Genomic DNA, 144,179 nt, shown 5'->3' on the forward strand with positions numbered 1-144,179 from the left:
TGCAGTTTGAAGGAAGTTGCTAGCTAGCGCAATTGCTAGCAGATACCCATAGACTTTGTCACTGTGCTAAAGCTAGTTAGCATTGGCTCGCAAAACTACCTCTAACTTCCTTCATACTGGACACAGACATAAAAATGGCTCTGGGGAAGTAGATAATGGGCCTCATTGCCAAAATCCCAAAGTATCCTTTTAAAGTGTGTTTTTGTTCAAAGGGCTGTTCAAGATCAGTTGTGAAAATGTTTAATTTCTTTTAAAATTCACTCAACAGGAGGCCAGTCTTGCCATGCTCGGTGGAACAAAAGCAATAAGAAAAAGAAAGGGGGTGTTATAAGGATATTAAGGTTTTTGGATGGGGGCTATATACTCTGTGGATGATCATATTTTCAATGCTTAGATGGGACATTTTACTGATTGCATGACCGGTTTAATAAACAGACATTTCTCAGTGTAGGTCTTTACTGGACCATCTATCTTTTGTAACTGATCTATGTGTTGAGATGAGCCATTGTTGACTCAACAGGAAAATTACACTAATTGGTAACACTAATTAATATAATATCAATGTAGCCTATTGAATATGAAATATATTTTTTATCACAAAAAAAGAAACAAAACAATAGATTATGCATAACAACTGTCATGAAAGAGAAAAGAGCTATGGCTGATCTAGTTAAAAAAACTACTTGTATAGCTTTTCACTTATGATCTGTGTGATGCACATAACATGTATAAATGTCTGAGTAATTGGAAGAACCGTGTTTCTAATTATAGATGTCAAACTCAGTGACTTTAAATAATCTATTTGGAAACCAAATGTCCATGTCCTCCCAGGTCACATTTCTTGAGTTCTTTAATTTGATGTCTGTTAAGTAATAGACCTCAGAATTGAAATGGGGCCTTCAAGTCACTTCAGGATTTGCACCATAAGTTTGTACAAAGTTCATTCTGGTGTGGTTGTGTGTTATTAATTCCTTCCATTTTTAAAGGAGGGAATGGTAGGAATTAATTTGGGACTCAACTTAAGAAATGCACATTTCTGTCTGCTCATGTTTTCATTTACTCCAATTGAAATGTTTTACTGTGTTCTATGCTGCTTGATGTAAATGTCATTGGATATGTTTTTAAAAACAAGTATTAGGATGGATTTTGTAGGTCAGATATTTTATCTTTTTAAGATGCTGTATTATATTGATTTTGAAAATCTTAAATAAATGTTGAGATCAAGAATATTTTGTTAGTTTAAACTCTTTGAAGTACAGAGGTGGTATTATTACTATGGGTAATATGAAAAGCTTTATGATTACAAATCGCTAAATGATAACGGGTATCCTTTGAAGCAACCTATATCTACTCAGGGTTTTCTAAAACTAACCAGCTTCAGTTAGCTTCACATTCCAGCTCAGGCTTCATCCGTAATACGACAGTGGATATTGCTTGTCCGCCTGCCGCTAAATCAAGCAGGCTTGTAACTGCGCATGCATGTAGCACATGGCTACAAGTATGGGTAAATACATGTGTGGAGTTTCTGAAAGTGGGTGTGTCAACAAGGTGGAGGATCAACAGCGATAGGCATTATACCAGTGCTCTGTAATTAGACGGTTTTTATTGAGGGTGTTTTTAGATTCTTAACACATTTTTATTGGTCAGTTCCCAACTGAAACAAGACTGGGAGATCTAAAAGACACTATTCTTGATAGAGAATCATACTGTGCCATTTGTTAACAAAACACAACACCTCACTTAGTCTTAATAGTAATGTTGATGTCAGTTATTAGTCTACTGGTTAATAATTTTTATATCAGATCAAGAATAGACTGAGTTTCAGAAGAAAGGTCTTTGTTTCTGGCCATTTTGAGCCTGTAATCGAACCCACAAATGCTGACGCTCCAGATAATCAACTAGTCTAAAGAAGGCCAGTTTTATTGCTTCTTTAATCAGACCGACAGTTTTCAGCTGTGCTAATTTAATTGCAAAAGGGTTTTCTAATGATCAATTAGCTAATCCAAGTTTATTTTAAAAGGCTAACACAATATGCCATTGGAACACAGGAGTGATGGTTGCTGATAATGGGCCTCTGTACGCCAATAAGATATTCCATTAAAAAAATCAGCCATTTCCAGCCACAATAGTCATTAACAAGGTCTACACTGTATTTCCGATCAATTTGATGTTATTTTAATGGACAAAAAGTGCTTTTCTTCCAGAAACAAGGACATTTCTATGTGATCCCAAACTTTTGAATTATATGGTACCAGTCAACAGCTTGGACAGACCTACTCATTCAAGGGTTTTTCTATATTTTTACTATTTTCTACATTGGAGAATAATAGTGACGACATCAATACTATGAAATAATGCATATGGAATCATGTAGTAACCAAAAAGGGTTCAAATCCAAATATATTTGAGATTCTCCAAAGTAGCCACCCTTTGCTTTGATGGCAGCTTTGCACACTTGGCATTCTTTCAACCAGATTCATGAGATAGTCACCTGGAAAGCGTTTCAATTAACAGGTGTGCCTTGTTAAAAGGACATTAGTGGAATGTATTTCCTTAATGTGTTTGGGCCAATCAGTTGTGTTGTGACAAGGTAGGGGTGGTATACAGAAGGTAGCCCTATTTGGTAAAAGGCCAAGTCCATATGACAAGAACAGGTCAAATAAGCAAAGAGAAACAACAGTCCATTACTTAAAGACATGGTCAGTCAATGTAAAACATTTCAAGAACTTTGAAAGTTTCTTCAAGTGCAGTTGCAAAAACCATCAAGCGCTATGATGAAACTGGCTCTCATGAGGACTGCCACACGAAAGGAAGACCCAGAGTTACCTCTGCTGCAGAGGATAAGTTCAATAAATAAAATAAAATAAATGTATATAGCCCTTACATCAGCTGATATCTCAAAGTGCTGTACAGAAACCCGACCTAAAACCCCAAACAGCAAGCAATGCAGGCGTAGAAGCACAGTGGCTAGGAAAAACTCCCTAGAAAGGCCAAAACCTAGGAAGAAACCTAGAGAGGAACCAGGCTATGAGGGGTGGCCAGTCCTCTTCTGGCTGTGCCTGGTGGAGATTATAACAGGACATGGCCAAGATGTTCAAATGTTCATAAATGACTAGCATGGTCAAATAATAATCACAGTAGTTGTCGAGGGTGCAACAGGTCAGCACCTCAGGAGTAAATGTCAGTTGGTTTTTCATAGCCGATCATTGAGAGTATCTCTACCGCTCCTGCTGTCTCTAGAGAGTTGAAAACAGCAGGTCTGGGACAGGTAGCACGTCCGGTGAACAGGTCAGGGTTCCATAGCCTCAGGCAGAACAGTTGAAACTGGAGCAGCAGCACGGCCAGGTGGACTGGGGACAGCAAGGAGTCATGCCAGGTAGTCCTGAGGCATGGTCCTAGGGCTCAGGTCCCCCAAAAGAGAGAATTAGAGAGAGCATACTTAAATTCACACAGGACACTGGAGAAATACTCCAGTTATAACAGACTGACCCTAGGCCCCTGACACATAAACTACTGCAGCATAAATACTGGAGGCTTAGACAGGAGGGGTCAGGAGACACTGTGGACCCATCCGATGATACCCCCGGACAGGGCCAAACAGGCAGGATGTAACCCCACCCACTTTGCCAAAGCACAGCCCCCACACCACTAGAGGGATACCTTCAACCACCAACTTATCATCCTGAGACAAGGCGGAGTATAGCCCACAGAGATCTACGCCACGGCACAACCCAAGGGGGGCACCAACCCAGACAGGAAGACCACATCAGTGACTCAACCCACTCAAGTGATGCACCCCTCCTAGGGACGGCATGGAAGAGCACCAGTAAGCCAGTGACTCTGCCGCTGTAATAGGGTTAGAGGCAGAGAATCCCAGTGGAGAGGGCAACCGGCTTGTCAGAGACAGCAAGGGCGGTTCATTGCTCCAGTGCCTTTCCGTTCACCTTCACACTCCTGGGCCAGACTACACTTAATCATAGGACCTACCGAAGAGATGAGTCTTCAATAAAGACTTAAAGGTTGAGACCGAGTCTGCATCTCTCACATGGGTAGTCAGACCATTTCATAAAAATGGAGCTCTATAGGAGAAAGCCCTGCCTCCAGCTGTTTGCTTAGAAATTCTAGGGACAATTAGGAGGCCTGCGTCTTGTGACCGTAGCGTACGTGTAGGTATGTACGGCAGGACCAAATCGGAAAGATAGGTAGGAGCCCATGTAATGAAAGTAGAGCATTGCAGTAGTCTAACCTAGAAGTAACAAAAGCATGGATACATTTTTCTGCATCAATTTTGGACAGAAAATGTCTGATCTTTGCATTGTTACGCAGATGGAAAAAAGCTGTCCTTGAAACAATCTTGATATGTTCGTCAAAAGAGAGATCAGGGACCAGAGTAATGCCCAGGTACTTCAGTTTTATTTGAGACGACTGTACAACATCAAGATTAATTGTCAGATTCAACAGAAGATCTCTTTGTTTCTTGGGACCTAGAACAAGCATCTGAGTTATCAGCCTCAGAAATTGAAGCCAAAATAAATGCTTCACAGAATTCAAGTAAAAGACATCTCAACATCAACTGTTCAGAGGAGACTGTGTGAATCAGGCCTTCATGGTCAAATTGCTGCAAAGAAACCACTACTAAAGGACACCAATAAGAAGAGACTTGAATGGGCTGAAGAAGGTTAAACCAAAGCCTTATACCTTTTAAAGGGTTAATAAATTATGTTTTGATAAACTGTAAGGTCTCGTCTTCAGGAGTCCTGTGTGTGTGTGTGTGTGTGTGTGCATGTGCGCGTGTGTTAACCTGTTTTGAGTGTTGTGACCTTCAGACACTATCAGAAGGCGTCTACATTCAGATTCCTTCTGTCTGGATCCCACTGTGGTTATCTGGTTTTCTGAGAACACAAGGCTGCCACAGACCTGATGAAACCAGCCACCTGTCAGAAGATGCTTACACTCGTTCACATTGTTATGGCTCAAGTTTTGGTAAAACCCACTTCTGAGTTTTTACTTGCTGGTAAGAATGGTTCCTGCTGTCAGTGGGAGGTTAGATTTATTAAAATGTTGTTGCTAAGGAAAGTTATGTAAGGGGGATTGGGGAGGCTATATGAGTTACAGGATGTCTTAAGACATTTTTCAGAACTTGGGGAGAGCTATCATATACTGTTATACAGTACTCTGTATCAACTTCTGCCTACAATTGTATTACTAAAAGGAGTATTTTAATACTTCAAGAGTCTGTTTCCATTACTAATGTATGTTTGATAATTATATAGACCTGATTATTTGTTGAAGAAATTGACCAACAGGGCCAAGAAACACGAGCAATGGACATTATACCGGTGTAAATCTGTACTTTTTGGGGTTCCAACCGCCGTGCCTTTGAGACGCAGAGTATGTGAACGGATGATATCCGCATGTGTGGTTCCCACTGTGAAGCATGGAGGTGTGATGGTGTGGGTGTATCTAATCGCAATACACATAGAATTGTGAGAATCGTAATACATATCGTATCCGCACGTAAGTATCGTCATATCGTATTGTGAGGTTCCTGGTGATTCCCAGGTCATGACTTTTCCCCTGTCAAACTTTATTCACACATACACATTTTTAGAAACAACTGCTCTAAAATGTGTGTAAAACATTTTCTACCCGCTGCAGAAGGCTGTATTGGTCCGCTAATACAGCTGTTGTAAAGTCTCAGTGCACTACTTTAGTGAACATTTTTCAAAATCAAGAGGGAGGGAATCTGATTTAATTGGTCTTCAACTTGTGACAGAGCAGTGCTTGACTTGGGCAAGTGCTGTCCATAGTGCCATACCGGCACTTAATATTTTGGAGGAATTGCGTACCACCTCTTCTATGAAACTAAGTAGCCTATTGTCGGCCCAGATACACACAATGAGGCAAAATCGATTGGGATCAGACACCGCAGCCTTCCGGTGTCAATGCTTGCTTTTTCATGTAGGCTGTAATAATAGTCATGAACATTTGGTTAAAAGTCATGGAAAATGTGTATAAACCCTTAACAGGGAATAATCAGGTGTCTTTAGCATAATGTCATTTGTGTATTTCTGTGAACATAGTCTAATGGACAGACTTGGAAAAAGATAGGTCCTGCACTTCTTTCATCCCAAGTCAAGAACTGTGGCAGAGTCATTTCATTCATGGTAAGTGGAATTAGCCGTGTTCGCCTGCCCTGGAACAAGTTAGGATTCGTTAGCATAGAAATGGATCTGTATAAAAAGTAAGCCACTTCCGTATGACCGGTTATCCGAAGTTAAGCGCTACTCTACCTTCTTAACAGCACCATCAACAAGGCAGGTCCTACAGGCTCTAGTTTTATCGCACCTGGACTACTGTTCAGTCATGTCGTCAGGTGCCACAAAGAGGGACTTCCCTCTTCTAATTAGCTCAGAACAGGGCAGCATTGCTGGCCCTTGGATGTACACCCCGAGAGCAAACAATAATATGCATGTCAATCTCTCCTGGCTCAAAGTGGAGGAGAGATTGACTTCATCACTACATGTATTTATGAAAGGTATTGACATGTTGAATGCACCGAGCTGTCTGTTTTAAATTACAAGCACACAACTCAGACACCCATGCATACCCCACAAGACATGCCAGTTCTCTTCACAGTCCCCAAGTCCAGAACAGACTATGGGAGGCGCACAGTACTTCATAGAGCCATTACTACATGGAACTCTATTCCACATCAGGTAACTGATGCAAGCAGTAGAATCAGATTTTTTTTAAACATAAAAATATACCTTATGGAACAGTTGGGACTGTGAAGCAACATCAACTTAGGTATAGACACATGCATACACACACGATAACATACACATGGCTTTTGTGTAGTAGATATGTGGTAGGGGCCTGAGGACACACACGTAGTGTGTTGTGAAATCTGTTATGAATGTATTGTAATGTTTTTAAAATTGTATAACTGCCTTAATTTTGCTGGACCACAACTAATGAGGATCCATAATACATAATACATACAAATACTGTTGACCAAAGTTACATCGCTAACCCCTCAAACCTGCTTCATAGGATACCCCTCACTGGCACTCAGGGCTAAAAGAATATGGATCCAAAAATGGATGTAGGAACTGCAGAACTCAGAGGAGGTCAGAGACCTAGTAGTGTGGTGCCAGGACAAGAAACTCACTCAATGTGAGCAAGACAAAGAGATTATAGTGGACTACAGGAAAAGGAGGGCCGAACACGCCCCCATTCACATCGACGGGGCTGTAGTGGAGCGGATCGAGAGATTCAAGTTCCTTGGTGTCCACATCACCAACAAACTATCATGGTCCAAACACACCAAGACAGTCGTGAAGAGGACACGACAATGCCTTTTCCCCCTCAGGAGACTGAAAAGATTTAGCATGGGTCCCCAGATCCTCAAAAATGTCTACAGCTGCACTATCGAGAGCAGCTGCTTGGCATCCGACCGTAAGGCGCTACAGAGAGTAGTGCCTACAGCCCAGTACATCACTGGAGCCAAGCTTCCTGCCATTCAGGACCTATATACTAGGCAATGTCAGAGGAAGGCTCAAACAATTGGCAGACTCAAGTCACCCAAGTCATAGACTGTTCTCTCTGCTACCGCACGGCAAGCGGTACCGGATCTCCAAGTCTAGGTCCAAAAGGTTCTTTATCATCTTCTACCCCCCAAGCCATGAGACTGCTGAACAATTAATTAATTAATCACCCGGGCTATTTGCATTGACATCCCCACCCCAGTTTGTTTTTGCACTGCTGCTCGACTAATTACCTCGACTAATCTGTACCCCCGCAAATTGACTCGGTATCGGTACCCCCTGTATATAGCCTCATTGTTATTTTGTGTTTACTTTTTGTTTTAACTTCATTTAGTAAATATTTTCTCAACTAAATGTTCTTAACTGCATTGTTGGTTAAGGGCTTGTAAAGTAAGCATTTCACGCTACATCTGTTGTATTCGGCATGTGACAAATACAATTTGATTTGAGATTGCCCCATTAACAGATGACTGTTTGCTGAAGAGTTCACTGCTAGGCTATATCAAATACACCTAAAACAATTTCACTAAAGGTGAACTAAGTGAGGAGGAGAATAGTCTCATCTGCCTTGATCACTAAGAGCAATATGCTGCCTTTTATAAATGGTATTTTTAAGCAGTGCTTGACTTGGGATGAAAGAAGTGCAGGAGCTATCTATTTCCATGTAGAGACCTGATTATTCACTATTAAGGGTTTATACACATTTTCCATGACATCTGAATGACTTTTAACCAAATTGACATAACAAAAGTAAGCATTACTGCCACTGGAAGGCTGCGGTGTCTGATCCCATGTAGACCTACCATCTAGACAACAGCTCTGCTCTGCTTCGCAAAGCAATAAGTATGAATGCCCTGATTTCTGCAGAGGCCATATCACCGTAAATGCTGAACGGCAAATGCAGATGTCAGATTGACCATTCAGCGCCTTTAAGTGATGACAAACTTTACTAATGAAAAGGGCTCTACAATTTGTGTGAATTTCCTTTGGCATGACCTGACATGAAGTTGAGTCAACATCACAAACATCATCTTCAGTTATGTTGCTCAACTACTGTGAGACTAGACTTTTGGGATTCTGGGCAGTAATGACTACCTACTTTTGTGTGTTTCTCAAAGGCATATCACTGTCATATCACAGCTGAGCAAGACACGTGATTTAGGTCATTTTAATTTTTAAGAAAAGACTAAATTCCACATTGAGAGTGTGCATTTCCCTTGGCAGCATGACCTGACATGAAACTCATACAGATACATTGCATAGACATCACAAACTCAGCTTGAACACCTTACGGCCAGCTGCTTGGACATATGTAGGACATAAGGACGCCGTACCTTTAGCCCAATTCTCATTTATGAAATCCAGAAATATAATATTTAGACTAATGTATGTATGTCAAACCCTCCCTTACAATTATGTGAAGTTATTCAACTCATTGATTGAGTTGGAGGTGTGCATGGCCACACAGTCATGGGTGAACAGGGAGTTCAGGAGGGGGCTGAGCCTGCACCCTTGTGGGGCGCCTGTGTGGAGGATCAGCGAAGTGGAGGTGTTTCCTACCTTCACCACCTGGGGAGCGGCCCGTCAGGATAGTCATTTAGTTCAGTCACCTTTGCTTTCTTGGGTACAGGAACAGTGGTGGGCATCTTGAAGCAAGTGGGAACAGCAGACTAGGATAGGGAGAGATTGAATATGTCCGTGAACACTCCAGCCAGCTGGTCTGTGCATGCTCTGAGGATGCGGCTAGGGATGCCGTCTGAGCTGGCAGCTTTGTGAGGTTTAACACGCTTAAATGTCTTACTCAAGTCGGCCACGGAGAAGGAGAGCCCACAGTCCTTGATAGCGGGCCGTGTCGTTGGCCCTGTGTTATCCTCAAAGCGGGCGAAGAAGGTGTTTAGCTTGTCCAGAAGCAAGTAGTCGGTGTCCGTGGCTGGTTTTCCCTTTGTAGTCCGTGATTGTCTGTAGACCCTGCCACATATGTCTCGTTGACTTGCGATTCTCACCTTTCCATGGTTAAATGCGGTGCCTTGCGCATTCAGTTTTGCGCAAATGCTGCTAACTATCCACGGTTTCTGGTTAGGGTAGGTTTTAATAGTCACAGTGGGTACAATATTTCCTATACACTTCCTGATGAACTCAGTCACCATATCCATGTATTCGTTAATGTTATTCTCAGAGGCAACCCGGAACATATCCCAGTCTGTATGATCAAAACAATCTTGAAGTGTGGATTCCGATTGGTCAGACCACCGTTGAATAGTCCTTAGCACGAGTACTTCCTGTTTGAGTTTCTGCCTATAGGAAGGGAGGAGCAAAATGGAGTCGTGATCAGATTTGCCAAAGGGAGGGCGGGGGAGGGCCTCGTAGGCTTCCCAGAAGTTGGAGTAGTAGTGGTCAAGTGTTTTAGCAGCGCGAGTACGACAGTCAATGTGTTGATAGAACTTCTGTAGCGTTTTCCTCAAATTTGCTTTGTCAAAATCCCTAGCTACAAGAAATTCGGCCTCAGTATATGTGGTTTCCAGTTTGCATAAAGTCCAGTGAAGTTCCTGGAGGGCCATTGTGGTATCGGCTTGAGGGGGAATATACACGGCTGTGACTACAACCAAAGATAATTATTTTGGGAGGTAATACATTTGATTGTGAGGTATTCTAGGTCGAGTTTCTGTATGTTATCACGATCACACCACGAGTGGTTAATCATGAATAGTATTGGGGCAATTCCTGATGCCAAGAGTGTGCAAAGCTATCATCAAAGCAAAGGGTGGCTACTTTGAATTTGATTTGTTTAACACTTTTTTGGGTACTACATGATTCCATATGCGTTATTTAATAGTTTTGATGTCTTCACTATTATTCTACAATGTAGAAAATAGTCCAAATAAAGAAAAACCCTTGAATGAGTAGGTGTGTCAACTTTTGACTGGTACTGTATATACATACAATATTTAATTAGGATAAAAAAACGAAATAATTTGGACATTTTGAATCTAAAAACATTTGAAGTCAAACTCGTTAAGACCAAGTGGCGACAGTGTGTTGAGCCTGTGGATCCAGAAAGATTCCCATTGAAGAAGTTTCCTCTCAATGTCCCCTCCCCTGCGTGACATCTTGACCAATTCTATTCCTATGTATCTCAAAGAACTAATAGGCTGTCCAGCTTGTACAAAATGAACAGCAACCAGAATTTTTTGTCTCACAAGTCGGTATATTGCTGCGGTGCTCACTGATCCGGGTCTTTAGGCTTCTACAGGTTTTCCCTATGTAAGACAGACCGCAAGAACATTTCAATATGTAAACATTGGTTGACATGCAGGTAATCAGTCTTTTGATCTTACATCTTCATCCTGTGCAGGGGTGGGTAAATTAGTCACATTTGTACTTGAAACTGCATTGAGCACATTGGCCACATTTGTAATTACCCTCCGGAACCTTGTCCAATAAGTTTCCCTTTTCTCTGGTGGAAAATCAAATTTGACCACAATGGCTTTCACGTTTGGGGGTCTTTTAAAAACCATACTTGAGTGATATTTAAAGATGGGTTTCAATTGTGGGCCACTATCAATAATGTACCAGTGCTTCCTGATAATGTCTTTAAATGCCTTCCCCAATGGTGAGTATTGGGTGAAGAGTGGGGGACATGTTCTGCGTTTTTTTTTTTACTTTTGGAAGAAGGCGTTCCAACTGTGTTAGCCCTTCAAAACGATCATTGGTATCTTTTGCCCAATTGTCTTTGTACCCCCTTTCCTTAAACCTTTGTGTGGGGTACATGGTCTGTTTCTAGTAAGAAGCATCAGAGTTGCATACTCTTCTGGTGCGGCTGAATTGATTTACAGGGAGACTTTTAATAATTAGACGTGGAGGAAAACTCACCTCTGAGGAAGGTGTTCCTGTCCGTAGGTTTCCTATTGAGGAGGGGTCTGGATTCAGCACCACCTCTTGTTCTACCCGTGTGGCTATATGGAGTAGGCCTACAGCGCCATCTACTGGTCGCGTCGGGGACAAGTTGTTGATAACTGTAATATTAGCCTATCCCTTTTTCTAACCTTAACCTCATTTTCCTAACCTGCTATGTACACAAACCATCTGTGCCGTCGACAAATCATGATTATCACCACACCGGAATGTTTGTTTATTTTTCACACACAATTACTTAACCAAAATTATTCCGACAACGTGTCTTGTCAGAACAAGATTGGAAAACGATGAATAAAACTGGTTTTCTATTATCATATAACGTTGATCAGCGATACACTTCGGATATAAAAGTGGAGCACTGACGCGTGAAGAAAGCGCGGAAACAGTCAAGAGGACAGGATGATTGGCTGCCAACAAACAACAGTCTAGATACACCTTACCAGTTGGTTAGCAACTAGCAAGCTAAACCCCCCCCACACACACAAATTGGTTGAGACAATCCTATGTCAAAAATGGAGGAATACAAAGAGAATATTCAAGACAGGGGTGGCAATGTGAAATTGTCCTCTAAACCGGAAGAAGATGACAAGGTTAGTAGCTACTGCTAGCTAGCTTGCAAGATTGGAGTAGAAATAGAATCCAGGGATATGTTAAACTAGCTAGGAAGCTACAGTACCTACTTATGTGACTAACATGGACGGTACATTCCTTCCTATATGTCAAAGTCTTGCAGCAGAGTCAGAGTTTGTAGTAACATCGGTGAACCCGTCCCTCAAGCATCTCCTACTCACGGCGACTTCAGTGATCCTGTTTACAAAGCGATTGCTCTTGCAAATGGACATATCAACCGCATGAACAAGGATGAACTTCGTGACAAACTGGCAGAATTGAAGCTTGACACAAGGTATGTAGGAACACTTGTTTCAGTTGCTAAGGAATTGTGCTGTATGTAATCAAATACCACGTTACAATCCTGTAATTGGTGTAGTGTTTCAGCAAGAGATGGCTACAATCATAATCCATTGGAGACCAGGGGCGTAATCATTAGTCCAAACTAAATCGAGATTTTTTTTATTTGACAAATTCAGGTTGGTCCCTCCCCATTCTGTTTGCTCCTGTTTTTAAGAAAGGTTTTGCAACAGAACCAGCTTCATGAATATGCCCCAGGATCTCTGTGTTAGGAAATCCCAGAGCTGCTAGACATGCCACTGAAGTTCCATTCCACTGAATGTCAAATTAACCCAATTTGTGTGTGTAGGGGTGTGAAGGATGTGATGAAGAAGCGGTTGAAGAACTACTACAAGAAACAGAAGCTGTCGATGACGCAGTCTGTAACAGCGGGTGAAGCCACGGATACCTACTACGACTACATCTGCGTGGTGGACTTTGAAGCAACGTGTGAACAGGACAACCCCGCTGACTTCACTCATGAAATCATTGAGTTCCCAATGGTTCTGCTCAACACGCACACTTTAGAGATTGTGAGTGGGAATGGAGGGGACATTGTTAGAAGCAATGCATTGTTAGGCTTGTGTGTACAATCATACAGGTCATAGATGTATAGACTTTCGATCTAACATTAGTTGTTGATGCAAATAATACACAAATGTTTTGGTATCATGATTGACACTGGTTTTACTTGTAGGAAGACACCTTTCAGGAATATGTCAGACCAGAAGTCAATACACAGCTGTCAGAGTTCTGTGTAAAGTTGACAGGAATAACACAGGTGAGACACCAGGCATAGACATTGACTGAACTATTTTGAAGGACTTGAATAGTATGATTCAAAATACTTCACACAATGTAATGTTCATATAAGAGTTTGTAACTGCTTTTTTTGGGGCCAGAAAATGGTGGATGAAGCTGACACGTTCCCTGATGTCCTTGAGCGGGTTGTGCTTTGGCTTCAGGAGAAAGAGCTTGGCACAAAATACAAATACACTCTTCTTACAGACGGGTACGTCAGTGTGGGCAGAGGGTACCAACACTGCTTTGGTGTATTAATGATAACGCTAGCAAGATATTAAGTGTTCTCATTAGTATACAACTATGTGCTTTTGTTATTTCCACAGATCTTGGGACATGAGCAAGTTCATGAACACCCAGTGCCATTTAAATCGTCTCAGATTTCCACAGTTTGCAAAGAAGTGGATCAACATCAAAAATTTATACGGGAACTTCTATAATGTTTTTGTTTTGTATGATATGAAATTAAGCTGAAATCTCTAAATGTAGAAGAATGTAAGACATTCTTTAGATACACTATGTTGAGTAGAATCTTCCCTTTTCCACAGGTCCCTCGCACCCAGACCAAGCTGAGTTGCATGCTTGAGAAGCTGGGACTAAAATACGAGGGCCGCCCTCACTCTGGCCTGGATGATTCACGCAATATCGCCCACATTGCAATGCGCATGCTGCAAGACGGCTGCCAACTGCGCATCAACGAGTGCATGCACGAAGGACAGCTGCGGACTGTGCCCAGCTCTGCCCCTGTGGAAGGAGCCCCACCCCCGCAGCAGAGACTAGACCTCGGCTCTGCATCCCCTGGCTCTGAGAGTCCTGCATTGAGGCCTTCAAGCAGGCATCCCATGTCTGTTTTACCCCCATGGCTTTAAAAAAAAATCACAGCACTTTTCCCACTCAATCGAAGGGTCTTTTTTTTTCAAATTGTGGGACTGTGTGGATAGTTGTTTAATTGGACTAGTAGTGCCACTTACCACAATGTGAATTTTGCTGCTGCCTTTTGACATCCTCTGTAGATTTCTACAGTAGGACTAAGACATATGCTAGGGATTTTCTTTAAAGACTGATTTTTAAATGTGTCTTTCATATTGTTTGCAAACAAAAAAATCTTTGCTGCGAACTCTCGAAGGCTGTGTTTAAACAGGCAACCCACTTTGAATCTTTTGCCACTAATTAACCGTTTGACCAATCAGATCTCTTGCCCATAATTGGGTAAAAGATCAGTGGGCAAAAGAACACATATGGGCTGCGTCTGTTAGAGGCCTTGCATGAGTTTATTTTTACAGAGCACACAAAGCTTTTAAAATTGGTTCAAGACAATTGAGGATGTCGGCTTTAAGTTTGGTGTAAGCAATGCATATACTTTTTTATTTACATTATACATTTTTGCACAAGCTCACATGCGAACAATGTCTGAACTATTTAGCTATCGTCTTAATACATATTTATTAGTAATAAAATAAATTGTTAACTCCAGTAATTATACTGCCTTGTTACAAACCATACCAAGTACAATTTTTTTTTTTTAAGCAACTAAAATGTACTTCTATTTTTCTATTAATTTCCTGATACTGGTAATTATATAAATGTATATTATACTGCTTAACTATTGCCTGTTCTGGTTAGGAGTTAGTAGTGGGTGATCATTTTTAGCCTGCTTTCTTCACTTTCTGGGGGCACAGTATAGTTTAAAGGCTATGACAGTCCTTGACATGTATTGTCTGTCTGGTTTTTGTTGTGCTGCTTTTTATAATCGATATACAGCGCCAATTGATCGATGGATAAGGACAATTGTTATACACACTAGCATAACATTTGCATTAAATCTTTCAATGTACAATTGGTACAACCCCTAACATTTCTAACACGTCTGTGCTTCATTGCATCAGGTTCAAGATAATTGGTTTTGTACATAACAAAAAGGACTAATCAAATTTCTACCATAAGCGGTAAATCTAGGATTTCTAGTTAAATAAAATCCATTTCAACATTCTATACAGTATGGTGACGTAATGGTTTTGCTAAACCCGGTGCAGTCGCGTCATAGCCATTAGATGGAGACAAAGCAGATAACGCGCCGAAAGAACACGCACTGTTTCCCATCAAGAGAAAGTGGTACGTGTTTGTATTTGTCCCAGTGAGTCATGTTTGCACCATGTCAATTTCAATGTCTGCTACTGAAAATAGCCTTTTCGCAGAGTTTTTTTTTTTATCTTCCGCAATAACATATCTGGTGTTCGATCTAAATAGTATTGCAGAAACTACATTCTTTATACTCTGGTCTTTTTCTTATAAAATAATTTGATATCCAATCTGACCAGAATTATTATGGAAAAATTAGTTTAATATAGAATAATTTACATGTAACTTTCTCAACTCAATGGGTGTGGAAAATCGATGTAAAAAAGTTATCTAAATAAAAAGGAAAACACCTCTCGCTCTAGATAAAAGACATATTCCTTTATTTAATCTTATAAATGTTCTTGCCTAGCAATAACAATACATTGTCATCATGGGCTGTCAATCGAGAACTAAACCAAGTAGGCAAAAAAATCTGACGCAGTGTTAATCTAGGCGTTGCTGCTGTTTCACTCCCCCTTGAGCAGTAAGGACTAGTTTGCGAGAGATCACAGGCAGAGAGATGAGCGAGGCACAGGGATGAGACATTGGCCGCTGTTTGATTTAATGCTATTTTTTTGATAATAGGACGCGATTGGATGCCACGATACTAGAGAATGTGCTGGCGAGGCCAGCCCAACCGCCTGTGTTCTAAAATGGATTTGAAATTGCGGTAGGTTTCCCTGTTCATTGTGCGGTCCGCGGCCGTAGATAAAGATGCGTGAAGCACTGCTGGCCAAGTCCAGTATTGATTCGATTGAAAAGCATGATGTTTTCTTGTTCTTGCTCGAAATGGAATTACTGTCGTTTTCTCTGTTGTTTGGATTGTTCATGATAAGAACACTAATCGATGACACAAGGGCACCTAGACCACCATATTGCCAGGATAATTGATGATTCCTCCCAATGAAAACAAGGTGTCGGTCTGCAAAACCATGGGGGACAAGGATAACAATCTCAAAACGGCTAAATTGTGGAGAGATGCTGCTCTCCGTTCTAGGAAGCTGCGAAGCAACCAGCGACAGCTCACACTCTGCTCCCAAAACAGGGAGAAGATCATTCTACCTGAAAATATAAGCGATATAGAGGTACTCAATCTGGGCAATAACTCGCTGCACGAGCTACCAGAAGGATTGGGGGCAACCCTCACAAACCTGCGTAGCCTTGTCCTCCGCAGGAACAAATTTGTCACAGTTCCTTTTGTGGTGTTTGAACTGGGTCCTCTTGTGGAACTGGACATGAGCCACAACTGCTTGGGCCACTTCTCTGAGGACATAGGCCTGCTGAAGGGGCTGAAAAAGCTCTGCATCAGTCACAACAACATCCAGTACCTGCCATCACAGATTGGGGCACTGCATTGTTTAGAGGAGCTGGACATAAGCTTCAATGACATATGTGATTTCCCCAGGTCCTTCTCACAGCTCAAGAGGCTCCGTTCTCTGGATGCTGATCACAACAAGCTGAACCAGTTTCCCCCAGAGATTCTTGCCCTCAGTGACATGGAGGAGCTCGACTGCTCTGGGAATACGTTTGCGTGTCTGCCAGAGGACATCACTAAGCTGCAGTCCATCAAGAACCTGTGGCTCAGCAGCATTCACATCTCCACGTTACCAGACATGTTCTGTCACCTGCACAACCTAGAGAGCCTGATGCTGGACAGTAACAACCTCACAGCTCTGCCTCATTCCTTTGGCAACCTGCAGAGACTTAAAATGGTCAATCTATCCTCTAATGAGCTAGAGGAGTTTCCCCAGGTTATCCTAAACATCACAGGACTAGAAGAGCTTTACCTGAGTAGAAATAAACTGTCTTTTGTTCCAGAGGAGATAGGCCAGATGCGTAGGCTGGCAAACCTCTGGTTAGACAATAATAACATTACTTATCTGCCCGACTCCATTGTGGAGCTAAATAGATTGGAGGAGCTTGTTTTACAGGGTAACCAAATAGCCATTCTTCCAGATAACTTTGGAAAACTTTCCAAGGTAAACATTTGGAAAGTGAAGGATAACCCCCTCATCCAGCCTCCCTATGAGGTCTGTATGAAGGGGATCCCCTACATCGGTGCTTATCAAAAGGAACTCGCACATTCCCAGCTGGCTGTGAAACCCAGGTTAAAACTGGTCCTGATGGGAATGAAAAATGCTGGGAAAACACAGCTCAGGCAGAGTGTTGTGAGTGAGCAGCAGGATGCCAACTCTGCTCAGGGAAACAAAGGGGTTGATGTGACTAACTGGGTAGCGGACGCCGATCGCAGTCTTACATTTTTAGTGTATGACCTGTCAGGGAAGCCAAACTATGACCTCATCAAACCTTTTTTTCTCTCACCTGGTGCTCTGTACATCCTCGTTGTGAATCTAAAAACATACTCACCCAAGAACTTTTACCCCCACGTGGGCTACTTCCTCCATCTCCTCAATGCCAAAGTGCCCCACGCTGTGGTCTGCATGGTGGGCACGCACACAGACCTGTGTGGAGACATGGAGGTGGAGGGGAAGAACCTTGATATCCACAGACAGATTTCCCTGCAGGAGAAGTGGGACACCCATTGCCTGCGGAGCCTTGCCCACCAGGTGGACCAGGCCCTGGAGCAGGGCTACAACATCCGCACCTCCAGCCCTCACATCCTCTTCTACGGCGTCACAGACAAGAACCTGAGACGGAAGAAAGCCCAGCTGCAGTACATGCTGAACCACAGGCTACAGATCCTGTCCCCTGTCCTGTGTGTCAGCTGCACGGAGAGCCAGAGGAACATCCAGAGGCTGAGGGAGAAGCTCATGTCAGTGGCTGACCATCGCGACATCTTCCCCAACCTCCACCGCGTGCTGCCCAAGTCCTGGCAGATGCTGGAGGAGCTGCACTTTAAGCCCCAGGACCTGTGGCTCTCGTGGTGGGACTCGGCCCGTTTGGGCCTCCAGGCTGGGCTCACGGAGGACCGCCTGCAGAGTGCCCTGTCCTACCTACACGAGAGTGGGAAGCTACTCTACTTCGAGGACAGCCGGACACTAAAGGAATATGTCTTTCACAACCTGCCACGCTTCATTGCCATCCTCAACGTCTTCTTCCAGAGGGATGAGTCCACGCTGCTGGAGAGACTACTGTCGGACAGTGAGAAGGGGGACAAGAGGAGGACCAGTGTAGTTATAGATGGGGAGAAGGGAGAGAACCTCAGGGCTACCCATCTACAGCACCAAGTGGAGGGCTTCCTCAGCCACGGCCTCCTGCCTTCTAACATCATCCGGCTGCTCCTGAGACCTCTCATCCAAACCCAGCAGGACCTCCACCTCATCATGGAGCTGCTAGAGAAGATGGGGGTCTGCTACTGCATTAACAAGCCCCGCAGCAAGCCTCTGAACGGGGCCACCGTCTGGTACAAGTTCCCCAGCTATGTCAGCAATGAAGAGCCCCATGCCGAGGCCTGGGTGAACGGCAGCTCAGTGGCTGCTAGTCAGTTCTTCTCTGTGGAGCAGCTGCAGATTGAATACAGCTTCCCCTTTCTCTTCCCTCCTGGACTGTTTGCACGCTACAGTGTGCAGATCAACAGCCATGTGGTTCAGCGGTCAGACGGGAGGCACCAGATCTTTGCCTATCGCGGTAAAGTGCCTGTGGTGGTCAGTTACCAGCCGGCTCGGGGAAGGCTGCAGGCAGAGTCACTGTCCATAGCCAGCCATGCCTCCCTGCCAAATATCTGGACTGCTTGGCAAGCGATAATCCCACTGGTTGAGGAGCTGAATGTCCTTCTGCAGGAGTGGCCCGGGCTCTACTACACTGTTCATGTACTGTGTTCCAAGTGCCTCAAGAGAGGGTCACCCAAACCACACACCTTTCCGGGTAAATATGCTGTCCCTTCTCTTTCTGACCCCCCCCACCCCTCAGTTACCAGGGGTTTAGAATCATGGAATTATGGAAATATCTCATGGAAGGGACATCTGATACATTTTATTGGATGAAAGGGAATAATTAAATGCTAATAACAATGTTTCTTCCTATTATAAATGTCTATGGGTGAGAAGATTACTCTTTAGGTTGAAGTTCTATCAGTCAGTGGGGATGGAGGCTAAACAAGGTGAGATTGGTTCCAAGCCCCACCTCAGAGACAGAAATTGGCCTCGTAGCTGTCTGTTCTGGGCCTCCTGCTGAGATGGACAAGTTCTGACATGGCTGTGTAGACTGAGAGTTGCCATGGCAATGCAACTGCCTTTATTTTCTTATAATGTGACTAGAGTACAATAGATCATACAGCATGAGCAAGCCCATAGTCTGCTCTTTGTTATGATATAAACGATGCCATCCTGACATCTGTAGGTGTGTGTACGCACATATGGCAAAATCAGTAAAGATTTCCCTATTTGTGCTGTCAGTGGGAACATTGTGTACATTGTCTCATTACTATTATGAGAATTTTGCTGTGATATCATCATATTACCCCCTCAGTGTGAATAGAGTACCTACTCCTTTTCCTCCCCCTATGTTATGACAGAAAGTCTGCCTGACTCTGAGATAATCTTTTTAAAATGTCTTTCCATTTTAAATAGGCCTTTTCATGCTGCAGATCTTGTTTGTATCTTGTGCTGAAGCAGTCAAGTGCTGGAGCTATGCGCCAACCAGGATTGTTGAGATCTCGTAATTTAGGTGTGGCCCTGAATTGAGCAGGCACAAGAATGACAGCTGGGTTTCTGCCAGCTGGATGGGTAGCTGTATCCACCCTATTCCCTGGCCTTCATCTTATTTCTTCCTCATTTTCCCTGTGTCAGCTCCCCACATACTCTCGTTTTCACGCTCCGCTCCCCTCATCCACCTCGCTGGTCCAGGGAGCGCTTTGGCGGTCTTTGTGGATTAGTTCACGTCTGCGCCGTTGCTGGTTTGAATCATTAGACACGAGGCAGTGCTTTTTCAGAGCTCTTCCACTGGCATGCCTGGGCTTCCGGAGCAACTGTCAGTCTGACTGGTTTGGGAGCCGGGACACAGACCAGCCCCTACTATACTAATACACTGGAGCTTAGCTAGGCACATAAACTGGCTGGTAGATCAAAGTGAGGCAGTTCTCTGGCAGATACCGTATATGACATCTAGTCTAACTAGAAGAAAATACATACAACACATTGTGCTTGTATGCCCTTGTAGTTTGCCACATTTCACAAGTCACAACATATACTGAGTATACAAAACATTAAGAACACCTGCTCATTCCATGACAGACTGACCAGGTGAATCCAGGTGAAAGCTATGATCCCTTGATATCACTTGTTAAATCCACTTCAATCAGTGTAGATGAAGGGGAGGAGACAAGTTAAAGATGGATTTTTAAGACAATTGAGACAGTTTATGTATGTGTGCCATTCAGAGGGTGAAGGGGCAAGACAAAACATTTGTGCCTTTGATGTTACATTTCCCAGCAAGTAAACCAAAAATGTCACTCAAACAGAAGAGGTAATTAACTAAGAGTCACTGACCAACAACCAAACAGGTGGGGTTTTAAAAGGGGTTCTGAAAGATACTCATGGGGGTGTCCACTGAAAGTTGACTAGCAACAACATCTGGAACCTAAAAGACACCTACCATGAGCACCCACTAAATTTGCCCAAGAAGAGCAAAATAAAAACCCACACCAAACTTAAAGACAGGAAGATAAATGAGTGTTTGTCTAGCAATAAGAATAGCGAAAGCCAACTAAAGGTTTTAACCCTCAGTCTCTCAAGACAACTGTAGCACTGGGCCAGCCACTCTTAAATGGCACCTGGACCAGCACAGGTGAAACACCTTCCCTCTAACGAGATGACCGACCAGCACAGGTGTACTATAGACTGACTAACGAGGTGACACCAATCAGTGCACCTGACGTGCTAACTTCCAACCTGCAAGTATAAAATGGAAAAACCAAGGCCTGTAACATAGGTGCTGGTTTGTGTCAAGAACTGCAACACTGCTGGGTTTTTCACACTCAACAGTGTCCTGTGTGTATCAAGAATGTTCCACCACCCAAAGGACATCCAGCCAACTTGACACAACTGTGGGAAGCATTGGAGTCAACATGGACCAGCATCCCTGTGGAACGTTTTCGGCACCTTGTAGAGTCAAGGCGTGGACAATTCAATATTAGGAAGGTGTTCCAAATATTTATATACTCAGAGTAGACAGTAAGTTTAGCAAGATGATTGTGAACTGTTTTGGTGTACTAAACAGTTGATTTTAATTTTAACTGTCTAGTAACTAGATGGTGATGGCTTTGCTCATGTAAATGTACCACATTTCATGGCATGAATCGTTGGAATTTCTGCTAGATAGGAGTTAGTTACTTCACCACAATCTAGTCTTTTGCTTGGCTAATGAAGTAAGGCTGGATGTGCTATCATACGCTGATAGTTTGGCTTGAGCTGAAAAGAAAACTGTTTCTTTAGTGTCTGGACCAGAGAAAAACAACCCTGCCATTATTTGGAAGGGTCAAAGCATTCGGCAACACATTTTTGCGAGGCAGCAATGTTATGGCATCTGATCTCTCATAAAGTCGAATGTTTATTGTTCTACAGTACAACTGCAACTTCCTCTACATTCTCTCTGGGCCCACTTCCATCCACACCAAGGCCTTCTTAGTTTATCATCATAATTTACTTAGAAACTCTGTCAATCTGGATACTTGGGAGACTTTGACCCAGTGAATGGGGTGGGAGAAGGAACAAAGGGAGGTGAATGTTTTGTTGATGGAGTGGGGGGTGTAATGTGTTACAGGTTAGTGATTGGAATTCAAGGAATGGATCTTTAGCACTGTAGCCTACTCCTGACCCTCACCAACTGCAAGCTTCATAATTTAGACTGGCCAATATCTGAACTTGAACAACTGGAAGGGTGGACAGAGCTTCAAATATATGACGTGAATTGATTGTAAATTGGAAAAAGGGTATAGATTGTGTTCAATCCTTACAATGTTGGCATTTATTTAGAATGTTGCCATAAGATTCATCAATGTATCTTAAATGAAGATCCCTCACTGATTCTCCCTTAGTTTTACGAGGGAGTTTGTTTTCATTGAGGTCCTAAGCCCTGGTATAGGTGGTAACCATAAAGATGTCCATTGTAGTATTCTAATTCCTAATTCTATGGTGGTAACATCCTCCCTTGAGTGTTATCCTAGAGAGTTTAATGAGGGATTTATCCTAGATTTGCGTTGCGACAGGATGTGCTCGTCTGTTTGGCAGCTCCCTGAAGCACTTGGAATGCCCCACCCCCACCACTGGTCCCATGGTGTGTGTGTGTGTCAAGACCAGGTTAAGCAGAAGCAAACAGTGACTCAAGTACTTACTTTTGCAGGTGACTGGCTCTCAGCTGCACCTGTCTATCGCCACGGACTGTGCCCTGTTAATTGGAGCAACTCAATGGTTGCTGTTAGATTTCTCTCATGCATGCTGTCTGATGATTTCAGTTCCTTTAGAATGTGATGTGTGTCCCTTTGCCCCTGCTTTGTCCCCGTAAAGACATTTCAATTGACTACCTTTTCCACAACCTATTTGTCCTCTGTTTAGCTGCACAGCTTTTTATCTGTTATTATATAGACATATTTCTGGCTGCTGCTGCTTGTTGATTCACTTTTAGGGCTCCTCTCTCTCCGTTTGACTGAACATGGCAGGCTCTTGAATACACTCATTCTTCTGTGAAATCTATAGAGAAGACCTCTATTGCAATAACCTTTACTTGCATCTGTTTCCTGCTAAATCTCTGAATCAAAGGCATACATTCCTGTTTCTATTCATGACCTGATCTGCCTCTGTATGGCTGGAAAAAGTCTCAGCTATGCAGATCACTTTTCCACCTACACAATGTAACTTCTCCAACCTTATGGTGTGTGTGTGTTAACATATGTTTGTTGTGTAAGCGAGAGAGAGTCTGTGCTTGTGACTGTGTGACTGCATTTGTTAAATGACAGAATGAGGGTTGTGAGTGAGTAGTGGTCCTGTGTAGCTCTGTTGGTAGATCATGGCTCTTGCAATGCTAGGGTTTTGGGTTTGATTCCCACAGGGGACCAGTATGAAAATATATGGACTCACTACTTGAAGTCACTCTGCTAAATGACTTAATTAAATGTAATTAGTAGTGCTGTTAATTACTTCCACACACATCCAGATTGGTTCATTGCTGATCTGACAGTTAATAACAGTTATCGTGAACTGAAAGGATGTGATAGACTGTTCAAATAGCCCTAGTTTTGGTGGAATTGTCATTGACCTCCACCTGGGGGATTTCATGGGAAAAAGAGTCCTGCTTGTTTATGAAGGTCATTTGGTGAGTTCTTTCTGGTGAGCAACTCCTGTGTCAGACCAGATGTAGATTTGGTCACTGGTGCTATTTATGTTTGTAGGTTATTGGAACAGTGGATATTTTGGTCCCATTGCATACCTTGAGCTTAACAATGTTGCTGTGTTTTGAACTGGGTGTTGTAGACCTACAGACAGCCTGATATGAAAAGGTTCAGCTTCAGACCCGACATTGGGCTAGTTTGTATATAGGGTCCCCTAGACCTGTTTTGTTAAGTCATCACCCTGTTGCATCATTCAGGGTCATTCATGTGATGCTGGTGTTGAGTACAGCATCCACATGGGGTTAACCTGAGGACAAGGGTGTCCATTATGAAATCGTGGCACCCGGACATTCGACCAGCAAATCAAAATCAAATCAAATTTATTTATATAGCCCTTCGTACATCAGCTGATATCTCAAAGTTCTGTACAGAAACCCAGCCTAAAACCCCAAACAGCAAGCAATGCAGGTGTAGAAGCACGGTGGCTAGGAAAAACTCCCTAGAAAGGCCAAAACCTAGGAAGAAACCTAGAGAGGAACCAGGCTATGTGGGGTGGCCAGTCCTCTTCTGGCTGTGCCGGGTGGAGATTATAACAGAACATGGCCAAGATGTTCAAATGTTCATAAATGACCAGCATGGTCGAATAATAATAAGGCAGAACAGTTGAAACTGGAGCAGCAGCATGGCCAGGTGGACTGGGGACAGCAAGGAGTCATCATGTCAGGTAGTCCTGGGGCATGGTCCTAGGGCTCAGGTCCTCCGAGAGAGAGAAAGAAAGAGAGAAGGAGAGAATTAGAGAACGCACACTTAGATTCACACGGGACACCGAATAGGACAGGAGAAGTACTCCAGATATAACAAACTGACCCCGGCCCCCCGACACATAAACTACTGCAGCATAAATACTGGAGGCTGAGACAGCAGCATTTTAATTTACCAGACATTTGAGAAATTTGTCAGACCCATATGCATTGGGTGCATAAATGATTATGGCATCCACCCATGGTGCTCAGAATAACAAAAATCACATTTTAGATTATGGTAATTCATCTTAACAGAACATGCAAGTCGAGGATGTAACAAAGTGCGCCCGTTTTACTGAATTCTGAGGCGGACTTCGAAGATGTTAGCGTAACTGTCCACATTTACTTTCCCTCGGTCAACAACATGAGTAATGAACAACAAAATCACTAGCCTACATCAATCTACTATTCTCCCACAGTAGAAAAGTTGACCTATTCTATTGGTCAGCTTGTCGAGAAAGAAAGCCTATTCCAGACAGACTCTGGGACAGTTGTGGGACGATAGAACCTAAATTCATACAACCAGTAGGCCTAGGCTACATAAAAAAAGTTAAAAAGCAATGAGTCTGATGCAACCGATCAGAACATTTAGCTTAAAATGTTGATCAACTATTAGTTCTTCACATTATAAGCGCAGCAATGCTCACAAGGCCATAGTCTACGTGGAAATGTTAGTTTAATAATACAATTAGCAGGAAAACACTGGTGTCAAAGTACATGAGAGAAATAGGTTACTGATGAAGCCTGCCTTTGCATTTCAATGGCGAATTGGAAGTGTGCTTCAGTTATTCTACCGGTTGAGAAATGGGCCTAAAAGTAGTATCTCTTTTTAATCGTGGCCATCAAAACTATTTTTAACACACGATTGCAGTTTTAGAATTGTTGTACAATGATTGGGTTCATAAAAACGCTGTCAGACAGATTTTCCGCTCAAAGGCGCTGTATCTTTATGCTGTGTATGTGTGATAAGTTGCATAACGAATATATACAGACGCAGCAATTTAATTCCACTAAATTATACAAATGAACCCATAGACCGATAAGTATGACTGGTTAAATATACGTATTTCCATCAATGAATTGGTAAAAAAAAACATTATTTCTCAATGGGAAAATTGGTCGGTGGAAGTTTTATTTATCGGCTTTTCAAAAAATAAAATAACGGAAACCCTGCTGAGGACATGCCCTGGAGCTTTGCTGGAGGTACGGTATATGTTTCTGAAAAACCGAGCAGATCAAAGTGTGTGTGTGTGTGTGTGTGTGTGTGTGCAGATATCCGAGCTGCCGTCAGTCGACCCTGAGTGGGAGACGTGTGAGAAACCAGAACCTGATCTCTGGCTGGACGCCCACGGTCTGCCCTTTTCCAGTACAGTACCACAACCTGCTCACATTCTGGCCAACTGCTTAGTACTCTGAGAATAGCTGTATAGTAACATTACAACAAATATATTTGGCCCGCTGGCCTATCAGCTTGACAACCTGTGAACTACTTAGCATAAATGGTGCAATTACATCCCAAGATGTTAACCAACATATAGATGCATTTCATTGGCATACCATTGTGTATTTTCTTACATATCACTGTTGCTTTTCAAAAACAAGGTGCAACTTCAAAGTAGGATATGTAAGAGGTTGGTCTTTTGGGTAAAACAACTCTTTTGAAATCATATTTATGTCCTTGTCCTTTTGACTTTGTGGTTAGTATAGTATAGTATAGCCTACAGTTGAGGGGCAGGGATCCAGGTGAATCCTTGAGCACTTTCCTCTCTTTGACTCACTACCGCTGAGCAAGCCCCTCTAATCCAGTTAGGAGATCTGATAGGATTAGGCCGCTAGTGAGAAGTGTCCTGCAGGTGACTGGCCAAGAAGGCAAAGGTGAGATGGTTAGATAATCACAGAAAACACACTCATAGTCACATAGATACAATCACACACGTACACACACAGAAACAAACACAAAAGCCATTTACCCTAAAGCTATTTACATAGTGTAGCCTCACAGCCTCCTCCTCCCACACCTTTAGTGGTATAATAGTTAGACAGTTTTTCCTGTTTAATTGCTGCACTCTTTTGTATTATGAAAGAGATGTGATTGGCTGAAAGACTTGAGGCTACCTGCCCAGTAACGATGGTATGAAGACAACTCTGTTCACTGGAACATTTGTTTGGACACTATTTTAGTTTAATTCTGACCTCTTTTTTTGTTGAAGTGAATATGAAATATGAAGTCTTTTCACTGTGGAAGAGCTAGCCGTTTTCTGAGTATGATTAGTGCTAGTGATTAGTGATAAGCTTAGGCCAACTTAAGATAACTTGGTGTGCTTTACCCCAAGCACTTGGTGTGCTTTACCCCAGGAGCCATAGAAGACTGTGTCTCATTTTATGGGTGTGTGTTGTCAATGTAACCAAAGGCCTCTAAGAGAAAGTAAGACAAGTCACAACATTTATACCTGTCACAGGAATCACAGAGAAGATGTCAGGATCGGCTAAATTTTATTGTTTGTAAATTGAGCAAACCACATTTAGAAATCTTGAGGAATATGTAGCTGTCAGTACCAGTAGCTTTATTGATTACATGGATTGGCAATACAGAGAGTATTAATGAGGCAAAAGTTGAAATCCTGTCTGTCAGTCTCTTGCAAGCTCTTGAGCTGGGACTTCCCAGCCGGTTATGACTGAGTGTTTTACCAATAAAAACATTCTGCTGGTGGAAGTGCTGGGAAATGACACAGCTCAGACACTCTGGCCAAGGACTGATTGCAGGGTCAGGAGGAGACAGACTCCAGGCTGGGAATGATTGTTGCCACACAGTAACTGCCAAGCACAAGGAACTCTGGCAGAATGAGCCACAATCTCACAACCAAAGTAAAGCTGTTTTCAGGAAAGTTCCAGGGACTGGAGATCTGAGAGTTCAGACTAGACTACAAATACACATGAAGTGAAGAGTATTGATTAATACTAACTTGGTATGCTGTTGAAGGGCCTACATTAATGTTTAGTTGTTATATTTAGTGAATGTGGGTCAATGACAACTGTTGAGGCAGAGACATAAAGGTTGCCAAAATAAAGGAAAGGGAAAAGTATACCTAGTCACTTGTACAACCAAATGCATTCAACCAAAATGTGTCTTCCGCATTTCACCAACCCCTCTGAATCACCAAAATAGTGTCTTAATAGGGCGTTGGGCCACCACAAGCCAGAACAGCTTCAATGCACCTTGGTATAGATTCTGGAAGTCTATTGGAGGGATTGGACACCATTCTTCCACAAGAAATTCCTTCATTCGTTTTTTGTTGTTGATGATGGTGGAAAGCGCTGTCTCAGGCACCGCTCCAGGATCTCCCATGCATTCAAATGGGTTGGGATCTGATCACCGAGACAGCCATGGCATATGGTTGACATTGTTTTCATGCTCATCAAATCATTCAGTGAACACTCGTGCCCTATGGATGCGGGCAATGTCCTTCTATGGGGACGTAGCCAAAATAATGGCCTGCCTAGCATTTTTATACATGACCCTAAGCATGATGGGATGTTAATTGCTTAATTACCTCAGGAACCACACAGGTGTGGAAGCAGCTGCTTTCAATATACTTTGTATCCCTCATTTACTTGTGTTTCCATAATTTTGGCAGTTACCTGTAGCCATCATATTAGTGGCAGAAAACCTGGGGGAGGTTCTGTATTGATGGAGAGGTTCAGATGTTTTGAGTTTCCTGGATCGGGGACAAGCCTGGAAGTGAAAAGGATAGAGCTCATATTTCCCCTCGTGCTGCTGTGACCTTCTGAGTTGTCTTTCTCTGTTGTGTGTGTTTGTGTATGTCTGTGTGTGACATGAATGAGCTGTTGACATGAAAGAAGATTAGGCCATTTTGCTTTACATTTACATTTTACATTTAAGTCATTTAGCAGACGCTCTTATCCAGAGCGACTTACAAATTGGTGCATTCACCTTATGACATCCAGTGGAACAGTAGTGCATCTAAATCTTTTAAGGGGGTGAGAGGGATTACTTTATCCTATCCTAGGTATTCCTTGGATAGGATAAAGTAATCCCTCTCACCCCCCCCCTTGTTTTTAACTCTGTAGCCATCATATGGATAATGGTCTTATGGACATCTCTCAGTAAATATGGTCCTCTGATGACCTTACATAGAGTTAAATAGGGCAGCATAGGTGTACCTACTAAGATTGTCATCCTGTACAGCTCATGCTGAAATGTTCTTATTTTCTACCTGTAAAGTATATCTCATGCATGCTATAGCTAGGAGCTAAATATCTGGCTGAGAGCCTGAGGAATTATTCCTGTCCTCTCAACCACACACGGACACTGAATGACACAGCTTAGGTAGATGAGACACCAGTGAGCTAAATTAGTTCTGGGAGTTGCTGCAGGATTTGGATGGTTTAGTCTGCTCTAAATGTTGTTTTTCATATTTTCTACTTGTTTTTTTTATTTTGCTGTATGAAATCTGCCTGGAGTTGAAAGCAGTAAACCTGTCTGCTGCATTATCTCTCAGACGTGGCTGAGACGGTGGTCGTGGGGGTGGAATTGGTTCACAGCTTCTATTCTGTAGGACCACAGAGGCAATGATGTCAATGGTCACCTGGGAGCCTGACCTCATCACATAGGCAGTACACCAATGGGGTGGGTGGAGACATGATGTCTGAGGTGAAAGAGGTGAATAAAGGATTCTTCTAAAAAAGATTGGCTTACATACATCTCCCAACATCAAATACTGTTGTTTTTCTATGGCTGAGTCAGTATATTGTAATAAAATCTTTGCAAAGACTCTTGAAATGTTTGGCCATAAAAGTCTAGATTTGTTTTTCTTGACTTAGTCTGTCAAGATTAATTTTCTTAACAAATAAGAATACAAAATAATGACTTGACTTAACTTACTTGCTATGTTGCTGTGATTACTGTGTATTCCTCCCAGAACATATCTACAGTACTCAAATCAAATCTTATTTGTCACATACACATGGTTAGCAGATGTTAATATGAGTGTAGCGAAATGCTGCTGGGCTGAAAATGGTCTGGAGTGGACTGTTATAGTGTACAGCCAAGAGGCTGGCTAGAGTTTGAAACCACGTGTATACTAAACACTGGCCTTACAACCACAGCGACACTGCTGCTAAATGCTCGTCCCACCACTGCAGCTACTGAACGCTTGCGTTGTTACCACAGAGGCATTGCCACAGTTTCTAGTCAATAGATTTTTGAGTGAATCCAGAGTTATTTTCGTCCACAATCCTGTGCGAAGATAGTGGTGTTGCTGTATTCATAATCTATGGGTTCTGGAAGCCTGGTTGCCAGCCTTCGTTTTGTGTTATGAATTATATCAAATCCCTTTCAACATGGGTTTCCCCCTTTGCCCACTAGCATCAGTCAAAATCCTGAATGTGTTGAATGAATATAAAATTAACAAAGCCATCAAGGCTAAAACTTTTGAGTTTTCCTAGAAGTTCTTATTTGAATTTGTCAGGCCATTGTCTACCTTGAAAGAGAAATGGTGTCTGGAAATTAAATTAGGGCACTCCTGTTTATAGCCCTGCACCTTCAGGCTTTCCTTCCGGTCAGACGTGGTCAGAGATCTGGAACTGATAGTAATCATGGAAATGGACCATTGGTCAGACAGTCTTGGATGGAGCATGAGCACTAGACCTGAATTGCTGCTTTTGAATATTATTCAGCTGTATAACTTGTGTTGTTCCTGGTCTGCCAGGCCAGTAAAGTCAAGTAAAGCAGTGTCACGGTGAATGTGTTTTCCTCCATCTTGGCTTGGGCAGAGCCGCTGAGATAGATCCTTGAATTTGAGGATGTGGTGTCAAGGGAAAGGTTGAGGACGTAGAGCTGTGGAGAGGACGAAGGAAAAGGAAGCAGGACTCAGATCAGTTCCTGGCAGATTGCCTTGCCTGGGATGCGTTTCCTCAAAACCTTCTTCAACACTATTGAACAGACTTTGAGGTACATTTGCACGGGGTGATGGGTGTGGCGGGGTGTGGCTTGAAGCAATGAGCAATGATGAATTTAAAGGGCAGCGGCCATGCTGACTGTGTACGCTAACCCACAATAGGACTGGGCGGTATACCGTGTTGTAATGAAACAGCAGGGAGCAGGTCTCGACCTTCGAGCCCGAGGTCCGGCGCGCTATAGACTGTGCCGCAAAAGCATGCTCGTGCGGCTGAGTCGATTTCCGTGCTTATAAACCCAGGGTCGTTACACTACTCCCTCCTCGCGCTAGCTTGCGACTCTACGTCTTACAGGAACGCGCTCACCCGCCAAGCACATGCACTGTCGTGGATGCGAGGTCCGATCACTTCTGACACCAATGTAATGAAACAGGCAGGGAGCAGGTCTCGAACCCTCGACCTTCTAGTCCGAGGTCCGACGCACTATCGATTAGAGTCGATTTCCACGCTTATAAACCCAGGGTCGTTACAGTATTTTATGATATACCGGTATTGATGCAGGGACCCGGTTTGGGTTTTTACCTTCTATACCGGTATTTGAATGCTTGATTTGTTTAAATGTGATACTCCATGTGTAATGTCAATTTTTATAGTTTACCTCGCTACTTGAGTCACTCTTTCTCTCCGTGCCGCTTTCCACACAGACCTAGCCACGCCCCCTGTCACTCAAGGAGCGCATTTGATGTTCCTCAACCACGAGACACTTGCGTTCAGTCTGCGTTCAGTCTCCACTCTTTCTCTCCGTGCCGCTTTCCACACAGACCTAGCCACGCCCCCTGTCACTCAAGGAGCGCATTTGATATTCCTCAACCACGAGACACTTGCGTTCAGTCTGCATGGTCAATGCAACAATGTTGATGACAACAATGCTGTTTTCACTTTGCTTCTTAATATAAATCCACTAGCGTTCTGTAATGACACTATTAGTTTGTGTTTCTTACATCAGCAAACAGCTAGTTTGTCTTTTCTTAGCAAGTTGCCCTAAATCTTGTGAGACGCTAATTGCTAGCCGCTAATAGCTAGCTAGCGAGCTAATAAATGTACAGAGTAAGAGCAAACGTAGCTAGCTAATGCAGCCTGATTATACCAGTGATGGTGTAGACTTATATCAGCATGTTGTTTGGGCAACAGTATCTTCTAAATCAAAGAGGAATATGCAAAGCAAGAATATGTCAGCTACATGAAGTAGCTAAGTGAAAACATGCAATGTAGCCAAAGCTTATAGGGAGCCCCTAGGAAACACTTATCAACACTTTAGTTTCTACCCTGTCACAATAACTCCTCCCTGGTATTTTAATTCATTGTCATCTCAAACAGCACTGTATTCAAAGTGCCCACTCTTATATTCTAACTATAGAATTAGAATAGTCATTCTGTTTCCATGATTCCAACGTTTTTTCTCTAATTCGCAAGTCAAATTGCAATTGCAACATTTGGTTAAAAACAAGTCCTAGATTATTTGCCCATATTGTTCAGCCCTACGTGGCAGTGTGGAAAAATGATTATGTCTGAGTGTGCCCCTGGCTATCTGTAAATTAAGAAATATATTTTTTTAAATGGTGCCATCTAGTTTGCTTAATATAAGGAATTTGAAATTATTTATACTTTTACTTTTGATACTTAAGAACATTTTATTAATTACATTTACTTTGGATACTTAAGTATATTTAAAACCAAATACTTTTATACTTTTACTCAAGTAGTATTTTACTGGGTGACTTTTACTTGAGTACTTTTCTATTAAAGTATCCTTACTTTTACTCAAGTATGACAATGGGGTACTTTTTCCACCACTGCAATTTAGTGCAGGAAATGCAGAAATTATAAAAGTGCTGAAATTTGTATAAAACAATCAGAATGGAGAAAGACTCAATGAAATCCCTTAGAATGAATGTGTTGCCACCCTAGGATCACTCACTACTCATAAAGCAAATGTACAACTTTTATTATTCAAAAACAGAAAATACCGTCATACCGTCCAATTTTTTTTCAATACCGTGATATAATATTTGGCCATATCGCTCAGCCCTAACCCACAACCTAACCCCTCCCCATTTTTTAACTGGTCGTTCAGAACAGCACCGTTTCGGTTTAATTGAACCTTCTACAAGGTTTTTTGTTTGAGTGCGGTCCTCCTGTCTATTACTCAGCTCTGCATGAGAAACGATAAATGAATCCACTTTAAACCCAACCAGTCAGTGTATATATGTGTGTGTTTATGTGTTGGGGGTTGGGAAGCATTGCAGAGATGAGCAGGCTGTCTGTTTTAATGACCATAATAACCTAGCTACTGTTAGCTGCTAATTAATACACAGGGCTGTTCAGCAGCATTCCATCCACAGCCTGTTCAAGCCCCCTTCGGACAATGATCCCCTGGAGTGGTAACCCCCCCCCCCCAGGCATGGACAGCTTTTTTAGGAGCCCTTCTGTTTTATGAACTCCACTGTTGTTGGTTCTACTTTTGGTTGATTTTCACAATTGGCAGATATACAATACACAACCAAAAGTATGTGGACACTTGCTCGTCGAACATCTCATTCCAAAATCATGGGCATTATGTGTTGTTGGTCCCCCCTTAGCTGCTATAACAGTCTCCACTCTTATGTGAAGGCTTTCCATTAGATGTTGGAACATTGCTGCAGGGACTTGCTTCCATTCAGCCACAAGAACATTAGTGAGCTCGGCAGTGATGTTGGCCGATTAGGCCTGGCTCGCAGTCAGCGTTCTAATTCCTCCTAAAGGTGTTTGATGGGGTTGAGGTCAAGGCCCTGTGCGGGCCAGTCAAGTTCTTCCACACCGATCTTGACAAACCATTTCTGTATGGACCTCGCTTTGTTCACTCACGGGGGTATTGTCATCCTGAATCAGGATAAGGGCTTCTCCTGTTTCCACAATGTTGGAAGCACAGAATCTTCTAAAATGTAATTGTATGCTGTAGCCTTAACGTTTCCCTTCACTGGAACTAAGGGGCCTAGTCCGAACCATGAAAAACAGCCCCTGGTCATTATTTCTCCCCCCTCAAACATGCATTGGGGCAGGTAGAGTTTTCCTGGCATCCGTAAAACCCAGATTCGTTCGTTTAGATGGTGAAGCGTGATTTATCTCCCCAGAGAAAGCGTTTCCACTTCTCCAGAGTCCAATGGCGGGGAGCTTTACACCACTCCAACCGACACTTGGTATTGTGCATGGTGATCTTAGTCTTGTGTGTGGCTGCTCGGCCATGGAAACCCATTTCATGAAGCTCCCGACGAACAGTTTTTGTGCGGACGTTACTTCCAGAGGCAGTTTGGAACTCGGTAGTGAGTGTCACGTGTGCTCCCTCTCCGGCCTCTAGGTCACCAGGCTGCTCGTTATGGCGCACACCTGTCACCTTTACACGCACCTGCGCATCATCAGACTCACCTGGACTCCATCACTTCCCTGATTACCTTCCCTATATATGTCACTCCCTTTGGTTCCTTCTCCAGGCATTCAATCCAAGATGGCGTAGCAGTCAGACGTCTTTGTCCTGTCGTGTCCCTTATATATATCGTTTTGCATCTTTTTCTTCGCATATCTTTTAAAATATTTTTCTAAACCTCAACATCTAAATACTCTCCTGCAACCCGCCTCACCCAATGTAGCGTGGATCTGCTTTTTTTCTAAAGTATTTATATTTACTTCGGATCTGGAATCCCTCAACTGAAGCTAGCCAGCTTAACTACCAGCTATCAGTCAGCAAACCATTGCCAGCGGTCATCAGCTAACCTTCAGCTCGGAAAGCTCTCGCCAATTCGAACAACGTGACTCTAACCAGAGCATAACGGACCTATTATTTTTATCCCAGGATTCCTACCCCAAACTGAACATTTTCATCTGGATCTTCACAACTAGCTAACCGCAATCCCGGATGACTACTCCTGGCTAGCATTTCCATCCCAGAGCAAGCACCAATTAGCTTGAAGCTAGCCCGGCCAGGGCTCCTGTGCTACCACCGACGCATAGTCCTGGGCTACAATAGGACACCTTCTACAGCCTTCTACAGCCGGTACGGGGCATGGAACCCCGCAGATCCCCTACGACTGGAATACCGACATAATCTGCCCGAGGACTCCAACAGGCCCCTCAGGCGCGATGCCTGCTGAAGGCCCATTATGCTAACCAGCTAGGCCTGCTAGCTACCTAGAGCTACTTGGAACCTTACTAATTCCACGACTGGTCTATCGGCGTCACCGCACAAAGAGGCAAAAACAGACTTACCCCCATCGCGACGCCACCTCCCACCAAAAGCTCACTTTCTAGCCCCTGCTATCTGCTTGCTTTTGCTAACCCGGTCTGCTAACTGCTAGCTCGCCGGGCCCGGTCTGCTAACTGCTAGCTTGCCTGCCCGGTCTGCTAACTGCTAGCCCCTGCTAACTGCTTGCTTGCTAGCCCGGCCTGCTAACTGCTAGCTTGCCCCGGTCTACTAGCTGCTAGCTTGTTTAGCCCCGGCCTACTAACTGTTAGCTTGTTAGCATCGGCCTGCTAACTGTCTGAATCGCCGTGTCCCCAGCCAGCCCAATCACTCACTGGACACATATGTTCACTTGGCTACGCATGCCTCTCTCTAATATCAATATGCCTCGTCCATTACTGTCCTGGTTAGTGATTACTGTCTTATTTCACTGTAGAGCCTCTAGCCCTGCTCAATATTCCTTAACCAACCATGTTGTTCCACCTTCTACATGTGCGAGGACATCACCTGGTTTAAACATCTCTAGAGACTATATCTCTCTCATCATTACTCAATGCCTAGGTTTACCTCCAATGTACTCACATCCTACCTTACCTTTGTCTGTACACTATGCCTTGAATCTATGCTATCGTGCCCAGAAACCTGCTCCTTTTACTCTGTTCCGAACGTGCTAGACGGCCAGTTTGTATAGCCGTTAGTCGTACCCTTATCCTACTTCTCCTCTGTTCCTCTGGTGATGTGGAGGTTAATCCAGGTCCTGCAGTGCCTAGCTCCACTCCCACCCCCCAGGTGCTCTCATTTGTTGACTTCTGTAAACATAAAAGCCTTGGTTTCATGCATGTTAACATTAGAAGCCTACTCCCTAAGTTTGTTTTACTCACTGCTTTAGCACACTCTGCCAACCCAGATGTCTTAGCCGTGTCTGAATCCTGGCTTATGAAAACCACCAAAAACCCTGAAATCTCCATTGCTAACTATAACGTTTTCCGCCGTGATAGAACTGCCAAAGGGGGCGGTGTTGCAATCTACTGCAAAGATGTTCTGTCTTACTATCAAGGTCTGTACCCAAACAATTCGAGCTTCTACTTCTAAAAATCCACCTTTTCAGAAACAAGTCTCTCACTGTTGCCGCTTGCTATAGACATCCCTCTGCCCCCAGCTGTGCCCTCGATACCATATGTGAATTGATTGCCCCTCATCATCTTCTGAGTTCGTGCTACTAGGTGACCTAAACTGGGACATGCTTAACACCCCGACCATCCTACAATCTAAGCTTGATGCCCTCAATCTTACGCAAATTATTAATGAACCTACCAGGTACAACCCCAAATCAGTAAACATGGGCACCCTCATAAATGTCATCCTAACTAACTCGCCCTCCAAATACACCTCTGCTGTTTTCAATCAAGATCTCAGGAATCACTGCCTCATTGCCTGCATCCGTAATGGGTCTGCGACCAAATGACCACCCCTCATCACTGTCAAACGCTCCCTGAAACACTTCTGCGAGCAGGCCTTTCTAATCGACCTGGCCAGGGTATCCTGGAATGACATTGACCTCATCCCATCAGTAGATGATGCCTGGCTATTCTTTAAAAGTGCCTTCCTCACCATCTTAAATAAGCATGCCCCTCTCAAAAAAATGTAGAACTAAGAATAGATATAGTCCTTGGTTCACACCCGACCTGTCTGCCATTGACCAGCACAAAAACATCCTGTGGCGTTCTGCATTAGCATAGCCCCCGTGATATGCAACTTTTCAGGGAAGTTAGGAACAAATATACACAGGCAGTTAGAAAAGCTAAGGCAAGCTTTTTCAAACAGAAATTTGCATCCTGTAGTACTAACTCAAAAAAGTTCTGGGACACTGTAAAGTCCATGGAGAATAAGAGCACCTCCTCCCAGCTGCCCACTGCTCTGAGGCTAGGAAACACTGTCGCCACCGATAAATCCACAGTAATTGAGAATTTCAATAAGCATTTCTCTACGGCTGGCCATGCTTTCCACATGGCTACCCCTACCCCAGTCAACTGCCCGGCACCCTCCACAGCACCCCGCCAAAGCCCCCACCATTTCTCCTTTACCCAAATCCAGATAGCTGATGGTCTGAAAGAGCTGCAAAATCTGGACCCCTACAAATCAGCCGGGCGGGACAATCTGGACCCCCTCTTTCTAAAATTATCTGCCGAAATTGTTGAAACCCCTATTACTAGCCTGTTCACCCTCTCTTTCGTAACGTCTGAGATTCCCAAAGATTGGAAAGCTGCCGTGGTCATCCCCCTCTTCAAAGGGGGTGACACTCTAGACCCAAACTGCTACAGACCGATGATCTATCCTACCCTGTCTTTCTAAGGTCTTTGAAAGTCAAGTTAACAAACAGATTACTGACCATTTCGAATCCCACCATACCTTCTCTGCTATGCAATCTGGTTTCAGAGCTGGTCATGGGTGCACCTCAGCCACGCTCAAGGTTCTAAACGACATCATAACCGTCATCGATAAAAGACATTACTGTGCAGCCGTATTCATCGACCTGGCCAAGGCTTTCGACTCTGTCAATCACAACATTCTCATTGACAAACTCGACAGCCTTGGTTTCTCAAATGAATGCATCGCCTGGTTTACCAACTCCTTCTCTGATGTAGTTCAGTGTGTCAAATCGGAGGGCCTGTTGTCCGGACCTCTGACAGTCTCTATGGGTGTGCCACAGGGTTCAATTCTCGGGCAGACCCTCTTTACTGTATACATCAATGATGTTGCTCTTGCTGCTGGTGATTCTCTGATCCACCTCTATGCAGACGACACCATTCTGTATATTTCTGGCCCTTCCTTGGACACTGTGTTAACTAACCTCCAGACGAGCTTCAATGCCACAACTCTCCTTCCGTGGCCTCCAACTGCTCTTAAACGCAAGTAAAACTAAATGCATGCTATTCAATCGATCATTGCCCACACCTGCTCGCCCGTCCAGCATCACTACTCTGGACGGCTCTGACTTAGAATACGTGGACAACTACAAATACCTGGGTGTCTGGTTAGACTGTGAACTCTCCTTCCAGACTCACATTAAGCATCTCCAGTCCAAAATTAAATCTAGAATCGGCTTCCTATTTCGCAACAAAGCATCCTTCACTCATGCTGCCAAACATACCCTCGTAAAACTGACTATCCTACCGATCCTCGACTTCGGTGATGTCATCTATAAAATAGCCTCCAACACTCTACTCAACAAATTGGATGCAGTCTATCACAGTGCCACCGTTTTGTCACCAAAGCCCCATACACTACCCACCATTGTGACCTGTACGCTCTCGTTGGTTGGCCCTCGCTTCATACTCGTCGCCAAACCCACTGGCTACAGGTTATCTACAAGTCTCTGCTAGGTAAAGCCCCGCCTTATCTCAGCTCACTGGTCACCATAGCAGCATCCACTCGTAGCACGCGCTCCAACAGGTATATCTCACTGGTCACCCCCAAAGCCAATTCCTCCTTTGGTCGTCTTTCCTTCCAGTTCTCTGCTGCCCATGACTAGAACGAATTGCAAAAATCTCTGAAGCTGGAGACTCACATCTCCCTCACTAGCTTTAAGCACCAGCTGTCAGAGCAGCTTACAGATCACTGCACCTGTACATAGATGGGCTGTTTACAGATGGGCTATCTACCTACCTCATCCCCATACTGGTATGTATTTATTTATTTATTTTGCTCCTTTGCACCCCAGTACCTCTACCTGCACATTCATCTTCTGCCGATTTACCATTCCAGTATTTAATTGCTATATTGTAATTACTTCGCCACCATGGCCTATTTATTTCCTTAACCTCATTTGCACTCACTGTATATAGACTTTTTGTTTTCTTTTTTTCTACTGTATTATTGACTGTATGTTTTGTTTATTCCATGTGTAACTCTGTGTTGTATGTGTCGAATTGCTACGCTTTATCTTGGCCAGGTTGCAGTTGCAAATGACAACTTGTTCTCAACTAGCCTACCTGGTTAAATATAGGTAACAGCACTTACAGTTGATCGGGGAAGCTCTAGCAGGGCAGAAATTTGGCGAACTGACATGTTGGAAAGGTGGCATCCTATGACGGTACCACGTTGAAAGTCATTGAGCTCTTCAGTACGGGCCATTCTACTGCCAATGTTTGTCTATGGAGATTGCACTGCTGTGTGCTCAATTTTATATACATGTCAGCAACGGTTGTGGCTGAAATAGCCAAATCCACTCATTTTAAGGGGTGTCCACATACTTTTGTGTGTGTATATATGGCTTCTTTCATATTTTACCATATTACCATGTAATTAATGTATATCTAATGCTCTAGCTGATTTTTAAGAGGATACTGAACTGTGTTCCTTTGCAATGTTTTGATATAGGCTATATTTGAATGTGAGCATTCTTGATTTTACCTTACATTTTACATTTACATTTAAGTCATTTAGCAGACGCTCTTATCCAGAAACCTTGAAGAAGACACAGGAAAAATGTGCTTTTTTGATCGAGTGGACAATCATTACATTAATTTAGGAGAGGGAATCTCTCTCTCTTTCTCTCTCACTTTCTCTCCCATTTTCCTGGGGCAGACTGAGGCATATTTAATAGTCACGTCACATGGTGTATTTGCCTGTGTGATACAGTCACCAATTGGCAAAGTTAAACCCATGTTTAGTCATTTCGTTGTTGCGTATCTGTCCATGCTACAAGCCGATATACAGAACCCAGCGTTTAAACAGATATCCAAAAGTGCATTACTGTATATTATGAACTGGGTGGTTTGAGCCCTGAATGCTGATTGGCTGACAGTCGTGGTATATGAGACTGTATACCACGGGTATGACAAAACATTTATTTTTACTGTTCTAGTTACATTGGTAACCAGTTTATAATGGCAATAAGGCACCTCGGGTGTTTGTGGTATATGACCAATATACCATGGCTAAGGGCTGCGTTGCGTCTTGCGTAAGAACAGCCCTTAACTGGTATATTGGCCTTATTGCTTAATTAGCATTCCTTTAGAATAAAGCCATGATTGTGTCAGTCCAAAATCAACATGATGGTAATTTGGGGCCTTATGTCATCCTTATCAGCCAGGCCCATCAGTGTGAGTGGTCTGATTTTAATGTGATTGGACAGCTTCAGTGAGAGGAGCATTTGGAGCATTGGGGCTGCTCTGCCTGCTGTGCTGCAGCAGGGTGATCAGCAGATGTTAACATCTGGCCCTACAGCGTGTGCGCTCGTGCGTACTCGCACCACTGTCCGAGCAGATGACCAGCAGCTGTCTCTGAGTACATACAAATGCAATGTACTGGGGAGAATATAATGGTCTTCTAGTACTCCTTCCATAGCCATCAGATGACTAGAAGAGTGACGTAGTAATTTTTGTATTAATTTGATATTTATCCCAGCTAATTTTTCTACCCTGGCTATGATAGGAGCCTGTCTGCACTATGTTACTGTCGCCTCCTCCCCTCTCTTTAGTGTAGTTGTATGCAGGATAATGCCCCTGTGATTAAACTCCCCTCTCTGCCTGCCTGGATTAAGCTCCACTTTAACCACAGCCATCTTGAACACAAAGGTGCTGCTGGAAGCCCCCCCCACACACACACACCTTCCCCTCTCCATCTTAAAGGTCCCTAGAGGTTTTGCAGGGCCACTTTCTGTTTGCAGGGCAGGCCCAACTCCACACATTCCAAGGCAACCCTCTGTTGAATGGCCAGAATGAGTCATTTTTTAGGCATCTCCTCTGACAGAGAAGTAGGGCACACATTCCTCAGGCTATGGGCCCATCCATTTCAGGAGGCAGGAGCCGCTCGCTGTTCAAACAAGTTTAATCTAATTTGAGAAAATGTTCACAATATCTTCCTGTCTCTCTTTGTTAAGCAGTCTCTAAGATAGTCGTGTCTCCAGTCTATGTCTGCGTAACCTTTAGTCATTTCCCAGCTCCTGGTTTGATCCAGTGAAGAGTCTGGTCGTCCACAGTTTTAGATTTTAGCCTCTAAAATGTCCTCTGGACTGCTTTCTCTCACTGTAGAATGAGTCCAAGAGTCACAAACTACTGTTTGTGCAATCTGCTGATCTGAGCCCAAATGTAGGAAATGTTTATTTAGTGGCCACCAGGGTTGGGGTCAATTCCATTGAAATTCCAGTCAATTCAGAAAGTAAACCACATTCCAATTCCTAATTTCCATAGTTGAAAAGCATTGAACAGAATTTAATTTGGAATTTAAGTGTACTTCCTGAATTGACTGGAATTTAAATTAAATTGACCCCAACCCAGGTGGCAACCAAATTCGTCACCCTGTCCCCATCACGTCAGCTCATGGAATTAGTCAATTCTGATTGACTGGCCTAAGAAGGAAACTCTGTGTAATTCTCCAGCCCACTTTCTGGCGCTGTGCATTGTTCATAAACAAATATAGTCAGTCATTGAGGTGGCGGTCCAATTTGACGCAGCAACTAAAAGTGGAAAGCTTTGGTGGTACGTTTGCCGGGTAAGGAAAGCGAGTCCCAACACCCAAAGGCAATCAGATTGCAGAATTGTTAACAGAGACAGAGTAGGTCTTGGCTGAGGCTACCCAGACCAAAATGTACTTTCCACACCAGACGTTGTCACAGACAGGCTAGGAAGAGAACAGGGCGTTTGGTGATCTAAAACCCTCATTATGCAGGTAATGACCCTAGTGATAAAAATGTGTGTTATGCAAAGTAGAAAGAGCTATTAGGGGGCTGTGGTTTTCATTAAGACATTTGACTGGTGTTCTGTCTGGGCCTGGGCCTTCTCACCAATACAGTACAGAGTGGGCAGAGCAGTTAGCTGCCTGTGTGGAAATCTCATTAACGCACAGCCCTGACTCAACTGCATCTGACCACTAGAAGGCTGCTAAGCTCTCTCTCTCTCTTTTTGTGTGTGTGTGTGTGTGTGTGTGTGTGGCATATGTCAGTCTATGTCTGGCAATGTGTTGATCGTGACTAGTGTGGCCCGGGTGCTTCATGTGACATGCTTGGCCTTATTGTTGTTTAACCCACTGTGGTGCTAATCCTCTGACCGAGCTGCTGGCATCTGGTTGTGATCTCAGAGCAGCTGGCTGTGTCCTCTGCCCTCTGCATCCCTCTCGCTCACTGCTCACTTACGCCCACACCAGGCACTGCTGCATGGGTGCTTCCATGACTGGTAGCAACCCAAGCGCTGTGTCTTCTCTACTGTCCAAGATGTCTGATCTGTTTACTAGAAACTCAAAGGTCACTGTCTCAACAACACTCTGACATTTAAACATCCTTAGTTCCTGATCTAACTGTATGAGTCACACTGATCTACTTTACAGGAATGACCTGAACTGATCTGACTATGTACAGCCAACCTGAACTTGTCTTTCCCTCACTTCTCTGTGAATGTGTCAAATGGTAGGCTGCTGATGAGGGACATGTGTGGGCCTGTTGAACTGCAGGACAGAGGACACTTCACCTGAAGAAGTGAAAGGTGATCTTATGTACCGATTTGAGGTTGTTGAGATACAGGCTAGTCTTGTCTGTCCTGATAAATCACCCTAAAAAGAACATTTATTTGTACTGTTCTAATTACGTTGGTAACCAGTTTATAATAGCAATAAGGTACCTCAGGTGTTTGTGGTATATGACCAATATACCACGACTAAGGGCTGGCAACATGGATACAGCCCTTAGCCATGGTAAATTGGTCATATACCACAAAATATTTTATTAAAGTTATGTGAATAAATGATGGTTAATAAGTGATAAGCAGTAATGGGCATTCACTACCATCATATAACTTTTATGAATTGTTTTATTCTGTTATGAAATTCAACCCACAATGTAGAGTGCATTTAATGTCCAAAAAATGATGGAAACATAATTTTTTAACGATTCAAAACAAAACCGAGCCGTCCTCAAAAAGTCCTAATCACTCAGCACTATTGAATGCACCACTGAAAACGTAATAGATTGTTAGGACTGTATTGGTATAGTTTATTACAGGATGTTATGACAACACAATAAACACTATTCCTGGGGCTTAGTTCAAATGCAGTATTAAAGCAACACACCAGGTGTTACAAAGTGAGGTCATTTCTGACACAAGTCCATAAACCTGACATTCTTAGGCTGCATTTAGACAGGCAGCCCAATTAGGATTTTCTTCCCCTTACTAATTTTGACCAATCAGATCAGCCCTGAAAAAGATCTGATGTGAAAAGAGCTGATGTGATTGGTCAAAAGACCAATTAGTGGAAAAACCATCAGAATTGGGAAGCCTTTCTAAACACAGCCTTAGATATCTGTAGTTCATATATTTTCAAAGATGCACATGATGTGGAGAATCCCGTATACAGGTTGATTCCCTGTCAGATTATTCAGGCTGTTTATTCAGGCTGTTTCAACAGAAACTGCAGTCAGTCCTGTGTGACTAATTAGCACACAGGAGCTTGTAGAGATCCTCCTCTGGTGTGTGTGTAGAGGTGTGTGAGTATGCATGCTTATGGATGATTGGGCGGTGGGGGTTCTTTCACACACACGCACAGCCTCTCCAATTGTGTGGCCATTGTGTGCTTTGCCAAGTACATCAACTCCTCCAGAGTTGAGCGCAGACTAGAGTTTTGAACCTCCGAATCATTCGAATTGCTATGCGTCGATACTTAAAAATGTAAATTTTTAAATAGCCCTTTTCCTTGTGTGGACCGTCAATGTCCCCAGTTGGTCTAATTTATGGTTTGTTTACTATTCTTGGGGACTTCTGGTCCTCACAAGTATAGTTAAACATGTCCACCCCAACACACACACACACACACAGACAGACAGACAGTTGGGAGAGGGGGATGCAGGCTGTGTAGGCAGAGGTTGATAGGGGTGTGTAGTGTGTAATGTTATGTTCTCCTTTGTGTGGACATGCTTTAAGTGGACATGCTTTAAAAATAAAAAAAATTCTCTGTTTACTCTTATGGCAGGCACATGTAATGCTGCAGTAGAGGGTGTGGCTGCCTGGGGCATGTGTAGATGTTATCACGAGGCCCATTATCCATGGGGTTGGGGGATTAAACTGTGGAATTGGTTCCTGAAATCCCTTTGCTGTGATTTAAGCAGATTTCAGTATTGAGACCAAATATAATATTTTGTTCTTTGTCCAATCCCTCCCTCTGCCCTGTTTTGCCTTAATGGTGATTATGGATATGGCTGTAACATGCTCAGTGTGTTTGTTCTCTGTGTGAACTTCGTTTTGATGTAGTTTTTCATCCATGGCTGTTGAGTTAGCTGTAAAAGTGATCCTCTCTCCCCTCATTCATGTGGAGTGACAGGGCAGAAGGCAGCTAGCTGGCAGCCCCGTTTGCTTTAGGCCTGACCTGGGCACACTACCAGCTTTGTCATGGCATTGACAGTTACTGACAAAGTAACTGCCAATGAACAGCTGACAAGTAATTTCCCTGTGAATAACTTTGTATCGATCTTATCAAGAGCTTATCAAGAGCTCCTTCAAACCCTAGTGTGATTTTGAGTTCTCAGCTACCATTGGGGAGAGAAGTGCAGCTGTGAAAAGAAGTGTGGAAAGAGGGAGGGAACCCCTCTGTTTTATTGGATAATGATGTAACCTATGGATGAGATGAGTAAGAGGAAATTAATGTGTAAAGTCAGACGATGTTGATTGGAACTTGGGAAAATTATGACGTTGTGAAGGAATGGAGGAGGCGGGACAAGGCCTGTAAAATCAGTCTGTTGATTGGATGCTGGGGGTCATTCCTTTTGCAGAGATACGGGCTGACCATAAGTGACACATCTGATCTTCCTACAGAAACAACCTGTACAGAGAAAGACATATGAATGTGAAAGTAATGGAGCCGGACACCCTCAGAAACATGTCCCTCTTCTCCACCCATCTCTTTGTGTGTATTGTCATCGATCATTGTCAATAGCCTTCTTTGAAATGAGCACCCTCCTCCAACCCCCAAACCCTCTTTGCCCCCTCCCTCTCTGACCATGCTGCTAATGTCAGGAAACAAAAGAAGGAGAAGTGGAAGGGAAGGGACTGAGGCCTCTGAAGTCCATTGTGAAAGGATCAGACGTGGACGTTCTCAGCTAGACTCTGTCACGCTCGTTGTTAGAATAAATGGACCAAGGCGCAGCGTGCGGAGAGTTCCACATGTTTAATTATAGAAACTTACCAAAACAATACAGAAACAAACGAAACGGGAAGAAATGGAGTGCTCACAGACACTACACAAAAACAAGATCCCACAAAAAAACAGTGGGAGAAGGCTGCCTAAAAATGATCCCCAATCAGAGACAACGATAGACAGCCCACTCTGATTGGGAACCATACCAGGCCAACAGAGAAATGAAAAAACTAGACTACCCACCCTAGTCACACCCTGACCTAACCAAAATAGAGAATAAAAAGGATCTCTAAGGTCAGGGTGTGACACTCTTAGGGATTTCCAAACATGTTCAGCATCCTACTGGGACTTTCTTAGAGACAGGGAAAGGGATCTTTTTTTTATAGCAATTCTGGAGAAATATACGTTTTCCTTTTATGGAGGCAGCGGTAGAGCTCTCTGGAGAATTAAAGAGAGAAAGAGCAGAAATGGAGGGCCTGGCAGAAGATCAAGCCCAGCAGGGCAGAGCAGTAGCACAGGAATGTACAGGCTCATTATTCTACCTGCCTGCTGATGATATTTCAGTGAGGAGGGGGAATTGGGAGTTGAGATGAATTGCACATTCCTAGTCCCTGATGTCAGGGTAACCGATTCCTCTATCCGTCTGCATACTGCATTACTAGCTGACACCTAGTCAGCAGTGATGAAGGTGAGACTAGTGTTCTCAGTCTGACTCTCTCTGACCAAGATGAAGAGGCAGAGATAACTGGCTGTGTGATTCAGCATCTGTGCTGCTTCCTGTAACAGACTCCCTCCCCCTATTTCCACACAGAGAGATCTGGAGCCAGCAACATTCTCAGGAAGGAACCACTAATACATCATGTCAGGACATCCTGTATAGCAAAATAATGTTATACATTGACTGTTTTACAGTGTACGGCAACACGACAATCAAAATGCTGTACAAATCACACCTATTTAACAGGACAATAAATACCATGACCGGCACAGGTTTGAGTGTGTCATGAACTGCAACGCTGCTGGGTTTTTCACACTGAACAGTTTCCTGTGTGTATCAAGAATAGTCCACCACTCAAAGGACATCCACCCAACTTGACACAACTGTGGGAAGCATTGGAGTCAACATGGGCCAGCATTCCTGTGGAAAGACCCTGTGTAGAGTCCATGCCCTGACAAATTGAGGCTGTTCTGAGGGCAAAAGGAGGTGCAATGCAATAGTAGAAAGGTGTTCCTGCTGTTTTGTACACTCAGTGTACATTGTGCTGTTGAGTGTAGGAAATATGTGTGAATACCATTGTTTCAGAACCAGGACAAAAGACAGAAAAAGAAATGAACACCGCTTGAAATGAATTAGAAATACCAAGACCAGAGAAAATATCAACCATGGTAACTAGCCATATCCTTGGTAACTAACTATCCCCATTACCTTTCGGATAGGGTTGCTACGAGGGTTCTAGTTTTACAGCATGGTGACACTCAGACATAGTCACACAGACAGCCCATGAGACCGTACTGGAGCTACAGTTTGTTGATCCAGCAGGTCTGGAGGATATGAGGTTTCAGATAGTGAATCCAGGTCAATCTGTGTCTGTAGCAGATAAGCCCAGATCCTCCTGGTGATGGGTCAATACAATATTAGTGAGCTCTCTAGGCAGATGCCTAACAGGTTTTTAGTGCCAATTATGATTTGCTCATAACAAGAGGGGTGCAGCAGTATTTAGCCAAGGAAAGGGGTTTAACATTGAGGCCTAATCCATTCCCATAGCTTAACCATAAAAACCATGTGAGCTCTGAACATGGTACAGGGGAGTATAGCTTGCACAGCAAAAGTAGCATGCAATGTTCTCTCCCTCTCTCTCCTTGTGCTCTGTTTTGTGCCCTGTCTCTTTCTCTCTTTGTCTTTCTCTCTCTCTCTTTCTATAAAAGATTGATTGGGTTTACCTTTCCAGCATGCAACAGAGATGTTATAATAAAACCCTTGCATAATGATAGAATGTATTGACATAGTATTACTGGCAGGATTTAACTACTGTTTTCTCATGGCCTTCAAAACACTATGTGAGTACATGATCCAGCCGGTTATAGTAGCAGTGTGTGGTCAGACTGTTTGTACAGACAGTGCGTGGCTTTAGTATGTGCTGCACTGCATTACTGTCAGAGGTGGAGGCAGCCAGGCGGGATGACCGTAATATTATTGAGTGACGAATGATGTAACAGCCTATTGTTTCTGCCTGCCTCAATCAGACCAATACCCAGCATCACAAACAAACTCCTGCACAACATTCCAAACCCTGTTAGTTGTGGACTGGCTGCCAGCGTTTGGAGGAACCCTGGCTGTGCCACTCAGGATTACTTTTAGAACTAGTTTCCTTCCATTAAGGATGCAGCAGAGGATGAAGGAATTGGGATGTTTGTTTTAGGTTTTTGCTGTTTTCCTTATTCTGTTCAGTCATGCTGCACCTGCTCTGGTCCTGCTATTGTTCTGAAATGAAGGGAATAGGTCTTTCAGGGTTGCCATATTGCCTAGTGAACTAAGCAGTCGTGCAAGTTGAGCCTGCTCTAAGGTTGCAAAAAAAACACAGTGGAAAAAAACCAACAGCGAAAACAACTAAACAACTACTGATAACAGCCAAAATACAAAGCATTCCATTGCTGTTCTTTCTGGTTCCTCCCGTATGTGTAGCTGAAAAGCAGGCAATAATGGCACTTCTGTAAATAGCACATTTATATTTTTGGGCAAGTGATCATAATCTTCGGGCAACCAAAAAATACTCATAATTAGCCCGATGGGCAAGTGTGCCTTTTAGACTTGAATGTCAATCCCTGAGATCCCTCCATTTAAACAAAACTACTTAAGGTGTATGGGTAATAATTGTTAGTTATCAAGAAGATGAGTAAATCTATGTACCAACAACTGAAGCCTGTTTGACATGTTGCTTGTTGGATATGAAGTGGTCCTTGATAGGGAATGAAGGCCAGGCATGTTTTTCTAGACATTCACTTAACACGCTGGTTGTAGGGCTACAGCCTGTTAGTGAGACAGACTTGTGTTTTAGTTTTTCCCATAATTGGAAGGCCAGAGCATGTGACTTACAGTGCCTTCAGAGAGTGTTCACACCCCTTGACGTTTTCCACATTTTGTTGTGTTACAAAGTGGGATTAAAATGGATTGAATTGTAACTTTTGGTCAACGATCTACACAAAATACTCTAATGTCAAAGTGGAAGACAAATTCTAACATTTATTAAAAAATGCAAAATAAAGCACAAATATATCTTGATTAGATAAGGATTCACCTCCATGGGACAATACATGTTAGAAGCACCTTTGGCAAACATTACAGATGTGAGTCTTTCTGTCTCTAAGAGCTTTGCACACCTGGATTTCACAATATTTGCCCACTAGGCTTTTTACAATTATTTAAGTTCTGTCAAGGTGGTTGTTGATCATTGTTAGAAAGCATGTTTCAAGTCTTGCCATAGATGTTCAATCCTATTAAAGTCAAAACTGTAACTACGCCACTCAGGAACATTCAATGTCATCTTGGTAAGCAACTTCAGTGTAGATTTGGCCTTGTGTTTGATGTTATTGCCCTGCTGAAAGGTGAATGTGTCTCCCAGTGTCTGTTGGAAAGCAGACTGAACCAAGGTTTCTTCTAGGATTTTGCCTGTGTTTAGCTGTATTCCTAGGACTATGGGGAAAAAAACTCCCTTGTCCATGCCAATGGAGCATACCCATGAGCATACCCATAAAATAATGTGTCACAACTATGCTTGAAAATATGAAGAGTCGTACTCAGTGATGTGTTGGATTTGCCACAAACAGCTTTGTGTTCAGGACAAACAGTACATTTCTTTGCCACACTTTTTGCAGTATTACTTGTTTCAAACAGGATGCATGTTTTGGAATATTTGTATTCTGTACAGACCTTTTTTTCATTATGTCATTTAGGTTAGTATTGTGGAGTAACTACAATGTTGTTGATCCATTCTCATTTTTCTCATATCACAACTATTAAACTGTTTTAAAATCACCGTTGGCCTCATGGTGAAATTCCTGAGCAGTTTCCTTCCTCTCCAGAAACTGAGTTAGGAAGGATGGTGGTATCTTTGTAGTGACTGGGTGTATTGATACACCATCCAAGGCCTAATTAATAACTTTACCATGCTTAAAGGGATCAGCGTCTGCTTATTATTATTACTATTATTATTATTGCATTTTTTTACACCTGCTCAATCTTTGTGGTTGAATCCCTGCTTGAAATTGACTACTGGATTGAGGGGCATTACAGATAATTGTATGTATGGGTTACAGAGATGGGGTAGTCATTCTAAAATCATGTTAACCTCTATTATTGAACACAGAATGAGTCCATGCAACTTATGTGATTTGTTAAGCAAATTTTTACTCCTGAAATTATTTAGTCTTGCAATAACAAAAGGATTGAATACTAATTGACTCAAGACATATTTTTTCATTTTTTCATTCATTTGTCAAATGTTTTACAAACAAAATGACTTTTTAATATTATGGGGTATTGTGTGTAGATCAGTGACACAATCTTGATTTTATAAAACTAAATTCAGACTGTAACACAACAGAATTTGGAAAAAGTAAAGGGGTGTGAATACTTTCTGAAGTCACTCTACTGCTGAGGTGTCTGCCTGTTCTGTGCTGGTAGTCAGGAAACGGTCTTGAGAACAGGAAATTGTATAATTAACACACACATGCACGTTCACAGTCAAACACACACATACAGGCTCTTTCTCTCACTTACACACACATTTCCCAACAACCTGCCAGTGCCTTGTGATTTTGCTGATGATGACAAACCCTTTCAATATGAGTTGATCTGCAGTTATTAAGCCTGATGATGGAGTCCTCCACTCCAGTGGTCTCTAGGGAATTTAACATGTGGTTACTGTGCTCATTTTGCTCTGGAGTGGGCTCTGGAAATCAGTGGTAATGAAGTCAAATCGCCATCTAGGGAACAAATAAAGAACTGTTTTTTTTTACAGATCAAATCTCTTTCAATCTTGGCAAAACTTGGGCTCCTGTACAAAATCCACCATATCCTGATATCACTGGATAAATAATCTCTCAGTCAATTAGATAATTAAGTATTATATACAGTTGAAGTCGGAAGTTTACATACACTTAGGTTGGAGTCATTAAAACTTGTTTTTCAACCACTCCACAAATTTCTTGGCAAGTCGGTTAGGTCATCTACATCTACTTTGTGCATGACACAAGTAATTTTTCCAACAGTGTTTACAGACGGATTATTTCACTTATAATTCACTGTATCACAATTCCAGTGGGGTCAGAAGTTTACATACACTAAGTTGACTGTGCCTTTAAACAGCTTGGAAAATTCCAGAAAATTATGTCATGGCTTTAGAAGCTTCTGATAGGCTAATTGACATATTTTGAGTCAATTGGTGGTGTACCTGTGGATGCATTTCAAGACCTTCAACCTCAGTGCCTCTTTGCTTGACATCATGGGAAAATCAAAAGAAATCAGCCAAGACCTCAAGAAAAAGAATTGTAGACCTCCACAAGTCTGGTTCATCCTTGGGCACAATTTCCAAACGTCTGAAAGTACCAAGTTCATGTTTACAAACAATAGTACGCAAGTATAAACACCATGGGACCACGCAGCCATCATACCGCTCAGAAAGGAGACACATTCTTTCTCCTAGAGATGAATGTACTTTGGTGCGAAAAGTGCAAATCAATCCCAGAACAACAGCAAAGGACCTTGTGAAGATGCTGGAGGAAACAGGTACAAAAGTATCTATATCCACAGTAAAACGAGTCCTACATAGACATAATCTGAAAGGCCGCTCAGCAAGGAAGAAGCCACTGCTCCAAAACCGCCATAAAAAAGCCAGACTACGGTTTGCAACTGCACATGGGGACAAAGATCGTACTTTTTGGAGAAATGTCCTCTGGTCTGATGAAACAAAAATAGAACTGTTTGGCCATAATGACCATCATTATGTTTGGAGGGAAAAGGGGGAGGCTTGCAAGCCGACGAATACCATCCCAGCTGTGAAGCACGGGGGTGTCAGCATCATGTTGTGGGGGTGCTTGCTGCAGGAGTGACTGGTGCACTCCACAAAATAGATGGCTTCATGAGGAGGAAAATTATGTGGATATATTGGAGCAACATCTCAAGACATCAGTCAGGAAGTTAAAGCTTGGCCGCGAATGGGTCTTCCAAATGGACAATGACCCCAAGCATACTTTTAAGGACAACAAAGTCAAGATATTGGAGTGGCCATCACAAAGCCCTGACCTCAATCCCATAGAAAATTTGTGGGCAGAACAGAAAAGGCGTGTGCGAGCAAGGAGGCCTACAAATCTGACTCCTTTCCTCCAGCTCTGTCAGGAGGAATGGGCCAAAATTCACCCAACTTATTGTGGGAAGCTTGTGGAAGGCTACCTGAAACGTTTGACCCAAGTTAAACAATTTAAAGACAATACTACCAAATACTAATTGAGTGCATGTAAACTTCAGACCCACTGGGAATGTGATGAAAGAAATAAAAGCTGAAATCGTTTATTCTATTATTTTGACATTTCACATTCTTAAAATAAAGTGGCAATACTAACTGACCTAAGACAGGGAATTTTTACTAGGATTAAATGTCAGGAATTGTGAAAAACTGAGTTTAAACATATTTGGCTAAGGTGTATGTAAACTTCCGACTTCAACTGTATAAACTAACTCACCCTCTTCTCTACCACCCCTCTCTCTCGCTCTCGCTCTCTCAGGTGAGCTGCTAAGCCAGCCGCGCCCCGAGGGGCTGACTGAGATCATCTGCCCAAAGAATGGTTCGGAGCGGGTCAACGTGGCACTGGTTTACCCCCCTACGCCCACCGTGGTCAGCCCCTGTCTCAAATGAGCCCTTCTGCCTAGCCTCTACTGTCCTATCCTGTCTGACTGTACCCTCACGCTGCCTGCCTCTCTAGCCAACTCCTAAGTCTAAACACCACACCCCAGCTCTCCCTCTGAATCTCCTCAACCTACCCAGGCAGCAGCCTGGACACATAGCCATGCAAGGTCACATAGATATGCACTGTCAGCTGGATGGAGCAGAGCAGATAACTGTAAGTATCCTGAAATATTAATGCAGGATTGGCCTCAAAAGGGTCATAGGTTGGTAACTAGAGGGTTGGATGCTTAGAGCCTTCTATTTACTGTTTAAATGCAATTGACAAAGTATCTAATTATAAGAGTGTCTAATATTGTCCTTTTTTTCCCTTAATTTTTTATAGGTTGTCCAGCTGTTACTACATGCCTCACCATGATGACAAAGACGGTATTAAAGGACCTTGGCTGAAAGCAAACCTGGGTTGTTTTTAAGACTCATACAAGCCATCAACAAGCAGTGTCTTTTCCAACTGTCCTACTCTCTACTGCCCTCTAAAACTCTACCAAACCTCTGCCTACAACCTACTCAAGACGAAACACAGGAAATCAACCTATCCATGCTATCAATTCAACAACCAGAGAGATGAGTGGGCAAAGATTTGGACTGGTTTCTCTCTTTACTACTTAGTGGTGTCATGAAATGTTGGAAACCTCTTGGCTGGACTGCAACCCATTCTAACTTCCATTAATGCTGCTTATCCTGTCCACATGTCAAGGTTGTGATTGATGAACGTAGGAAAGAGAACTGACTGAACCTCCTACGCTATCATGCTGTTTGTAAACCAAATACTGTCTTGTATAGCTAAATACATCAACCACATACTCCTGAACACACATTACCCATGTACAGACCTTATTCTTTGCTTTAGCCTTTGCGAATGGACAGCTGTATCATATGAAGTAAATGCTGGGTCTTACATATTATGACAGACATACTGAACAAAAATATAAATGCAACATGCACCATTTTCAAATATTTTACTTAGTTACAGTTCATATAAGGAAATCACTCAATTGAAATAAATGAATTGGGCTCTAATCTGTGGATTTCAAATGACTGGGAATACAAACACGCATCACAGAATTTAAAAAAATAATCTGGCCATGGATCTTCAAACCAGTCAGTATCTGGTGGATATTCCTGCAGTCAGCATGCAAATTGCATTCTCCCTCAACTTGAGACATCTGTGACATTGTGTTTTGTGACAAAACTGTACATTTCAGAGTGGCCTTTTATTGTCCCCAGCACAAGATGCACCTGTGTAATGATCATGCTGTTTAATCAGCTAATTGATATGCCACTCCTGTCAGGTGGATGGATTATCTTGGCAAAGGAGAAATGCTCACTAACAGGGATGTAAACAAATTGGTGCACAAAATGTGAGAGAAATGAGCTTTTTGTGTGGATGGAAAATGTGTTTTATATTTTTGTTGAGTGTATTATGTAAGATCAGGGGACTGCCTTTATGCCAATGAAATTCCAGTTCAGCTGGATTTGAAAAGATATTTCATTTGAACATATCCTGACCAAACCATGGTGTGATGTATATGTGATATGCCATTTCAACTTCAGTAAGAAAGGTACTCAGTTTCTCATTAGACTTGTTAAAAAATGATCATTGTATGTAAATAAAATATAATAATGTTCTCTAAAGGAAACAGAAAAAGAAGACCTCTGTAGGTGTTGAGTTTTAAGTCTTCATAAGACTATTTGTGGTCATGTTGGAAGAGGAATTTATTTAATTTTTTTCACTGCTATGGGGAGATACTGCAATATGTTTAAAACATGGAAGAAACGAGTTAATACACCTTTTGTGTGTAATACCTTTATTTTTGTACATCAACACAAGTTGTCACCACTCAACATTATTTACAGTGCGACGTTGTGTATGGCTGTCTTGGCCAGTGTGAGAGTGTACATACAATTGTATATGTAGCTGGTCAAACCATCTCCCAACACAACATATAAAGCACAACATACAAGTATGCCAACTACTGGTTTTAATATTACCATATTGTTGTGTCTTTTTCATTTCACCTTTTTTGTCCCCAATTTCGTGGTATCCAATTGGTAGTAGTTACAGTCTTTTCTCATCGCTGCAACTCCCGTGCGGACTCGGGAGAGGCGAAGGTCGAGAGCCATGCGTCCTCCGAAACACAACCCAACCTAACTGCACTGCCCGGAAGCCAGCCGCACCAATGTGTCGGAGGAAACACCGTACACCTGGCGACCGGCCCGCCACTCGAGACAAGGATATCCCTGCCGGCCAAACCCTCCCTAACCCGGACGATGCTGGGCCATGGACCTCCCGGTCGCGGCCGGCTACCAAGAATCTCTGGTGGCACAGCTAGCATTGCGATGCATTGCGATACACTACTACCAAAGATTTTTTATAACTAATCCAAGATTGACCACAGCCTGTCTGTTAGGGAAGGCATACTCTGTGAATTGAGCGTGTGCAATAATTCAATTAGCCTTTTCCTTCCTGAACAACAACATTTTTTGAAACTTTCGTCAGAGATTCTAGTTTTGGAAACAGAAAACTGTATTGAGATTAAATGTTTAATCGATGAGAAAATTAGCATAATTTCGGCCAAAATCCATCTCTTTCCATCTTCTCCTACTGCCAGCCACTGGGCTTCCTCCGTGGTAACGCCAAGCTGATGCTTCACATTTATACATCTGGTGAAATATCTGTCCCATTGTTCTATCTATGCTACTACTGTAGATATGATGGCTCTATGAGCTTTATGGGAATAATATTTAGATACTGCTCGATGACTGTTTATATATCTTGACATTGAGGATCACAACCAATAACATAAAAAATAAAAAAATGTCACACATTTTACATATTGATAAGAGTCGAGAGTCTAGTTTCTCTACCCTCTGTATTTGAATGGAAGTTCTTACTCTGGTTCTGCCAACTACACATTAAAACAAATCCATTTGTATTTGTCACATGTGCCGAATAAAACAGGTGTAGACCTTACAGTGAAATGCTTACTTACAAGCTCTTTCCCAACGATGCAGAGTTAAATAAAATTCAAATAAAAATGCATGAGAAACAAAACACACAAGAATGAAGCTATAGAATATACAAGTAGTACCAATACCATGTCAATGTGCAGGGATATGTGGTAATTGAGGTAGATATGTACATGTAGGCAGGGGTAAAGTGACAAGGTATCAGGATATACACTCAGTGGTAAGTTTATTATGTACACCCATTTAGCACCGGGTCGGACCCTCCTTTGCCTCCAGAACAGCCTGACTGCCATCAGCATGACACAACAGGAATCGTTATTCGTCATACCAGGCAATGTTTTTCAACTTTCCAATGTCTGTTGGAAAGCACACTGAACCAGGTTTTCCTCTAAGATTTTGAATGTGCTTAGCTCTATTTTGTTTATTTTAATCCTAAAAAAAGTCAGTGTCGATGACAAGCATACCCATAACATGATGCAGCCACCACCATGCTTGAAAATATGAAGAGCGGTATTCAGTGAGGTGTTGTGTTGGATTTGCCCCAAACATAACACTTTGTATTCAGGACATTAAGTTAATTTCTTTGTCACATTTTTTGCAGTTTTACTTTAGCGCCTTATTGAAAACTGGATGCATGTTTTGGAATATTTTTACTCTGTACAAGCTTCCTTCTTTTCACTCTTGTCATTTAGGTTCGTTTTGTGGAGTAACTACAATGTTTTGATCCATCCTCAGTTTTCTCCTATCACAGCCATTAAACTCTATAACAATTTAAAAGTCACCGTTGGCTTCATGGTGAAATCCATGCGTGGTTTCCTTCCTCTCCGGCAACTGTGTGGACACTTGTATCTTTGTAGTGACTGAGTGTATTGATACACAATCCAAAGTCTAATTAATAACTTCACCATGCTCAAAGGGATATTCAATGTATGTTTTGTTGTGTTTTTATCATCTACCAATAGGTGCCCTTCTTTGCAAGGCATTGGAAAATCACCCTGGTCTTTGTGGTTGAATCTGGGTTTGAAATGTACTGCTTGACTGAGGAACCTTACAGATAAGTGTATGTGCGGGGTACAGAGATGAGGTAGTCATTCAAAAGTAATATGAACCACTATTATTGCACACAGAGTGTGTCCATGCAACCTATTGTGACTTGTTAAGCAAATTTTTACTCCTGAACTTATTTAGGCTTGCCATAACAAAGGGGTTGAATACTTATTGACTCAGCACATTTCAGCTTTTAATTTTTAATTAATTTGTAAACATTTCTAAAAACACTTCTATATTGGCATATTGTGTGCAGGCCAGTGACACCAAATCTAAATTGAATCAATTATACATTCAGACACAACCAAATGTGGAAAAAGTCAAGGGGTGTGAATAGTCTTTGAAGGCACTGTATATCCTGATGCCTAGTCACCTTCCCTCCACATTGTAAATATGGTATTTGAACTGACACTGTATAAAGCTTCTTACATTCTCATGTTCTTCTGATTTCAATTTCTTGTTTGTTTTTGTTCTACCGTATATTAGTTTTAGTGCTTCATTGATATTAATTGTTGGGTTTGGAGCTTGCATGAAAGGCATTTCACTGTACTTGTGCACGTGACAAAAATATATATATATACAGTACCAGTCAAAAGTTTGTACACACCTACTCATTCAAGAGTTTCTTTATTTTTACTATTTTAAACATTGCAGAACAATAGTGAAGACATCAAACTATGAAATAACACATATGGAATCATGTAGTTATAACGACACAAGGAGAGACCCAGATGCAGACACGGGAGGCAGATGGTTTGAGCTCTGATATTTATTTTAGACCATTCTGCCTGATCCTGACCTCGAGTCTGCCTGCCGCCCTGTACCGTTTTGTACTCTGACCCACCAGGTCAGGCAGACTCGAGGTCAAGGGCAGGCAGAATGGTCAGGCAGGCGGGCGCAGAGTCAGGACAGGCAAGGGTCAGAACCAGGAGGATGAGAAGAACAGAGACTGGGACAAACAGGCGCCAGGAGAAAAACACTGGTTGACTTGGCAAACAAGACAAACTGGCACAGACAGACTGAAAACACAGGTATAAATACACAGGGGATAATGGGGAAGATGGGCGACATCTAGAGGGGGGTGGAGACAAGTACAAGGACAGGTGAGACAGATCAGGGTTTGACAGTAGTAACCAAAACAGTGTTAAACAAATCCAAATATATTTATATTTGAGATTATTCAAAGTAGCCACCCTTTGCCTTGATGACAGCTTTGCACACTAGCTTCACATGGAATGCTTTTCCAACAGTCTTGAAGGAGTTCCCACATATGCTGAGCACTTGTTGGCTGCTTTTCCTTCACTCTGCGGTCCAACTCATCCAAACCATCTCAGTTGGGTTGAGGTTGGGTGATTGTGGAGGCCAGGTCATCTGATGCAGCACTCCATCACTCTCCTTCTTGGTCATATATCCCTTACACAGCCTAGAGGTGTGTTGGGTTATTGTCCTGTTGAAAAACAAATGATAGTCCCACTAAGCACAAACCAGATGGGATGGCGTATCACTGCAGAATGTTGTGGTAGCCATGCTGGTTAAGTGTGCCTTGAATTCTAAATAAATTACAAATGGTGTCACCAGCAAAGCACCCCCACACCTCCTCCTCCATGCTTCACAGAGGGAACCACACAGCCGGAGATCATCCGTTCACCTACTCTGCATCTCGCAAAGACACAGCGGTTGGAACCAAAAATCTCACATTTGGACTCATCAGACCAAAGGACAGCTTTCCACTGGTCTAATGTCCAATGGCCACAAGCAAGTCTCTTCTTCTTATCAGTGTCCTTTGGTAGTGGTTTCTTTGCAGCAATTAGACCATGAAGTCCTGATTCATGCAGTCACCTCTGGACAGTTGATGTTGAGATGTGTATGTTACTTGAACTCTGTGAAGCATTTATTTGGGCTACAATTTCTGTTAACTCTAATGACTCTGGGTCTTTCTTTGCTGTGGCGGTCCTCATGAGAGCTAGTTTCATCATAGCGCTTGATGGTTTTTGCGACTGCACTTGAAGAAACGTTCAAAGTTATTGGAATGTTCCGGATTGACTGACCTTCATGTCCTAAAGTAATGATGGACTGTCGTTTCTCTTTGCTTATTTGAGCTGTTTTTGACATAATATGGACTTGGTCTTTTACCAAATAGGGCTATCTTTTGTATACCATCCCTACCTTGTCACAACACAAATGATTGGCTCAAATGCATCAAGAAGGAAAGAAATTCCAGAAATGAACTTTTAACAAGGCACACCTGTTAATTGTAATCCATTCTAGGTGACTACCTCATGAAGCTGGTTGAAAGAATGCCATGAGTGTGTAAGGCTGTCATCAAGGCAACGGGTGGCTACTTTGAAGAATCTCAAATTTAAAATATATTTTGATTTAACACTTTTTGGTTACTACATGATTCTATATGTGTTATCTCATAGTTTTGATGTCTTCACTATTATTCTACAATGTAGAAAATAGTAGAAATTTTAAAAAGCCTGGAATGAGTATGTGTGTCTAAACTTTTGACTGGTACTGTTTATATATTTACAGTATAATTTGTTAAAACTTGATAGATATTTGCGTTAAAGAAGCCCTCCATGTCTACCAATAAATACCATATAAGTGATCGACAGTCCAGAAAAAACATGATCATGGATCTACCTGACAATCTGCATTAGTTCTCTGATAACAAGGAGCTCTTTTGTAGATCAGTGATGTCACAGGTGGTACCATGTTGAATATTTTCCCAGGTAGCCCCTGCATTTGAGTGATAAGACCTGCAGCACACCATATAATTTGTGGTGGAGATGAGTGGTCCCCAAAACAACAGTACAAGCACATAAGGATGTATGATGTTATATGATACATATGAAGGTAATTAGAGAAATGTGTGTCATCAATAGGTATTAATATTGTTATTTTCATTGGAATAAATGCTTGTCAGAAATTACACCAAAGAACCGTTAAAATTTCATAAAATCTCGCGAGAAGACATTCACGACTTCTACTCCCAGAATGCTCTTTTCTACCTCTTCCCTTCCGCGGCCTGAGAAAGTAAGTGAACAGATATACAAATGGGTCCGAAAATCCATCTAATCTCTTCAATATCTACGGCATCACGACTCTTTAAATGTTTGATTTACATGTATTCCAACTACTACCAGGAAACGTCGGCGTTCATGCTTGTATCTTTTGAAGAAAATATTGTAATATTGGGGATTTTCTTGGCCCCATGTAGCACGCCGGTTTACAGCTTACGGTTTACCTTTGCTACCAACAAGAAAACGTCCTACGACTGAATCCGTATAAAAAAAATGCATTGTCGTATTGATGTAGTTATGTGATTTATTCGTATTTGGTTGTAACTAAAGCAGATACGTTGTAGTTATACTAACGTTAGCTAAGTAACACGTAGCGCATCCTCCAGTATGTCGGATTTGTTTTCTCAAACAACCCACTGACACGTTCGCCGATTAGGGCACCGGTCTGTTACGAACTAACAAACATGTTATCGTTTGCAGATCTCTGAAAATGGTCCGCTATTCGCTCGACCCCGAGAACCCGACTAAGTGTGAGTATCTACCGGGCTGTGATTGTCTCTCTGGCTTCATTCATTGGCTAGGTCGCTAATGCTAGCTAGGTACTATCCTCTGGCAGCGTGCATGGTTAAGTCTTAACAGACCTTGCAATTACGCATGATATTAAGTCAAACGTACCCATATGCAGTGGTTGTAATGATGACTTTCTTAGGACACCTTTGGATTACCCATGAAAATAAATATGAATGAGGCTGAGCAACCGCATGTTCGTAAACTTATCATTGTTTAATCACCATACTTGTTTTGTGACCTCACTAATTATTGCTGGATTCCCCCCCCACACACAGCATGCAAGTCGAGGGGCTCTAATCTCCGGGTTCACTTCAAGGTAAGGCGTTGTCTTTTCTAACTGAGTGACACGAAGTTGATTTCTGTCTGGTTACTGTAGTTCTATCAATGTGGTAGTTACGTTTGGTGGTAATTGGTAAATAAGTACAGATTTAGGTGTGGTGCATTGCTATGATGATAACATTGGAGACCTTTGGAATCAAATGTGACAATATCTAACAAATAACTGAGCAATTTTGCATCCATGCCTTTTGGACCAACCGTTATAACATGTTATTTATATATGTAATGACTATTGATTTTTAAAAACATTTTCTCCATCAGAACACCCGTGAGACAGCTCAGGCCATCAAAGGCATGCACATCCGCAAGGCCACCAAGTACCTGAAGGATGTTACCGTCAAGCATCAGTGTGTTCCCTTCCGCCGCTACAATGGGGGTGTTGGCAGGTGTGCCCAGGTGAGCTTCAATTATAGTTGACCTAGCCTCTATTGAAATGGCTTTAGGGGAGACTGCTTGGTATCTTTATGAGAATGTTAACCCTTTCCTGTGTTTCCCATTTAAAAGTAGCGGGATTTTAAGTTACAAAATTGCCTTTTTAAATGTGCATTTGAGACTGGTACAAAATGCCTTACAATATTTCTGGCATCAGAAATTGTGAAAAGGTGTCAGACCTTGTACTTGTATGTTTTTTAAATGCGTGCCAGAATGAAATGGTTGCAGTGATGACTTTCTTAGGACACCTTTGGATTACCCATGAAAAGAAACATGAATGAGGCTGAGCAACCACACATTTGCACTTATGCCTACCTTAATCTGTCCCAATGTGGACCGGAAATGGGGTCACTTAATCTGGCCCAGTCTGGTATGCACAACTGAAAACCTTTCTTCTGCAGGCCAAGCAGTTTGACTGGACACAGGGACGTTGGCCCAAGAAGAGTGCGGAGTTCCTTCTCCACATGCTGAAGAACGCTGAGAGCAACGCTGAGCTTAAGGTAAGGTTGTGTTATTTGCTAGACCTGAGATTTATTGTGCCATGCCTGTAGTGGAGAGTATGACTTTTTTCATGGCTTTCTCTTGTCCCTCTGCTGTAGACATGGTGAGCAATGTGTTTGGACCATGGAATCTCAATCAAATCAGTATTGAATCTTAATACATATAGAATCACAATACATGTTGTATCGGCACCTAAAGTATAGTGATAATATCGTATTGTGAAGTCCTTGGAAATTCCTAGCCCTAGTTGAGAGAAGGGTGAAAGTATGATGCTATCAAACTTGTAGCAAAGTCTGCATGTTTGGGATTTGTTTTATTTGTGTTCAAGCTGTGTAATGTACACAATTCATGATTTCAATGACCGTTAACCATGAAAATGATCTTGGAATTGAGTTGTCATGATTCTTGTATGACCAATATAATTTGGTATGCATTAAGTACTGTATATTTCTGACAGCTAAGTGGATGATTTACTTGTTGACCGGTTTGTCTGCTCTATTCTGACAGGGTCTGGATGTAGACTCCCTGGTGATCGAGCACATCCAAGTGAACAAGGCCCCCAAGATGCGCAGACGCACATACCGTGCCCACGGTCGCATCAACCCCTACATGAGCTCACCATGCCACATTGAGATGATCCTCACAGAGAAGGAGCAGATTGTTCCCAAACCAGAGGAGGAGGTCGCCACTAAGAAAAAGGTGCACACGCGCCAAAGCCTTTTGCACAATTTGCACAGTATCTTTTTCATAATATTTACTCTTCCACATTTCTCATGTAAAATCAGCGTCATTAGAAGGAACAACAGTTCAGCAGATGGGAACAAAATGTTTTACTGTCCTTCTGGCATCCTAAATCATGAAGTCTTATCAGACTTTACCATTATGGTTTTTATACATTCCTGTATGAGATGGTTGCAATGATGACTTTCTTAGGACACCTTTGGATTACCCATGAAAAGAAATGTGAATGAGGCTGAGCAACCACACATTTACATTTTTCATTCTGTTCGTATGTGGGTATTATCAGAATTTGTATGGTGTATATGTTGGTCTGACATGCTTTGTCCTGCAGGTTTCTCAGAAGAAGCTGAAGAAGCAGAAACTCATGGCACGGGAGTAAATGTAAATAAAATGGAACCATTCTTACCAAAACAAAGTCTCACGCGTCATTACTTCATGAGTGTATTTGGAAATTCCCTACTGCTCATGTAAAATGTTAAAATCTAATATTCCATATCAAAGCAAATGGTTTCAAACCAACCGACATAAGTGGACAATGCTGTTCAGATACAGTTTATTACATGCTGAAATGTCACACACACACACAACTGAAAATATTGCAGCCTTATAAGAGATGAAGCCATTGTAAAATTCTATTAACAACCACGGCATGCATGTACATGGTGAAATCAAGTATTTGTCACTAGTGACTAATGCAGTCTTATTCTTAAGAGTGGCAGATGGATATGTAAAGATGGCAGTGACGGAGTACACGATAGACAAACATGCACATATTTCAGGAACCATCTCAAGCATTTTCGACCAGGGCTGTGCACATGAAGGAGCAAATTATGCATTTGACTTCATGTCTACACTTGGTGGTGCCAATGTCCAGATTTGAGCCCTACACAGGATGTAGGCCTCAACAGGATTAACCATGGCAACATTTTAGTACTATTCGAATAGTCACTTGGAAGGGTCACTTCACCTGAGTTAACATCTGCCTGTTTGACTAGGCCTAATTCATGAAAGGAGTTTGTCTACAAATAGTTTTCAATCGAATGCTAGTTACAAACTGCTTAGTCAAGACTGCCAACAGAGGGCAGGTGGAGCCTACTCAAATCTGAGAACAGGTCTGGTCTGCTTTCAGTACAAAAAAACATTGCAATGTTGAATTAAATGTAAACACTGCTGTTCTGAACGACACATTGAAAAACGAGATGTTGGTTGGATAACGCTGCCAAGCGTACCTGCCTAGGGTGTAGGCCTAATTATTAGTCCAAATGTTCTGTTTTGCAAATTATTGGACAAATTCAAGTCTCCCTGTTTCGTCCGGCTATACATACACCTGTTCAAGAATGTTTTAGGGGAACGTGTAGTTCAGGACAAACCGTTATGCTGCGCAATGTGCAAGTGGAGTAGCTTACAGCTTCCTCCCCTGGTTGATAGTTTGTCACTCAGACCACTGCGCCACTCGGGAGCCTACGGCACTGCATCTCAGTGCTAGAGGTGTCACTACAGACCCTGGTTCGATTCCAGGCTGTATCACAACCAGCCGTGATTGGGAGTCCTATAGGGCGGCACACAATTGGCCCAGTGTGGTTAGGGTTTGGCCGGGGTAGGCTGTCATTGGAAATATGTTCTTAATTGACTTGCCTGATTAAATAAAAATAATTTGCCAAACTCTCCTGGAGCCCTATGTCTGAATCAGTGGCAGGTTAGGGAGTAAATGTTATAAGGGTTACCTCCATGGAGAAGATCGGAACACTGAAATAAATGTATGGCCGTCCCTTAAGAAAAATATATATTCACCTAAACCGTCCTTGAATGCTTGAGAAAAGTTAGCCATATATTCCAAATAATAATTAAACAAAGTGGAAGGCAGAGAATGCCTACGGTTTACCCTCACTTACTGGACAGATCACCAGCCTTAGATATGTAGTTGTAGACACTTCGTCCTGTACGATTTAGAGTTAGACTCAGCTTAAAATTCAAGCTTTAACTGCTGGCTACTCTTCTTTCATTGCTTAACCCAACAAGACAACGTCAGAAGTGTTACCTCAAAAGCTGTCTGCGTTTAAACATCTATTGTACAGAAAGTGAATCGCTTAATCAATTGATAGAAGCATAATTAGATTACTTCTCAAGAGAAATCCCTTTTTGGTCTCGTAGGCTATAGGTTTAGCTCAGCCTCAATGTCAGAGAAACAAAACAATATACAGTGCATACGGAGAGTATTCAGACCGCTTGACTTTCTCCACATTTTGTTACTTTACAGCCTTATTTTAAAATGGATTAATTTGTTTTTACTCCTGAACAATCTACACACAATACCCCAAAAACAGGTTTTTGCAGCGATTACAGCCTCAAGTCTTGGGTATGACGCTACCTACTCCACCACTACCACATATCTACAGTACTAAATCCATGTGTATGTATCGTATGTGTGTCTGTGCCAATGTTTGTTTCTTTTTATTTATTTCACCTTTATTTGACCAGGTAGGCTAGTTGAGAACAAGTTCTCATTTGCAACTGCGACCTGGCCAAGATAAAGCGTAAATAGGCCATGGTGGCGAAGTAATTACAATATAGCAATTAAACACTGGAATGGTAGATCGGCAGAAGATGAATGTGCAGGTAGAGATACTGGGGTGCAAAGGAGCAAAATAAATAAAAACATACATACCAGTATGGGGATGAGGTAGGTAGATAGATTGGCTGTTTACAGATGGGCTATGTACAGGTGCAGTGATCTGTAAGCTGCTCTGACAGCTGGTGCTTAAAGCTAGTGAGGGAGATGTGAGTCTCCAGCTTCAGAGATTTTTGCAATTCGTTACAGTCATGGGCAGCAGAGAACTGGAAGGAAAGACGACCAAAGGAGGAATTGGCTTTGGGGGTGACCAGTGAGATATACCTGCCGGAGCGCGTGCTACGAGTGGATGCTGCTATGGTGACCAGTGAGCTGAGATAAGGCAGGGCTTTACCTAGCAAAGACTTGTAGATAACCTGTAGCCAGTGGGTTTGGCGACGAGTATGAAGCGAGGGCCAACCAACGAGAGCGTACAGGTCACAATGGTGGGTAGTGTATGGGGCTTTGATGACAAAACGGATAGCACTGTGATAGACTGCATCCAGTTTGTTGAGTAGAGTGTTGGAGGCTATTTTATAGATGACATCACCAAAGTCGAGGATCGGTAGGATGGTCAGTTTTACGAGGGTATGTTTGGCAGCATGAGTGAAGGATGCTTTGTTTCAATATAGGAAGCCGATTCTAGATTTAATTTTGGATTGGAGATGCTTAATGTGAGTCTGGAAGGAGAGTTTACAGTCTAACCAGACACCCAGGTATTTGTAGTTGTCCACGTATTCTAAGTCAGAGCCGTCCAGAGTAGTGATGCTGGACGGGCGAGCAGGTGCGGGCAGCAATAGATTGAAAAGCATGCATTTAGTTATACTTGCGTTTAAGAGCAGTTGGAGGCCACGGAAGGAGAGTTGTATGGCATTGAAGCTCGTCTGGAGGTTAGTTAACACAGTGTCCAAGGAGGGGCCAGAAGTATACAGAATGGTATCGTCTGCGTAGAGGTGGATCAGAGAATCACCAGCAGCAAGAGCAACATCATTGATGTATACAGAAAAGAGAGTCGGCCTGAGAATTGAACCCTGTGGCACACCCATAGACTGTCAGTGGTCCAGACAACAGGCCCTCCGATTTGACACACTGAACTCTATCAGAGAAGGAGTTGGTAAACCAGGCGAGGCAGTCATTTGAGAAACCAAGGCTGTCGAGTCTGCCAATAAGAATGTTGTGATTGACAGAGTCGAAAGCCATGGCCAGGTCGATGAATACTGTAATGTCTCTTATCGATGGCGGTTATGATGTCGTTTAGAACCTTGAGCATGGCTGAGCTGACCAGCTCTGAAACCAGATTGCATAGCGGAGAAGGTATGGTGGGATTCGAAATGGTCAGTAATCTGTTTTTTTGTTGTTGAAGTTTACGTCCTTTTCTCCCCAATTTCGTAGTGTCCAATTGTTGTAGTAGCTACAATCTTGTCTCATCGCTACAACTCCCGTACGGGCTCGGGAGAGACAAAGGTTGAAAGTCATGCGTCCTCCGATACACCACCCAACCTAGCCGCACTGCTTCTTAACACAGTGTGAATCCAACCCGGAAGCCAACAGCACCAAGAAAACACCGGAGGAAACACTGCACCTGGCAACCTTGGTTAGCGCGCACTGCGCCCGGCCCGCCACAGGAGTCGCTGGTGTGCGATGAGACAAGGACATCCCTACTGACCAAGCCCTCCCTAACCCGGACGACGCTAGGCCAATTGGGCGTCGCGCAACGGACCGGCCGGTTACGACAGAACCTGGGCACGAACCCAGCGCCCTTAACCACTGCCACACCCGGGACGCCAGTAATCTGTTTGTTAACTTGGCTTTCGAAGACCTTAGAAAGACAGGGTAGGATAGATATACAGTGGGGCAAAAAAGTATTTAGTCAGCCACCAATTGTGCACGTTCTCCCACTTAAAAAGATGAGAGGCCTGTAATTTTCATCATAGGTACACTTCAACTATGACAGACAAAATGAAAAAAAAAAAAACATCCAGAAAATCACATTGTAGGATTTTTAATGAATTTATTTGCAAATTATGGTGGAAAATAAGTATTTGGTCACCTACAAACAAGCAAGATTTCTGGCACTCACAGACCTGTAACTTCTTCTTTAAGAGGCTCCTCTGTCCTCCACTCGTTACCTGTATTAATGGCACCTGTTTGAACTTGTTATCAGTATAAAAGACACCTGTTCACAACCTCAAACAGTCACACTCCAAACTCCTCTATGGCCAAGACCAAAGAGCTGTCAAAGGACACCAGAAACCAAATTGTAGACCTGCAACCAGGCTGGGAAGACTGAATCTGCTATAGGTAAGCAGCTTGGTTTGAAGAAATCAACTGTGGGAGCAATTATTAGGAAATGGAAGACATACAAGACCACTGATAATCTCCCTCCATCTAGGGCTCCACGCAAGATCTCAACCCGTGGGGTCAAAATGATCACAAGAACGGTGAGCAAAAATCCCAGAACCACACGGGAGGACCTAGTGAATAACCTGCAGAGAGCTGGGACCAAAGTAACAAAGCCTACCATCAGTAACACACTACGCCGCCAGGGACTCAAATCCTGCAGTGCCAGACGTGTCCTGCTGCTTAAGCCAGTACATGTCCAGGCCCATCTGAAGTTTGCTAGAGAGCATTTGGATGATCCAGAAGAAGATTGGGAGAATGTCATATGGTCAGATGAAACCAAAATATAACTTTTTGGTAAATATTCAACTCGTCGTGTTTGGAGGATAAAGAATTCTGAGTTGCATCCAAAGAACACAATACCTACTGTGAAGCCTGGGGGTGGAAACATCATGCTTTGGGGCTGTTTTTCTGCAAAGGGACCAGGACGACTGATCCTGATCCGTGGAAAGAATGGGGCCATGTATCGTGGGATTTTGAGTGAAAACCTCCTTCCATCAGCAAGGGCATTGAAGATGAAACGTGGCTGGGTCTTTCAGCATGACAATGATCCCAAACACACCAACCGGGCAACGAAGGAGTGGCTTCGTAAGAAGCATTTCAAAGTCCTGGAGTGGCCTAGCCAGTCTCCAGATCTCAACCCCATAGAAAATCTTTGGAGGGAGTTGAAAGTCCATGTTGCCCAGCAACAGCCCCAAAACATCACTGCTCTAGAGGAGATCTGCATGGAGGAATGGGCCAAAATACCAGCAACAGTGTGTGAAAACCTTGTGAAGACTTACAGAAAACGTTTGACCTCTGTCATTGCCAACAAAGAGTATATAACAAAGTATTGAGATAAACTTTTGTTATTGACCAAATACTTATTTTCCACCATAATTTGCAAATAAATTCATAAAAAATCCTACAATGTGATTTTCTGGATTTTTTCCCTTATTTTGTCTGTCATAGTTGAAGTCTACCTATGATGAAAATTACAGGCCTCTCTCGTCTTTTTAAGTGGGAGAACTTGCACAATTGGTGGCTGACTAAATACTTTTTTGCCCCACTGTAGGTCTGTAGCAGTTTGGGTCTAGAGTGTCACCCCCTTTGAAGAGGGGGATAACCGTGGCAGCTTTCCAATCTTTGGGAATCTCAGACGATACGAAAGAGAGGTTGAACAGGCTAGTAATAGGGGTTGCAACAATTTCGGAAGATCATTTTAGAAAGAGAGGGTCCAGATTGTCTAGCCCAGCTGATTTGTAGAGGTCCAGATTTTGCAGCTCTTTCAGAACATCGGCTATCTGGATTTGGGTAAAGGAGAAATGGTGGGGGCTTTGGCGGGTTGCTGTGGTGGGTGCCGGGCAGTTAACCGGGGTAGGGGTAGCCATGTGGAAAGCATGGCCAGCTGTAGAGAAATGCTTATTGAAATTCTCAATTATAGTGGATTTAACGGTGGTGACAATGTTTCCTAGCCTCAGAGCAGTGGGCAGCTGGGAGGAGGTGCTCTTATTCTCCATGGACTTTACAGTGTCCCAGAACTTTTTTGAGTTTCTGTTTGAAAAAGCTTGCCTTAGCTTTTCTAACTGCCTGTGTATATTTGTTCCTAACTTCCCTGAAAAGTTGCATATCACGAGGGCTATTCGATGCTAATGCAGAATGCCACAGGATGTTTTTGTGCTGGTCAAGGGCAGACAGGTCTGGCGTGAACCAACGACTATATCTATTCCTAGTTCTACATTTTTTGAGAGGGGCATGCTTATTTAAGATGGTGAGGAAGGCACTTTTAAAGAATAGCCAGGCATCATCTACTGACGGGATGAGGTCAATGTCATTCCAGGATACCCTGGCCAGGTCGATTAGAAAGGCCTGCTCGCAGAAGTGTTTCAGGGAGCGTTTGACAGTGATGAGGGGTGGACATTTGGTCGCAGACCCATTACGGATGCAGGCAATCAGGCAGTGATCTCTGAGATCTTGATTGAAAACAGCAGAGGTGTATATTTTGAGGGCGAATTAGTTAGGATGACATCTATGAGGGTGCCCGTGTTTACTGATTTGGGGTTGTACCTGATAGGTTCATTCAAATCAAATCAAATTTATTTATATAGCCCTTTGTACATCAGCTGATATCTCAAAGTGCTGTACAGAAACCCAGCCTAAAACCCCAAACAGCAAGCAATACAGGTGTAGAAGCATTGATCATTTGTGTGAGATTGGGAGCATCAAGCTTAGTTTGTAGGATGGCCGGGGTGTTAAGCATGTCCCAGTTTAGGTCACCTAGTAGCACGAGCTCAGAAGATAAATGGGGGGCAATCAGTTCACATATAGTATCGAGGGCACAGCTGGGGGCAGAGGGAGGTCTATAGCAAGCGGCAACAGTGAGAGACTTGTTTCTGGAAAGGTGAATTTTTAGAAGTAGAAGCTCAAATTGTTTGGGTACAGACTTAGCCTGCAGAGTTCTGTATTACTTTCTATCTTTGTAGTAGATTGCAACACCGCCCCCTTTGGCAGTTCTATCTTGGCGTTAGCAATGGAGATTTCAGGGTTTTTGGTGGTTTTCCTAAGCCAGGATTCAGACACAGCTAAGACATCTGGGTTGGCAGTGTGCTAAAGCAGTGAGTAAAACAAACTTAGGGAGTAGGCTTCTAATGTTAACATGCATGAACCCAAGGCTTTTACGTTTACAGAAGTCAACAAATGAGAGCACCTGGGGGGTGGGAGGAGAGCTAGGCACTGCAGGACCTGGATTAACCTCCACATCACCAGAGGAGAAGTAGGATAAGGGTACGGCTAAAGACTATACGAACTGGCCGTCTAGCACGTTCAGAACAGAGAGTAAAAGGAGCAGGTTTCTGGGCACGATAGCATGTGAGTACATTGGAGGTAAACCTAGGCATTGACTAATAAAGAGAGAGATATAGTCTCTAGAGATGTTTAAACCAGGGGATGTCATCGCACATGTAGGAGGTGGAACAACATGGTTGGTTAAGGCATATTGACCAGGGCTAGAGGCTCTACAGTGAAATAAGACAGTAATCACTAACCAGGACAGTAATGGACAAGGCATATTGATATTAGAGAGAGGCATGCGTAGCCAAGTGAACATATGGGTCCAGTGAGTGGTTGGGCTGGCTGGGGACAAGGCGAATTAGACAGTTAGCAGGCTAACAAGCTAACAGTTAGTAGGCCGGAGCTAAACAAGATAGCAGCTAGTAGACCAGGGCAAGCTAGCAGTTAGCAGGCCGGGTTAGCAAGCAAGCAGTTAGCATGGGCTAGCAGTTAGTAGACCAGGGCAAGCTAGCAGTTAGCAGACCGGGTTAGCAAGCAAGCAGTTAGCAAGGGCTCGCAGTTAGCAGACTGGGCAGGCAAGCTAGCAGTTAGCAGACCAGGGCCCGGCAGTTTAGCAGTTAGCAGACCAGGTTAACAAGCAGATAGCAGGGGCTAGAATAGTTAGCCTTTGGGGGGTCATCGCGATGGCGGTAAGTCTGTTTTTGCCTCTTTGTGCGGTGACGTCGATAGACCAGTCGTGGAATTAGTAGGGTTCCAAGTAGCTCTAGGTAGCTAGCAGGCCGATATTGTAGCCCAGGAGTATGCGTCGGTGGTAGCACAGGAGCTCTGGCCGGGCTAGCTTCAAGCTAAATTGGTGCTTGCTCTGGGATGGAAACGCTAGCCAGGAGTAGTCATCCAGGATTGCGGTTAGCTAGTTGTGAAGATCCAGATGAAATGGTCAGTTTGCGGGAGGAATCCGGGGATAAAAATAACAGGTCCGTTATGCTCTGGTTAGAGTCACATTGTTCGAACTGGCGAGAGCTTTCCGAGCTGAAGGTTAGCTGATGACCGCTGGCAATGGTTTGCTGACTGATATCTGGTAGTTAGCTGGCTAGCTTCAGTTGAGGGATTCCAGATCCGAAGTAAATATAAATACTTTAGGAAAAAAAGCAGATCCACGCCACATTGGGTGAGGCGGGTTGCAGGAGAGTATTTAGATGATGAGGTTTAGAAAAATATTTTAAAGGTTATGCGGTGAAAAATATGTAAAACGATATGTACAAAGGGACACGACAGGACAAGGACGTCTGACTGCTACGCCATCTTGGATCAAATACTGCTTCACAGTCCCCGCTGTTCCATAAAGTGTATTCTTTATTTTAAATCTAATTCTACTGCTTGCGTCAGTTGATGTGGAGTAGAGTTCCATGTAGTCATGGCTCTATGTACAGTCGTGGCCAAATGTTTTGAGAATGACACAAATATTAATTTCCACAAAGTTTGCCGATTCAGTTTCTAGATATTTTTGTCAGATGTTACTATGGAATACTGAAGTATAATTACATGCATTTCATAAGTGCCAAAGGCTTTTATTGACAATTACATGAAGTTGATGCAAAGAGTAAATATTTGCAGTGTTGACCCTTCTTTTTCAAGACCTCTGCAATCTGCCCTGGCATGCTGTCAATTAACTTCTGGGCCACATCCTGACTGATGGCAGCCCATTCTTGCATAATCAATGCTTGGAGTTTGTCAGAATTTGTGGGTTTTTGTTTTTCCACCCACCTCTTGAGGATTGACCACAAGTTCTCATTGGGATTAAGGTCTGGGGAGTTTCCTGGCCATGGACCCAAAATATCAATGTTTCGTTCCCTGAACCTCTTAGTTATCACTTTTGCCTTATGGCAAGGTGCTCCATTATGCTGGAAAGGGCATTGTTCGTCACCAAACTGTTCCTGGATGGTTGGAAGAAGTTGCTCCCGGAGGATGTGTTGGTACCATTCTTTATTCATGGCTGTGTTCTTAGGCAAAATTGTGAGTGAGCCCACTCCCTTAGCTGAGAAACAACCCCACACACATGAATGGTCTCAGGATGCTTTACTGTTGGCATGACACAGGGCTGATGGTAGCGCTCACCTTGTCTTATCCGGACAAGCTTTTTTCCGGATGCCCCAAACAATCAGAAAGGGGATTCATCAGAGAAAATGACTTTACCCCAGTCCTCAGCAGTCCCATCCCTGTACCTTTTGCAGAATATCAGTCTGTCCCTGATGTTTTTCCTGGAGAGAAGTGGCTTCTCTGCTGCCCTTCTTGACACCAGGCCATCCTCCAAAAGTCTTTGCCTCACTGTGTGTGCAGATGCACTCACACCTGCCTGCTGCCATTCCTGAGAAAGCTCTGTACTGGTGGGGCCCCGATCCCACAGCTGAATCAACTTTAGGAGACGGTCCTGGTGCTTGCTGGACTTTCTCGGGCGCTCTGAAGCCTTCTTCACAACAATTGAACTGCTCTCCTTGAAGTTCTTGATGATTCGGACCAGCTCATGGTGCAGCACTTCTTTCGGATCCATGGACTTCCGGTTGACATGGTCTCCGATCGCAGCCCTCAGTTCTCGTCACCGGTTCTGGAAGGCGTTCTGCACCCTCATTGGGTCATTGGCCAGCCAATCACCACCTGGGGACAGCAACGTGTGTGGGTGGAATACACCCGCAACACCCTACCCTGCTCGGCCACTGGTCTCTTGCCCTTTGAGTGTTCCTTGGGATATCAGCCCCCACTCTTCCCTGAGCAAGAGGAAGAAGTCAGAATACCCTCTGCTCAGATGTTCGTCCGCCGCTGTCGTCGTACCTGGAAGAGAGCCCGGTCCGCTCTTCTCAAGACCATCTCCAGATATTACTGACCTCTTTCTGCCCTTGACCTGCCCCCTGTGTTAAAATAAACCTTCTGAGATTCTAACTATCTACTTCCTGTGTCTGCATCTGGGTCTTATCCTGAGTCGTGATAATTTCCTTTAATAAAAGGTAGGCCTATGGCATACATACCCCCTCATACCCCCTAAATTTGAGTGTTGGATATAACCTAACAGCCCTTCACTGATATGGAGGTAGGCTATTTAAGGAGTGCATGGTGGGTGGAGAAATTGACCACAAATCTAAAGTCTAATTTCATCTTTCAAACAGGTAGGCCTACCTCTTATTTCTTAAATAGGAAGAAATAGGCTCCAACACAAAGCCCTCTTGTTGTTAGTAAAGTTGAATTAAAATGAAGACATTGAAATGAATTATGCCTACTCAAATGTGCCTAATTTCAGCACCATGAGCTGCCGTTTTCCGATTGATTGCGCTGAGGCTGCTGCTTCAAGTTTCAGCCACACAATGTAAGTTACTCGAATCTGGCTTATTGTGAAGTCAATAACTCTGATACATACATTATGGGCAAGAAACATACTGTTTTTAATCAAATCAATTATAGTAGCAAGCTATTAAAATGTATCTCCGGTCCTTCCGATCTTCGCGCGCTCCTCAAACTGAACATAGTCTTTTGTAAACGCTATTCAACTCTTAGGTCTGTAACCTGCTGGTTTTCTGTTCTACCTGATAATTAATTGCACCCACCTAAATCAGTCCCTGATTAAAGGGGAAGAATGAAAAAACGCAGTTGAACTTACTTCGAGTTCAGAGTTGAGTTTGAAGTGGCTATAGGCTAGTCCGCCCGCGCACCGTTTAGGGAAGAAGCCTTTGAGTCTCCTGTACTGTCACGGTAGGCCTACACAGCACAGCCATTGGTTAGGCAGCACACGAACATGCTTATGATCAGCAAGAGCAGAGCCGAGCGGGAATCAGAGTTGGAATTTCCATTACAGTGTGTAATGCATCCTAGTTTTATTTATACTATCCCACAAATATACCTTTGCCCCGTGCTTTTCCGAGAATGCACTTTGTAGCCTATAGGCTATGGATCATTTGATTGAGCTCACACTAAATAGCCTATCCGTGCACTTGATATTACGTGCTCAGCGGAGAATCAGAGGTGAGGGGCGGCATCGGACACAAATGGATATTTAGCCCAATAAGCAACTAATTCTAAAACTAACTCTAAAATGAGAAATATTGAAATGTCATCAAGTACAAATTACATGAATCTCCACTGGACTAGATTGAAAAAATATGAATCCCTCCCCATGACTGAAATTGAAAAAGCATGACCCTCCCCCATTTACCCCAGGTAAACAATTCTGTTAATCTCGATCCATTCCTTAGAATAAAAATATATAATCAGTTGAGGTCCAGATTTGATAAAATGTAAAGTAATTGCTAGAAAATATTGTGGAAATTCAGCGTTTTATTAATTGTAGTATTAGAGTATACCACAGGGTGTCACTGGTGTCTTGCAATCCTTAAATCTAGTATAGGGCGCACTCTAGCCTAGACCTACTGAAAGAGCGGTGATACATATACCTTTTTTTTCTCCAATGCAGAATAATAATATTGACTTCCGTTGTTAAAGACTTTTAAGTCTTCAATAGCCGATTTATTTCATGGTTATTCGTGCATTGTATTTTCTCACTCTCAATTGATAGCCTATGCCCAGACAGCATATACCGATGCTTGAATTAAAATCAATACCAGACCGTTACCAATAAGCATTTGATAATAGTATAGCCGGTGAAACAATATCCCAATAAAGACATGTACCATTCTGTTGAGGATGTCATACAGAGACAAAAAGCACCCATATGTATTTATATTCAAATAGTTCAAGTCTTGAGTGTTCTCAATATTGATCTAATTAGGCTACAAAAGCACAAACACACGCATACAGACACGTGCTACATTTGAATCCAGGAGCACATAAATGACAACGTTTGGCCTACTATTTGGCTTTGTTGAATTTATAATAGATCATGGAGTATTACCCATATTTAGGTCTATCTATGGCTTAATGCAGAGCCATATATTTAGATACATGGCTAAATGCATATCTCAATAAACTATGCAGCTTCTTTATTCATTAAAATGTTATTTGTCACATGCGCTGAATACAACAGGTGTAGTAGACCTTACAGTGAAATGCTTTAGCCTACAATTCATGTGAATGAATATGGATGGATAAACTACATTTGGATCTAGTATTCTATGTCACATGATGAGCAACAAACTAAAACTGGACAGTTTTATCTCCATCTCTTCCTTCAAAGACTCAGTCATGGACACTCTTACTGACAGTTGTGTCTTCTTTTCGTGATGTATTGTTGTCTCTACCTTCTTGTTGTTGTCTGTGCCCAATAATGTTTGTACTATGTTGTGTTGCTACCATGTTGACGTAATGTTGCATTGCAACCATGCTGTGTTCTCGTGTGTTGCTGCCATGCTATGTTGTTGTCTTAAGTCTCTCTTTATGTAGTGTTGTGGTGTCTCTTGTCGTGATGTGTATTTTGTCCTATATTTGTATTCCTAGCTCCGTCCCGGCAGGAGGCCCTTTTGTTTTTTGGTAGGCCGTCGTTGTAAATAAAAATATGTTCCCTAGTTTAATAAATGTTTAAAATCAAATTAATTAATTAAATGAGCACATGCAGATGTCCCTTTATCTAAAAAATTGATGTAGAATGGACTCGATTGATTCGGTTCCTTTTGTGTTTAATAGCGGTTCGATTGCAACTGTTTGAACGTGCAAATCAAAGCTATGATGGCCAGCCAATGAGGACACACTCCTAAATCCTGTTGGCTCTTGCACTTCACACACTGCGTACGTCACCATCGGATTACCCAATCGCAACATAAACACCTCATCTACTTTCTGTTTACTCTCAAAGTTTTTACTTTTGCGGCGAAAGACACACGAAAGTGATGATAATGTTTTATTATCTTAAAGATCGTCTTATGCATCGGAATGAAATGGTAGCTTTTTATCTATAGATTTCAAACATTCAACAATATCAATTTCTCTAAAGCAGTCTGCTCAAATCAATGAGGACAACTTCGGAAATTCATCCTATTTGAACAACTTCATTCCCAAGATTTACAAGATTGAAGAAGCGGATCCCTGTAATAATATCTTTTGAATCTGCGAAATTAATCTGGGATTTCATTTTGCCATGTTTTAGTTTTAAAACAGGACATTTTCATTTTAGATAGACCATTTTTAAGGCGTGCACATTTTGAAGATTTGGGCTAATATAGGCCTACTACAAAGGAAACGTGTATTGTTTTGTCTGTTGGTCGATTTGAGCAAAATTTTGCATTATTAGGCGTCTTGAGAGGGTGAGCATTGAGGATATTTTTTTGACTAAACCATCACATTTACCTAGTCTCGGTTATGTTAGCAGTGGGGCAGATGGACGGGTCCCGACAGAGCGCTTTCCTCCTAAGCACCGCACCTTTAGCGGCTCTGCATAGCATGACGGAGATGAAGACCCCACTCTACCCAGCCTACACATTATCTTCCACCGGTCCGGCCTCTTCTACCTCACCTATTGCCACCTCTCCAAACCCCGGTGGCATCCCGATGTCCTCACCGGGGATCAAAACATCCTCCGGAATGTCATCTCTCGGATCGCTCCATCAATGCATTGCGCTAGGCACACCTCATGGAATAAACGACATCCTCAGTCGTCCTTCGGTCCTTGCCCCAGGAGCTGCTGCTGCCGTTGCTGCGTCCACTTCTGCCGGCATCTTGTCAGGACTGCCCCGCTTCAGTAGCTTGAGCCCCCCGCCACCCCCTGGACTCTACTTCAGCCCCAGTGCTGTGGCAGTGGCTCGCTACCCCAAGCCCTTGACAGACCTTCCAGGCAGGACCCCGATATTCTGGCCAGGAGTCATGCAAAGCCCACATTGGAGAGACGCCAGATTCGCATGTTCACCGCGTAAGTTACTAGTCCACGTTTTTTAGCTATCTGAACTTCAATTTATCGTATTTTGATGCATGATGTAGGCCTATAGCTGGAGGGGTTATTAATTATTCCCCAGTAACCTATGATATTTCATCCTAAAAACGGAAGCAGATCTGACTTGAATTTTTAGCTGCAATGTGAATTAAAATGGACTAACAAAGGCTTATTTTATAATAGCTCAAATTAAGTTGATTGTGATATTATAATGAGTATAGCCTAACAGTAGGCCCATCCCAACATCAAATACATGTTAATAGCCTAATATTGGCACTTTATATCAATGCATAACAATAGGCGACATTTCCTTTAATGAACTAGAAGCTTTATGTTTTACATTTTCAGATCAAAATTCTATACTGCTTGACAAAGATGGAAAAAGAAAGCACACACGTCCCACCTTCTCTGGACAGCAAATATTTGCCCTAGAAAAGACTTTTGAACAAACAAAATATCTGGCTGGACCGGAGCGAGCACGACTGGCCTACTCGCTGGGAATGACAGAGAGCCAAGTAAAGGTAAGACATATTCTGAAATAGTCTTTATAAAGTCCAATAAGATGTATAATATTGTTTAATAAGTAACCTAGTTAACCTCTCAATAAGGAGGAGCACAAAGGCCTCTTGCATAGTCTCTTCTACTCAATTAGAATTTGTCTCAAGCTTTCCATTAATGTGCCTCATGCATTTTAGACAGTAATGTTTCTTTCGTTTCAATATTCATAAATAGATAGATATCGCCTACACTTAAAGTCGAATAACAGTTGTTAAACAAATCTAAATTAAAATGACTGTATTGCTTTTAATAATACATCTTTAAAGATAATTCCCAAATAATTGTTGTCATATTCACAACTATAAATATTTCTAAAATATTAGTATGTATAACTAATAAATGAATAATACATTACACTATAATTTAACCAGACAATTTGTTAATTTATGTCATGGAAATGTGGAAATAATGGTAGCAAAGTCTTGCACAGCAGTATATAGAAAATGTGCATGTTTGCGAACAACATGGAAGGAGGCAAATTAAACCTATGTTTTCTCATTAGAAAAATATTGAGTCCCTTTTTCTGAATGCATTATTAGAATGACATATAACCTATTATCTGTTGACTTCACGTGACTTAGACGTATGCCCTTTTACTTTGGCAGGCCAAGGCTACATTAATTATTTGTAAATGCCTGGTTGTTAATCAATATCTTTGCAATAGAGTCATGTGTAATCATATTATTTGTTGATTTCATGTAATCAACGAATATGAACCTTTTAGGTGTGGTTTCAAAACCGAAGAACGAAATGGAGAAAACGCCACGCGGCTGAGATGGCTTCGGCAAAGAAGAAGCAGGATTCGGAGACGGAGAGGCTGAACGGGGCCTCGGAGAATGAAGAGGATGATGATGATTATAACAAGCCGTTGGACCCTAACTCAGACGACGAGAAAATAACACAATTACTGAAAAAACACAAACCAAACTCCTCACTCCTTATTAATACATCAGAAAACGACAGTTCGTAGACAGACACGGGGAAAAAATACGTTTGATGAAACATTTAATCGTGGAACTGGTGCAGGTTGTGTCCCTTTTTCCGTCAACATTTTTAAATGAATAAGTTTGCACGAGGACGGAGGATCAAAGGAATAGACGCAGTTGTGTAGTCTGGAACAGTGGCCAAAACATGGACACAATTTATAGAAGTTTGAACATTACGAAGATGATACTTACATGTAAATAGAAACGTGAGTTGTATTCAATAGAAATTATATTACTGTGAATATTTATGTGTAAAAAAACGTTTTTTTTTGTATAGAAAGCACTGCTGAGTCTCTTCCTCTTAGTTGTTCTGACGTCTGACATCGTTACAGCTTTGTCAATTGCAAAAAGCATAGCCTATATTTTCATGTTTAGTTTTGTTTTTGAAACTTGACATATACATTGCATTTCATAGTGAAGTAATAAGATCCACCTGTTTGTAGGGCCCAATTTTCAACCATTAGGGCTTCCAAAAAAATATCAGAACAAGCCTAACAGGTATCCCCATTGGTTCTGTGGACTATAAGAATCTTTTTTTAATATATATATTTACAAAATAAATGGAAATGAAATTAGCCACATATTTTAAGTGTAAAGAATACCGGTTGTGACGCAATTGAAGTACATTTGTAAAATAAATGCACATTGTGTGTTTCTCTAATGGTAAAATGGTTTCCCCTCACACTTTACTTAATTTATATAATATTTTAAGTTTGTAACAGTGATTGAATCCTGCAAAAATGTGTATCGCGGGTTCATATGTAATGCACTTTTTGAAAAAATAAAAGGTAAGATTAACGTTGCTTTACTCTGGATATACATACAACAATTCAATTGCGTTCTTGGCAGTAATCACCTGATGGAGGACATAAAGGGGGAAAGAAGCATAGGAGGAAGCTCAAGTATTTGATTTAATTTCGTTTTATTTTATCTACCTATCAATTTCTATTTGTGCACGCTATCGAAAGACACCTGAATGTATAATATGAATATGTAAATATATCATATTTGGAGATATGATGGTTACTATTCATCTTATTTGAGGGGTTATCTTTCTTAGCAGGGCGACGTAAAGTGGTTTTCTATTTGTTTATGCAAATATTTCATATGTCTGTATGATGATTATGATAATTATGATTATTATTGGTGATGATTACATTATGCCACTATTCCTTCCAAGACATGCGATGATATAGGAACATCTATTGTTGCCTATAACCAAGCTATAACAACAACAATAATGATTATTATTATTTATAATTATTAATATTTATAATAAACTATAATAGCATCCACTCTCCAGTGCTTTTATCAAAAAATATTCTGCCCACTTTCCCTAGATTACTGAATCACAAAATTGAATTTTGAATTTCCAATCGAATAAGTAAGCCTTGACCACAGAGGGTCTGACAAGTAGCCTATTGTCTTGCATTTACAGCATCGCATATCGTCGATATTAATGAATTCAAATGGTGTATCTCGCTGAAATTGTTCATTGTGTGATGGGGTGAAGATATATTCGATGGACAGAATGTGTTTCAACAGTCACAGTTAAAACATGGCCTGAAAAGTTCATAATTAATTTATCTGGCGCGGAATCTAGAAAATTCATTCTGCAGTGTCTGTGCGTCTACAGATTCGCGTGATTACATCAGCATGTTATTTAAAATTGGAAATCCCACAACCGATGTACAAACAGATCCAGTAAATATTTAATTGATCAGATGTGGATCGAAGATGCGGCTTTCGCCAGGCATAGGAGACTCACTGTTGGTAAATACTGGATTTAAGACTTTAGTGAGCGGAGTCTGTGAATAGTGTCATCAAAATGTGGTCTTTATGATAGGTCTAGAGACAAATGCTAATTTCTAAATCTAATCTGCAGTTGTATTGCACATTTGCAATATAGTAGGCCTAATAGCAGGCCTACATCTATACAATGACAAGTTTGAGAAGAAAAAAAAGTCAGTTCATGAAACTGAAAGAGTACAACGATTTCTCAGATAGATATGATTTCGAATGCAGAAATGATTAGTTGCTCCAACGTAAGCCTCTACGAAGTACTTGCTACCAGACAGAAGGACCTGTAGTTTATGGATGATACAGTACACTACTGAGGGCAGTCACGCAGTAAAAGGCATGTAGACTTGAAATATAGGCCTATGCGCACCAGTAGAATCTGCTATTTGTATCATCACTTTATTCCGGGTAGGCCTTCATTGACTTTCCTAGTTAAATAAAGATAATAATAAAGAAATATATATATATATATTCCTAATAGGCTACTTGAGGCAGAATGTCAGATCAACATAGATGTATTGAAATCCTGCAGTTGTGCTACATCTTCAAGAGAACGTGGACAGAGTGACAACTTAGTAAGCCAAAATACACTGCCACCACATTTTTAACACGATGTTGATTGATACAAGTAGACTGCAAAAGCCGACAATTATGATTTGTCTGTCTCAAACGAGAAATATTATTGTGGCATATTTAAGAACATATTTTAGAATTGAACTCCTGTGTATATTTGATGCCATTTATTAACAGCACTAGAGCATAACAGGAATGCAATAGTTCCAACCTTCATGTTTCAGTTTCACGCATGCACCTCTCCACGTATTATAGGCCTACATTTACAGATGTCCGGTCGTGTTGGCGGAATAGTCAAATAAAAACTGCACAGGTAAACATGGTTTTATATTTTCACTGAAATGATGTCACTGTCAAATGACAATACCACGAAGACGTGAAACATCGGGGCCGTTCAAGAGTCGTCACTAGTTACCACAGCCACAAGTCATAACCCCGCTTATTTCGACAATTTCTCTTATTAAAATGTGATTTTAAATAAAAGTGGATTTAACAAGTGACATCAATAAGGCATCATAGCTTTCAACTGGATTCACCTGGTCAGTTTGTCATGGAAAGAGCAGGTGTTCTTAATGTTTTGTATAATTGGTGTATATATAAACTTTGCAAAAAAAAAACGTCCTTTCACTGCCAACTGGGTTTATTTTCAGCAAACTTAACATGTCTAAATATTTGTATGAACATAACAAGATTCAACAACTGAGACATAAACTGAACAAGTTCCACAGACATGTGACTAACAGAAATGGAATAATGTGTCTCTGAACAAAGGGGGGTCAAAATCAAAAGTAACAGTAAGTATCTGGTGTGGCCACCAGCTGCATTAAGTACTGCATTATATCTCCTCCTTATTGAAAGCACCAGATTTGCCAGTTCTTGCTGTGAGATGTTACCCCAGTCTTCCACCAAGGCACCTGCAAGTTCCTGGACATTTCTGGGGGGAATGGCCCTAGCCCTCACCCTCCGGTCCAACAGGTCCCAGACGTGCTCAATGGGATTGAGATCTGGGCTCTTCCCTGGCCATAGCAGAACACTGACATTCCTGTCTTGCAGGAAATCATGCACAGAATGAGCAGTATGGCTGGTGGTATTGTCATGCTGGAGGGTCATGTCAGGATGAGCCTGCAGGAAGGGTGCCACATGAAGGAGGAGAATGTCTTCCCTGTAACGCACAGCGTTGAGATTGCCTACAATGACAACAAGCTCAGTCCGATGATGCTGTGACACACCGCCCCAGACCATGACGGACCCTCCACCTCCAAATCAATCCCGCTCCAGAGTACAGGCCTCGGTGTAATGCTCATTCCTTCAACGATAAACGCGAATCAGACCATCTCCCCTGGTGAGACAAAACTGCGACTCGTCAGTGAAGAGCACTTTTTGCCAGTCCTGTCTGGTCCAGCGACGGTGGGTTTGTGCCCATAGGCGACGTTGATGCGGGTGATGTCTGGTGAGGACCTACCTTACAACAGCCCTACAAGCCCTCAGTCCAGCCTCTCCCAGCCTATTGCGGACAGTCTGAGCACTGATGGAGGGATTGTGCGTTCCTGGTGTAACTCGGGCAGTTGTTGTTGCCATCCTGTACCTGTCCTGCAGGTGTGAAGTTCGGATGTACTGATCCTGTGCAGGTGTTGTTGCACGTGGTCTGCCACTGCAAGGATGATCAGCTGTCCGTCCTGTCTCCCTGTAGAGCTGTCTAGGCGTCTTACAGTACGGCCATTGCAATTTATTGCCCTGGCCACATCTGCAGTCCTCATGCCTCCTTGCAGCATACCTATGGCACATTCATGCAGATGAGCAGGGCCCCTGGGCATCTTTCTTTTGGTGTTTTTCAGAGTCAGTAGAAAGGCCTCATTAGTGTCCTAAGTTTTCATAACTGTGACCTTAATTGCCTACTGTCTGTAATCTGTTAGTGTCTTAACGACCGTTTCACAGGTGCATGTTCATTAATTGTTTATGGTTCATTGAACGAGCATGGGAAACAGTGTTTAAACCCTTTACAATGATCTGTGAAGTTATTTGGATTTTTACAAATGATTTATTATTATCTCTGTTGCCATGCACCTGCAAAAAGTTTGCTCAGATGTGAGAGTGCCTTTTGAATTACAAATTATCTTTGAAAGACAGAGTTTGAAAGACAGAGTCCTGAAAAAATATATATTAAAAAAAATATATATATATAGATGATATATATAAATCTCTCTCTCTCTCTGTATATATATATATACAGTAGAAGTCAAAAGTTTATATATATGTAGAAAATAGCAAAAAACAAGAAAAACCCTTGAATGAGCAGGTGTGTCCAAACTTTTGACTTGCATATATATTTGTATATGTATATATATACAGTACAAGTCAAAAGTTTGGACACACTCATTCAAGTTTTTTTCTTGTTTTTTGCTATTTTCTACATTGTAGAATAATAATGAAGACATCAAAACGATGAAATAACACATATAGAATAATGTAGTAACCAAAACAGCGTTAAACAAATCAAAATATCATTTGAGATACTTCAAGTTTGCCACCTGTCACGACTTCCGCCGAAGTCGGTCCCTCTCCTTGTTCGGGCGATGTTCGGCGGTCGACGTCACCGACCTTCTAGCTATCACTGATACATTTTTCATTTTCAATTGGTTTTGTCTTGTCTTCCTTCACACCTGATTCCAATCCCATCAATTGCATGTTGTGTATTTAACCCTCTGTTTCCCCTCATGTCCTTGTCGGATATTCTTTTATTGTATGTGATTGTGCTAGAATGTGTTGGTGTGCGACGGGTTTTGTACCCACTTTGTTATTTTTTTTATATGATTTGGTTTTTGAAGTTTGGTCAGCATTTATTAAGCGACTCCGTATATACCAAGTTTGTTCTCCTGCGCCTGACTTCCCTGCCACCAACATGCACCCATTACACCACCCTTTGCCTTGATGACAGCTTTGCACACTCTTGGCATTCTCTCAACCAGCTTCATGAGGAATGCTTTTCAGTCTTGAAGGAGTTCCTACATATGCTGAGCACTTGTTGGCTGCTTTTCATTCACTCTGCGGTCCAACTCATCCAAAACCATCTCAATTGGTTTGAGGTCGGGTGATTGTGGAAGCCAGGTCATCTGATGCAGAACTCCATCACTCTCCTTCTTGGTAAAATAGCCCTTGCATAGCCTGGAGGTGTGTTTTGAGTCATTGTCCTGTTGAAAAACAAATGATAGTCCCACTAAGCCAAACCAGATGGGATGGCGTATCGCTGCAGAATGCTGTGGTAGCCATGCTGGTTAAGTGTGCCTTGAATTCTAAATAAATCACTAACAGTGTCACCAGCAAAGCACCCCCACACCATCACACCTCCTCCTCCATGCTTCACGGTGGGAACCACACATGCGGAGATCATCTGTTCACCTACTCTGCTTCTCACAAAGACATGGAGGTTGGAACTTAAATTTGGACTCATCGACCAAAGGACAGATTTCCACCTGTCTAATGTCCATTACTCGTGTTTCTTGGCCCAAGCAAGTCTTCTTCTTATTGATGTCCTTTAGTAGTGGTTTCTTTGCAGCAATTTGACCATGGAGGCTTGATTCACGTCTCTTCTGAACATTTGATGTTGAGATGTGTCTCTTGCTTGAACTCTATGAAGCATTTATTTAGGCTGCAATCTGAGGTGCAGTTAACTCTAATGAACTCATCCTCTGCAGCAGAGGTAACTCTGGGTCTTCCATTCCTGTGGCGGTCCTCATAAGAACCAGTTTCATCATAGCGCTTGATGGTTTTTGCGACTGCAGCTGAAGAAACTTGAAAAGTTCTTGAAATTTTCCAGATTGACTGACCTTCATGTCTTAAAGTAATTGACTGTCGTTTCTCTTTGCTTATTTGAGCTGTTCTTGCCATAATACGGACTTGGTCTTTTACCAAATAGGGCTATCTTCTGTATACTACTCCATAATATGGACTTGGTCTTTTACCAAATAGGGCTATCTTCTGTATACCACCTCTAAATTGTGACAACACAACTGATTTTCACAAATGAACTTTTAACACGGCTCACCTGTTAATTAAAATGCATCCCAGGTGACTACCTCATGATGCTGGTTGAGGGAATGCCAAGAGTGTGCAAAGCTGTCATCAGCTACTTTGAGGAATCTCACATATAACATTTATTTTGATTTGTTTAACACTGTTTTGGTTACTCCATGAATCTATATGTGTTATTTCATAGTTTTGATGTCACTATTAAAACCAATTTGTACCTTTGTGACTGTGCTAGTTAGTGGAAACCCTGTTCAAGTTAGAGGCCTTAACATTTGGCAATTTCTAAAGATTTGGCCAACAGTCCTACTAAAGAGGTTTATGTTTGTAGGCTATCCCAATATAACTGGCATGCATTTTCTAAATGTCCTGGAGTCAAATACAGGCCACATAATGCTTTTTTCTTTGCAAAAGCCAATGATCCTTTTTACTCAATTACTCCCATTGCTGCTATCACTGTGCTCTTATTCCCCTTTTCTGTTCATACTGGCAGTGAAAATGAATTTCTTTGCACAAAACTGTGACTTCCTTGAAGGCGTCCTATTAGTGGAAACCACCTCCAACCCAAAGTGTGATGCACGAGGCAACCTGAGAGAGAGCTCATGAGACCAGCAAGATGGTGACCAGCGTGAATAGTGGTTAGGATGACTAGCTACTCCGTTATTATTAAATTGAGTAGCTAGGCCTTCTGCAGTGGCCACACTCAATGGAATTATTTCAGATGGAGGTTGCGGTATGGCAATGTCATGTCATGGCGCTGGGGAGATAGCTCCTCTATGTACCTGGCATCTCACACTGCCACATGGGTCAGTGCAGTGTGTGCTACTTGTCATTCTTAGCTGCTGCTACTTTTCCATTTCTTTTTCTGGCTATAATATCAGTCAGCACAAAAAGCACTCAAAATGAGCTTTGTCCTGTCTACCTCTTCAAATGGATTTTGAATGAGTAATGAAATGCGGACTCACTCTGGGTGAGAACTAAAGAGTGCATGTTTTATTTTAAAAAATCGAGTTATTCTGAAAAGCAGCAACCAAAGTGGTTATCACTGGACATAGTTTTCATTTTGGCACAATGTGGCCTCTCAATAAAACTGGTGGAAGAAGTGTTTGCACCCAAAATATTCTGACATTGGTGATTTTATTATTGTGAGATTTTTTACAAGATGTGATTTCTAGCACAATATGAGTGCTAGAGTGCTAAATATGAGCTGTTGATGCCCTGGTGAATGCTGGTTCTGTGGGTTCCAGGTGTCGAGCTCACTGGCTCTGTGGGTTCCAGGGGTGGTGAACACTGGTTCTGTGGGTTCCAGGTGTCGAGATCACTGGTTCTGTGGGTTCCAGGGGTGGTGAACACTGGTTCTTTGGGTTCCAGGGGTGGTGAACAATGGTTCTGTGTGTTCCAGGTGTGGAGAACACTGGTTCTGTGTGTTCCAGGTGTGGAGAACATGAATAGTTTTCCCCAGGGACTGGCAGCAGCATCTGCCGACTTATTGCTCTGCCAGCCTGCCTGCCAGCCTGCTCTCTGACAACACTCACCTACACCACTCTGCCAACCATGGCTGTCCTACTAGATCTGCCAGATGCTACTGGGTCTCCAGCTTCCCCAATAAAACACACCCTGGAGGAGAGGTTAATTGGTAGAGAAATAAATGCCCTGCTTCTAAAGAAGGCATTTGTACACTTTGACCTATACAGTTTCACTATGCCTCAGCCCTTGTCTCAATGTACATTGTATTATTGTTATATCAGAAAGTGAATTTGTGGTAAAAAAAAACATTTAGCTTGGAGCAATGTAATGTCATGATGACTAACTGCATGGTTCTGAAAATATTTTTTTTGGGAAGCTTTTTATTGAGGTTAAACAAAAAACCCAAATGGATTCATCATAATATCCAAAATATACAATACAATTTATGGTTTTTACTATGTTTTCATATCCCTACCTGTTGATACCCCAATAAATAATTGGCTATTTAGTGGTCTGACTAATGTGTTAGCCTTAGCTTGCTATCTTCATAAAGAGCACGTTGATGGGGCTCTCAGTTGACCATGTTCTACAAGAGATTGCACACAAAGACACGTGTCACAGGAGGCTGTGGATCCCACTCAGCTCACATTTGCCTGCAACCTTATCTCTCCCTTCTCCCGTTTAGAGGCTTGTGATAAGGAGCACCTTGGGAGCCCCAATTATACAAATCTATCCGGCCACACAGCAACCGACTGTCAGAGAGGACCAAAACAGGGGCTTTTCACAGTGTTCACATTAGAGACACATTCTAATCTTTATGTTATTATCTCTCCCCTGTTTCTTCACATTTATGCTTGAATCAAACCATAGTGTGTCCTAGCGCTCTGAATACACCTCGTTCCATAAGAATGTAGCTAATTCATTCTTGCAGTGTTACATTGCTCAGTGAGCGTAGTAATCAGTGGCCCATAGAGTCTGGAAATAAAGTCAATGTTAATTGCTCTGTCTGCTTGAGCAAATAAATGGCAACTTATGTTGATGATTAACTCAATCCCACGATAGACAAGGGTTTATGCAGGGGGCAGGTGCCTTCACCTGGTGTGTGTGTGGTGTGTGTATGTATATTTCATCGATCAGATAACATCTACAGTCCTTAGCCTTTGTTGCCTTTTTAGTGTTGTGCCCACGTCCCCTGACTGTCTCCTGACTCTGTGTCTGGGGAAGACACACTGGGTGGGATGTTTTCTCAACGTCCCCTGACTGTCTCCTGACTCTGTGTCTGGGGAAGACACACTGGTTGGGATGTTTTCTCAACGTCCCCTGACTGTCTCCTGACTCTGTGTCTGGGGAAGACACACTGGGTGGGATGTTTTCTCAACGTCCCCTGACTGTCTCCTGACTCTGTGTCTGGGGAAGACACACTGGGTGGGATGTTTTCTCAAAGTCCCCTGACTGTCTCCTGACTCTGTGTCTGGGGAAGACACACTGGGTGGGATGTTTTCTCAACGTCCCCTGACTGTCTCCTGACTCTGTGTCTGGGGAAGACACACTGGGTGGGATGTTTTCTCAACGTCCCCTGACTGTCTCCTGACTCTGTGTCTGGGAAGACACACTGGGTGGGATGTTTTCTCAACGTCCCCTGACTGTCTCCTGACTCTGTGTCTGGGAAGACACACTGGGTGGGATGTTTTCTCAACGTCCCCTGACTGTCTCCTGACTCTGTGTCTAGGGTAGACACACTGGGGGATGTTTTCTCAACGTCCCTGACTGGTGTCTGGGAAGACACACTGTTTTTTCTCAACGTCCCCTGACTGTCTCCTGACTCTGTGTCTGGGGAAGACACACTGGGTGGGATGTTTTCTCAACGTCCCCTGACTGTCTCCTGACTCTGTGTCTGGGGAAGACACACTGGGTGGGATGTTTTCTCAACGTCCCCTGACTGTCTCCTGACTCTGTGTCTGGGGAAGACACACTGGGTGGGATGTTTTCTCAACGTCCCCTGACTGTCTCCTGACTCTGTGTCTGGGGAAGACTCTGTGTCTCAACGGGTCTCCTGACTCTGTGTCTGGGACACACTGGGTGGGATGTTTTCTCAACGTCCCCTGACTGTCTCCTGACTCTGTGTCTGGGGAAGACACACTGGGTGGGATGTTTTCTCAACGTCCCCTGACTGTCTCCTGACTCTGTGTCTGGGGAAGACACACTGGGTGGGATGTTTTCTCAACGTCCCCTGACTGTCTCCTGACTCTGTGTCTGGGGAAGACACACTGGGTGGGATGTTTTCTCAACGTCCCCTGACTGTCTCCTGACTCTGTGTCTGGGGAAGACACACTGGGTGGGATGTTTTCTCAACGTCCCTGACTGTCTCCTGACTCTGTGTCTGGGAAGACACACTGGGTGGGATGTTTTCTCAACGTCCCCTGACTGTCTCCTGACTCTGTGTCTGGGGAAGACACACTGGGTGGGATGTTTTCTCAACGTCCCCTGACTGTCTCCTGACTCTGTGTCTGGGGAAGACACACTGGGTGGGATGTTTTCTCAACGTCCCCTGACTGTCTCCTGACTCTGTGTCTGGGGAAGACACACTGGGTGGGATGTTTTCTCAACGTCCCCTGACTGTCTCCTTACTCTGTGTCTGGGAAGACACACTGGGTGGGATGTTTTCTCAACGTCCCCTGACTGTCTCCTGACTCTGTGTCTGGGAAGACACACTGGGTGGGATGTTTTCTCAACGTCCCCTGACTGTCTCCTGACTCTGTGTCTGGGAAGACACACTGGGTGGGATGTTTTCTCAACGTCCCTGACTGTCTCCTGACTCTGTGTCTGGGGAAGACACACTGGGTGGGATGTTTTCTCAACGTCCCCTGACTGTCTCCTGACTCTGTGTCTGGGGAAGACACACTGGGTGGGATGTTTTCTCAACGTCCCCTGACTGTCTCCTGACTCTGTGTCTGGGGAAGACACCCTGGGTGGGATGCTTCTCAAGTATTTTTACTGAGATAATCTCCTTTAATGCTGTCTCACCTCTCTCCTGTCAATGCCATCACTCTTATACTGGCTTATGAACAGATGTAGTTGCACAAATAGAGAGTTGTAAGTAAGCATGTAAACCATACTTAAAGCTAGGATCCTTAATTGAAACAATAACAAAGAGGACACTCCGCCTCAGTTTTGGTGAAAAGCTAAACGATGGGCCTGGAGAAATGTAAACACTCTCAAATGCATAGACAGAGGCAAAGACTGACCATCCGTGATATCAAAATGAGAGTTTTAACCATGTTTTGAGACTAATATATATATATATATATATTTTTTTTAAAGTAAGATATTTGCATTGTTTACAAACATTAGAGCAAAACAAGCTTATATTTTGGGTTTTGATGGGGTAAGACAGTTGAACTGAGCTAATGAGGCATCTCTAATCAAATCAAATTGTATTTGTCACATGCACTGAATACAACAGGTGTAGACTTTACTTACTTACGAGACCTTTCCCAACAATGCAGAGTTAAAAAGTAAGATAAATGAGCAAAAAAGGAAATAGTAAAACAATAAAATAACAATAAGTAGACAAATGGTATTGAGTCAATATGTAGCGGTACAAAAATCAATGGGTATATATATTATTGAATTAATAAGTCAAAATATTGACGTAACAAGCAACTAAGGATTAAAGCGAATCCCTACTCAGTCAGATGACAACACAGGTTGTAGGTGTACTAGTAATAACTCATTCTCAGACTGTTCTGTCTCTGAGCTTATACTATTTTTAACACTGCTCTTATCAGTGTTGTTTCTTATTAAAAAAGGGGACGTAAACTGTTGTGATTGATGAGGAGACTAAAGTTTGGAATGGCCTTGTTCAAAGAGCTCTGCGCAGAAGCTTGATGCTTGATTAAAGACTTTGTGTCATTTCTCCTGCTTTGGAATAGAGGAATGAAGGCAGGGGAAAGCTGGGCTAAGTAATGACAAAATGAGCACCTTCAGTGGACTGGCTGCGAAAAAACCTGCCCTCATCACCCAAGTCTTTCGCTCGGAATATTATTAGCAATAGCCGTGCTAATATAACCCGTTAACACTGATCATAGTCCACCAATAATAACCTCCTCAATCATATTTTAAAAGTCACGTCAAGCCAAGTGTAATTCATCTCTATGCAAATACATCAGTGCTCGCCCATTAGTGTATTGCTAAGGGGTTTTATTAAAATGCATTCTTTCCCTCTTCGTTTTTTTACTAAGGACCAATAAAACACTAGCCTCTATTGCTCAAGAATTATAGCAACTATTACAGGAACATATGGACAGCATGCACTCTGAAAATAAAAAACAACAGATAAAGTGGCAGGGTCATGGTGGGGTGAAAACACTTAGGAAAATGGTGGTGAATTAATAGATTGTGCCCTGCCGTTCTGAGGAGGCCATAGCCGAGTCTGCCATAGCGATCAAAGCCTGATTATACATTCATTTGGGGCTGGATCCCTGACGTAGGATGCAAAGCCCTCACTCACCAAGGTGGAGTTATTGCCACCAAAAAGTGTAATGTGGTAATTAATAAATAAGTGATGAAGTGCATTCATAATGTGTTATGCCCTTAATTAATGGAATTAAAGCAGCAGTATGGTGCTGGATTCCTTTCATGTACTGATGGTCTTATGGAGTGTATATTATCTAGGTGTAGAGAGGGGAAGGAAGGGAATGAAACTGTCCACTGGTTGGTGAAGGTTGAATCAGTTTCATGCAGAGTTCCCAGCAGTCTGGAGTTGTTAATCAGAGGTGTTATAGGAGTATTAGCTAAGTTGATACATGTGTTGGAGGAGCCCAGGTAGGGGGATCTGTTATCTTCTGGCTGTCTGTTGGAATGGTCACACAATGCTGTTACAGTATGAGACTGCTCTTGTTTCATGTACTGTACATAATGATTGATGCTCAGTTAAACTATGAAATGGAATGACCCAGCCCAGTAACTGTCCTCCAATTGGTGATTGAGTTTCTGTGATTTAACTTGTTGTTCTTAGTGACTAGCGTCACGTTGGGCAGAGCTGCACCAATATACAGGATATTTGCATGCAACTCTGTTATTTCATGTCACAACAACATTACACACCAGTTTAGCAAACAATTACATTTTCAAAAAAAGAAGAAGCTTGATCTAATAAAGAATAAATGGTTGCTTTTCCATTGTATTGTTTTTTGAAACATTTTCGTTGAGTAAGGCAGCTCCAAAATGCAACTGTTTCAGCCTCGCTAGGTGTTTTCTTTAGAGGAGGGGCAGACAGAGAAATTACAGTGTGTAGGCATCGTTGATCTTCTCTGGTTGCACGTGATTGGCTCAGGGTAGGGGACACCATGTCCCCCATGACCTGCTGGGAGAGCTGGCCAGCAAAAGCCCATCTTCGGTGTTCCATTGATTTACAGTAGAAGTGCCCACCCAAGAAGGCTCATTGTCATTGGCCACAGATAAATCAGCGTCTTATGCCCGGTAACTTTGATTGGACTGATCTGTCAACTTTATAGATAGAGAGTTGTTTACCTTGCACTGTTATCAAGTATTCAAGCAAGGTAGCTTAGCTAGATAAAACATGTCGACTTGCTTAGTTTTTTCCTAGCAAATCATTTTCAAACTTAGCGTAATGAAGGAAATGTAGAGCTAAAATGTATTAGTGCTCATAAGCCACCTACACGTTAAAATATAGCCATCCATTAAAATAAATAGAGTGGTTGGTGGTGGTTCATGGACATCTGTTTTGAGGTAGGCTAGCTATAATATGCATGCTAGCTATATAATCCAGGCTAGCCATAATATCCAGGTGAGCTATATTATCCAGTCTAGCCATAATATCCAGTCTAGCTATAAAATCCAGGCTAGCCATAATATCCAGGCTAGCTATATTATTCAGTCTAGCCATAATATCCAGTCTAGCTATAAAATTCAGGCTAGCCATAATATCCAGGCTAGCTATAATATCCTACTGTATAGGCTTCATGTACAGTGTCTTTGGAAATTTTTCAGACCCCTTGACCTTTTCCACATTTTGTTACGTTACAGCCTTATTCTAAAATTGATGAAATAAAAAAAATCCTCATCAATCTACACACAATACCCCATAATGTCAAAGCGAAAACAGTTTCTTAGACATTTAGCACATTTCTGAAAAAAACAAAAACAGAAATAACTTATTTATATAAGTATCCTTTTTCCATGGATCATCCTTGAGATGTTTCTACATCTTGATTGGAGTCCACAAGTGGTAAATTCAATTGGAAACCAAGGCATGAGGTCGAAGGAATTTTCCGTAGAGCTCCAAAACAGGATTGTGTCTAGGCACAGATCTGTAGATGGGTACCAAAACATGTCTGCAGCATTGAAAGTCCCAAAGAACACAGTGGCCTCCATCATTCTTAAATGGAAGAAGTTAGGAACCACCAAGACTCTTCCTAAAGTTGGCCACCCTGCCAAACTGAGCAATCGGGGAGAAGGGCCTTGGTCAGGGAGGTGCCCAAGAACCCAATGGTCATTCTGACAGAGCTCTAGAGTTCCTCTGTGGAGATGGAAGAAACTTCCAGAAGGACAACCATCTATGCAGCACTCCACCAATCAGGCCTTTATGGGAGAGTGGCCAGAGGGAAGCCACTGCTCAGTAAAAGGCACATGAAATCCCGCTTGGAGTTTGCCAAAAGGCATCTAAAGACTCTCAGACCATGAGAAACAAGATTCTCTGGTCTGATGAAACCAAGGTTGAACTCTGTGGCCTGAATGCCAAACGTCACATCTGGAGGAAACCTGGCACCATCCCTACAGTGAAACATGGTTGTGGCAGCATCATGCTGTGGGGATGTTTTTCAGCGGCAGGGACTGGGAGACTGAAAGATGAACGGAGCAAAGTACAGAGAGATCCTTGTTGAAAACCTGCTCCAAAGCACCCAGGACCTCAGACTGGGGCAAAGGTTCACCTTCCAACAGGACAACGACCATAAGCACACAGCCAAGACATCACAGGAGTGGCTTCGGGTCAAGTCTCTGAATGTCCTTGAGTGGCCCAGACAGAGCCCGGACTTGAACCCGATCTAAAATCTCTGGAGCGACCTGGAAATAGGTGTGCAGCAACGCCCCCCATACAACCTGACAGCACTTGAGAGGATCTGCGGAGAACATTGGGAGAAACTCCCCAAATACAGGTGTGCCAAGCATGTAGCGTCATACCCAAGAAGGCTCGAGGCTGTAATCGCTGCCAAAGATGCTTCAACAAAGTAAAGAGTCTGAATATTTTTTTGTTTTGTATTTATAATAAATTTGCAAACATTTCTAAAAACCTGTTTTTGCTTTGCCATTATGGGGTATTGTGTGTAGATTGATGAGGGGAAAAAATCAATTTGATACATTTTAGAATAAGGCTGTAACGTAACAAAATGTGGAAAAAGTCAAGTGGTCTGAATACTTTACGACGGCACTGTATTATGTTGTTTGATGGCAGACTGTAATACCCATGGAACCACATATAGAAGAAGGGTTAGTAATAAATATATCTGATGAATTTGGAAATGTGCAGTAACGTTACAAACGTTGCATATTGTTAACCTGGCCTCTATGTCACAGGTAGTCAGACACACGCAGTGTCGCAATATTGTCGACCAATTACTAGCTAGTTTACTCTAGTTAGTTTATACAAGTATGCTCGACTACTGTGGTCTTCTGTGCAATAAGAGCTAAAAATATAGAAAATAGCCATTAACTGGTCATAACCCAAATGTTCTAATGTTTGTGTGTGTGGCTCAAAACTCGTTTCTGGGATTGGTAATTAGTGCATTCAATGTGTGTCCAGTGTAGTGTACTGCCCGTTTCGATGAATATCATGAGCTTTGTTGATTGAGTTTTCCCTACCAATATTTTCAAGTTAAAATCAGCACGGGTTATTCTAAGATCGAGGTATGTAATCCAGAACAGTTTCCCAATGCATGTGATCTCTGATTTAGAGACATGAGCAAGTTTCTCATTCAATATCCAGAATTTTTACTTTAATAGTACATTTATCTTGGGGGGTGTTGGTGGGGCGGGATTATCTGATTCTCTGTCATTTAATGGTTGATCAAAGTCTCAAGATCCTGTCATAGCTGTGTGAGTGGTGGATTGTTCTTTTTTATGGAGTCATTAATTTAATCCGGATCATTCTATACAGATCCTATGTTTTTACAAATGCAGCCTGTGAATTATGATAATGTGCCTCCCTCCTGGCCGTGACACCGCCGTCGTCAGCCTCCCTTCCTATCCTGCCGAATGCATCACATGATAAACAGGGAACTAAACGTGTTTCAGGGGGTGTCTCTACTCAGGCCCGTCACTCCATTACTGTAGACGTCTCACTCAATAGCGACCGCGGTGTCGCTGTGACACGTGGCCAATGACAGCATTTTCATTGTGACTGTCGGTGCGTTTAGGAGAAACAGCATTAAATATTAGGCCCGGAAGAAAAATGAAGAAAAAGGCGAACATCCCCTGTAGCCACAGAAATATTATTGTCACATCTGGTGCTGCTTTACATGTGCAGTGATGTTTTGGGAGGAATAAGAGATTCCCATTGAAGATGCATTTGGTTGGTTTTAAAGGATGGCTAGCAATTTGTGTGTAGTCCCAAGGTTGCCGCTTCTACATGGATAACTGCATTTTGAAAATGGTGATTTAAAAACTAATTTTCTACAATTCTCTCTGTCCCCAAAGTATTATTGGTCTAATGTCTTTAGAGGGGCAATCAGCAGTAGAACCAATAACAACATGTCTCCCAGCCCCTGTTTCAGTAAAACGCTGAGGGATGGGGCTGGAGAAATGTAACCACTCTCAAATTCTTAGACAGAGCTTTGGATGCAAAGACTGACTGTCCATGATATCAAAATTAGAGTTTTAACCATATTTTGAGGCTCCAGAATATAGTGTTTGTTTACATTTACTTAGTTTATAAACATTTGAGTACAACAAGCTTATATTTTGGGTTCTGATGGGGTACAACAGCTGAACTAAGCTCATGAGGCATTTATATACTGATTATACCAAACATTAGGAATGTCTTCCTAAAATTCAAATCAAATCAAATTGTATTTGTCACATGCACTGAATACAGAAGGTTACAGTGAAATGCTTACATACAAGCCCTTAACCAACAATGCAGTTTAAGAAAAATACCTACAAAAATAAGAGATAAAGTAACAAATAATTGAAGAGCAGCAGTAAAATAACAATAGCGAGGCTATGTACATTGAGTTGCCCCCCCCTTTGCCCTCAAAATAGCCTCAATTCGTTGAGGCACGGACTCTACAGCGTCCCGGTGGAAAACGTTCCACGCTAGCCGATGTTGACTCCAATGCTTCCCACAGTTGCGTCAAGTTGGCTGGTTGTCCTTTAGGTGGTGAACCATTCTTGATACACACAGAAAACTGTTGAGTGTGAAAAACCCAGCAGCGTTGCATTTCTTGACACAAACCGGTGACCTGGCACCTACTACCACAACCCATTCAAAGGCACTTACTGTAAATCTTTTGTCTTGCTCATTCACCACCTGAATGGCACACATACACAATCCATGTCCCAATTCCCAAGGCTTAAAATCATTATTTAACCTTTTACTGCAGTGTGCTAAATCAGGGTAACACAGAGTGTTTCTTGGTAGTCTTAAAGAAATCTACTTGAAACAAAAGTATATACCTCACACATGGTTATGAGCTTATAAAAAGGAGGAGGAAAAAGGAGACAACCGAGTTTGCATCCCAGTATTACATTTAAAATACAGTACATCACAGAACACTGAAATACAACAAAAGTGTTTGACATAGAAACACCGTATTTTGATCGTTTTTAAAATGTGTATAATCTTTATTAATTGTAAAATTATAAAAAAAAACATTAATAACATTCAACCCATGACGCCAAAGAGGGCGCTTTTGGAAAGGGCTTCATCTACACTGATTGGAGTGGATTTAACAAGTGAAGTCAATAAGGGATCATAGCTTTCACCTGGATTCACCTGGAAAGAGCAGGTGTTCTTAATGTTTTATGTACTCAGTGTAAATTACAGACATAGGATCTTAATTTGAGCCAGTTTGCTACAGTAGGAAAATAATCCTGCACAACAGCAAATTGTGTAAAATGTGAATTATTATGTGGATTATAATATATTGACATTTTTTGTAGGGGTTGATCAAAGCAAATTAAGGGTACACTACATATCATTCATTTATAAATCCTAAAATGGATGTAGCAATTGATAAGTGCCCCTTTAAGAGTCCCTTTTACTGTGAAAAAGTCATCCCGACAAGTGCGGGTATTTTCCGGATGTAAATGGAATTGAAACCATTGCCTCTACACACCTCTACGATGTTATTGAACCAGCGGTGGAGACGATTTTCCTAATGTTATATTTTTCGGCGACTTAAGGTAAATGTGGATGATTCACCCGTATTTTTTCAGAGTTTATTGCTCTGGTGAGAGCTTAAGTGAGAGGCAGGAGCATGAACTCCAGACAGCCTCACTTTGTCAAGCGCTAATATCTAAAATGGTTCTTATGACCTACTTATGAAGTCAATCTGGGAGAATCTATTGATCTGAATGCCAAATCATAGGATGTCTGTCCATGCCAAATCAGGCCGGACCAAGGAGAGAGGGGAACTTAAGTACATGGTCCTGACCTCCTGGCTCTCCTCCCTGCGACTCCCCTCATGACCACAGCTCCAGACGCTCCCCAGTATCAAAGGGCAAAGGTCAAGAAACCCGCCCCAAGGTCACCCGACATTAACATTTCTGAGCAGGTAATTTAATTTTCAAGACAACAGAGTATATACACAAAAATTATATGATTTTTTAAACAGTGGTGATTTCGTGCGGTGAGGGGGAAAGGTACATCTAATAAAACTCTGATTTAACTGCCAAAGTCTTTTCTCTGTTGCATTTAATCAATACTTAAGACTCAAGTCACCGGGAGAGACATTTCCATAATCAATGATAAGAGGTTCTCTAGTTCAGCAGGTTATTGTGCTCTCCCTACCTCCTCATTTTTCATATAGTTATTTATTGTCAGGCTGCCTGTCAGAGAAAGACTGCTGAGGAACCAAGGAGGTATCTCAGAGGACACTCAGCTGTGCCAGTTGCCTGGGAAACCAACCACTCACACTGTGTGTGTGGCCGTCTCAATCAGAGGTCAGGGTGAGATCACTGGTGCTGTGGACCTTGGATCTGGCGTAGTGAAGGCTTGTGATGACCTCATCTGACACTGAGCTTCTATGACCCCTCACTGTTGTCAAAGTAGCCATGTTGGTGGGACAGTTCTCTCTCAAACCAATGAATGGACAAAGTGGGTTTTGGCCAGAGGGTTAATTGTACCCAGGTAAAGCCACTCCTCTGCTTTTCACTTTAAGTGTTTACATTTTAGTTATTTAGCAGATGTCATTTATCATGAGCAATTAAGGATAAGTGCCTTGCTCAAGGGCATAGTCAGATTTTTCAACTCGTCTTCTTGAGGATTCAAACCAGCAAAGTTTTGGTTACTGACTCAACGTTCTTAACCACTAGGCTACCTGCCTGTAGTGTGCCTTTGTATACGGCCCAGTACATCACTGGGGCCAAGCTTCCTGCCATCCAGGACCTATATACTAGGCGGTGTCAGAGGAAGGCCCAAAACATTGTCAAAGACTCCAGTCACCCAAGTCATAGACTGTTTTCTCTGCTACCGCACGGCAAGTGGTACCGGAGCGCCAAGCCTAGGACCAAAAGGCTCCTTAACAGCTTCTACCCCCAAATAATAAGACTGCTGAACAATTAATCAAATGGCTACCCGGACAATTCACATTTACATTGACCCACACTTTACCCCTAGCTACCTGTACAAATTACCTCGACTAACCTGTACGCCCCCACATTCACTCAGTACAGGTACCCCCTGTATATAGCCCTGTTATTGTTATTTCATTGTGTTACTTTTTTATTAATTTTTTACTCTAGTTTATGGTAAATATTTTCTTAACTCTATTGCTTGAACTGCATTGTTGGTTAAGGGCTTGTAAGTAAGCATTTCACAGTAAGGTCTACACCTATTGTATTTGGCGCCTGTGACAAAATAAAATGTGATTTGATTTGTTGGTTAAGGTATGGATTGTATATACAGTCAGAATGTAGCTATGTATTCCTGCTTTGTGTCATCCCATACTGCAAGCCCCATGTCCTCTCTGTCGATTTGTTCTCAATGGACATTCTGTTGTTCTTTAGATTTAATTTAATTTTGTTCTATTTTACGAGAGCCAATAAAACACACATTGAGGCCCCGAACTGTTCAACTCTAAAGAGCTTCAACAAAACACCTCAGTCATTGGCCTGCCAATAAAAAATGAAAACCCATTTAACCCAGTGGAGGTATAGCCTTGTGTCTGCGGTCAGTCAATACACCAAGCTAGGCGGAGTGCAGGTCGGACCAAGCTGCACATGACTCTGTGGAGATGGCAAGAGACGGCAAGAGACGGAAGAGATCGTAACCAAAGCTTCAACAGACAACAAAGAACAATCTGATTATAATATCAATATGTTTCCCTTTCTGTGTGGTCCTAGTTGTGTCCTTGGGGCGGCAGGGTAGCCTAGTGGTTAGAGCGGTGGACTAGCAACCAGGAGGTTGTTCTGCCCCTGAACAGGCAGTTAACACACTGTTCCTAGGCCATCATTGAAAATAAGAATTTGTTCTTAACTGACTTGCCTAGTTAAATAAAGGTAAAATAAAAAGAAATCTGTCAGGAGAGTGTTCAAAGAAGGTTGGAAAAGTCATGTTTTTCTTGCAGTTACAGAAGCTTACATCGTAGAGGAAACAATAGAAATGTTTATGCAAATACATTTGGTGTATGGTGTGTGTGCTTGTGTGTCTATGTGTGGGCGGGTAAGGACACTAAAGAGATCAGTGAACTTGTTTCGGCTTAGCATTTTCGAAAATCAACTGCAAGCCCAAATGACTTCATTAAGGCCAATAGCAACAGTTTCTCTGTATATACAGAGAGAGACACAAAGTACTGGACTTGGCTGTGTTTTTAGCATACTCTCTCGGGTATCTAGGTTAATGGAGCCTGCAGCTTTTACCTCATCGTGTATGAGAGGAATGAGGATAGGGATCTACTGTTTACATTGTCTAGTCTTTACACACATCTCTGGAACCATTGATTAGTAAACCATACCAGATTGTCTGTAGCAAGATGAGGTCATATGTCCTGCACTGTAACTACAAACTAAGCCTCCATGATGCTGTATGATTACATTACAGAAGGATCTTTCCTGTTTGAGAGAGAAATAAGGAAATAGAGTTGAGGTTGGAGTTGCGGCCTGCCAGAGATACTTTGGCTTCTGTATAGAACCCAGTGGTAAGCAGAGCCAGAGCAGACACAGAGCAAAGACAGAGACACAGACGCCTCTTTTCTGCAGTCTGCACCTCCTCAGCTGCTTGGGGTGACATAACTAAAGAGGCATTAACACCCAGTTGCGACATTGCTAAACAAATGCCAGGGCCTTGGCGAGCATGGGAAAATGACATTATAGCTTGCTGGGAGTGAATTGACCAGGAAAACAAGGCACAATTTGAGCCTTGTCCTGTAAAGTCGATCCCCCAGCCTATCTACGTGGACCTGACAACTTTCTATCATGTGTACTAACTTTCCCAGGCAGGATCTGGTCCATAAAAGGCACTGTTCCTCTGTGTGAGGTGATAAATCAAGCTGGCAGGGTCTTGCCTCTCTTCGCAGACACAACAAGTGGACAGACAGAGCTCTTGTCTGTTCTCCGGCATGCAAGGCCCTGCAGGTCTGTCAAGGCTGTGGCAGAAAGTAGGCCACCGTCTCAATCCTGGGGTGTAATCGTTACTCCAAACAGTTGCAAAACGTTCCATTTTGTAATTACACTCCTGCTCTGTTGACCTAGTCACTCACTGACCTTAAAGTACACAGGATAGATTTATTTGATATTTTTACTCAATACCTATACTTGAATTTACAGGTGCTTGTTCATTTATTGAATTCATTAATTAAAAAAGGCCAAAACCAGACATAAATGTCAATGCTAGCTTAACGACTTCCTCTAAATGTTTATGGAAACTTAGAAATAATTGTACTACTCCAGTTAATATCATAAGAATATATATTTCTATAACAGTAGGCTATTACCAGCATTACTTTACAATTACATGTCAGATTGTCAGGGATCCCAGGTTGTCAGTTGTCCTGAGGTATCTCCATATGGCCTGTCTGCAACAACGGTTGGCAGCTAATTCCCTGAGCCTCTTTGTTCATTAACGGCCTGTGTCTCCCTCCTTGCTGCTGCTGTCTCTAGCCTATGGAGACGCCTGTAAGGGGCCCCTTTGTAATCCTATAAAGTGGAAAATATACATTTGTCGCAATTTGTCTCACAGCAGTGTAAGATGTTAAAGAGGGGTTTGATCACTGATCTCTGCCCACCACCAGCCCCAGGCCCCCAGGACACCGACTCAACAGCTGTCTGCCCCCCACTCCTACTACAGATCTATACTGTCTGGGAAAGTCATTGGAAGGGTTATGTATAGCCAACTTGTATTGTATTGTATTGTGTACTGGCAAGGTAAGGTAGACATTAATGTTACAGTGTCTCATAAACTTTAGATCTTTATGAAATAACCAAAACTCTGGACAACACAGCACATTGGTCTCTGTGGATTGTTTCTGTATTTAGTTTCAACCTGTCTCGTCTTTGAATGGACAGATAATTTTACATTTATTCATGTTTAATGGAAGTCTACTTTCTAGCTTTCTACTTAATTAGTGAATTTAGTAAGAAATAAAGTAGAAGTCACATGGAATACAAAGTACAATATGAGGCATGGGCTGTATTTTTTTAAATTGGCAATTTGATTACCATACCAATTTAAGGACATTATAATATATATATTATGATAAATCAATTATAATGATAATGCCATAGGGAGAAGCAGGACAAACAGACATTCTTAAATCACACCATTATAGAATGACATACTTATAGAACACTTCATTTTCAAGCCAGAAGACACAAGACTCAGGGAAACACACACACACACACACACACACACACACACACACACACACACACACACACACACACACACACACACACACACACACACACACACACACACACACGCACACGCACACACACACACACACACACACACTTGATTTAACCGTAAGTTACCTCTATTTTCTTTTAAAATACAGGAGGTCAATATAAAGACACACTGGGACAGAAAGTAATTAGTACTAATTAATTCAATGTAGAATGAGCTTTCCAGAGTTACTGCAGTGGGGCTGTTGACTTATTGATTAATAGACAGATCATAACTCCAAACCGTGTTGCAAAGAGCATGGATCTCCTGGAACGGTCCACATCTGTGACATGCTGACTCATGAGAATTAAAGACGTTTCATTGGTTTTTGTACCACAGAAATAGTCAAAACTGCCAATCAGCGACATGTAGAACACAGAGCAACATCAGCCTAGAGCTGTATAAATGGAGCAATCAATCTATCTATTGGTCAATCAGAGCTGCCCAATCCAGAAAGGAGGTGTTTGGGCTGGTTCAATATATTGGATTAATGTAACAATGACCTTAAATAATTCAGTTTGCTGTATATGTTTGCGGGAAACGATGACAGGTGTGTAAAGGTGAAGCACTCCGCAGTTCTCACAAAGCAATACTTCCCACGTTCTGGGTCATTATAATGGTTCTATAAAGTCTGGTGACATCACAGTTTCTCTATGTATCGCCAATGACTTAAAGTGTGTTCAATCCAATCATCAGGTATTTATTGAGAGGGAAGCACAGAGCTGCTCGCTAAGTAAATTGAAATCTTTCCTCCCCCTTGGGATATCTTTTCAACTGAATTTGATGACTTGAAAATAGCCTTAGGATTTCATGGAGGCCAGGGATCATTTTCTTAATTACCTAGGAATCTAAATGTATGTATATTTCTTGAACCAAGATTTTAATTATTTTATGTGATTAAAAAAGTGAATTTTGTTTTAAGAGTTATCTTTGATCTTCTTTTGAGAAGAAAAAAACAATTGAACAATTGACATAATACTCTTTTGTTAAACATAAATGTAGACCACACAAGAAAAAAGCTACTTTATGTATATGGCTCACTTCTCACGTGATGTAAAGTGTGGGTTTGAACCAGATATGTACACACACACACTCACTCAGCCAAGTGGAGTTAGTTCAGATCTTTATTTGAGTCAGTTTGCCACAGCAGGAAGTCCTGCAGCAACAGGAAATGTGAATTATTATGTATGTATAATGAATGGACATTTGTTGTAGTTAGGGCAAATAAAGTAAGACATTTTAAAGTGGAAACTACATACTTTAGAAGCCTTTTTTAATCCTTACATACACTACAAGCTACACATTATCAGTAACAAAAGAGTGATCACATTAAAATCCTACTTCTGTATCCAGCTCTGTGGCCCTTAAGGCTCTCAGCTGCAGCTGTATAAATGGGTTATGTATGACATGTAAACTATGCAGGTCAGAATGGGTAAGAGTCATGCTAGGCAAATAAATAGTGTGATGTAATAGCACAAAGAGACTATCTCAGCCCCTCCAGATTCAACCCACACTTCATTACCAATGAGACATGTTTATCCCCATACAACTCTAATGTCCTCGTGTCCCCTATCAATACTGAGGAATACATCAAATAATGGTAAATATACTATTCAAAAGGTGAACATTACAAGTGTAGGATCTTAATTTGATCATTCTTGTATTGCAGGAAATGCACATTTCTAGTGTATTTGAGTTTTAAAAAGGATTATAAAGTTTGCCATTTCCACTTAGAAATTTCAGACTTGATTTGCCTTAATGAAAAATGTATTAACACCTTCAAAAATGTTAATTCATTATAATCCACATAATAATTCACATTTCCTGTCGCTGCAGGATTATTTTTGTGCTCTAGCTAACTGGCTCAAATTAAGATCCTACATCTGTAGTGTGTCTTTGGTGTGTTATATTGCAGAAAGATTGATCCTTATGATAAAATCGATACAGGATATTCTCTAGAAAGGTATCAGCGTTTAGTATTATGGATCATTTGACAGATATGCGGCGGCTATTTTAAGATGAAAACGTTATGGTTTTGTCAATCGATGAAGGGGCCGCTCCTTTTCACACAGCATTCATCTTTTTAAGTGAAACAGGTCACACCCGATTCTCTGGATTTTCAAATGGTGAGGCATTGTGGGTATCTAAGTAATATCATATGCTTAAATGCTTTATTTTGCGTTTTGTCCCCTCTCACCCCTTGAGGGAGAGATAGGCTTACGCTCGTCCTGATTTAATATTTTGTCCAGGTCATTACCCTGGAGACAGCGAGAGAGAGTGAGAGTGAGAGAGAGAGAGAGGGAGAGGGAGAGGGAGAGGGAGAGGGAGAGGGAGCAAGAGGGGGAGAGAGAGATGGAGAAATTGAGAGGGAGAGGGAGAGGAAGAGGGAGAGCAACAGCTAGAGGGGAGAGGAGAGGGTCAGGTGGTCTGACCCACATCCACTCCTCCTTTGCTTCATTCATCCCATCTCATCCATCTCATCTGATTCTTTGAGAATCAGTGATTGCTGTGTCTGTTTGACAACCAGTTTCACACTGCCAAGGAGAAAAACGTCCACCAAAGCCATGGAGGATGAAACATGTCAACACCTGCTAAGTAAATTTGACTTTGAGTTCTTATTTGGCTGCTTTTGATAATGCTTCCATTTCCATATGTTGACACGGTTCTCTCTCCGTCTTGTGGTTTGAGACATGTAGACATTTAGATGAAGACATTAATGGTCCAGCACCTCCTTGTTGTTTTATAAACCAAGCGTGCAGACAGACAAGCCAATCTGAGATTGATTATGCCGATCCACTCCATTGATTGTCCTGCTGATCTCCTCTGAAGTGTGTAAAAAAATGACAAAAACACTTCCAGTCCTATTTGTATTTATTATTTTCTCCCATGAAGAGAGGCGAGTGGTTGAATAATAGTTTTTTATTAATTTCATGGATTATTTGCTCATTATGCGTTAATCATGGTGGCCCATCTGGAGGGTACAGGCGTGACTGTGTTAGAAACAACCATTCTGATCTCAATTAGATTATGCCTCTCCTCTCCATCTAGCCATAAATCACTTCTCCAAAGTGAAATTAACAGTTATTGGAGCGCATTAATAACCTGCATCTAGCATGAGCGAAGGGCAGCCACTGGAACTACCACCCATCTCACAACGTTGAAAGCATAATTTTATTTGTGAAATATCAACATTCCACGCTAAGGTTGCACTGCAGATTTCTCTACCCCCCCAGACATGGGCTGCATGTGTGGCATGCAGTGTGTGCCGTGCGCGGCAGCTCAGCCTGACCACGGTCCATATAACCCACATAACAACCTCTCTGGATGGAATCCCCCAGGATAGGGGATGTCTTAATCCCAAAATAATGCCATTAAAGAGATAATGATTATTTGCTCTAGAAAATAGCAAATGATTATTTGCTTAAGAAATGTTAAAAATAATATTAAGATAGACATCAACAACACAATGTCATCATTATGGGCAATATGAATAATCCTCAGGGCAGTAAATCCAGAGGGATGAAACATGTATTATACAGTATCCTCTACCACAGGGGCGTAACTGAATGGTGTTTGGATAGTGAGGTATCCCCACACACTTCCACTGCCTCGGAGGCAGTCAGTTGTGGCCTAGCCGAGTCGTGTTACTGCACAAGGGGCAACAGATAGTGAGATATGGGGGTCATTCTACTGATTACCTAGGTGAAAGCACAGGGGCCCTGTGATTTATGAACAGCACTTAAACCCTTTGTGTCGTGTACATCACATCTTTGATAGATTAGAAGTGTGACATTAAAATTGAAATGACTTCGTGGAGGCTTGACAAGGGATTGTAGGCAACCCCTGACCTCCCAGTGAGACCACAGGTGACCGAGCAATCCCTCAGAGAGTGAGAGAGAGAGAGAGAGAGAGAGAGAGAGAGAGAGAGAGAGAGAGAGAGAGAGAGAGAGAAAAGACAAAAGGAGAAAGAGAGAGATGAGAATTGAATTGAATTGAGAGAGGAGAGTTAGAGAGAGAGAGAAAGAAAGAGCGAGAGAGAGGAGATGTGGTAAGATATGAGGTGAAAGAGCGTAAATAATGTAGAACAATACCTGTTTGAGATCGATTAGATCAAGACCAATAGGTAAATCTTTATTTGGGTAGTCCATCTGTAAATGCTCTACAGACTTTCTGCAGACTATAACATCTACTAACATCTACTCAGTAACATCTACTAACCCTAACCCTAGCCCTCACCTCAACCCTTATCCTAATCCTAAACCTAACCCTAACCATATCCCTAACCCTAACCGTAACCTTAGCAAGCAGTTGCTTAACAACAGATAGTTTGTTGATAGAGTGCATTCGGGAAGCATTCAGACCCTTTGACTTTTTCCACATTTTGTTAAGTTAAAGCCTTATTCTAAAATTGATTAAATAGTTTCCCCCCCTCATCAATCTACACACAATGCTTCGTAATGACAAAGCAAAAACAGGTATTTACAAATTTCTGCAAAGTACTCAGTACTTTGTTGAAGAACCTTTGGCAGCGATTACAGCCTCGAGTCTTCCTGGGTATGACTCTACAAGCTTGATACACCTGTATTTGGGGAGTTTCTCCTATTCTTCTCGGCAGATCCTCTCAAACTCTGTCAAGTTGGATGGGGAGTGTTGCTGCACAGCTATTTTCAGTTCTCTCCAGAGATGTTCGATCGGGTTCAAGTCCGGGCTATGGCTGGGCCACTCAAGGACATTCAGAGACTTGTCCCAAAATCACTCCTGCGTTGTCTTGGCTGTGTAATTAGGGTTGTTGTCCTGTTTGAAGGTGAACCTTCGCCCCAGTCTAAGGTCCTGAGCACTATGGAGCAGGTTTTCATCAAGGATTTATCTGTACTTTGCTCTGTTCATCTTTCCCTCTATCCTGACTAGCCTCCCAGTCCCTGCCGCTGAAAAACATCACCACAGCATGATGCTGCCACCACTATGCGTCACCGTAGGGATGGTGCCAGGTTTGTATCCAGATGTGACATTTGGCATTCAGGCCAAAGAGTTCAATCTTGGTTTCATTAGACCAGAGAATCTTGTTTCTCATGGTCTAAGAGTCTTTAGGGGCCGTTTGGCAAACTCCAACCGGGTGGTTATGTGCCTTTTACTGAGGACTGGCTTCCGTCTGGCCACTCTCCCATAAAGGCCTAATTGGCGGAGTGCTGCAGAGATGGTTGTCCTTCTGGAAGGTTCTCCCATCTCCACAGAGGGACTCTGACCAAGACCCTTCTCCCCCGATTGCACAGTTTGGCTGGGCGGCCAGCTCTAGGAAGAGTTTTGGTGGTTCCAAACTTCTTCAATTTAAGAATGACGGAGGCCACTGTGTTCTTGGGGACCTTCAGTGCTGCAGAAATGTTTTGGTGCCCTTCCCCAGATCTGTGCCTCGACACAATCCTGTCTCGGATCGCTACAGACAATTTCTTCAACCTCATGGCTTGGATTTCGCTCTGACATGCACTGTCAACTGTGGGTCCTTATATAAACAGGTGTGTGTCTTTTCAAATCATGTCCAATCAATTGAATTTACCTCAGGTGGACTCCAATCAAGTTGTAGAAACATCCCAAGGATGATCAATGGAAAAAGGATGCACCTGAGCTCAACTTTGAGTCTCATAGCAAAGGGTCTGAATACTTATGCAAAGAAGGTATTTCAGTTTTTTGATTGTTTTATAAATGAGAAAACATGTCTAAAAATCAGTTTTTGCTTCGTCATTATGGGGTATTGTGTGTAGATTGGTGAGGAATTTTAGAATAAGGCTGTAACGTAACAAAATGTGGAAAAAGTCAAGGGGTCTGAATACTTTCCGAACGCACTGTAGTTCTGTAGATCATCTATATGGGACTCTCCGGACTATCCAAATAAAGTGGGACCTCAATCTACCAATTGAACAATGATACATAAAGCCGGTACAGATGCAGGATTGCTCTTAATTTGACCCATATTGTCACAGCAAACTAATCGTGCAGCAACAGGATTTTAACTTTTAGTCCAAATGTTGCTTGATTTTTGTTTAGGCCAAAAGTAGGCTACATGAAAAGTGCAATACTGTTATTATAACCATATATATTCTCAGCAAGAAAAGTGATCAAATTAAGATCCTACATCTGTAGATGACATACAGTTTTAGTTAGTTATTATTTTCAGTTCTCTCTTGTTAAGAGCACTCCCTTGCAACCACAACTACTATATTTCACCAATTGTACTTGAGCTATTTCACCACCTCAAAGAGATGACTTATTCCATTGTTTTAACAAGAGCAGAGCAGCACACTTCAATCAGATTAACAAGACCTTTCAATCACATTGGATGAATGAGGGACAAGAGCCAGGAACCAGGAACCAGGGACATGGTACATTACTCAGAGAGAGAGAGAGAGAGAGAGAGAGATAGAGAGAGAGAACAAGCTAGGAAGAGAGGGAGAGAACAAGAGAGAGAGAAAACAAGAGAGAATGAGAGAGAGTATGTGTGTGAGAGAAAGAGAGAATTAAAGGGCGATAAAGAACAAGAGATGGAGAGAAAGATTCATTCTGGGACTGAGGAATTCCCCAAACTGCTGATCGTCATCTTACATCTGTCATGTGAACCAGAGGAGACCCTTGTTCTTTCATTCTCTCCCAGCAGTCCTCTGACACCACCATCCTTAATTAATGACAACATTTCCATTAAACTACTGATTAAACAAATATATTAAACACACAGGCCCGAGTCAATAGACGCAGACATATTTAATCATGTTCTTAGTAATGATTACTCGTCCCATAATGAAATAATTATTTTCAGCAGCTGAGTTGGACTAATCTTTTGTCACTGTGCCATCAAAGAGAGAGATAAGGTGAGAGAGAGAGTTGCAGAAAGAGAGAGAAGGAGATGCAGAGAGATTTTTAGAGAAAGAGAGAGAGAGAGAGAGAGAGAGAGTTTGGAAGGCTAGCATATGAGTAACAGTGATAGAGAAAAAAGCCATGTGAGAATTCGGGGGCCGCTTGTCTCTTTATGTTGAGTGGCAGGTGAAAAGTGGCTGTCAAAAATGCACTGGATTTTCTTTACTTTACTGTTTTGTTAATCAGCTGACAGGCTCTGAATAAAGGAGGAGAAACATGCATTGCCTGTCCGTCTGTCTTTTCATCTGCTCCCTAAATGGGTCAGGGGATTGGAGAGTGCAGTTTATCCCCTCCATTCCCCCTGACAGAGAAACCAGTTAAAGCTCACTGCCAAGTAGACAGCAGTCTGTCACCAGAGACAGTCTGTCACCAGCTCAAATCAACTCCACAAACGCCGCTAGCCTGTTTAGCCGTGGCCCGGTACAGTGCTCTGAGTTTCATTAAGTTGTCGCCCGCCTCACTCTCGTCTTACCGTATGTGAGCGATACATTAATATGACTCCCATGACTTCTTGCTCCATTTTATCTCAATAGTCATTATGATTAATCAAATATATTCTTGTTTCCGCTTTAATTTCTTTAATTTCCTGCTCTTTTCAATATGGATATAGGTGATACATTGCATTTGCTCTGAAAGGACTCTCTCTGGAGCACATTGCAAACATGAATGGAGATTTATACAGGTTAAGAACTGTCAGTATCACTGTAAAGCAAGCCCATTTTGAGCCCATTTCTTCCTGACACCTCCCAAAGCTCCTGGGAATCTCTTTTCCAAACAGTGGGATGAGGAGATCACCATCCCCCGGCTTGTGATCGAGCGAGGTCGGAGGTTAATGACTTTGTGTTTACCATCCAACCTGCTCTTTGATAACAGGACAGACCTACCGTTCCCATTTTTCCACTGTTTTAATAAAGACGCTCAGTGTAGCAACAGGAAGCAACGTAGAATGTGACACCAAAGATGGCTTTGTGCGGAGAAAACGCACCCACAATCTGGAGGGAGAGTGAGAACCACTAATATTTATTCATGATAGAGAGAAAGTAGTGGCTTGTTGGCACAGGCTACTTCATTTACATGCTGTTATAGACTGTTTGCCCCAGCCCAGGAGCTCTGTCTATCTCCAAATAGATGAACCTGTCTCACATACTACCTGTCCTTGTCATCCTGTCTTCCTACTCTTCAAAGCTCCTCTTGCATCCGCCGCCTGGTTGTTATTCTCAGTAATGGGGTTGAGGAGCCAAGGTGAATATATTATATCATAATCATATTACACCATCACAATAGGTTTGAAAAATAAGGAAATTAGCTAATGAACGAATATCTTAAGAATATGATTAGCAATGTGTTGGAGTACTTCGACCTGAGAGCTGATGAATCACGGGAAACTAAAGTTGTTTCACTCATTTCAGTTCTGAATGCATGGGAACCAAACATCATTGACAACGTTCCTCATGATAAATGCGATGATGATGATTGCTCTGGCTCGCAGGATTAGATTTGGACACTGAATCACTTGTGTGAGAGAGAGGATAGATAAGGCAGACGGAGACCTGTGGCGTAAAACGCTGGATATATTGACTACCAGTCTGTCCACTGACAACAACTGCAGTGCTTCTCACCATTACGGTAGCCTTATCAGAGTCTTGCAAGGCTGTACATCTCACTAACTAGAGGGGCAACTGGCCATAGAGTCCAGTGGAATTTTCTCTGTGAAATTTGTCAGTGTAATTGGTGTGTTGTTTGAGCTGCTGTCTAAAGACATTACAACAGACAGATACACAAAGCCAGACACACATGGATAAACATAGGCATTAGAATGTTAAAGGTTCAACAGGCACTCTGAAGGAATCTTTTCATTCGGTTCAAATGTCAGAGGTGTATCTTAGCATTTACTAGAGCTGGGCGATATGGACCAAAATCCATATCACTATAAATTGACTGAAGTATCAAAATAATGATTAATGGAACGCAGTGGTCTAGTAAAGTGGTGTAGTAAAATAAAAAATACTTTAAAGTACTACTTAAGTAGTTTTTTGGGGTATCTGTACTTTACTATTTATATTTTTGATGACTTTTAGTTTTACTTCACTACATTCCTGAAGAAAATAAGGAACTTTGTACTCCATACATTTTCCCTGACACCCAAAAGTACTCGTTACATTTTGAATGCTTAGCAGGACAGGAAAATGGTCTAATTCACACACATAAAGAGATCCCTGGTCATCCCTACTCTATCTGATCTGGCAGACTCATTAAACAGAAATGCTTTGTTTGTAAATTGTTTCTGGGTGTTGGAGTATGCCCCCTGGCTATCTGTAAATAAATAAAAATGTGAAAATCGTGCCGTCTGGTTTGCTTAATTTAAGGAATTTGAAATGATTTATACTTTTACTTTTGATACTAGGTATATCTAAAATTATTATTTTTTTAAAACTTTTACTCAAGTAGAAGTTTACTGGGTCTGAGTCATTTTCGGAGTCATTTTCTATTAAGGTATCTTTACTTTTAGTCAAGTATGACAAATGGGTACTTTTTCCACCACTGATGGAATGATAAGTTTATAACATAAGTGTGCACCAGTTACTTTTTATATTACCTTTAAAACTACTACTATTACTTTTGGTATTTGGTATTTTATTAGGATCCCCATTAGCTGTTGCAAAATCAGCAGCTACTCTTCCTGGGGTCCACATGAAACATGAAACATAATACAGAATTACATAATACAGATCATCATTAGACAAGAACAACTCAAGGACAGAACTACATACATTTTTAAAAAGGCACACGTAGCCTACATATCAATGCATCGACACAAACTATCTAGGTCAAATAGAGGAGAGGTGTTGTGCCGCGAGGTGTTGCTTTATCTGTTTTTTGAAACCAGATTTGCTGTTTGTTTGAGCAAAATGAGATGGAAGGAAGTTCCATGCAATAAAGGCTCTATATAATACTGTATGTTTTCTTGAATTTGATCTGGATTTGGGTACTATGAAAATACCCCTGGTGGCATGAATGTTGTAGTTATCAATTGTCCCATTAGCCATAGCCCATAATAGCAGAGGTATTTCATTTCAAACTTCACATTCCTCTAGTAAATGTGACTTTTTATATCAGTAAAAAGTTCTCGATAAATGGTTGCACCGGTCGGTATCGACAATTTTCAGTTTACAGTCCCAGCTCAATCATTTACTCCAACCCTCTACCTGAAAAGTTCAACTGAGTCTGCTTGAGCAGCCTTTCCCTTGGCTACATGTCAGAAAAACTCCAAGGAGTGCATCGTTAATGACATGTTTGATTTGCACCTCAAACGGGATAGTTTCCTTCTTCAACCTGAAGTTGTTATATTTCCCTCTTCTTGGTCAAATATATTGCCATTTAAACATAAAAAAGAGGCCATTGAGTTAGTCATTACAAAACTCCATCATGTCTACCACTACTGGTAGCCAGCCAAGCCGTAAATCATATCTGGCCAGGGTCAACAGTGGAGTTTCTCCCTAACATGGCGGCATGCTCTGTCTTTTTGACTGTCATCAGTTTGCTTTTGTCCACAGAAGGCCAGCAGGCATTGTTAGGAACTAGACTGTCATTAACATGATGATACTGCCATATAGCGTAGTACATATGAGAGACTGAGAAACAGCTTCTATCACCAGGCTATCACCAGGCCATCAGACTGTTGAACAGCCATCACTAGCCGGCTACCTGCCCAGTACTCAGCCCTGCACCTTGAGACTAATACCCCATGTATTATATAGATATATAGAAAGCTGGTCACCTCATATTCTGTTAATATACTGTTGTCTTCTCACAGTGTATTTATATACTGTATTCTTGACATACAGTAGCCCACCCGAATATACCTACTACTGTAATACTATTTTCTTTTCCAAATGATATACGGTGTTTACACACCACGTATATACAGTTGAAGTTGAAAGTTTACATACACTTAGTTTGGAGTCATTAATACTCGTTTTCAACCCCTCCGCAAATTTCTTGTTAACTAACTATAGTTTTGACAAGTCGGTTAGGACATCTACTTTGTGCATGACAGAAGTCATTTTTCCAACAATTGTTTACAGACAGATTATTTCACTTTTAATTCACTGTATTACAATTCCAGTGGGTCAGAAGTTCACATACACTAAGTTGACTGTGCCTTTAAACAGCTTGGAAAATTCCAGAAAATGATGTAATGGCTGTAGAAGTTTCAGATAGGCTAATTGACATCATTTGAGTCAATTGGAGGTGTACCTGTGGATGTATTTCAAGGCCTACCTTCAAAATCAGTGGCTCTTTGCTTGACATCATGGGAAAATCAAAAGAAATCAGCCAAGACCTCAGAAAAAAATTGTAGACCTCCACAAGTCTGGTTCATCCTTGGGAGCAATTTTCAAGTATAAACACCATGCGACCATGCAGCTGTCATACCGCTCAGGAAGGAGAGGCGTTCTGTCTCCTAGAGATGAACGTACTTTGGTGCGAAAAGCATCATGTTTGGGGTTGCTTTGCTGCAGGAGTGACTGGTGCACTTCACAAAATAGATGGCATCATGAGGGATGAAAATTATGTGGATATATTGAAGCAACATCTCAAGACATCAGTCAGGAAGTTAAAGCTTGGTTGTAAATGGGTATTCCAAATGGACAATGAGACTGAGCATATTTCTGAAGTTGTTGCAAATGGCTTAAGGACAACAAAGTCAAGGTATTGGAGTGGCCATCACAAAGCCCTGAACTCAATCCCATAGAAAATTTGTTGGCAGAACTGAAAAAGCGTGTGCGAGCAAGGAGGCCTACAAACCTGACTCAGTTACACCAACTCTGTCAGGAGGAATGGGCCAAAATTCACCCAACTTATTGTGGGAAACTTGTGGAAGGCTACCTGAAACATTTGACCCAAGTTAAACAATTTAAAGGCAATGCTACCAAGTACTAATTAAGTGTATGTAAACTTCTGACCCACTGGGAATGCGATGAAATAAATAAAAGCTGAAATAAATTATTCTCTCTCCTATTATTCTGACATTTCACATTCTTATAATAAAGTGGCGGTCCTAACTGACCTAAAACAGGGAATTCTTACTGGGATTAAATGTCAGGAATTGTGAAAAACTGAGTTTAAATGTAGTTGGCTAAGGTGTATGTAAACTTCAGACTTCAACTGTATATGCAGTGTCAAATCAGGCGATATCAGGCGGTGTGAAGTGAAGGCCTGGAAAACTGTTAAAGACTTTAGCCACCCAAGCCATAGACTGTTCTCTCTGCTTCCTCACAACAAGCGGTACCGGTGCATCAAGTATGGAACCAAAAGGACCATGAACAGCTTCTATCCTCAAGCCATAAGATTGCTAAATAGCTAACAAAATGGCTACACAGACTATTCATTTTTTATTTTTGCACTTTCTCTATGCACACTCACATACACTGACGCTCCAACACACACATAACATGCACACTCACATACACTGACGCTCCAACACACACATAACATGCACACTCACATACACTGACGCTCCAACACACACATAACATGCACACTCACATACACTGACGCTCCAACACACACATAACATGCACACACATTTATACTGACTCAACACACGCACACACACACAATCATAATCTATGCTGCTGCTACTCTGTTTATCATACATCCTGATGCCTAGTCACCTAACCCCTATTCACATCTACACTACCGTTTGCTACACTACCATTTGGGGTCACTTAGAAATGTCCTTGTTTTTGAAAGTAAAGCACATTTTTTGTCCATTAAAATAACATCAAATTGATTAGAAATACAGTGTAGACATTGTTAATATGTTGTAAATGACTATTGTAGCTGAAAACGGCTGATTTTTTAAAATGGAATATCTACATTAGGCGTACAGATGCCCATTATCAGCAACCATCACTCCTGTGTTCCAATGGAACGTTGTGTTAGCAAATCCAAGGTTAGCATTTTAAAAGGCTAATTGATCATTAGAAAACCCTTTTGCAATTATGTTAGCACAGCTGAAAACTGTTGTTCTGATGAAAAAAGCAATACAATTGTCATTCTTTAAACTGGCAGATTATCTGGAACATCAGCATTTGTGAGTTTGATTACAGACTCAAAATGGCCAGAAACAAAGCCCTTTCTTCTGAAACTCATCAGTCTATTCTTGTTCTGAGAAATGAAGGCTATTCAATGCGAGAAATTGCCAAGAAACTGAAGATCTTGTACAACGCTGTGTACAACTCCCTTTACAGAACAGATCAAACTGGCTCTAACCAGAATAGAAAGAGGAGTGGGAGGCCCCGGTGCACAACTGAGCAAGAGGACAAGTACATTAGAGTGTCTAGTTTGAGAAACAGACGCCTCACAAGTCCTCAACTGGCAGCTTCATTAAATAATACCCGCAAAACACCAGTCTCAACGTCAACATTGAAGAGGTGACTCCGGGATGCTGGCCTTCTAAGCAGAGTTGCAAAGAAAAAGCCACATCTCAGACTGGCCAATAAAAATAAAAGATTAAGATGGGCAAAAGAACACAGACACTGGACAGAGGAACTCTGACTAGAAGGCCAGCATCCCGGAGTCACCTCTTCACTGTTGACGTTGAGACTGGTGTTTTGCGGGTACATAGGCGTAAGGCCGAGACAATGAGAAGACACAGTGGAAGAATAAATTCAACCACACCTTTATTTCATCACAAAACTGGAGAGCAACATCTGTCCGGTGAAGTCCACAAAGCATATTGGATTTAACAAGCAGTTACAAGACCTACAGCATTGTCAAGCAAGTTAATGTTTCTGACATTTCTGACCATGGAGAGTTACACTATGGCAAGTTGTAAAGAATAAAGGAGCTACATCCAATTTTCCAGCACCATTTCAACTTCAACATTTCAACATCTTCAACTCACCTATGTTTAGTCTAAAACAGTGACAACTAAAAGACAACAACAATTATTTCATCCAATTAACGTAATCAACATTTTGTAACGAAAATGCCCGAGGTCAGGAGGCAGGTGCAGTCTATGAGTTTAATAGTAACAAACATAGAGTGAAAACAAAAATAGCAGTGGCGTCTAAACATGAAAACAGGAAACAATACTACCTAATGGGTGATACAACGTAGTGCTAGATAAAGGGGAAGTAATCAGTGAGTGATGGAGTCCAGGTGTGCCTCATGATGGGGCGCAGGTGTGTGTAATGATGGATTGCCAGGACTGGTGGTTAGTAAACCAGTGACGTCGCGTGCCGGAGGAGGGGAGCAGGAGTAGACGTGACGTATTTGATGTGGCTGTCCATGGTACTGATTTCTCTGTGTGTGTGTGTGCGTGTGTATGTGTCTGTGCATGTGTATGTGTGTGTGTGTGTGTGTGTGTGTGTGTGTGTGTGTGTGTGTGACTGTGTGTGTGTTTCCGTGTTTTAGTTTTTGTGTGTGTGTGTCACTAGTTCCTTTCATGTGTGTGTGCTGTTTAATAATTTCAGACAAGAATGTGTTGTTATAGTTATTGGCCAGTACTGAGAATGTAAAACTACGTAATTTAGCATGCTTGCAAGTAGAAAAAACATGTTGACTTTTTTATTATTTAATTATTTGTGTATTTGGATTTACTTGACATTTTACTGAACTAGCAACAAGCATTTCGCTGCACCTGCCATAACACCTGCAAATCTACGTATGCGACCAATAAACGTTGGTTTGATTTAATATAGCATGCATCGGCACCACTGTGTATGTGTTGGGAATTAATCATCCTGTAAGAAGTACATAAAGATTGGACCAACTATGCCCATACATGAGGCACATATAATGAGGAGACATATCAATAGTATTTTCTAATCTCTTAAAGAGAGCCTCTTGTTTATGGATTGTGTGTCTTCCTAGAGCATTATCAGAGTCCCAGTCATCCTCAGGGCAGCCTAAGGAACCACGATATAGAGTTAATCATTACATCCCAACTCCTACCCTCATTGATTCCCTACATAGTAAAGCCTCTGGAACAGTCAATCTTGCCTTCGATGCAGATTGCAGTGGCAGAGCAGTCACCTCAGCCCTTAAAAGTGCTTTCATTTTGTGTGGTTGTGCTAAAGAAGTATTGATCTGCCCATTGGCTCGACTCAAGAATTTTGTGCCGAGTCGGTCTTCAGCATAACCGTGCTATATCAAATATGGTTTTAGCACCCGCATAAACTTTCTCTGTCTAACACACACACACGAGCACACAGACACACACACACACACACACACACACACACACACACACACACACACACACACACACACACACACACACACACACACACACACACACACACACACACACACACACACACACACACACACACACACACCACAGGAGGTTGGTGGCACCATCATTGGGGAGGATGGGCTCGTGGTAATGGCTGGAGCCATAGAGTTTTCATTAAAGTTTTCTTGCTACTTGTGAGGCTTCATCTGTCTGTCTGATGTGACCTGTATGTGATGTGGACTAGAAAGGCAGAATACATTACTTTAACTGAGCCTGATGATGAACTATATTCCCATGCTGAAACCCTATCCTGAAGCATATACTGTCGACCATCTAAGAATCTTTCTTTTCACAATCACAGAATCCCATTTGTATCTTAACCCTGATAGTAGGTGATTGGCTGTGAACAACAAGCATTTCTGCATTTGTTTGCAAGCATCAGCACCTTATGACATTCTATTATGTCAGTATATCACATTATCTACCACTGACAATCAAATATGCTTGATTAATTTAATTTTGCAGTGTTTAATTTTATTTCAATGTCTTAAGTGCCCCTGCCATTTATCAATAATACAGCTTCAGGCTAATCAATTCTGTGGAATGGCCAGCAGTCACAGACAGAGCTAGTCTTTCCTGAACGGCGGCAGGGTTACATTCTCCAGTTGTAAATCTGAAAGGTTTTAATGGTGAACACCGTATCATTCAACCCAGGACCCTTTAAAATATGGACCAAAGAAGATGTACATTTTATTTAAATAATCCTCAGACAAAAAAAGAGGGAAATTAGCATTTACTTGCTTTTTCCAAGTCAAGAAAAGCAGGTTAGTATTTCAGGCCATGGTTACATACTGGAGATGACAGTGCATGTTCCTCAGAGTGGAGTCTGTGTTGACCCACAGCTGTTTGAATAGGGCCACACCACCTCCACTCACTGAGTGTTACAATGACTCTTTGCTTAGTTTCAAGAGAAAAAGCCCTGCACCATCTCAAAGTGCTGTCCACAACTGTCAGGTTACAACTCAATAAACTTTACAGTGACTGCAACTAAATGAAAAACACCCATATAACAGAGAAAGCTGACTTTTTGAAAGCTACAGTATACAATGATTGTACAAAACATTAAGAACAACTTCCTAATATTGAGTTACACCCTCTTTTCGTCAGGGGATGGACTCTACAAGGTGTCGAAAGCATTCCACAGGGATGCTGGCCCATGTTGACTCCAATGCTTCCCACAGTTGTGTCAAGTTTGCTGGATGTCTTTTGGGTGGTGGACCATTCTTGATATACACAGCAAATTGTTGAGCTTGAAAAACCCAGCAGTGTTGCAGTTCTTGACACACTCAAACCAGTGCACCTGGCACCTAATACCATACCTCCATTCAAAGGCACTTAAATATTTTGTCTTGCCCATTCACCCTCTAAATAGCACACATTCACAATACGTCTCAAGGCTTAAAAATCCTTCTTTAACCTTTCTCCTCTCCTTCTTCTACACTGATTGAAGTGGATTTAACAGGTGACATCAATAAGTGATGATAGCTTTCACCTGGATTCACCTCGTCATGGAAAGAGAAGGTGTTCTTAATGTTTTGTACACTCAGTGTATTTCTCTATTCCCAGAAAGACAACTTCACTTTAATCTCTACTTAAACCACAAAAAAGTCCAGTGCTTTCTAGATAAAGAACATCTCTTTTGCCATGGTATTTTCCTCTCTAACATCCTAAAAGTGATCACTGTCTGTGTCTGCTGCAGGATGATTTGAGTAGCTAAGCCTTTAGATGACAGTATCTCCTTATGCTTTCAGCTCTGGTTTTTAAGATGTAAAAGCTTTGTTATCGATGTGCTAACTTAAAATATGTTCTCCCCCCTCCGTCTCCCTTGAGACATTAAGCAAATGTGCAAAACGGTTAATCTATCTTGATTAATATTTCCTCCCAGGAAATGAGTTACAGGGTTTTAAATTCCCTGCTATTCCACTGCCGACACAGTTAAGAAATAAGTTGGAGTACTTATTTAAATATTTTGCAATTTATAGCTCTGAATTTCTGGTTTCCTATCATATCAGCCAACTAATGTACATGCCTTGGTTTGGATGGAACAGATAATTTTATTAATCTATTTTATTAGGTAATTGTCTGACATGAAACTATTCAAAGTCAGATATAACAGGAAGAACAAGCTGAGTCCAACATGATAGTAATGCTTCATGATTCCCCCATATATTTTTATGGATAGTGGTTTAATTGCAATCATTGATGTTGAATTAATATGACATAGTCTCCAATAGTCTGTATGGTGTATCAATATTACATAGTCTCCAATAGTCTGTATGGTGTATCAATATTACATAGTCTCCAATAGTCTGTATGGTGTATCAATATTACATAGTCTCCAATAGTATGGTGTATCAATATTACATAGTCTCCAATAGTCTGTATGGTGTATCAATATTACATAGTCTCCAATAGTACGGTGTATCAATATTACATAGTCTCCAATAGTCTGTATGGTGTATCAATATTACGTAGTCTCCAATAGTATGGTGTATCAATATTACATAGTCTCCAATAGTCTGTATGGTGTATCAATATTACATAGTCTCCAATAGTATGGTGTATCAATATTACATAGTCTCCAATAGTCTGTATGGTGTATCAATATTACATAGTCTCCAATAGTCTGTATGGTGTATCAATATTACATAGTCTCCAATAGTATGGTGTATCAATATTACATAGTCTCCAATAGTCTGTATGGTGTATCAATATTACATAGTCTCCAATAGTCTGTATGGTGAATCAATATTACATTGTCTCCAGTAGTATGGTGAATCAATATTACATAGTCTCCAATAGTCTGTGTGGTGTATCAATATTACGTAGTCTCCAATAGTCTGTATGGTGTATCAATATTACATAGTCTCCAATAGTCTGTATGGTGTATCAATATTACATAGTCTCCAATAGTATGGTGTATCAATATTACATAGTCTCCAATAGTCTGTATGGTGTATCAATATTACATAGTCTCAGATAGTCTGTATGGTGTATCAATATTACATAGTCTCCAATAGTCTGTATGGTGAATCAATATTACATAGTCTCCAATAGTATGGTGTATCAATATTACATAGTCTCCAATAGTCTGTATGGTGTATCAATATTACATAGTCTCAGATAGTCTGTATGGTGTATCAATATTACATAGTCTCCAATAGTCTGTATGGTGAATCAATATTACATAGTCTCCAGTAGTATGGTGAATCAATATTACATAGTCTCCAATAGTATGGTGAATCAATATTACATTGTCTCCAATAGTATGGTGAATCAATATTACATAGTCTCCAATAGTATGGTGTATCAATATTACATAGTCTCCAATAGTATGGTGTATCAATATTACATAGTCTCCAATAGTCTGTATGTTGTATCAATATTACGTAGTCTCCAATAGTATGGTGTATCAATATTACATTGTCTCCAATAGTCTGTATGGTGTATCAATATTACATAGTCTCCAATAGTATGGTGTATCAATATTACATAGTCTCCAATAGTCTGTATGGTGTATCAATATTACATAGTCTCCAATAGTCTGTATGGTGTATCAATATTACATAGTCTCCAATAGTATGGTGTATCAATATTACATAGTCTCCAATAGTCTGTATGGTGTATCAATATGACATAGTCTCCAATAGTCTGTATGGTGTATCAATATTACATAGTCTCCAATAGTCTGTATGGTGTATCAATATTACATAGTCTCCAATAGTATGGGGTATCAATATTACATAGTCTCCAATAGTCTGTATGGTGTATCAATATTACATAGTCTCAGATAGTCTGTATGGTGTATCAATATTACATAGTCTCCAATAGTCTGTATGGTGAATCAATATTACATAGTCTCCAGTAGTATGGTGAATCAATATTACATAGTCTCCAATAGTATGGTGAATCAATATTACATTGTTTCCAATAGTATGGTGAATCAATATTACATTGTCTCCAATAGTCTGTATGGTGTATCAATATTACATAGTCTCCAATAGTCTGTATGGTGAATCAATATTACATAGTCTCCAGTAGTATGGTGAATCAATATTACATAGTCTCCAATAGTATGGTGAATCAATATTACATAGTCTCCAATAGTCTGTATGGTGTATCAATATTATATAGTCTCCAATAGTATGGTGTATCAATATTACATAGTCTCCAATAGTCTGTATGGTGTATCAATATTACGTAGTCTCCAATAGTATGGTGTATCAATATTACATAGTCTCCAATAGTCTGTATGGTGTATCAATATTACATAGTCTCCAATAGTATGGTGTATCAATATTACATAGTCTCCAATAGTCTGTATGGTGTATCAATATTACATAGTCTCCAATAGTCTGTATGGTGTATCAATATTACATAGTCTCCAATAGTATGGTGTATCAATATTACATAGTCTCCAATAGTCTGTATGGTGTATCAATATGACATAATCTCCAATAGTCTGTATGGTGTATCAATATTACATAGTCTCCAATAGTCTGTATGGTGAATCAATATTACATTGTCTCCAGTAGTATGGTGAATCAATATTACATAGTCTCCAATAGTCTGTATGGTGTATCAATATTACGTAGTCTCCAATAGTCTGTATGGTGTATCAATATTACATAGTCTCCAATAGTCTGTATGGTGTATCAATATTACATAGTCTCCAATAGTATGGTGTATCAATATTACATAGTCTCCAATAGTCTGTATGGTGTATCAATATTACATAGTCTCAGATAGTCTGTATGGTGTATCAATATTACATAGTCTCCAATAGTCTGTATGGTGAATCAATATTACATAGTCTCCAGTAGTATGGTGAATCAATATTACATAGTCTCCAATAGTATGGTGAATCAATATTACATTGTCTCCAATAGTATGGTGAATCAATATTACATTGTCTCCAATAGTCTGTATGGTGTATCAATATTACATAGTCTCCAATAGTCTGTATGGTGTATCAATATTACATAGTCTCCAGTAGTATGGTGAATCAATATTACATAGTCTCCAATAGTATGGTGAATCAATATTACATTGTCTCCAATAGTATGGTGAATCAATATTACATAGTCTCCAATAGTATGGTGTATCAATATTACATAGTCTCCAATAGTCTGTATGGTGTATCAATATTACGTAGTCTCCAATAGTATGGTGTATCAATATTACATTGTCTCCAATAGTCTGTATGGTGTATCAATATTACATAGTCTCCAATAGTATGGTGTATCAATATTACATAGTCTCCAATAGTCTGTATGGTGTATCAATATTACATAGTCTCCAATAGTCTGTATGGTGTATCAATATTACATAGTCTCCAATAGTATGGTGTATCAATATTACATAGTCTCCAATAGTCTGTATGGTGTATCAATATGACATAGTCTCCAATAGTCTGTATGGTGTATCAATATTACATAGTCTCCAATAGTCTGTATGGTGAATCAATATTACATTGTCTCCAGTAGTATGCTGAATCAATATTACATAGTCTCCAATAGTCTGTATGGTGTATCAATATTACATAGTCTCCAATAGTATGTATGGTGTATCAATATTACATAGTCTCCAATAGTCTGTATGGTGAATCAATATTACATAGTCTCCAGTAGTATGGTGAATCAATATTACATAGTCTCCAATAGTATGGTGAGTCAATATTACATTGTCTCCAATAGTATGGTGAATCAATATTACATTGTCTCCAATAGTCTGTATGGTGTATCAATATTACATAGTCTCCAATAGTCTGTATGGTGAATCAATATTACATTGTCTCCAATAGTATGGTGAATCAATATTACATAGTCTCCAATAGTATGGTGAATCAATATTACATAGTCTCCAATAGTATGGTGTATCAATATTACATAGTCTCCAATAGTATGGTGAATCAATATTACATAGTCTCCAATAGTATGGTGTATCAATATTACATAGTCTCCAATAGTCTGTATGGTGAATCAATATTACATAGTCTTCAATAGTATGGTGAATCAAAATTACATAGTCTCCAATAGTATGGTGTATCAATATTACATTGTCTCCAATAGTATGGTGAATCAATATTACATAGTCTCCAATAGTATGGTGAATCAATATTACATAGTCTCCAATAGTATGGTGAATCAATATTACATAGTCTCCAATAGTATGGTGAATCAATATTACATAGTCTCCAATAGTATGGTGAATCAATATTACATTGTCTCCAGTAGTCTGGTGAATCAATATTACATAGTCTCCAATAGTATGGTGAATCAATATTACATAGTCTCCAATAGTATGGTGAATCAATATTACATTGTCTCCAATAGTATGGTGTATCAATATTACATAGTCTCCAAAAGGCTGTATGGTGAAAATTAGAAGCACAATAAGGACAGATACGTCATGATTATGACAATAATTCTAAATCCATAATGATTCTTCTTCTATTGGAAGTCTTCCTTCACAGGATCCAGACACACCACTTTCATCCGTTTTTGTTTATGTTGGTCTCAGCCAGGCCAGAAGTAGGTTTGAGGAGTTAGTGAGTTCAACTCAGGATAACCGGTCATATGAAAGTGGCTTACCTTTTAGCCAGATACATTTTTATGGCAACGAATCATTCTGAACTAACCTGCTCCGGGACAAGTTAATTTACAGCTAACTCCACTTACCCTGAATGAAATGACTGAGTCATGAGTTGAGGACCAATGAACTATACATATTACATACAGTTGAAGTCAGAAGTTTACATACACCTTAGCCAAATACATTTAAACTCAGTTTTTCACAATTCCTGACATTTAATCCTAGTAATAATTCCCTGTTTTAGGCCAGTTAGGATCACCACTTTATTTTAAGAATGTGAAATGTCAGAATAATAGTAGAGAGAATGATTTATTTCAGCTTTAATTTCTTTCATCACATTCCCAGTGGGTCAGAAGTTTACATACACTCAATTAGTATTTGGTAGCATTACCTTTAAATTGTTTAACTTGGGTCAAACGTTTCAGGTAGCCTTCCACAAGCTTCCCACAATAAGTTGGGTGAATGTTGGCCCATTCCTCCTGACAGAGCTGGTGTAACTGAGTCAGGTTTGTAGGCCTCCTTGCTCGCACATGCTATTTCAGTTCTGACAACACATGTTCTATAGGATTGAGGTCAGGGCTTTGTGATGGCCACTCCAATACCTTCACTTTGTTGTCCTTAAGCCATTTTGCCACAACTTTGGAAGTATGCTTGGGGTGATTGTCCATTTGGAAGACCATTTTGCGACCAAGCTTTAACTTCCTGACTGATGTCTTAAGATGTTTCTTCAATATATCAACATAATTTTCATCCCTCATGATGCCATCTATTTTGTGAAGTGCACCAGTCCCTCCTGCAGCAAGCACCCCCACAACATGATGCTGCCACCCCCGTGCTTCACGGTTGGGATGGTGTTCTTCGGCTTGCAAGCCTCCCCCTTTTTCCTCTAAACATAACGATGGTCATTATGGCTAAACAGTTCTATTTTTGTTTCATCAGACCAGAGGATATTTCTCCAAAAAGTACGATCTTTGTCCTTCATGTGCAGTTGCAAACCGTAGTCTGGCTTTTTTAAGGCGGTTTTGGAGCAGTGGCTTCTTCCTTGCCGAGTGGCCTTTCAGGGTATGTTGACATAGGACAAATTTTTACTGTGGATATAGATACTTTTAGCATATTCACAAGGTCCTTTGCTGTTGTTCTGGGATTGATTTGCACTTTTCGCACCAAAGGATGTTCATCTCTGGGAGACAGGACGCGTCTCCTTCCTGAGTGGTATAACAGCTGCGTGGTCCCATAATGTTTATACTTGCATACTATTGTTTGTACCGATGAACGCGGTACCTACAGGCGTTTGGAAATTGCTCCCAAGGATGAACCAGACTTGTGGAGGTCTACAAAAAAAAAAAAAAAAAAATCTTGGCTGATTTCTTTTGATTTTCCCATGACGCCAAGCAAAGAGAGACAGAGTTGGAAGGTAGGCCTTGAAATACATCCACAGGTACACCTCCAATTGACTCAAATGATGTCAATTAGCCTATCAGAAGCTTCTAAAGCCATGACATAATTTTCTGGTATTTTACAAGCTGTTTAAAGGCAGTCAACTTAGTGTATGTAAACTTCTGACCCGCTGGAATTGTGATACAGTGAATTATAAGTGAAATAATCTGTCTGTAAACAATTGTTGGAATAACTGTGACCTTAATTGCCTACCGTCTGTAAGCTGTTGGTGTCTTAACGTCCGTTCCACGGGTGCATGTTTGATAATTGTTTATGGTTCATTGAACAAGCATGGGAAACAGTGTTTAGACCCTTTACAATGAAGATCTGTGTTATTTTGATTTTTACAAATTATCTTTAAAAGACAGGGTCCTGAAAAGGGACATTTATTTTTTTGCTGAGTTTATATATATATATATATATGTGGAATAATCAGTAAGGTGATAGAGTACAGGTGTATCTGATGATGAGGCGCAGGTGTGCGTAATGATGGCCAGGGCCGGTGGTTAGTAAACCGGCTACGTCGAATGCCGGAGGGGAGGAGCAGGAGTAGACGTGACAAATTGTATCGATAGGAGTGGGAAGAAGGTGCTTGTGTGTTGAAAAGCACACCAAAGCACACCAAATCACACCAAAGCACACCAAAGCACACCAAAGACAGCATTAAGCATTAAGCAACGATAAGTAATAAAATAAAGACGGCACTTCTAAAAGCTGGTTAGCTTTAGAAAACCCTGAGTAGATCTAGCTTGTTTGGTAGGATACCCCTCAGGAGAGGAGCAGCAGGATTGTTCACCTTGTCCTTGGGCTTATCTGATGTTTAAAACATAGATGTAATAGTGCCATGAGTAAATTCCATTTAATATGCCCCACTGTATCTGAACTAAAAAAATCTGTCAAGCAAAAAAGCCTTAATAGACCTGTGTAGGCTGGTAATGCAGCAGTATTGTTTCCCTCTGATTAGGACAAAATCTGTCCCAGAGGACCACCCATCCTTCAGCTGTTTCATCTGCATTAGCCTACTCTTCCCCTTATTTAATCTGGTCCCTGCTCAGGTATTTAGAATAAATCAATGGGAATACATGATTGTTTAATGATTTTCGGAAGGAGATCTCTTTGACCACAGCTGCATGATTTAGAATGACTAATTTCACTTTTTGCCATTGATACACCACTGTGGGACACATGCATCCTTGCCAGAGAATGTCTGCATTGAGAGAGAGAGGGAGAAAAAGAGAGAGAGAGAAAGAGAGAATGACAGAGAGAGCGAGAGAGAGAGAGAGAGAGAGAGAGTTAGGTGTCTTGGTGTGTGTATGTTGGTGTATGCATTGGTGTGTGTATTGGTGTGTGTGTGTTGGTGAATGCATTGGTGGGTGTGTTGGTGTGTTTGTGTTTTTGTGAAGCGATTGCTAAAGGTTACGAAGAAAGTAGGAAATAATAAATGTACTTCTGTGTGTGTGATGGAGAGGGACAATGTGTAGAGCAGGGCTCTCCAACCCGGTTTTCACTCCAACCCTGTTCCTGGAGAGCTACAGTCCTGTAGGTTTCACTCCAACCCTGTTCCTGGAGAGCTATAGTCCTGTAGGTTTTCACTCCAACCCTGTTCCCGGAGAGCTACAGTCCTGTAGGTTGTCACCTCAACCCTGTTCTTGGAGAGCTACAGTCCTGTAGGTTTTCACTCCAACCCGGTTTCCGGAGAGCTACAGTCCTGTAGGTTTTGACTTCAACCCTGTTCTTGGAGAGCTACAGTCCTGTAGGTTTTCACTTCAACCCTGTTCTCCGAGAGCTACAGTCCTGTAGGTTTTCACTTCAATCCTGTTCTTGGAGAGCTAGAGTCCTGTAGGTTTTCACTCCAACCCAGTTCCTGGCGAGCTACAGTCCTGTAGGTTTTCACTTCAACCCTGTTCTCGGAGAGCTACAGTCCTGTAGGCTTTCACTCCAACCCAGTTCCTGGCGAGCTACAGTCCTGTAGGTTTTCACTCCAACCCCAATCTAGCACACCTGATTCTAACAATTACCTGGTTGATAAGCTGAATCAGGTTAGTTACAACTGGGGTTGGAGAGAAACCCTCCCGGGGGGTAGTTCTCCAGGAACAGGGTTGGAGAGCACTGGTGTAGGGGGATCTTTTCTCCAAAATACACATTTAATGATAAAACCATGCATGAAATGATGGCTTGCTACATATATTCAAAACTCCAACCCAAAGATTCACAATATTACAGGAGTGGGCTGATATAGTGTATTTAAAACCCATACCATACTTTGATTAAATATACCTGTACCTGGCGTGGTCTTTTGTGAGATAAACAGATGAATGCACCACATGTTAACATGCACATGGCTGGTGTTCATTTAATACCATGCCAGTTACAGGTTAATTCATTATTCCAGCAGATCTGTTTGTAATGATGCTATGGCTCCGGGGTAGCAGGGCAGTCACTGTGACACAGTGGCCTTGCTTGTTGATGTGACACCTTAATTACACTGGAAGCTGATCATGGGTCTGCCAGTTGCCACTTGTCTCGGCCCAGGTCTGCTTTCTGCGTAACCTCCCAGATAAAGCTGCTGACGATAGGTGCTTCACCTGAACCTCCCAGATTAAGCTGCTGACAATAGGTGCTTCGCTGACCCTCCCAGATAAAGCTGCTGACGATAGGTGCTTCACCTGAACCTCCCAGATTAAGCTGCTGACAATAAGTGCTTCCCTGACCCTCCCAGATAAAGCTGCTGACGATAGGGGCTTCACCTGACCCTCCCAGATAAAGCTGCTGACGATAGGGGCTTCACCTGACCCTCCCAGATAAAGCTGCTGACGATAGGTGCTTCACCTGAACCTCCCAGATTAAGCTGCTGACAATAAGTGCTTCCCTGACCCTCCCAGATAAAGCTGCTGACGATAGGGGCTTCACCTGAACCTCCCAGATAAAGCTGCTGACGATAGGTGCTTCACCTGAACCTCCCAGATTAAGCTGCTGACAATAAGTGCTTCCCTGACCCTCCCAGATAAAGCTGCTGACGATAGGGGCTTCACCTGAACCTCCCAGATAAAGCTGCTGACGATAGGTGCTTCACCTGAACATCACAGCGGCAGTTAGATTAGTGTAGCATAGGGTGCTTCTCTGTGTCTTACTAGCAGGTAGCCTAGTGGTTAAGAGCGTTGGGCCAGTAACCGAAGGGTCGCTGGTTTGAATCCCTGAGGTGACTAGGTGAAAACCTGCCGATGTGCTTTTCAGAAAGGCACTTAACCCTAATTGCTCTGGATAAGAGCATTGGCTAAGTGACCTAATCTTAAATGTAACTGTGTTGAGAAAATATAAAGCCACCAACCCCCGTAAAATAAATGGAAATAATACACATACATGGATATATTTCTATTTCCAATCAGTAGCTTTGCTCTGAGTCAAACAGCCTTTGGATGTTATCCCATATTCCCATAGGAAGCCTGTTCTCAATGTGCTACAGCGTAGTTGTAAGGTGTTAGGTTAAGTGACCAAGGCTGGTCTGGCTTGGTCTGTCACCCCTGTTTACCTGTAGACATGCCTTGAAGCTGGGGTTTAAATGGCCAATAATAAAACTTGTAAGGTAGAAAGCAGCCCCTCTCCACTATTGCCTTTTCACCTCATCTGCTCCTGGCAATCACAGGGGTGGCATTGGAGATAGTTAGTGCTATCTGGGACCCTTGGGATGTCCATACCCCCTAAACCCTAACCCTAAAGGATTCTGCATATATAGGTTCATTTTGTCATCAGTTTGTCAGCAGAATTCGGCTAAGTGAAGTAAATGTCTGTGCTCGCATACTCCCTTAAAATAAAAACTGTTTGCCATTCTTGAAACGCCGTATTAACAACATAACCAGTACACTTCCTCAAAATAGTCCCAATGAACTTACGATAACTCAAGAAATCTGTCATTCATTTTGACGTCTTTGCTGAGGAGGTTTTAATCATGCAATTTTACATCTAACTAAGATGTTGGTGCGGAATTTCTCAAGTGAAAAAACAGTTGCATGAAAACTTGCCGTCTGTCGTTGAATGACAACAAACACTTGATTGAAGAAACTCTACTGTTGACCAATCACAGACAAAGGAGCGTAGATTTTGGTTACCAAATTTCGACAAGCCTCAAGGAAAAATGTGGTGGGCTCGAACAGCCCCCCCGAAAAACTGCAGAATGCTGCAGTACACTAAAACGAACAAAAGGGTCACAACATTTCATCATAATATATCTGTGAACTGTTTGGACTGGGAGGAATATGGTAAACTTTACCTTAAAACCATTTCCTGCAGTCAACTGACCAACTTACCCTCTAGTGGACTCATGGGTGGAATGTTATTTATATTTTGCATAATTTCATAATTAATAAACATATATATTTTTTAAACGCAGGAAATCCGGTGTTTCTATGTAAAAGTGTTTTATCATATATCAGTCTTCTGTGAAGTATATAAAGTGCAATATTGGGATGCAAACTGAAAATGGAATACATTCCATCTATACATCTGACATGGTACAGGTGTCTTCTTTTTTTAAGCCCATAACCATGTGTGTGAGGTGTGTACTTTTGTTTCAAAGTAGATTTGTTTAAGAATACCAAGAAACACGGTGTGACCCTGATTTAGCCCACTGCAATAAAAGGTTAACCCTTACCCTAACCTTCATTTTAACTCTAACCCTAACCATAACCTTAACCCTTACCTTAACCATTTTACATTTCAACTTCAATGGGGTAGGGACTTCCCAAGAATCCCGGATAGCGAGGACCAATGTTGGACCCCTCTGCCCTACCCACCCACCTGCTGCTGTGGAGATCACAGATGGGTGTCCATGGTGATCCTAACGATTTCAATGGTCTGTTGAATATTCAAGGGGATATTCTGGGAATTTGTGGACTGTAATAAAAGTATGGGATTATGAGGACTTTACTCTGGTCATTGGGGATAGGGTGGTCACATCTTGGGTTTACTGTTAAGGAACAGTAAAGGTCATATTAGAATACATTTGTCAAAGACAATTATTTGCTTTCTTTTACATTAAATAAAATAGAGTAATTTTAAAAGAACACCAAGCTAAAGCAATACATTAACTCTGTATTATGATCAATTAAACTAATTTTAAGTCTAATTCAAAAAACTAAAATATTCTTCATCCTCTATAAACTGCTTGTACTGTAGGCACAGCACTCATTTTCATCTTAACATTTGCTTTTACAAAGTGGAAGGAGCACAGCATTTAAAAGTCACTTCCTCTCACCGACCCATGCTCTTAGCCCCCCTTCCCACCCAGACCACCGCCTTCTGTCCCATTCCTTTCAGAAGAGCCCCATGTCGGCCTGTTTACCCACAGAGTAAACTTATTAAATCAGTGATGTCAGATTACTGGACAAATGGAGGCTGAATCAAAGCTGTTGGTCGGGGCTTAAGGGACTGACCAGCAAGAACCAGAGTGTTCAGTGTTCAACCTCAGCCATTTGCATCCAGTGAGCAGGGGGCAGTTTGACACTCCCTGGCTGTCTTTCTGGTCCTCTTCCTACTCTGAATACTGTTGTATTCATCATCACTCTCATGATAGCTGAAATGGAAAAAATCTATCAAAGTTCTGCTTTATTTGCGAGTGCTGGCTGTCTTTTTGATATTCTTAGCCCATCTTCCTCACACGTCAAGGAGAAGTGCCAGGAATGGAGAAAACAAATACATCTTTAAAGTCTGACTTTAAATAAAAATGTCCTTAGCCTTATTTCAGTTATTGGACTTTAATAATTACCTTGTAATTGGTGTCAATGATTAGATTAGTGGGACTGAAATGAACCCGCCCCTTCCACTTTTAAAAGGATTAAGGTGATTTAAAAAGCAGCCATGAAAAAGTCTTCATTCTAAACTACATAGAGGAGGGAAGGATGGCGGATACAAATGCAATCTATAAAAAAGAGAGAAAACAATGAAGAAAAAACGTTGACTTGTTGCGAATGCAAAACAGCCCAATCCCATTTTATGCTTATAAAAAGAACAGCAAAACATTTCAATGTATTCTTGTCTTGTTGCAGCCGGGCTAAGAGCTTCTAAATCCCTACCATTTACCAAATTAAACTAATTTAAAGTGCTTCCAAAAGGCACATCTGTAGTCTGACGTTTGTCCCCAGCCTTTGAGAGTGGGCTTCGCAAAATCATTCGACATCCCATTGATCCTTGAATAGTCATGCCTGTCATGGAGCCATATCAACCATTATCATTCTAATTTGACTGCCTTTCTTGGTCCGTAATCTCATTTGCAATGATGCTGGAGCATTTCGCAAGGCGACTGCACTTTCTTCAGAATTTCAACAAGGGCATTAAAGCCCCTCAATTTACATGAATGAAGTGCACATTTAATTAAGGGGGATAGGAAGGAGGAGAAGTGGTGGAGGAGAAATGGAGGAGAAGTGGTTGAGAGCTGGAGGAGGAGAGGTGGAGTAGGAGAAGTGGTGGAGAGATGGAGGAGGAGGAGAGGTGGAGGAGAGATGTATGAGAAGTGGAGGGATAGATGAGGAGAGCGGTAGGGTTCAGACGGGTTTGGAAATGATCTCCTTTTTGAATATTCCATATTAAAATCAGTGCTCTCCAGCCACTATCTCAACCAGGATTGGGGTGAATTCCATTTAAAATTAAATTAAACCAAATTCCAATTCCACATTTTCCTAATTGAAAATCGTTTAGAGAATTGGAATTTCAGTATACTTCCTGAATTGACTATAATTTAGTGTTATGGAGTTGGAGAAAAGGCTCTGATTTGTGACTGAGTGGTGGAGGGGAGAAAAGACTATGATTTGTGACTGAGTGGTGGAGGGGAGAAAAGGCTCTGATTTGTGACTGATGGAGGGGAGAAAAGGCTTTGATTTGTGACTGAGTGTTGGAGGGAAGAAAAGTCTCTAATTTGTGACTGAGTGGTGGAGGGGAGAAAAGGCTCTGATTTGTGACTGAGCGGTGGAGGGGAGAAAAGGCTCTGATTTGTGACTGAGTGGTGGAGGGGAGAAAAGGCTCTGATTTGTGACTGAGCGGTGGAGGGGAGAAAAGGCTCTGATTTGTGACTGAGTGGTGGAGGGGAGAAAAGGCTCTGATTTGTGACTGATGGAGGGGAGAAAAGGCTTTGATTTGTGACTGAGTGTTGGAGGGGAGAAAAGTCTCTAATTTGTGACTGAGTGGTGGAGGGGAGAAAAGGCTCTAATTTGTGACTGAGTGGTGGAGGGGAGAAAAGACTATGATTTGTGACTGAGTGGTGGAGGGGAGAAAAGGCTCTGATTTGTGACTGATGGAGGGGAGAAAAGGCTTTGATTTGTGACTGAGTGTTGGAGGGGAGAAAAGGCTCTGATTTGTGACTGAGTGGTGGAGGGGAGAAAAGGCTCTGATTTGTGACTGAGCGGTGGAGGGGAGAAAAGGCTCTGATTTGTGACTGAGTGGTGGAGGGGAGAAAAGGCTCTGATTTGTGACTGAGTGTTGGAGGGGAGAAAAGTCTCTGATTTGTGACTGAGTGGTGGAGGGGAGAAAAGGCTCTGATTTGTGACTGATGGAGGGGAGAAAAGGCTTTGATTTGTGACTGAGTGTTGGAGGGGAGAAAAGTCTCTAATTTGTGACTGAGTGGTGGAGGGGAGAAAAGGCTCTAATTTGTGACTGAGTGGTGGAGGGGAGAAAAGACTATGATTTGTGACTGAGTGGTGGAGGGGAGAAAAGGCTCTGATTTGTGACTGATGGAGGGGAGAAAAGGCTTTGATTTGTGACTGAGTGTTGGAGGGGAGAAAAGTCTCTAATTTGTGACTGAGTGGTGGAGGGGAGAAAAGGCTCTGATTTGTGACTGAGTGGTGGAGGGGAGAAAAGGCTCTGATTTGTGACTGAGTGGTGGAGGGGAGAAAAGGCTCTGATTTGTGACTGAGTGGTGGAGGGGAGAAAAGGCTCTGATTTGTGACTGAGTGTTGGTCTCTGGGCTGGAACAGTAGGCGGGGCACAATATCCCCGCTCCACTTGCAACGTGAAACGGCAAAAGTTATAAATTCATCTATTTGCTCTCTGCTGACCCCAGCTTTCAGGCTGATCCATGCAGGGAATGGAGGCTCAGACACAATGCATCATCCTGTCACAATATTGAGAAAAATTGAAAAGAGGAAGAGAGACCTCCAGATGCTTTATTGTCTTTGCCATTTCCACACAATTAGCTGGGAAGAAAAGCCCCTGCTCTGGTTTAATCGCGGCGAATGAACTTGAGGATTGCCATTCTGCCTGACGACACCAGAAACAGCAACCCCTATTCAGCACCTCTTCCTCCTCCTCCACTTCTCTCTTATGTACCTCCTCCTCTCCCCTTTTCTCTCTCCCCTGTGAGTATCCTGGGGTCTCTGCCCAAAACCTGTTGGCACAAAGTTGAACTGTGCGTGACAGATGGCCGTGAAACTGGTTAACACACACACACACACACACACACACACACACACACACACACACACACACACACACACACACACACACACACACACACACACACACACACACACACACACACACACACACACACACAGCAGGCAACTGCTGCGTAAAGATAGCTGACCTGCCCCATGCTGACTGTTAGTGTAGTTTAGCACAGATTAGGTGAATCAGTCTGTTGACACCTCCCAACATTAACTTGGGCAGGCTGATTTAATGGGGCTACTCACACTGATGAGTAGGCCCTGTCATTAGTTAAGTCTCCATATCCAGCAACAATCAAGGGGACATTAGTGTGTTGATGATGTACAATTTGCATCAGACTGTTGTGTTTAGGTGATGAACTTAATAGTTACAAATTATAAAGAAATTATTAATAGATGAAAAATGCATTAACTTAATTGACTTAAAATACTCAATCACTTTGGCCTGCTTACAGTTCATCTTGTGCTGTAACATCATATCTTATCTTATCACCTAGAAACCACAGCATAACAACATTTCAGTGAATCCAAAATAAAGATGACTATAAATGTTTAATACATTTACAGCAAATTCTCAATATACAGCTAAATATAAGAGAATATCTGCTGAACATTTGTAAAGCTCTTGCTTAGAGTTGCGACATTTTGGGAACTTTCAATATATTCCCTGGTTTTCCAAAAATCCTGGTTGGAGGATTCTGGATTTCCTGCTTATTCCCTCCTGATTTCGGGGAACCTTCCAACCGGGATTTTGGGAAAAGCAGGGAATTTATTGAAAGGTCACAGAATTTTGCAAGCCTTAAGCAAGACCTAGTCTTTCTTCGAGAGGCCAGTATTTTAAGATCCTAATGTCTTGAAGCTTAAGATAAAATGGCAGCTCTCCTCCTCTGAATTGGATCCCCATGCAAGGTGTTGAAGTGGGGATGACAACCTACTGGAAGGGTTGCCATATCCTCATAATCTCATACCACAGCTCTCCCTCCGACAATAGCAGGAGGAAGAGCCAGGAAATGAGGAACAGAAAAGCCACTTTAAGGTGTGTGTGCATGAATCCAAAATATCAATTCAATCTATTGCAGATGGTCTATGCCTTGGCACTCCATACACAAGCACCCTACCCTAAACTTCCCCCTCAGTGAGCCAGTGAAAGGGAGCGTGGGATGAATGGGACACTTTATTACAGCGTTCCATGAGCGGTCAAATGGCAGCGCCAGGCCTATTCTCTCCCCTTCAGACCCATTATTACCCAGGCTTTCGGGGGACTTGTTAAAGTGTTCTCTCCGCAGGGGAAGTGGGGGCTGCATAACAAAACTCTGTCTCAAATTAAAGCCCCCGCCGACAGACTGAACCCAAAGGACTGTGGGTGGGCTGGCTAGCTACCCGCCTGGCCTGAACCCCGTTGTGACGAGACATTCCCACCATATTTTGGCCGACACTGGCCTGGCCTAACCGCCTCTATGGGCCTCTATGGGCCTCTATGGGCCTCTATGGGCCTGACAGCATCATGGGTGAAAATGCTAACTATTGTATTCCCTAATGCTATAACTTCATTCCAATTCTCTATCATGAAACTTACTGTCTCTTCAAACTCCAATAATGCATTGTGGATACACATGGTATACTGCACACCGTCCAACGAAATGTTTACTTTCAGGTTCAGTCTCGAGAATGCAGCAAACAGTTTGCCATCAACATATTAGATGTTTAGGACAATATTGTAGCTTTTATGACGGATAGTTGCATTGTGTTTAGGACAGACGGCTTACCACAGAGTGAATATAGCAGGAAATCAGCCACAAAATGAGAGGCAGCGGGTGAGCAAACACCAGGCAGACTTTGATCAGAAAGACAGAGGGAGGAGGAGGACAGTGGGAGGACAGAGGGGGGACAGAGGGGTGACAGAGGGGGAACAGAGGGAGGAGGAGGACAGTGGGAGGACAGAGGGGGACAGAGGGGTGACAGAGGGGGAACAGAGGGAGGAGGAGGACAGAGGGAGGACAGAGGGGGACAGAGGGAGGAGGAGGCCAGAAGGAGGACAGAGGGAGTACAGAGGGGGAACAGAGGGAGGAGGAGGACAGAGGGAGGACAGATGGGGGACAGAGGGAGGAGGAGGACAGAAGGAGGACAGAGGGAGTACAGAGGGGGGACAGAGGGAGGAGGAGGACAGAGGGAGGACATATGGGGGACAGAGGGAGGAGGAGGACAGAATGAGGACAGAGGGAGTACAGAGGGGGGACAGAGGGAGTACAGAGGGAGGACAGAGGGAGGACAGAGGGGGGACAGAGGGAGGAGGAGGACAGAGGGAGGACAGAGGGGGAACATAGGGAGGACAGAGGGGGGACAGAGGGAGGACAGAGGGGAACAGAGAGAGGACAGAGGGAGGTTTTAGGTTTTACATATTTGCACCAAAGAAAATAAGTGAAAGACAATACAGACAGTACAGATAAATAACTGGTAAAAACAGTGTGCGAGTGAGGTTGGAAACCCTAAAGGGCTGATATGAAAACCACACCACAAATAGGGAGGACAGAGGCAGGACAATAAAGACATGAAAGGAGACTAACCTGATCAGGACAAGGAAGAGCAGATACCAGGGATGAGTGAGAGACAGAAAAGAGGAACAGATTGACAAGATGTGAGAAGCTAGAGGAGACAAGACAGACAGAAAGACAGGTAGACAGACAGGCAAACAGGCAGGCATACAACCAGACAGGCAGGCAGACAGGTAGACAGACAGACTACTGGAGGTCTGGATGAGGAGAAGGGGCAGGTGAGATATGGTGGATGAGTCAAAAGGTGGAGTAAAGAGTCAAGGAGGGGACTGTTTGGGGGTGAAGTTGGGTATGGAGGGTGCAGGGGGTGCAGGGTGTTGGCCTATGTAGGGGATTGGGTGGTGGTGGTGGGGTGTGTAAAGCCAATGAATAAATCAGGGCCTGGTAAAAGGAGCAGAGTAATAGGGTGGTGGGAGGAGATCAGATTGAATATTCTAAAGTGTTTTTCTTTATGTAGTGAAAGCAGGACTGGTCCTTTGCAGCTGTAACACTTAGCAGACAATGGCCACTCAACAGATGGGGAGTCTTTAGTAAAAGAAAGTCAGTGTGGCTTAGTTAAGGAGAACGCCGCCCCCAAATCCTCTCCAGCCAATCCCACAGACACACCTGTTGTGTTGTGTGGTGTCTGCTTTGGCAGGTGTCCTCTGACAGAGAACATCACTCAGCTCAGGCTCATGCCTTTCTTCCAGAAGCTGTAACACTTTGTCTGCTGATTTCACAGGGGTGTGCCTTACTGTTTTCATAGGCTACTATTGGTAAAGGCACTGAGGTTCAGGAGATCTATGTCCCATGCTAATCCTTATCCTATCCTCTGAAGACAGGAAATTATGAAATGACAAAGCCACAGCTTTCTCATAATGAAATTCTCATTTAGAGCACATATAACTTTTTTCTACTGTGTGTGGCTGGAAGAGTTTGCACAGAGACATGCTTTTTTCATTTGTCTGTTTTGGAAATTAATATAAAGTGCCAAAATTCTCCTTGAAATGAGCTTGGATCTGATTTTGAGCATGGAAATATAGGGAAGCCTAAATTATAGCAATTTAAACAACACCTTTACAGTCCTTAAAGCCCAGGCCCTAATCCTTACCTTGTCATAGAGTATGTGAACAGAATGTGAATATATGAGTCTGGATCATTGTACAGAACCAGAATCAAATATTAATGTATGACATCTTGATGGTACATGACCCAATCTGTAATTTCACAACCATAATGGATTGCTGGAAAAAAAGATCTGTGAGCTATAGTTTGTTCATCTGTCTCGTGCACGGTCACACACTTACCCAACAGATGGATTGACCCAATCTGACATCCAAGCATTCAGGGGTAATATTCCAGAATATATATATGTCTAAACACCTTCTAACAAGTAATTTGGATGACATACAACCAGATAAAGACCCTCTCTCTCTTGCTGATGTATATTGTATATTCATATTTGAGTACAGGAATCTGATCCTCATTTCTCAGTTTATTCCCATTTGTCCCTAACAGTGGTAGTCTTTCAAACTGTGAAGATGAGAAAGGCATTACGTGGACAGGTTTGAACAAAACCTGCACTCAAGAAAAAAGACATGTAAAGTGTTTTTGCATGATTTTATTTATATTAAAACATACAACAAACCAATATGTACAGCACCAGTCAAAAGTTTGGACACACCTACTCACTCAAAAGTTTTTCTTTATTTGTACTATGTTCTACATTGTAGAATAATAGTGAAGACATCAAAACTATGAAATAACACATATGGAGACATGTAGTAACCAAAAAAGAGTAAAACAAATCCAAATCTATTTTATATTTGAGATTCTTCAAAGTAGCCACCCTTTGCCTGGATGACAACTTTGCACACTCTTGGCATTCTCTCAACTAGCTTCTAAAGGTAGTCACCTGGAATGCATTTCAATTAACTGGTGTGCCTTGTTAAAAGATAATTTGGGGAATTTTGTTCCTTCTTAATGCGTTTGAGCCAATCAGTTGTGTTGTGACAAGGTAAGGTGGTATACAGAAGAAGCCCTATTTGGTAAAATACCAATTCCATATTATGGCAATAACAGCTCAAATAAGCAAAGAGAAATGAGAGTCCATCATTACTTTAAGACATGAACGGTCAGTCAATCTGGAACATTTCAAGAACTCTTAAAGTTTCTTCAAGTGCAGTTGCAAAAATCAAGTGCTATGATGGAACTGGCTCTCATGAGGACCGCCACAGGAAAGGAAGACCCAGTTACCTCTGCTGCAGAGGAAAAGTTAGTTAGTGTTAACTGCTCATCAGAGATTGCAGCCCAAATAAATGCTTCACAGAGCTCAAGTAACAGACACATCTCAACATCAACTGTTCAGAGGAGACTGCGTGAATCAGGCCTTCATGGTCAAATTTCTGCAAAGAAACCACTACTTGAGGACACCAATAAGAAGAAGAGACTTGTTTGTGCCAAGAAAGATGAGCAATGGCCATTAGACCGGTGGAAATTTGTCCTTTGGTCTGGTGAGTCCAAATGTGAGATTTTTGGTTCCAACCGCTGTGTCTTTGTGAGACACAGAGTAGGTGAACAGATGATCTCCCCATGTGTGGTTTCCACATGAAGCGCATGGAGGAGGAGTTGTGATGGTGTGGGCGTGCTTTGCTGGTGACAGTGTCAGCGATTTATTTAGAATTCAAGGCACACTTAACCAGCATGGCTACCACAGCATTCTGCAGCGATACGCCATCCCATTCGGATTGCGCTTAGTGGGACTATAATTTGTTTTTACAGAACAAGGACCCCACCCACCTCCAGGCTGTGCAAGGGCTATTTGACCAAGAAGGAGAGGGATGGAGTGCTGCATCAGATGACCTGGCCTCCACAATCAATTGACCTCAACCCAATTGAGATGGTTTGGGATGAGTTGGACTGTAGAGTGAAGGAAAAGGAAAAGCAGCCAACAAGTGCTCAACATATGTGGGAACTCCTGTTGGAAAAGCATTCCTCATGAAACTGGTTGAGAGAATGCCAAGAGTGTGCAAAGCTGTCACCAAGGCAATGCGTAGCTACTTTGAAAAATCTCAAATATAAAATATATTTGGATTTTTTTTAACACTTTTTTGGTTACTACATGACTATTTCATAGTTTTAGAAAATAGTAATAATAAAGAAAACCCTTTAATGAGAAGGTGTATTCAAACTTTGACTGGTACTGTATATCACATATATTTAATTTGATTTATTTATCCTTTATTTAACTAGGCAAGTCAGTTAAAATTTCTTCGGGATTGGTGTCCCGTCCACGGGACGGTAGAGCTAACGTAGGCTAATGCGATTAGCATGAGGTTGTAAGTAACAAGAACATTTCCCAGGACATAGACATATCTGATATTGGCAGAAAGCTTAAATTAATGTTTCTCTAACTGCACTGTCCAATTTACAGTAGCTATTACAGTGAAATAATACCATGCTATTGTTTCTGGAGAGTGCCCAATTTTGAACATGAAAAGTTATTAATAAACAAATTAGGCACATTTGAGCAGTCTTGACACAACATTTTGAACAGAAATGTAACGGTTTATTGGATCAGTCTAAAACTTTGCACATAAACTGCTGCCACCTAGTGGCAAAAATCTACATTGCATCTGGGCTGGAATAATACATTTTGTTCTTTCTTTTGCATTTCAAAGATGATGGGAAAAAAATACAAAATAACTTTTTTTCCCTTTGTATTATCTTTTACCAGATCTCTTGTGTTATATATTCTCCTATATTCCTTTAATATTTCCACAAACTTCAAAGTGTTTCCCTTCAAATGGTACCAAGAATATGCATATCCTTGCTTCAGGGCCTGAGCTACAGGCAGTTAGATTTGGGTATGTAATTTTAGGCTAAATTGAAAATAAGGGGCGGACCCTTGTTGAGTGTAGGGGGCAGTATTTTGATGTTTGGATGAAAAACTTACCCAAATGAAACTGCCTTTTTCTCAGGCCCAGAATCTAGAATATGCATATAATTGTCAGATTAGGATAGAAAACACTCTAAAGTTTCCAAAATTGTCAAAATATTGTCTGTGAGTATAACAGAACTGATATTGCAGGTGAAAACCTGAGGAAAATCCAACCAGGAAGTGTTGTTTTTCCTGAAACCTCTCCGTTCCATTGCATGCCTTCCCTCCATTTAAAGGGATATCAACCAGATTCCCATTCCTATGGATTCCACATGGTCTGTACAGAACTTTTATTCTGAAAAATGAGTGAGAAGGATCACATCGCGTCAGTGGATGGCTGGGTGCCAGCAGCGTTTTGAATGCGCAACAGAGTGGAGCAGACATTTTCTCTCTCACTCCTATTGAAAAAGCTACGGTCCAGTTGAAATATTATCGATTATATATTGTAAAAACAATATTGATTATATAAAACGTTTGACACGTTTCTACGAACTTTACAGATACTATTTGGAATTTTCATCTGTCCCGTCGTGACCGCTCGAGCCTGTGGATTTCTGAACATAACGTGCCAAACAAATTGAGGTATTTTGGATAGGAACATTTATTGTGTAACTGGGAGCCTCGTGAGTGCAAACATCCGAAGATCATCAAAGGTAAGCGATTCATTTTATTGCTTTTCTGACTTTCGTGACCAATCTACTTTGCTGCTAGCTGTTTGTAATGTTTAGTCTGCTGAGAGAGATGTCCTTATGTAAACGCTTGGTATGCTTTCGCCGAAAAGCTTTTTTGAAATCTGACATGCCAGGTGGATTAACAACAAGCTAAGCTGTGTTTTTCTATATTGCACTTGAGATTTCATGAAAATTAAATATTTCTATTAATTTAATTTGAATTTGGCGCTCTGCTATTCAGCGGATGTTGACGAAAATGATCACGCTAACAGGATGGGTGCGTCAAGAAGTTAAGAGGTTTTAAGGACAAATTCTTATTTACAATGACAGGCTACCGGGGAACAGTGGGTTAATGCCTTGTAACAGGGGCAGAACGACAGATTTGAACCTTGTCTGCTCAGGGATTCGATCCAGCATCCTTTCAATTACTGGCCCCATGCTCTAACCACTAAGTTACCTGCCGCCCCAATATCCTTATCCATGCCTCTTATACAGTATATCACACAAGACACATAGCAAACAAAGCTATAGGACCAGCCTTACATTCTCTGATTTGATTAGCTTATCATGGAATGACTTCTACCCCATGCTCTCATGCTGTCTGACTGTTGACAAGTCTGCAGCTGTAAGTCTGGGGATGTTGAGGACATCTGAGTTAATCACTCTCTCTCTTTCTCTGCTTTTGTTAGGTGGCGTTGGTTCACTCGTTCCCCCTCTAATATTGCTAACACCCATAGTGATGTATCCCCTCATTGGTATAAGGGAAGGTTGAAGGTTGAAATTAAAGTGTGGTTGTCATCAGAAGGAAGAACAAACCTTTCAGAGTTTTTGAACTAATTATGAATGAATTTTTTTTTTTGACCGAATTAGCCAGGATGCATGGACATTGCAGGCTTGATTCATAGATTTTCAGAATCCCATTAAAAGCAGCATTGTTAGGGTGGAGCCTCACTAATGACATGCAGGAGTCTTGCTGTGACCATAGGTCTGTTTATCATGTGGCTGTTTCATGGAACTTTGATTGCAGTGTATAATTGGATTAAATAAATGGCTTGCCAAACTATGGACAGTTGCACAGCTGCCTCCTGCTTTGCATACATCAGATCACATTGTGATCACACTGACAACAACCTCTCCCTCATCATGATCAAGACAAAGGAGATGATTGTGGACTACAGGAAAAAGAGGACCGAGCATGCCCCCATTTTTATCGACGGGGCTGCAGTGGAGCAGGTTGAGAGCTTCAAGTTCATTGGTGTACACATCACCAACAAACTAACATGGTCCAAGCACACCAAGACAGTCATGAAGAGGGCACAACAAAACCTATTCCCCCTCAGGAGACTGAAAAGATTTGGCATGGGTCCTCAGATCCTCAAAAGGTTCTATAGCTGCACCATCGAGAGCATCCTGATCGGTTGCATCACTGCCTGGTATGGCAATTGCTCGGCCTCCGACCGCAAGGCACTACAGAGGGTAGTGCGAACAGCCCAGTACAACACTGGGGCCAAGCTTCCTGCCACCCAGGACCTATATACCAGGTGGTTTCAGAGGAAGGCCCTAAAAATTGTCAAAGACTCCAGCCACCCTAGTCATAGACCGTTCTCTCTGATACCACATGGCAAGCAGTACCGGAGTGCCAAGTCTAGGTCCGAGAGGCTTCTAAACAGCTTCTACCCCCAAGCCATAAGACGCCTGAATATCTCATCAAATGGCTACCCAGACTATTTGTATTGGTCCCCCCCCCCTCCACACCACTGCCACTCTCTGTTGTCATCTATGCATAGTCACTTGAATTACTCTACCTACATGTACATTCTACCTCAACTAACCGGTGCCCCCGCACATTGATTCTGTACCAGCACTCCCCTGTATATATTTTTTATTTTTTACTGCTGCTCTTTAATTACTTGTTACTTCTATCTCTTATTCTTATCCATATGTTTTTTAAAATGCACTGTTTGTTAGGGGCTCGTAAGTAAGCATTTCACTGTAAGGTCTACACCTGTTGTATTTGGCGCATGTGACTAATACAATTTGATTTGATTTGATTGTACCTCTTGTAATTATTGTACCTCTTGTAATTATTGTGCCTCTTATATTGTACCTCTTGTAAGTATTGGCCCTCTTGTAAGTATTGTTCATCTTGTAAGTATTGTATCTTTTGTTGGTACTGTTCCTCTTGTAATTTTCATTCTGCAACGGTGGCTTTTTTTGTACAAAAAAAAAAAAATGGTGTAAACTGGTATAAAAATCACAGCATAGAGAGATAAGATACAGCTATATGCCCAGTGTAGTTATGTAATTCAGTGGGGTTGATGACAATGATTATGATCGGTCCAATGGTTTTAGATACCCTTTTAGATTACCTTCTAAGCTTTGTTGTTGTGCCCTCAAACCACTGATCTGCCTCTCTTCAGGGTCTTGGGACACTTCAAATGAGATGATTATGATCAGACTTACTGAATTAATGACACATTACATACAGGCACGTGTGGAGAGTAAGCCGCACAACAACACTGGGCTTTGACTTGAAGAATAGTACCTCCCATGGGTCAAGGGTCAACCCAAAATCACAGATGGGTTATCAGCAATCCCCTGGTCCCCATTCAGAGACCAGAGACCTCATCCCCACACTCCACCCTCCAATTTATGAACGATATATTTATTACCCACCATCCCTGTGCACTTGATTAAAGATCAGGCGTCCATGACTGTCACCCCTGCTCACCGTGATTCCCCCCCCCCCTGGTGTATCCCTGCGTGGTGATGTGTGGACCATGTGACTGGGGTTATTAATGGCCGCAGTCTCTCCGCCAATTGACACGTTGCTCCAGCTGTCACTCTGCTGGTGCGGCCGTATGAGTCTCGGGCTGGGGTAGTAACACTGGCGGGCTGACCCATCCGTCACTGTCAGCGCCAGCCTGGTGATGAATGGTTCAGGGATCTGCACTGTGGATGGAGGGGAGAGGTGTGTATGGGGGAGTGTATAGGGGGTGTATGCGCGGGATGCACGTGTACGGGTGCTTCGGTGTGTGTTTTTCTGTGTTTGTGTGTATGTGTGGGTGGTGGATGTGTGTGTGTGTGTGTGTACATGTCTTTGTGTGCGCTTCTTTGTGTGTGTCTGGCATGTGTTTCAGTGTATGTACAGTGGGGAGAAAAAGTATTTGATACACTGCCGATTTTGCAGGTTTTCCTACTTACAAAGCATGTAGAGGTTCAACTGTGAGAGACATCCAGAAAATCACATTGTAGGATTTTTAAGTAATTAATTAGCATTTTATTGCATGACATAAGTATTTAATACATCAGAAAAGCATAACTTCATATTTGGTACCTTTGTTTGCAATTACAGAGATCATACGTTTCCTGTAGTTCTTGACCAGGTTTGCACACACTGCAGCAGGGATTTTGGCCCACTCCTCCATACAGACCTTCTCCAGATCCTTTAGGTTTCGGGGCTGTCGCTGGGCAATACGGACTTTTAGCTCCCTCCAAAGATTTTCTATTGGGTTCAGGTCTGGAGACTGGCTAGGCCACTCCAGGACCTTGAGATGTTTCTTACGGAGCCACTCCTTAGTTGCCCTGGCTGTGTGTTTCGTTTCGTTGTCATGCTGGAAGACCCAGCCACGACCCATCTTCAATGCTCTTACTGAGGGAAGGAGGTTGTTGGCCAAGATCTCGCAAATACATGGTTGATAGGAGAATTATGTTCTCCAGGTACATCACCCAATTTAATTATATTACTCTCAGTCTGCAAACCAGAATTTGTAAGATCCTGGTCGAATGAAAACAGACAGAGGCCCAGTATACCAAAGTTAAATGTTTATTCACAGAACGTTCTGACGTGCACAGTACAAGACCTTCAATTTATAGTGACACACATACTTCCACACAAACCATCAAATCTGCCCGCCAATAGAGATTAGGGGAGTATGTGAGAATAGTGTCTTCCTACCCTCCCCTAAGATAGGGAGAGACCTGGTACTGGGAAGTTCTCAGTGTCCCAGCCAAGGTCGCCCCGAATCTGGCTCAGACAGACAGTCTGTTCTCAAAACACTAGACACATTGTTCCCAAAAAGTTGATTCTGACTAAATCCACACACAGTATTATAATATAATCATTGAATGATTCTAACACTTACACACATGTATTATAATAATCTAATGATTCAAATCAATTTCATACAATCACATGGTTTCAGACCTATGGTTTCATACAATCACATGGTTTCAGACCTATGGTTTCAGGACTGTTACATTCTAATAATTTATTAAAACACATTTCCTTATCAATGGCCCCATCCATCCTCCCCTCAATACGGTGCAGTTGTCCTGTCCCCTTTGCAGAAAAGCATCCCCAAAGAATGATATTTCCACCTCCATGCTTCACGGTTGGGATGGTGTTCTTGGGGTTGTACTCATCCTTCTTCTTCCTCCAAACACGGCAAGTGGAGTTTAGACCAAAAAGCTCTGTTTTTGTCTCATCAGACCACATGACCTTCTCCCATTCCTCCTCTGGATCATCCAGATGGTCATTGGCAAACTTCAGACGGGCCTGGACATGCGCTGGCTTGAGCAGGGGGACCTTGCGCGCGCTGCAGGATTTTAATCCATGACGGTGTAGTGTGTTACTAATGGTTTTCTTTGAGACTGTGGTCCCAGCTCTCTTCAGGTCATTTTCCAGGTGTAGTTCCGTGTAGTTCTGGGCTGATCTCTCAACTTACTCATGATCATTGATGCCCCACGAGGTGAGATCTTGCATGGAGCCCCAGACCGAGGGTGGTTGACCGTCATCTTGAACTTCTTCCATTTTCTAATAATTGTGCCAACAGTTGTTGCCTTCTCACCAAGCTGCTTGCCTATTGTCCTGTAGCCCATCCCAGC

At 42.0% G+C, this 144,179-nt stretch overlaps 5 protein-coding genes and 3 non-coding genes across 9 annotated transcripts in view; all 8 read left to right on the forward strand.

The window, feature by feature from the left end:
- The window catches only part of LOC115104737 (protein phosphatase 1 regulatory subunit 3B), a 6,206-nt gene extending 4,979 nt beyond the window's left edge, over positions 1-1,227 (forward strand). For both annotated transcript variants that reach the window (XM_029626089.2, XM_029626088.2), the window contains exon 2: positions 1-1,227. This exon is cut by the window's left edge and continues 975 nt beyond it. The gene's annotated coding sequence lies outside the window, so the exon portion shown is untranslated.
- Positions 1,228-11,825: 10,598 nt separating this feature from the next.
- LOC115105875 (3'-5' exoribonuclease 1-like) lies at positions 11,826-15,204 on the forward strand. Its single transcript, XM_029628333.2, has 7 exons — positions 11,826-12,055; positions 12,191-12,369; positions 12,724-12,946; positions 13,111-13,194; positions 13,316-13,425; positions 13,541-13,655; positions 13,763-15,204. Exons 1-7 carry the CDS (start codon positions 11,969-11,971, stop codon positions 14,081-14,083), a joined length of 1,119 nt encoding a protein of 372 aa, XP_029484193.2. The 5' UTR covers positions 11,826-11,968; the 3' UTR covers positions 14,084-15,204.
- A 542-nt stretch (positions 15,205-15,746) lies between these two features.
- Positions 15,747-55,440, forward strand: LOC115105874 (malignant fibrous histiocytoma-amplified sequence 1 homolog). Its single transcript, XM_029628332.2, has 3 exons — positions 15,747-19,157; positions 51,511-51,846; positions 52,015-55,440. Exons 1-2 carry the CDS (start codon positions 16,223-16,225, stop codon positions 51,639-51,641), a joined length of 3,066 nt encoding a protein of 1,021 aa, XP_029484192.1. The 5' UTR covers positions 15,747-16,222; the 3' UTR covers positions 51,642-51,846; positions 52,015-55,440.
- A 3,261-nt stretch (positions 55,441-58,701) lies between these two features.
- Positions 58,702-61,730, forward strand: LOC115105876 (large ribosomal subunit protein uL22). Its single transcript, XM_029628334.2, has 7 exons — positions 58,702-58,745; positions 59,213-59,262; positions 59,578-59,618; positions 59,903-60,037; positions 60,475-60,573; positions 61,082-61,273; positions 61,647-61,730. Exons 2-7 carry the CDS (start codon positions 59,223-59,225, stop codon positions 61,692-61,694), a joined length of 555 nt encoding a protein of 184 aa, XP_029484194.1. The 5' UTR covers positions 58,702-58,745; positions 59,213-59,222; the 3' UTR covers positions 61,695-61,730.
- LOC115106062 (small nucleolar RNA SNORD58) lies at positions 59,421-59,490 on the forward strand. The gene has a single exon (XR_003859978.1). It is a non-coding gene; the product is annotated as a small nucleolar RNA SNORD58 (small nucleolar RNA).
- On the forward strand, positions 60,296-60,365 carry LOC115106060 (small nucleolar RNA SNORD58). Its single transcript, XR_003859976.1, has one exon. It is a non-coding gene; the product is annotated as a small nucleolar RNA SNORD58 (small nucleolar RNA).
- LOC115106061 (small nucleolar RNA SNORD58) lies at positions 61,487-61,556 on the forward strand. The gene has a single exon (XR_003859977.1). It is a non-coding gene; the product is annotated as a small nucleolar RNA SNORD58 (small nucleolar RNA).
- A 13,181-nt stretch (positions 61,731-74,911) lies between the features above and the next one.
- Positions 74,912-78,448, forward strand: LOC115104738 (homeobox protein Nkx-6.1-like). The gene is made up of 3 exons (XM_029626090.2): positions 74,912-75,933; positions 76,303-76,475; positions 77,237-78,448. The coding sequence occupies exons 1-3, from the start codon at positions 75,387-75,389 to the stop codon at positions 77,480-77,482; spliced, it is 966 nt and encodes a 321-aa protein (XP_029481950.1). The 5' UTR covers positions 74,912-75,386; the 3' UTR covers positions 77,483-78,448.
- The last annotated feature ends 65,731 nt before the right edge of the window (positions 78,449-144,179 follow it).

This window comes from Oncorhynchus nerka, linkage group LG22, assembly GCF_034236695.1.
Source record: "Oncorhynchus nerka isolate Pitt River linkage group LG22, Oner_Uvic_2.0, whole genome shotgun sequence".
NCBI classification, from domain to species: domain Eukaryota; kingdom Metazoa; phylum Chordata; class Actinopteri; order Salmoniformes; family Salmonidae; genus Oncorhynchus; species Oncorhynchus nerka.

Coding starts and splice junctions, on each gene's coding strand:
- LOC115105875 (XM_029628333.2), top strand. CDS start 11,969: ATGTCAAAAATGGAGGAATACAAAGAGAATATTCAAGACAGGGGTGGC. Junction 12,947..13,110: donor ACACGCACACTTTAGAGATT/GTGAGTGGGAAT, acceptor TTTTACTTGTAG/GAAGACACCTTTCAGGAATA. Junction 13,426..13,540: donor TACACTCTTCTTACAGACGG/GTACGTCAGTGT, acceptor TTATTTCCACAG/ATCTTGGGACATGAGCAAGT.
- LOC115105874 (XM_029628332.2), top strand. CDS start 16,223: ATGATTCCTCCCAATGAAAACAAGGTGTCGGTCTGCAAAACCATGGGG. Junction 19,158..51,510: donor CAAACCACACACCTTTCCGG/GTAAATATGCTG, acceptor TCGCTCTCTCAG/GTGAGCTGCTAAGCCAGCCG.
- LOC115105876 (XM_029628334.2), top strand. CDS start 59,223: ATGGTCCGCTATTCGCTCGACCCCGAGAACCCGACTAAGT. Junction 59,619..59,902: donor ATCTCCGGGTTCACTTCAAG/GTAAGGCGTTGT, acceptor TTTCTCCATCAG/AACACCCGTGAGACAGCTCA. Junction 60,574..61,081: donor AGAGCAACGCTGAGCTTAAG/GTAAGGTTGTGT, acceptor CTATTCTGACAG/GGTCTGGATGTAGACTCCCT.
- LOC115104738 (XM_029626090.2), top strand. CDS start 75,387: ATGTTAGCAGTGGGGCAGATGGACGGGTCCCGACAGAGCGCTTTCCTC. Junction 75,934..76,302: donor CAGATTCGCATGTTCACCGC/GTAAGTTACTAG, acceptor TTACATTTTCAG/ATCAAAATTCTATACTGCTT. Junction 76,476..77,236: donor TGACAGAGAGCCAAGTAAAG/GTAAGACATATT, acceptor TGAACCTTTTAG/GTGTGGTTTCAAAACCGAAG.